This window comes from Centroberyx gerrardi, chromosome 24 (genome assembly GCF_048128805.1).
Source record: "Centroberyx gerrardi isolate f3 chromosome 24, fCenGer3.hap1.cur.20231027, whole genome shotgun sequence".
Classification (NCBI taxonomy): Eukaryota; Metazoa; Chordata; class Actinopteri; order Beryciformes; family Berycidae; genus Centroberyx; species Centroberyx gerrardi.
In genome coordinates, this window is record NC_136020.1 from 19966691 (window position 1) to 20073489 (window position 106799).

Genomic DNA, 106799 nt, shown 5'->3' on the forward strand with positions numbered 1-106799 from the left:
AATGTCGCTTCTGAAACGGGCCAATCAGAAAGCAGTCAGGTTGTACGATAGGAAGCTGACCAATCATCTTATGTTTGGGGCAGGTGGGAGGGGGTGGAGCCTCTACCCCTGCCAGCCAATCAGAGCAGTGTATGTTTGTGGCCGCTGGAAACGCCCCCAAAACAGCCTGTAGCTCTTTAGGTGAGAGAGTGGCACTAGAGAATAAGTTCCTGGAAAATATTTGTGGATTATTTTCACTTGGAAAAACAACACAGTTGTGTCTCATAGACTCAAGGTAATGACACATTTCTGTCCCTCGGACTCAGACGGTCTGGAGAACTGTGGGCTGCGTCCGAACATACCCAAATGTGGTGGAAAAGAAGTCAGTCGACTGTGAAGACATTCATTTCATTCCCTGGGCGGATTAAAGTGAAATGATCCCAGAGAATCAGCTGGGAGCCAGAGACAGGCGAGCGGCCGAGGCGGAGCTGCATGGAAGCCTGGAGACCCCCTCCACCCCTCCACCCCCACCCCCCCTCCACCCCTCCACCACCACCCCACTGGAGAACCGTCTGCTGTTTCATGCAGTGGTTCATCCAGTCCTCAGATGCCCCCTGTCCTGCAACTTTTAGCTCCAGCTCTACTCTTGCACACCTGATTCAGTTAAGGGCCACACACTCTCCTGACACCTTAACTGACTCCGGTGTGCAGGAGTAGAGTTGGAGCTAAAAGTTGCAGGACAGGGGTCCTTGAGGACGGGGTTGAGAACCACTGGTCCAGTGTGCAAGAGGGTAATCATCCTGTAGTGAACTGAAGAAGGTCACAGCCACCTTGATGTTGATGTTACTCCAGTCTGAACTGGGGGAACGTTAATTATTAATTAATAATTATGTCAAATGTCAAGTTGAAACCTGCTCTGGTGGTTTAATGCTGCCTTGCTTGAGCATGACTTCAGACCTTTTGTAAATCATTAGGTTAATTCGCAGATTAGAGTTTTAGTTCTACAAACATTTCTCAGAGGCAGAGCTGCTCTGGAGGCAGAAATAATCTGATTGGTTGAGTTAAACCTCAGTGGGCGGAGCCAAAGAACCACAGTTTTAGAGCAGCTCTGCCTCCAAGAAATGTTTGTAAAACTAAAACAACTAATACTTCTGTAGTAATTTCATACATCTAATACATTATGCAACACATTTCAATACAGTCGAGAGACAATGGAGTCAAGACAGTCATCTTCCTATCAGGACTGTTTTGCTTTTTATGTTGTCCTTGTATGTACCTCGGTTGTTTTTCTGTTTTTTATTTTGGATATCTTGGATGTTTTGTTTTGTCTGTTTTTATTATGCTGCCCTCTTGGCCAGGTCTCCCTTGTAAAAGAGGTTTTTAAATCTCAATGAGACTTTTTTTTACCTGGATAAATAAAGGTTAAATAAAAAAGTACACCCTGGAGGGCAGCAGCAAGCACTGCACATCGTAAGGTGACATCATGTTGAAATAAGTGCTGCTTGGTGGACCAGATGCACGCTGAAGCAGCCTCCAGAATTTGGAAACAGTCTTAAATCATGTTCTGTATGTTTGACGATAAGCAACGCAACATTAAATGAGAATGGAGAACAGCATGTTTCCCCTGAATTACTGCAATCAGACAGTGTAATTAAATCCAAAGCTGTGTGCAGTACAAAAAAAAACTGCACTGTTTTCTGGAGCAGCATCACTTTCCTCTTAAATCAAGCTGAAGTTATGAGGTAGGCTCATTCACATCATTTACCAAAGGAAAGTTTTCTGTGACTCGAGGCTAATTTGGGCGTTGGAGGGCGTTGACCCCGTCTGAACGTTCTCTGAAGTGACGGACCGCGGCGGCCTGCCGGGGTCACGCTCGACGAATGTCAGCGGCCGATAACAGGACAGGTGATATTCCTTTTGTTCAGCAGGACCCCGGAGGTCCCCGGCGCTTAATTACATGTGGATTAATAAACCGATAAGCCTAATGAATCCTGACTATCGGAGCAGGTGAAAAGGGGGTAATGGAAGTAATTACCTCGCCTGATCTGTCCCTTGGAGGGCAAGCCGCTCCTAATTCAGGCGATAAAACAAGGGGATAAAGCCCACTCCGAGGGACGGAAATGGAATTCGTCGTTTGTAAAACATTATCCGCACAGAAACATTAGCTGCATGGCTAAGTGAGCGGTTCATGAGGCTGTGAATGGGGACGAGCAATTTGACTTTGAAAACACTGAGATCAGCTGTTTATACGACTCGAGGCAAAAGGTGACGATTACCAACGACGGACATGCATTATACATTCGGATAAAGCGCTGATCGATTGCTTCGCCGATATTTATTTGACCTATATAAGTGTCACGGGTGTTGGTCTCAGATCAATAGCCTCCATAGGATCTGTTTAATTGGATGGCGAGGCCGATTAACTCGGCGCGTCACTCCAAACAGCCGCCGAGCGCCGCCGGTCGTCGTACAAATCGGCACTGAGCTCATGTTAGTTAACTCCTTTCAGGCGCCGCGTCCTTCAGCGCCGCTCCATCAAACTGTAATTTAAACACATGGATCAATGCTTTCTGGGCGCTAACACGAAGAGTCCAGGGATTATGTATTTACCTCCAGGAGTCGACCCAGATTTGAGAGAAGTCGTCGGGTGGCGGCTTAACACCCTTGACACGAGAAGTGGCGAGAGGGCAGCGCTGCATCACATCCAATAAAAATCCAGTTCGCATGCTCTGATCTCCGGGACACAACCCCTTAAATTTAATATGGGACTTTGCTGCCTGAAATAACAATCCTTCAATAATTCCTCCGCACCCATTAGTGCCACCGCAGATATTCATGAATGTTACTTTATACTTGTGTGGTGTCATTTAGTTATTTATTTTAAAAAAAAAGAACATTTTGGTGTTAAATATTCAAAAAGAAAGTACATAACCAGCTCTTTTCCTAAAAATGCTGTAGGTACAGAAGGTCAAAAATGTGTACCACAAAATTACATCTTCGGCAGCCATGCTGGAAGATGTTTGTTTGATACAAACTGGAACCAAAACTTCATCTATCGTCCGGGTTGCTCATGTTAGCAGATAGGAGAGAGTAGAATTAATGCTGACATGGCGTGTTTTATACCTGATTGCAACCACTATATGTTTTATATCAGACGTAAAGGAGAAGAAGGGGAAGACATGGATTTGTTAAGTGTATGATGGGAAATGAGGTTCTAGTTGATCTCTGTGAAGACATCAAAACTTATAAAAACTCTTTGTGGTTGAATTGCCCTCAAATTCTGTAAGTGGGAACATATCCCAAAATCCTGAGACATATTGGGAAGTCAGAACAATACATTGCATAGTTTGCTTATATTTTGTAATTTATGCTGTACAGAGTAAGAACGTCACATTGACTTTATCTCCCTATATCTCTCAGATATACGGTATAAGAAGAATATTTATCCCCTTTTCTGTTGTTGTTAGTTCCTTCCGCAAAAATAGGTGGTACTCCTCCTGACATTGTTGTATTTGAAAATAATCATGGCAGTATCTGTGTTCTCTCTTGCACTGTATCAGCTGTGCGATTTGGTGGCTCATCAAAAACTGTGAATGAACACATCTCACTACTCACTATCTCCTCTAACTTTCTGATTTTGCAGCTTAACTTTCTAACGGCTCAGATCATCATCAGCGGACAGAACGGGCTGCAGAAGGCTGCTGACGAACGCCATTAGCCACGCAAACCACTCACGTCTAAAACAAAACCTGACGGAGCGTCCCTCTAACGGCGGCCGAGCGTTATGGATGGCGGGCCAAATGTTGCCGCTGGGGGAAATGAACGGCGAGTGCGGAGCTTGATGAACGGACGGATTGATTACTCTTCGGCGGCGACGCGCCCCTAAAAGCTCTTCGTACGCGGCTCCGCTAACAGCCGCGCCGACACGCCCGAGCGGACGGAGGGGAATTAAACTCAGACAGATACGCTTTACTACAAAGCAGAGAAGTACTGAGATGGAGATTATGGCTGTTTAACTGGCAGCCACCGAGCAGGAAATCACAGGGTGTGTAGGACATGATAGGGGTCATTAGAAAAACTACAACTCATGTAAGTACAACGCATTTAAAGTAGAACCCAGAACAACCTGGTACTGAGAGAGATAGGTGCTGTATGGATGAAGGCAGTTTCTACACTGAGGACAAACTGGTGTTGGCATGCTGAAGACCATGGCTTGTGTTTCACTACAAAATGCTATTTATCCATTTTAGGGGGAAAAAAAAAATTCTACCTGGCATTAATCAGTCAGTATTTGAAACCAGAGGTGATCTGCAAAAAGTAGTAGTTTATAGGAAAAGGTCTCAGGATGACTCAACTTAATATGGGTCATTTTTTTTGTCATTTTCTTCCAAATTGGTTGATATCTAATTTTGAAATTAAACCGTTCATATATTCATTTTCATCCTCCAGTTTTGAGAAACTACAATGTCATTCAGCAAATATGGCTTTACCATAAGTGGAGATGAAATTGCCATATTAACATTTACACTGTACGCATCAGATCCTATCTCATTACAGCAAAGTCAGAGAGAGGCAGAGTTACTGTAGCAGCACCTGAAGTAAGCAGCTTCTTACAGTTTCCTGGTGAGTGACGTTAACTTTAAAGGGTGACGTTCCTCCAGTTTCAGTTCCTCTCCACCTACCCCACCAGTTCTATCTAATCAATCTGATTACGTAGCGTCGAACTAAAGTAAGACTACCAAACATCCAATGTTCACCTGCTTTGGATTTCTAACCCCGGAAAAAGAGAATAGTTGATGTAGCACCTAAAACATCAGCAGAGGTAAAGCCTGATATTATTGTCTTCTATCTCAAACAACACCTAGATATCAGTTAACATCTCAGAAAACTTTAAACACTCAGTTTGGACTGGGCTCCTCATCCTCTTCCTCAACAGCAAGCAGCACAGTCACTAACTTTCTCTTGTCCATTTCTATTTTGCAACAACCCATTTTCTTTCTTCAGGTTAGCTGGCTTAGCGCTAATTAGATAGCTTGCAAGTTGTTAAACTTTGTGTTGCATAGCAACCAGAATGATGTAACGCTCCTTGCGCCCTTTGAGCTCTCTGTTGCTCTGTGTTACTAGCAACGCTCGCAGCTGTGCTTTGCGTCTGAGCAGGAGGAAAAAAAGCCTCCTGTCTGATCACGGTCTAATTGGTAAATGAGGAACCGCCTCTGAGTTAAGGCTGTAAATGAAGACAGTAAGAGGAACTGTAACAGTGCGAGAGGGACTTTAAAAGGAGTGAAGCCGGTCCTGTCTGTGTCACATCAGATAACCGGCCGGGCCGCGCTCCGCTCTGTTCTCCGGCAGCACCAATAGACGGCTAACAGACCGCTAAATTGCCCGGTGATTGTTTTTCGGCCCTCTGTCCTTTTCCTCAAATGGGGTGTAAGTGTTGAGCGACACGCGGCTCTACCTCACAGCTGCGGTCGCTCTTCAGGACCGGACTGGACTCGCTTTTTCCTCCTCTCTCCTCCCTCCTCCCTGGCCTCCTGTTTGCTCAGACAGACGCTGAGCAGCTGACAGCTTGGGTAAACGCCAGTCGGTCTGCTGTGTGTAAAGGTCTCTCTGCGTCGCGGCATCAGATCCTAGCGTCATATCCTGAGGAAAACCCTGTGGCGGAGATTAGTGTTGATACAGCAGCGGCTTGAAAATGAAGGATTTCACCGGGATTTCTTCACTCAGGAGTAGAATCTGAGGCCTCTGTGTCTAATTTTGGTCAATCTCATGTCTAACCCCTAAACATGACAATTTTGAGTCCTTGAATTTCCCCAAACAAGACCTTGGAAGTCACTGAAAAGTCCTTAAATTTGATGCCCAAGTGATATTTCTTGTCCTATCTTTTCAGTTTTCTCTCTCTTACTCTCTTCCTCTCTTTTTACCTCCTCTCTATCCTCATGTACTACCCCCCCCACTCCACCCCACCCACCCACCCACACACACACACACACACACACACACACACACACAAACCCTGACTCAGTGCCAGTTGGAAAAGGCCCAGATCATCTAAAGGCTTTCTGTGAGGGAGCAGCACAGTTGCCGCTCTCAAAGCGATTATGTTTCATTACAGTGGAAATGGGAGTACAGGGTTTCCTGGCGCCTAAAGATCAATACCCCCCCCCAACTCCCCCCCCCCCCCCCCTCTCCCTTTCATACTACAGACTACAGTTGGTTTACTTTAATGCCTGGCTGCTTGAGAGTTTGTTTATCAAAATGCAGCGTCTCTTCCAAAGGCACGATGATTATTGTTTACTCGATGCAGGAATTCATCTTTTGTGTATTCATCTTAAGTGTTTTCATTTGCATTACTCGTGTATTCATTTAATTTGTGACTGTATGTATCCGTTGTGTTGCTATTAGCAGCTCTATGCATGAATCTGCTCTATATGTGAATGTGACCAGAGTTGCCTTTGGAGACTCAGGCTGTGCTCACACTGCAGGACTTCATGCTCAATTCCAAATTGCTGCTCATATCTGATTATTTTGGATGACTGTTCATCATTTATCTATTCGAAGATGTAACTCATATCTGATACCAATATGAACTGATGGCGATGTTGAAAACACACATGCACAGACAACAACAAAAGACGTAACATCCATTTTTGTATATGTTTGTTTCCAACACATTTCAGTTACAGTCTGTGCAAAGTTGCCTAGTGCAGCTTGAGATATTTGCATGAAATTAAATACTTCAACATGAAATAGTGTTGGATTTCACATTATCTTGAGCAGTGGTGAGCCGTTCTTAAACAAGCCGACAGTCACGGTGTGGGTCAGCAGCAGCCACGACCCGACCCGAGTGGAAGAGCTACGATTGTGTTGGCTTGAAGACAGAAGAAGACACGGAGCCATCCAATAAATTCACAGTAAAGGACGCTGCTGTGAGTGGATCCATATGGTATCAGTGTCTTCTCTGTATCACATTCACAGAGGGATTATGACCACCAGCTTCATGCACCTACAAATGATATTTGGTTACCTGATATCTCTCAGATACTACTTCCTACTTCCTACGTCTAACTGGTGACCCAGCAACCTCTCATCCTGGTAAAATAACCTCCAGGTTGGTTTAGTTTATTTGTATGTACAAATGATAATAAATGACAAAACTGAAAAAAGGAATACATTAAACATTTTTTTTAATTTATTTTTAACAGAAAAAAACACCCCATTCCTAATGAAGAAAGAGAAAATTGGGGCAACACAATCCAAATGAAATCAAAACTCAAAACAGACTATTATACAATAGTAGACTTGTGTTTTATGTTGAAGATAATTATTTTGACATGAAAATTCCATTGAATGTCCCCACCTTTATAGTTTAATCCATTTGGAGCCAGATTACATCTCTAAGTATTTTAGCATGAAATCATGGTGTACATCATTTGTAATTTGCACTTTTTTAGCACAATTTCCCAGTTTTGTAATCTATATAAATCTAGTCTAAGAACGTCATTTGAGATCTTTCATTCATCGCCTCTGTACAGATCCATAAGGTAAAGAAAATAAAATGCTTAAGTGAGACAATTAGGGTAGAAAAACAAGATTTGTTATGCAGCTGGGCACAAGTAACAGGCTTCCAGATAATGCTTACCTTTATGGCTGTTTGGCTGCATTTAAATTACAGCCATCTGAATTATTCACTGCTCAGGGAGGGGGCTGGGGTGTGGGAGGCTACACAACTGTAATTAGTGCTGTTCTTTAACCCAGCATAAGGCTCCAACCAGTATCGAGAACATTAGAATTTATCTGCGAGACCGCTTCTGGCAATAATCCAGCCGATAATTAACAGCTGTAAAAATGGATTCTGTGAATTATATCTCACCACACCTTTAATTCTCTATTAAATATCCATTTTCTGACCCTGTTGGCTCTTTATCTCCCAGACACGGGAAGATGAATGGATGCTGCCTCGGCCCGATGCTGAAGAACCAATTCCTCAAAAACCATATTGCAGTACAATACTCCTAAAACATCTTGTTTTGTGATTAAAGAGATTTCACTGATATGGTTTTCCCATACATTCATTTCACAAGCTGCCCAGTAAAACCACAGCCCTCTACTGCAGTGATTCTCAACCTTTTTCATATCAAGGACCCCTACTTTAGTCCACATTAGAGCCACGGACCCCCATTTGACGAGATTTTGTCTCTCAGACCCAAATCTGAGAATATTTTTATTGTCAGATATGATTTTGTCCAGAACTCCATGACTATCTGTATTGTAGGTAGAGAGATAACAGAGAAACTATGATCAAAACAGTCATTCTTCTACATTCTCTAATTGTGTTAACTTCTTGTAAATGAAATAATGCTGAAGTTTAACAATTCGTCAATTTGCTGGGGACCCCCAAGGACCCCCTCAAGGACCCCCGGTGGTCCCCGGACCCCATGCCAGACAACCACTGCTCTACTGTTTAAATGCCCTGCTGTTGGCACCATGACAGTAAAGAAAGTGTTTCTTATTCACTTTCCCTGTCTAGATTTTCCCAAAGGAATCGAACCAACAACCTTCCAGTCACAAACCCACTTCTCCAACCTCTAGTCCACCGCTGCCCCGACTCTGGTGTTCGTTCATCTTAACTGTTGTGTGAGTGTTTTGTCAGCCAACAAAAAGCCCAGTAGATGTGCGATCACACTGAGAAAATACCCTGCTTTTGAATTATTGCAAAAACGACAATGGACTTAAATGACACATAAGATTAAATCATTGAAATCAAGCCTCTTAAGTCGATGAATATGAGCCACATAGCACCGGTTTCACCTAATTTCATCATTCACCTCAATTACAATTCCTCGGGAGAGACGCCGATGCCGAGCTGAACCCAGACTCATGTGCGGTCCATTACAGCCGCTCCGGTGACAGATGACAGCTTAATTGCCTGTTACTTCATGGAGTCTATAAATGCCCCACGTCATAAATGACACGTCTGAAATTGCGAGGGTGGAAGACGGAGGAACATGAAAAGAGTGGGCTTCTTTTTAATTTTTTTTTCAATAACTCGCTCCATACTCTGTGTTCGTGCATGCAGCAAATTGCCCCAATTCTATTTATTTCTTTATTTATTCTTACGTAGGCAACTAACCGTAGCCGTGTCTCCACCACTCTGCTCACTCTCCTGCATACAAAGGAACAGCCGTTTCAGTTATTTATCCTGAAGCAAAGGACGTTCTGGTTATTTACCTCCTCATTCATTTTTAGTGTAGTGGGTTTTAGGGTATGCATTAATGTTGCAGCGGAAATCGGTTAATTATACAGCGGCTGAGAGAGTCAATGCAGTCCTGAGAGAGCAGACATCTATCAGACAGTCTCAGTGTTCTCGCAGTAATTTGGCGCCTGAATGCACCACTCAGCACAAATAAACAACAAAGCCCATAGACTCACGTGGCGTTTAATGTTTTAGTTCAAAGCCATTACAGACGATGTCTGGCCAAGGGGCAAAGCTTAAGCTGCACCACAACACTGTTCAAATACATGCTGGCTGTTAAATTTTCACAATCATATGAAAAGCTTTTGTCGCTTTGGAACCCTTTTCCATAGAGTTTAGTTTCAGTATTAATTTGTGTAAATGAAGGAATGCATAGTTAAGTAATAGGCTAATCACCTTATTAAAAAGTCTCGAAATTACAAAATCTAATAAATTCCAACAACAGTCAGAGATTAAATGAAAGAAAGAAGGACAGAAACAAATACTGAATATTAAAAGTAATACAATAAACTTTTACAACAAGAGAACATAATGAGAAAACTACAACAAAAAGTTTTTTGGGGGATAAGATATTCTGTATCTAGTTACATCATAAATCTCCTAGCAACCGCATCTGCTGGAATCATGGATCCATTGGAGAATTAGCGGTGCACAATTATATCTAAATGCATAATAACTGGGCCAGAAAGAGAGAGAGCCAGTTTAAAAAGCTTGTTGTGGTGTGGCTGTAGATCCATTCAGTAACGTTCTCAGTCAAAGTGAATAGTGTGATAAGGTGGATTTGTTTCCAAATGTAGGTTACTGTGACACAGTAAACTGTCTTGTCTTTAGCCCTAGTCAGTCCCTCCAGGAACTTGCGATTTTGCAATCGCAATAATTAACGCAAATTCAAGAAATCTCCGCAATATTTGCAAGAGCTTGCGGTTTTGCAAAATTGCCGCAACTTTTCCGCATGAAATGGCCAAATCAACAGACCGCTTGTGATTTGGACCAATTGTCGCATTCGGTGTCGTGGTAACTTACGTCATCGCAGCGCGCATTCAGGTGGAAGATGAACAAAACTCACCTGCCAACAAAAATTACTGCCATAGACCGTGCAAAACAAAACAAAAGCAGCAAGAATCGAGGTGAGTGCAAAATTCAAGCTCTTGGAAGAGTTAATAGCTTAAACGGAGAGTGGGAGAGAATAGGGGCAGGCTGTGTGTGTGTGTGTGTGTGTGTGTGTGTGTGTGAGTGAGTGAGTGAGAGAGAGAGAGAGAGTAATTTATTTTTTTCCTTTGCTTGCAATTTTTCCCAATTCCTGCAATTTTACCGCAAAAAGAGCACATAAAACCTCGCAAATTGTATTGCAATTTTTGAGAAAAGCCGCAGCAAAATCAAGCATTTTTGGCCGCAATAATCACAAAAAAACTCAGCGAAATCCTGGTGGGACTGCCTAGTCTCTACTAAAACACTCTTGTAGTAGAGTTGTAGCTTGAGAAGAGTCAGCTCAGTTAACCTGAACAAACTGTTAGCTAGCTAACAGCAAAGACACTGATGTTAATGTTAACAGGCTAACGCTAGCTGTTTCTAGATATGTTAGCTAGTGTGCTAATCAGATATCTGTTAACAAGACAGTGATGGTTGATACTATGGTGAGCTAGCTAACAAGTTGACATTATCCAGACACAAAATTGGTCAGATGGATCAGTGGTGAAATGATCAGTTCTCAGTCAAAAGCAGCACAGGCCAAGTTGTACGCTTTGCTGTTGGAGGATGTCCTCCAATATGGCCGCCAGAGGGAGTGTAATGTAACCTGAAAGCCCTCTACAGGTAAATGAAATGCTCAAACCAATACAGTCAAAATGTTAACTGTTCATCAGTGACCTTTTTGGCTTTCATTTGCTATATTCCAAATGAGGAAAAAACCTTCTGAGCATCATTAAAATATCAGAGGTTAGTTTGTATGCTGCTGCAACAATGCTAACAGGAGCTGATAAGACGACAGGGAAAAGCTTATCCTCTTAGAGATCACAAATCCACAAAGCTAAATTTAGTTTGTTGATACGACTGTTGGTAATGTGTGATGCAACGCTGTGCGCAGCCTTACCTAACACTGACTGGCTCATTAAGACGCTGCTGGGTGCTGCGATCTGTCTCTGTGATCACATGGGTGAGAGCGTTCAGCTGATCAATGGGAACGTTTGACGTAAAATATTTAATACTTCCCCTTTCTTCCTCCTCATCATCGGGACTTTATGAGAACATGCACAAGGTGTTTTACTTGTCTGTTTGAACTGGGTCACATGATGACACAACATTTTGCACATTTGCAACCACAACTGAAAGTTTTTCAATTAAAAAAATACAAATAAAAATATAGAAAAATAGAAATTGCATAAAATCTTGGTTGTGGCTGTTCAAAATTGTGTAGTCTTTCCTTTATATAAGCTAAGTAAAAAAAAATTAATAACAAAAAATAAAACGCATTTTACCGACTTGCTTTTACATATTGACCTTTATTTATTTACTTATTTATTTATTCATTAAATTCCTCATAAACAATTAAAAAACAATTAGCAGGCCTGCATTAGTCTATGTAGCATAAAATTAAAACGTGGCAAAGTGGCAAATAGTAGTCAGTGAACAAAATCTCTCATTTTTAATTCCAAGAGGCTCCATTTAGTACATTTTGTATTCCAAACTTCTATTAATTCATTAATTAATTAAAAAAAAAAAAAAAACCTGAGTTTTATTATCCATTACCTCTGAAATGAAGAGTATAAAAGTTTTATCATTTTGTCAGCCAAGGACTTTGCCCGCTATCTGTTAATTGTTACCTCCGTTTGTTACTGTTTGTTTGTCTGTTAGCAGGATTACGGAAAAACTACTGGCCCGATTTTCATGAAACTTGGTGGAAGGGTGTAGCATGGGCCAAGGAAGAACCCATTAAATTTTGGAGCGGATCCGGATCCGACTCACGAACAAGCAATAATAGCACGAACCTTGGCGGAGGTCTGCGCTCTCCGAGTGCCCTTCTAGTTGTAATTTGGATTCATTTTGTGTTATCAATCACCGGGTGTCACGCTTAAGTGTTATTTGGGCACGTTGCCATGGCGACGTGAGGTGGGGCAGATAGGAAAGGTGCTGCATTTGAAAGTGATTAAATCTTGGCAGCGCAGCTCAATAACTCTGAAACTGACAGCAGGTCAGAAGGTTCATGTTCACATTATGAAGTTGGGTGAAGATCTGACCGAGCACAAACCCATCTTGATCTTTCCTCATCTATCTTCATCCTCACAGGGACACCTTGGTCATCACCATCATCATCTTCACTCACAATCCTCCTGGTATATGTTTACAGCATATAAAACAAGTCTTATGTTTATAGAATTTGATCCAATACTCTTGGAAAACAGTGACTTGAACCTGCTGCCATCGATTTAGATATGATGTGGCACTTTGTGAATTTCATTGCCACTAAACCTTTTTTTCACCTTTTTCTAACCAAATAAGATGGAAAAATATTGAACCGACTATGTTGTGCTAAAATGAAAGGGCATCAGGGTGACCTCTGACCTCCCTGTGGATGGGGAATAAAAAGGGTACTGTCAGAGTTGGTGTCAATTCATAAATTAATTCATCAATTCCAATTCAACTGAGGAATTGGAATTCGAAAAAACCTCCAGGAAACAGAACTGGAATTGAATTGGAATTTCAGGAAGTTTAATTTAATTCGATGAAATTCTGTGAAATTCCATGTTTTTCTCACCACATATCTGAGATTACACATAGTGTTATAAATTATCAATAGTGAATATCATAAAATGTTAAAGGAACCTTTCAGTTGGCATTTGATGCAGAACATGTAATCGTAATCCATACATTACGATTGAATATATTTGATTTGTTGGACTGTCTTTTATCTGATTCATAATGTTTTGATTTATAATGTTTAGCGAGTCGAGACAGTGGGAGACTTTCACATTCACACTGCAACTAAAGGAGCTGAACTTCACCATGAATTCTCAGTTCAGTTAATGAATGGCTCCAACCCTGGTACATACTCATCTTTCATGTAGTTCAAGATATTTATTAATGTATGTATTTATGTTTGTGTTTTCAGTGTTGTATTTGTATTCTGGTCCTCTACTCTTATTCCTCCAGTGAAATAAAGCTTGAAAGCACAAAAACACGGCGGACTACAGTCAGTATCCCACGTACTTCCTGAAGTGGGGGACCGGATCTCTGAAGAGCCGGTTTCTCGTGTATGTGAGCTGTGGACTCACATCCTGCTGCAGCTGGAGTGTGGTTACCGTAATCGCTGTCTCATCTCTCTGTGTTTCCCCCCCCACACAGTTAATGCTGTTATTACACGGCTCTTGTGTGTCGCGGCACTCAGCGCGCCCCACTACACGCTGCCCTCGTGCTTGTCAATAGGGGGCTCCATGTCAGCGCATGAGTAATTTGGAGCGTTGCCGTGGCTTTTCGAGTGCGCACCTGAAACAAAGCCTGTAAACGGAGCCCCCACTCTGTTGCCTGACTCACTCTGCCCTCGTCAACTACGCCAATCTCATTAGACGCCACTCATCGGGATTTAAATGCCACGCCGCCGTTTGAAAGCTGCGGGGCCCGTGATCTGAGCGTTCATTCATACAATACATGTAAACACACAAGGGATGATGTCGACCGATGCCGTCTGGCGCACGCTTTCACCAAAACACCTCGCAGCGTGAGTGGAGACAGATTTATCACTGGAGGCTCCAGGGAGAATTGAACCCCAAACTGTGGCAACTTGAGTGCCTTGCATATAGTTTTTATTTTTATATAGTTTTTCATTTTTATTTCAATTTCAGTTTAATTTTAGTTAGTATTTTGGTGTGGGTTTGGAAATTTTTATTTCATTTTATTTTATTATTATTTTTATTTTTTTTTACAAATGTTTAGTTTTAGTTTCATTTTTATCTAGTTTCAGTTCTTGTTTTAGTAGTTTTGGTAGGGCTATGTTTTGAATAATATAATATAATATAGTATAATGATAGACAATAAAGATATTTTGTATATGTTTGCAACAGGTATGGTGTTACACAAACAATAAATCATAAATTCTTTTAAAATTTTATTTACATGAATCTTTCAATTTGCATTCAGTAAATAAAGCCAAAAATGATCTGCCCAAAATTCACTCTTTTTTACCCTGCACATAAACAAAAAGGTAAAAACTAAAATCATTTCTCCTATATTTTTATCTTAGTTAGTTGTGCAAGTAGACATGATAGTTTCAGTTCATTTTTATGTTTTTCACAAAAGTTCCTTAGTATTTTCATTTCAGTTGAAGACATCTAGTTTTGTCTCAGTTTTGGTTCATGACACTGCCCTCGGTGCCTTGCTCTGCCCTCGGAGCTGCAGGGAAGTGAACCGTCACCTGCAGCGTCAGCGTCTTCTCCACCTGATCACAGAGCCGCTGTCTCCCTGCAGGAGCTCTGGTTTCACCTCCTGCCTCCACACAGACTGACTGACACGCTGTCCTGTGGTGAACACAGCGGTGACACGGGGTGGAGGGGGGGGGGGGGGAGTCACCATGACACACTGCACTCACTACAGCACGCTACAGTACGACTCTCTGCCTGTTTGGTTTATTATTACAGAAGTGAATGAACGTCAGCTTTAAATTGAACTCTACTCACACACACATGATCACATGATCTCAAACTAAGACGAAAATTACAGCAGGTATTAAAAAAACATTGTTGTAAACTAAAATAATGAGAAAAATGAGACTGAAAAAACAGAACTAAAACTATCTTGCCTACTTGTAAAACTAACTAAAATGAATTAGAAATATACAGGGGATATTTTTAGTTTTTGTCTTTTTATTTATGTGCAAGATACAAATACTAAAAAAAACCTAAAAACTAATGAAAAATCCCAAACTAATTACCATGACAAATAAACACCTGAATAAGACCTTAACCAGTATGACCAGCAGCCAGGTTACTCTGGTGTGGAAATGAAGCCACTGATGGAATAGAATAGAATAGAATAGAATAGAATAGAACACCACCAGAGAGAAAGAATCTATCTATCTATCTCTCTGTGTCTCATACCCACATACACACACGTTTTGCATCCACACACACACACACACACAAACACACACAGTCCAGGAGAAATGTGTGTTTCTTTGTGCTTCACTGAGCAGAGAAGGCAAGAAGTTTAAAACAGCCTCTGATGCAATATTCATAGTCACGAATTTGGTATTTTGAAATTTCAGCCGCTGGCACCATACGGTTCCCCCCCCCCCCCGGCTTCCACATGATGTGTTGTCGAGGAGGGGTGGGGGGCGGGGGGTCCTCTCTCCTCCTGCAAAAAACACACTCCCAGCCCCAGCTGTTTACATCTCCTTGGCACGTCTGTGGCTGTTTCCATGGCGACGGGAGTAAAGATAGTTGGGATGTCTCAGAGATACAGTGAGTGCGGCGAGCGGCGCTGATTGCCGGACGTGAGCTGAAGAATGAACAGGCAGCACAGGAGGTGGAGAGGAGAGGAGAGGAGGTGGAGAGGAGAGGAGGTGGAGAGGAGAGGAGGTGGAGAGCAGAGAGCCGACTTACCATTATCTACCTGAACCTGGAAACCAACACCACACACCAGACTACTGCTGGTTGTCTCCAAGCACCGGCCGGTTGGTTTGCCTGTTACTCTAATGTGGCAATCACATTTATAGCTGCACTGAGCAGGAATTTTATGTAAAAATAAACCTGTTATATCAGCCTGAATCACAAAATGGGGCTTTAATAGAAAAGAACTTCCATCCTCAATAACTGAGATGCCATAATTTTGCTCTATTTGCCCAAATGAAATTCTGGTGTCAGGTATGAGCGCTTCTCCACCCACAGGAGTGAAATCCAAACGGTCTCCTAAACCAGTGGTTCTCAATCTGAGGGTCGGGACCCCCCAGGGGGTCACAAGGTAATTTTGGAGGGTCACAAGATGATTTATGGGATAGGAAAAAAACATATTTCTACTGTAAAAATGTATTATCAAGTGTATTTTTTCTGATTTTTTTTCTTGTGAAACATTGAATCGTTTTCAGCCTCTCAGCCTCCTCTGATAATGAATCAAATGAAACAACCTTAAAAGGGAAAATCATTGTTTGGTTGAACTCTTCACACTTGAGAACCTCTGTCTCCTAAAAAGTCTCTTTGGTTTCTTTGGTATAAAGCATCACAGACCGGCCGCTTGGTAAACATGAGCTGCTGTGTGACGTTTACTGACCTCACTGCGCAGGATTTCTGAGTACTGAAGTTCAAACAGTTACCTCTCACTGCCATTTGGAGCTGCCAACATGCCAAATTCCCTCTAGTGCAGCTTTAACCTGTGAGATAAAACTGGAGCGCTATCTCTGTCATTTGTATCTGAAAACAGTCTGAATAGTCTGAATGAAATGTTGACAGTCAAACAGGTAGATACAATTTTAAATGAATTGTTACTTTGAGGGGAAATCCACATTTAGGCTGTGAGTTGTCTGATTGGTGCAAAGTTTTTTTTGTCAATAAACCCTCAATCAGAGAAAAAAACATCACACTTGTCATGCAGTGATATGAAGCAAAGAAACAAACGATCAGTTAAAAGATAAATAGTTTATGTGAATCTCTCACATAGCATTTACCTTTACTCTATACACATTGTTTTGAACGTGATATACAGTATGTCATCTCTTCATTGTTTTTTTTGTTGTTTTTTTTACAATTTGACATAATGATTTTTTTTCAGCATGCACTTTAGAATGCCAACAAAAGGCTCCACAAATACAGACTTCAAACTAGAATTTTTCCTCACAGTAAAACATACAAAACATGAACTTGGATCAAAAGCCTGACAGTTTGAGGACACGATGGAGAAGCACAGCATCGGACTACCATGACTTTTACAACAGTAGACACAAAAATACATGTTCTGGATTCAAAAAAATAAACACCTTTTCAAGTTACAACGTCGTCCTAAAAATACACAATGAACGGTACCCCTTTGTTAATTCAAAGAGTAAAGCAGCGTGTGTACTACACAAGGAGGATTGTGGGTACGGGGCGACGCTCGACAGCTAGCCAACCACTGTGCATGAAACACGGACCGGTTCCTGGAGTCGCGGATCAATCCTCTCCGTCGGGCTTTGTAGCTGCTGCTGTTTAGACTTTTTTTCTTCTCTGTCCTTGTTTTAACGGGTTGCTGAAATCACAGTGTGGATCGGCGCTTTTTTTCGTTTTTGGGTGCTTATTGCAAATCGGATCGGATTTGTCGGGTACATGGAGTTGCTACCGTACAGATGCGGCCGATGTAGAAGTCCCGCTCTTTACTGCACGCTTGCTAAACCACTGCTACACTTTTGCTCCGCCCCCCGAGAGGGAAATGTTTGGAAGAAGTTATGCTGTTTTTGTTTTTTTTGTTTGTTTTTTTAGTTTTTTTTTAAGCCATCGGAAGTTACAAGGAATGATCTTGGTACAACTGCTTCTACTGTACAAACCTTCAAGAAAACAAGCGTCTGCAGCACTAATGCAGGGTAGATGCGGGTTAATTGCGTGGCGCGGGACTTCTACAATGGCGAGTACATCACAGGGGGGACTCGGGTTCATTCGTCTATGTGCTAAAAAACGGACTGGAAGAGTGACAGCATCAAGTACACTCCCTGGTCTGCGCTGACCTGGCCTCACAAACTGCAGATCTGACCCTGGAGCTTTAGGATACACACATTTAAACACACAGCAGAGCAATTAATCCACTGAAAATTACCAAGGGAAACAAAAGCAATGATGACCATAATGTCACATTTATTCAACTTAGCACGTTTGTCTCTCTATACTGTATATACTGTATGTAGAATTTCATATATGAATACACTCCATTTTTAGAACACAAAGTGCCTCAACTGATACATCTTAATACACTTATTGCGAGGAGGGAAACCACAGCAAGTAAAGTGATTGACGTGTGTCACGGCGCAACTTAGCAACCAACGACCTTGTTACCTGACTCGCCATCAAAAGACAGATGAGTGGGCGGAGCCTCTTGGCCCAGATGTGCTGTGTTGTCGTCTTATTTACAAGAACAATATCTATACAGTAGCTAGCCTCTTTTTAAGGACTTGTCCAGTTTTCTTTGCTTTCCTTTTTTTTTTTTTTTTTTCTCCAGTGTGCCAGTTCGGCTCAAGTCCAAAATAGGAAAAGAAAAACAAAACAAAAAAAACCCAAAAAAATCCGGAAAGGTAAATGCTTCTTCAAAGTCCTCCGATTCCCAGAATTCCCTTTGATCGTTAAGTTCCTCTCCCGCTCACTGAGCCGCGGGCCGGGTGGCTGTCAGTCAATGGGTTTTTGCGTCCGTCCTGGTCGATAATGTCCTGTGGGAGGGGCCTTATAGCTCCAAACGGGATCCACTCACTGCAATAGGTCCTCACACTGATGACAGTCTTATCCCACCGTCATTCAAATAGGAAATGAATTGTCTGAATAAAATATAAACAGGTCACATCTCTAAATATCAGAAATGCATCTGTCTCTGTTGAGCATCATTTTAGAAGAACTGACATGCAGACACTGGCTATTTTCAATATATGCACAAAAGCTGTAGGCCTATAATAAGATAATATAAACAAGAACATAATACAAATCTATGGCGTTCTTTGAGCATATATTTATAATTATAAAAGCTCTATTGTATATTGCAATGGTTTGGTGGGGGTGATTCAATAATTTGGTATGCAGACAAAGAGAAATGTTAGCGAGAGCTCCTCTTTTAATTGGCTGACTTTTTGCCAAGCTATGTGTAAGATGCATCTAACTGTGAGCCAGTTGCTAAGCAACCTTCTGCTACTGGTATAGACATACAGTCGGTCGGGCGAGGCACATCGCTGAATGGGAATGTCTGCTGTCCCACACCTGTTGGTGCACAGCAGCATGTGTGTGTGTGTGTTTCACAAAAACTCTCATCAATAATAAATCACTTCGCCTTTCAATAAAACAAAAAGGCTGCTTCAGTTGGAGAGGAGATTTACTGACACATGAAACCATTTTGAGGGAATTCATGTCAGCCTGCCTGGGAAAGCACAGTTAAGTCTTTCAGTTTCCAGTGAGAGTATAGTTGGAGGTTTGGATATCCACCGTGTACAAAGTAGAATCTGATGTGTGAAGGTGCTATGTGTAGCAGTTTGTTTTTCTCAAAATTAAGACCAAATTTCTCATGGAATTTCTCATGCAAAGAGGATGTTGTTAAGCTACTTATCCCGCTCCACGTGCTTATTTTGAAGAGCTGACAACAGCCCTTGATAACGGCTCACATGCATTCTGACGAGGTAAGCTAATATGAAGTTGAAACTATGCAGTTAGAGTAGTGGAACTGGAATAAAGTTGTGTATTAATTGCAATGCAAAATGGTTTTGTACTGTAAAGCAAAATGACTTCGTGCCACAAAGCAATCCAGCAGATTTCCCACAAAATCTGATGCAGGCGATTTGTTTGTTTATCAAAATGAATGCAGTAATGATTTATTGATGTTAAAATGCTACAGGCAGCACCTGTAATGCTGCTATCAAGGTTTTAGCAATTTTGTGTGTGTGTGTGTGTGTGTGTGTGGTGAATGAGTGTGTGTTTGTACTCTGTCTGAATCTGTTTGTCTGTGCAGCAATACACTTAATCTCCTCCTAAGATTATTGAATTACCCCCTTTTTCAGTGCACACACAAAAAACCAAAACACAGCTGATGAGGAAGAGGGCGGAGGCGTCTGCACTGCACTCTGACCCACATGCCCCGTTCACAAGGACAAGGTTACCTGTCCGCCACGGCGGCGCCTTCCCCCAAGCCATTAAGATAGAACGCTGCTCTCTGCTTGTGTGAAACCAGTAAAGACAACCTCTTTGCAGTTATCTGTGAGTAAACAACCAGAGACACTTCAGCTTGGCAACATGGCGGCGGTCCGTCAAAGAAAAACACAGAGGGAAGAGGTGGGGGGGGTGGGGGGGGGGAAGAAAAGTTAATCGGAAATAGCAGCAGACGAGCACAACCCACATGCAGAGAGGAACGAATACCCAGTTGGCATTCTGTGTTTTTTTTTAGTGTTCGGTCTCCTTGGTGGATTGTAGGCAAAGCCGATGGCACAATGAGACACAATACAAGTTGAGTGCATCCCTCCCACCCTCCACCTCCCCACCCAAAAAAAAAACCCCAAACATTTTCCAACATAAACCGTCTCCTCACTGTCTCCTCGGCCCTCCTCCCCTCGCCACAGCGCTGCAGACGATGGTACAGGATGATCCATGCAAACATGAGCAGGCCCAGCAGCAGGTGAAGAGCGACAGACTGTGCATGTGCTTGTGTGAATCGAAACACAGTCCAAAAGACAAATTCTCCACCCAAACCTGCCCCCCCCCCCTCCCTCCCTAACCCAAAAATAAAGTAGCAAACCAAAGACAAAGTCACAGTCATATGAGGTTAACATGAAGTGACATCTCTCTCTTTTTGGAAGCACATCTTTTTCAAGGTATCTAAATATAGCAACATCTAATATCCCTGATTATTAATATGTCCTTTATTAAATGTTATGGCTGCTACTTCTGAAGCCACCAGTCAGAGTCCATTTATTGCAAGTCTTAAAGTACGACGATATTGAACTAAAGGGAACTCCAAGTGACAGGAGAACTAACAAGTTACTTTAGGAAGTTGGCTAAGCACATCTACCTTCAGGGAAAGGGGAGAGTGAAGATTTGCTCAGGTAGCCCAAGCCGCTAACATTAGTCTTAGCTACAAAGTACTTAACCACTATTCACAATATCTATTACAGAGTTCAGCTATAATACCAAAGGGAGGTGGCTTATTTTGGGGGAGTGGTTGGGCCAGACTTCTCACAGGATGGAGGGGATGGGGGAGCGAGAGCGCCGCAGCGGGCAGGGCGATCCGTAGGGCGAGCTCACAGGAGACAACCTCAGGGCGTTACCAGCCATGCCAGTCATGCCCGCTATGTTGTTTAAGCTCCGGGATTTCTCATAGCCTTCAGATGGGGGGCGACAGAGAGGTGGTGGTGGTGGTAGTGGTGGTGGTGGTGGTGGTTGTGCAGGAACAGGACATGAACACACACAGGCAGGCAGGCAGGCAGGCAGGCAGGCAGGCAACGGTCCAAGTCCAAGCCAGCCGAGTGAACCGGGACAAGACAGGAGACAGGAGTGAGACATACTGCATGGTGAGAGCATGCACAAAACATTTTCTGACAATGAGAGTCAGGCAGGTTAGAGTTTTAGTTAAGTGCTGGAAACGTTTCTCAGATGCAGAGCTGCTCTGGAGGCAGAAATGATCTCATTGGTTGAGTTAAACCTCAGTGGGCGGAGCCAAAGAACCACAGTTTTTCTGGCTAAGTAACTGAAGTCCAGTGAAAAAGACAAGAGGTAAGAGAGGAGGAAGCTAATATTATGAAGCCTAACGCTCTGCTTCTAACTGAAAAAATACAGTCTATCCATACTAAGTTATCTGACCTTCAAGTTCAAACTAGCCATACTAGCCTATAGCTGTCTAGGTAAGCTAGTTAGCTAGCTGCTGACCTTCAACATCATGAATGCCATGGTCATGAATGAATGGAAAAAATGAGTAATTACCTTTTACATTTTGTATTTACGACTTAACCAGAGTTCCTTCTTTGCCACTCAGTCAGTTAGCTAATTTGCACTTTGAAAAAATGTGGCTCTTTGGCTCCGCCCACTGAGGTTTAATTCAACCAATCAGATTATTTCTGCCTCCAGAGCAGCTCTGCTTCTGAGAAATGTTTGTAGAACTAAAACTACAATTTGCAAGAGTCAAATCCATGAGTCATATTAGGGCTAATGTTATTCTTAAAATAGCAGTGTTGAAGAATAATCCATAAATAATTGGTTCATCTCATGACATCATCATTAGTATTTTCTCTCACAAAAAATGTATAAAGCATTAACTTGCCATAAAATCTTCTAAAAATGTTCTATAACTCAAATGATGATTGGTTTACTAATGCTTGTATAAACTGTTGATTCACATTTTGGCACATTGAGTTACATACACAACAATCATAAATAGAAACCCAAGTGTATTTATATACAGTAAGTGATTTAAGACTAAAAACATGCAAATTACTTGCAAAATATAACATAGACTTGCATCCAAACAGTATACATAATGATGATGATGAGGATGAATGAAAAAGGCCTTAAATACTGATGCTTAAATTATCTTTACAAATGTTCTCTGTACAACAGCTGAAACCTCTAAAGATGCAGCACGTGACGCACTCTGACAAATTTGCATTCGGCCGTTTTGTGCAAAATAAACAAGCAAGCCAAAGCAGCCAGATCATTAATGGAGCATGCCAATCAGCTGGCGTAAACACTGATGAGGAACAGCTAATGGAAACGTGGCCTCATTACCATACTGCATACGGCACCATTTGTTTCACAGAGAGGAAGGGTGTAAATTAAACCGCAGCCGCTTCAGAACCAGCCGAGCGGGCGGAACAAAGGGCAGCCTGGGTGTACGCCAACAGGTAGCGGGGAGTAGAAAGGACCCCATGTTTTATGCAAGAACGTCGGGCGCGGCGGCGGCGGCGACTGCGACCGCCGACTGAAGCGGCAGAGACGAAGGCGCAGCTGGACGCCCGCCCACGACGAAAAAAAGCGCGGCTGGCGAGGAGCCCCGCTGTTGCCCCCCCCCCGGAGGGTCTGGGGCCGCACTTCGCTTTACCTGCCAGACTCTCTGAAGACGCTGCAACCATCAACACATTATCTGAATTTCATCATGAGCAGGATGGTTTTCTTGATGAAACCCTGGCGGAATAATACATATCCTGCAGTGCGTTCGTGAATACGTCTCTGCACGTGAACCTAAATATTGTATTATCCTTTTATATGAACGACATCGACTGTAAAACCCGGTAATGTTCAATACGCCCTAAATTCAATAAAAAAAAAATCTTCAATTTGCTTAGCAGGATGTGGAGCAATAACACGGAGAGCAGCGTTCAGATCGCCTTCTGGAGAGGCAGTTAACTTCTGATAGGAGGCAATTAGCGGAGGCTTAGCAGAGTTCCACATTACTGTGTAGATTAACAACGTTAATGCCTCGAGATGTCTGAGATAAAATGGAGGAATTAATCCGACGAACACGCTTTAGGCTCTACATGCTCCCTAAATGTTATTTTTGTCCGTTCAAAACGAGACTGAGACGTTAATGTATTTCAGAGGTGGGAAGTAACGTGAAGTAAAAATACTTAACTGTTACTGTACTTAAGTAAGATTTTCAAGTATCTGTTTTTCTTTCACTGAAGACTTTTTACTTTTACTCACTACATTTCAAAAGAAAAATCTATACTTTTTACTCACTGCATTTCAAAACGGACTCGTTAATCTCGGGAAATCATCTACTGATTTTTTTTTTCTGCATCAAACAACGGATGTGATTGGCTGCTTGTTCGGCAAAGCGACACCATAAAGGAGGGAAAGGGACAGAGAGAGAGAAGCAACATGAAGAAGAGAGAAGCAGCAAGAGAGCAGAGAATTAACGTTGGTGATTTGAGCTGAGAGACCATCTGGTATTCAGAGGAACGCTCAACAGAAAACCAGTTTAGTTCATTAGAAATGACTTTTTTAGACGACTAGTTTTACTTTTATACTTTAAGTAAATTTAAGCCATGCACTTTTATACTTTGACTTGAGTAAAGGATTTCAAATGGTACTTCAACTTTTACCAATTTATTTTTAGATGAGTATTTGCACTTTTACTTGAGTAAGGAATTTGTGTACTTCTACCACCTCTGATGTATTTTACAAAAATAATGTGTTTTATGAGATAAATTTTGGTGGCGTCGAACTCCTACTGTACCACGCTGACTGCAGCATCACCTCAGCTCTACTGTCTGTTGCTCTGTTTATACACTTTGGGTCATGACCTTTATAGTATTCCTTTGAAACTGCATGGAGCAGCAACAAGGCATTCTGGGAATTTAACAGATGTGAACTTCGTGACGACCTTTAGCTCGGGTCAAAGTGTTCGTCAGTCTGACCTTTCCGCCGACGCACCGCGACAGGACTGAGGGCGATGACTGACAGGCAAATATTTCAGACGAACTTGACAGCAAAATTTGAAGGCAAATTTTGTTGGCAGTATTTCTCATTGGAAACAATGTATTCTTCAAGCTTTATCTGTAGCAAACTTTGCCAGCAAAGTTGCAACATTGTCCAATCAGAAGCAAGAAATGGGTCGTCCAGGTGGTGCGATAAGAGTCAACTCATAACTTTTGACTCGGGTAAATTGACTTCTTCATTCCTATAAATGTTGATGCCTAGTAATGACAACATATCCTGAGCTTGGAATTATAAGGTTCTATCTGACATTTTTTGTTTGTTTTTTTAAAATCACAATTGCGTTATCCACATATTCATGATCTTTGAATGTTACTTAATGCCTGTGTGGTGTTATTTTTTTTTAAATAACCTTTTGGGGTTAAATATTTAAAAAGGAAGAAAGTACATAACAGTTTTCCAGCTGGGATGTCAAATGTTTGTTGCTCAGTATCAGAACGGCACTCCACTCAGGCAGAACCTTATAATTACAAGTTCATGATGTTTACTTGATTTGAATGTGAATGATGTGTTTACTGGTGATCAGCTGAGACACTGCTTGCTTTTAGCAGCAGCAAATGTTACACTACTGCGGTATCAAATTTGATGTGACTTCAGTAATGATATGAATGAAGAAGTCAAACTACCTGACATTTATGAGTTCATTGGAGGAAAACATGTTTCTTTATCCATTTTCATTCCTCCAAGTCTAAAAATTTGTCAGGCATCCCTGAACATTTTTTGCCTTCTTTGCCCATTGCCACCATTTCCCTATCGCTCATGCTCATTGCCCATTTCATTGCAAATTTGCCCCAAATCTGCCTGAAACATTTGCTGGTGTATCATCACCTTAAAGCTGATGTTACACTAGGCAATTTATTTGGGCAATGTAGATGCGCAACGGTCCTGGCAACAGCCAACAAAGTGAGACACAGGGTCAAACATTTATTCAAGTGTTTCCTGGCAACAAGAAAACTTGAATAAATTGTAAATGAAGCAACAGTTCTGAGTCAGCTCCACGGACGCTGTTGCCCCTCAGAATTGCCGAAAAAGTTGTGCTGTGTATCGCTGCGGAGCCGCAGCAGCAGCAGCAGCAGCAGCAGCAGCAGCTCCCCGTGGGTCCGGAGGTTACGTTACCTGAGCTGACTAGGGCTGAACATACAGACTCCCCCCCTCCAGGGATGTTGGTGTCCCAGGCACTAAGGATACGGATCAGCGGATGAGGATCTTGACTGATGCATTCACTGCTTTTAAGATCTATTCTAAACTTCACTCAAAACATGTTGTGCTCTGATATCTTGTGTTTTTCTGGTAAACATGTCTGGTTCACGCTCTGCTTTTTTGAGTTTTTTAAAAGAATATTCTAGTCATACCGATACAAACAAGTACAGTCACAGGAAATCCCCTTGAGATGAAACCTAATCCAGGCGCATGAACAACGAACAGTGAATAAAACATGAATCACTATTAATGAACAACAACATGCATGAATTTCAGAATGATTCAGATAGACAATAACAATCTTGCATGCCTTTTACAGCTCTACCAGAAATAAAGACAATACTCCGCTTTCATGAAATGGCTTGCATGATCAATTTATAGATACTTAAACATAAAAGTTCCACTAAGCCATGTAAAAGAGCCTCATAATTTCCATATTGCATGCTGGGTAATGGCAGCTGTCCTGAGGGGAGAAGCGGTTACCTGTTTTGCGGATCCCTCCGTCTGCGGGGCAGGTGTAGTCACTAGCGGCGAGCAGGAAGCACGTCCCCCCGCTCCGGCGGTCCTGGTCCCGGGTGCTGGATCTCCGCATCGGGACCCTCTCCTCCGGCGACATGGTCAGGTCGCTCCCGCCGCTGCAGTCCGCCGACAGAACTGCGGGAAACCAATCGGGACGGGTTACGGAGCTGAAACGTTCCTTTTTCAGCGGGCTGGGTTCTAGAACTAAATTTCCCATTCATTTTCCCAGAAAATCTCGATATGAAGAGCTTTAAGCTTTGAGCCGAACCAACCAGCTATGAGAGGAATCACAAGCTTATAACAATAGATTCAGAAAAAAATATATGACAAAAAAAGGCAAGGGAACAAGACTGGAGGGAATGAACGACTCATCCCATACAGTACAGAGTGATGTCATCGATTCTCTTTCCCTTATCTTCAACAGTGATGCTGAATAATATGTAATAATATGGTAGTGTTTAATGATTTGTAATGATTTTGCACACCCTTCTCCTCATCACTTCACCTCAACCACGATGGAGCGTCGTCAATCACTGATACAGGTTGCTAGGCGACGTTACTTCGCTCTGGTCTGGATCTCAACCGCGTGCAACTTTGGAGTGGGTAACGTTTCTAACATTCATGTCATATGGGATTTACTGTAAATACGACCTGCCGACTGGGAAAAAACGTTCACATCAATGTTCTAGTGGTTAATACAGTTTGGATAAATGGGTAAACATAGCAGGGAATCCACCGATGTCGGCAGGCTTCCCATATGACATGAAGGCGCCATACGAGTAACAGCGGCCTCTCTGATTGGTGGGGAACTTGCTAAAGCCTGTGGGGTAATTATTACACAAGGAACTCAGGAATAAAACAATTTCTTAACAACAAAGCTGAGATCAGATTGACAGATGGCGTCTACAGGAACATATACAGTATATCCGTTTCACAATGTGATAACTCGTGGTAAATCTGCCTTGCACCTTTAAAATGTTACAGCTAATAATCAAATTCCCTATGGAAAAAATGAATGGGAAACTTACTTCCGGGAACGTTTCAGCTCTATCCAAGCATAGAGAGAAAGGGTGATGGGGTGGAGAGCCGAGGGGAGGTGGGGGAGTGTGTGTGTGTGTGTGTGTGTGTGTGGGGGGGGGTTATGAGGGTGTGTCGGGGGGAGGGGGAGGAGGGTGCGAAGGGATGGTCAAGAGATGACAGTCATGACAAACATCAAACAGCCTCCCACATTAAAAGCATGGCACCAAATGTCACAAGCGCCACTGTGCAGCACAATAGAGGTCAAAGGTCATACGGTGTGCATGGGAGTCGATGGGAGAGACTCACACCGTGCTCTCACCAGCCAATCAGAGGGCTTACAAGGATGGAAAACATGTTTTTACTCAAGAGATGTCTGTATTTGTCAGGCATTTGGGAGTCTAAATATATATACAGTATAACAATAACATAATAATATTGATATTCTATAAAAATTATCAGTATAATACAACAATATTCATATAGTAACATCCATCCTATAGAGAATTTCTGCAGCACTAATTAAATTCAATTCAATTCAATTTTTTTTCCCACATTTTAGCTTTTAGGAAAATCAGGATCAGGCAGCAAGTTGATTAAAATGACAGTTTGAAAATTAGCCGTAGGTAGGTTAGCCAAAATATTATATTTCAATATAATGTAATATATACCCAAAACAATATGTCATATATACCCAAAATGATAGGTAATATATACCCAAAACAATATGTAATATATACCCAAAACAATACGTCATATATACCCAAAATGATATTGAATCAATCCTGTCAAACAAAGCTTGTTTGTTTCAATCAACTTCAATCAACATTGTATATACATATCTATTGAAATATACCCATTTTGGAAAACCAAAAATGCTAAATGTTAAACACACACACGCACACACACACACACACACACACACACACACACACACACACAATATATATATATTCCCTCCTTGCATTTGTCCAAAATTGTTATATATGGAATAAAACCTTTCAAATGCAAACATAAGGCATAAGGCGGTCTTGGGGACGCAAAACAGGAAACAAACCTTCCAGACTTTGTATTTCAAATTACTTCTAAGGAAATCTCACAGGCGACTAAAGCAGATTGATTCTGTTTTTGCATTCATTTGAAACATGAATTATTCTATGCTTATTAAATATAAGCATTTCAGACCTAATAAACAAGTAGACTGTGAGGAACCCGGAGTGTGCACCTACCCTCAGGAGTGTCTGTACTAGAATTCAAAGTAAGTCAGTATACTGAGGTCAACACTAATTTCCATCAATATCAGATGTGTCAGAGTAAATTACTGACACGAGCCTAGAGGGAAAAACAGCCACCTACGGTCCAAACAACAAATGAACAATCCCTACTGAAAAAAAAAAAGACTTCAACACTGGGACTGCTTCCCTCTCCAACTGAATTCTTATCAACATGAAATATTTCAACACAATCACTCTCATCTCCCACTCTCAATACCTTTCGCATCGCCTCCCTTATCACTGTGGCAACCGGAGACAAGGCAAAGCTGCGAGGCGAAAGCGCTCAATCTTTTATGGGGAAGCCGCCATGGTGCTTGTGACTCTCGAGGGGGAAAAGTATTTCTAGTCTCGGGGGGGAATCTGTCAAACGGCCATAGCTCTGTACCTGAGATGAAGTCCCTTATGGATTCCCCTTGTAGTTACATAAATAACCCCCTCCCTGCTGCTGCTGAGAGACCGTAGCCTGAGCTGCAGTGTAGAGGTGTGGTCGCGTGGCGGTCTTACCTGAGCGGTTGCGTTCTAGCACCCTGCTCCCCTTGACGTGGCACAGGTCGCCCTGGGTGCTGTTGCAGGTGGTGTTGAGATCGGCTTTGCAGTAGGTGGGGGAGCCTCCCTGCACCGCCTGTGGGATGTGCTTCTTCCTCTTCTTGGGCAGCTTCTGCTTGGCCATGGCCAGCGAGTAGTACATCCCAAAGTTATTGACGATGACGGGCACGGGCATGGCTATCGTCAGCACCCCTGCCAAGGCGCACAACGCGCCCACCAGCATGCCTGACCACGTCTGTGGATACATGTCGCCATAGCCCAGTGTCGTCATGGTGACCACGGCCCACCAGAAGCCAATAGGGATGTTCTTGAACATGGTGTGGTGGCTAGCGGTGGGGTCGTTGGGGCTGGCGCCGATGCGCTCGGCATAGTAGATCATCGTGGCAAAAATTAACACCCCCAACGCCAGGAAGATGATGAGCAGCAGGAACTCGTTGGTGCTGGCCCTTAACGTGTGGCCCAGAACCCTCAGCCCCACGAAATGACGCGTTAGCTTGAAGATACGCAGGATACGGACGAAGCGCACCACCCTGAGGAACCCCAACACATCCTTGGCTGCCTTCGATGAAAGGCCGCTCAGCCCTACCTCCAAGTAGAAGGGCAGGATGGCCACGAAGTCGATGATGTTGAGCACGCTTTTTACAAACTCCAGCTTGTCCGGGCTGAAGATCACACGCACCAGGAACTCGATGGTAAACCAGAAGACACAAACGCCCTCCACGTAGGTGAGCGCCGGGTCAGTTTCAATCTCGTACTGCGGGCCCAGGTCCGACAGACTGTCATTCCGCGCTTTGTCGGTTTTGTTAATGATGGTGTTGAAAGCCTCATGGGTCTCCAGGCAGAAGGTGGTGATGGAGACCAAGATGAAGAACAAAGATGCAAAGGCAACAAACTACAAGAGAGGAGAGTAGAGGAGAGAGGGGAGGGTGAAGAGAAGAGAGAAGAGGAGATTAGAAAGAGGAGAAAAGAGAAAAACAGAATGACATCAATACAAATTCAATAATTCATTTCTGCCATTTCAGATGCTTGAACCATTATGTTCTATACACTGGCTTGGTGTACGAGCAATACCAAGATACTGAAAATTCAATTTCATTCATTTACTCTTGAGAAAGACAGAGAACTAAGGCAACTTTAATTAACTTGCATCAATTTGAATGGACTCCAGAGAGAGGAGCAATCTATTAGCAAGAGCAACAAATAAACACACTCTACCCCATGCTCCTTGTGGGAATGTAGCATGGGAATGCAGATGCAGTCAGATTTAATTTACTGCTATTGATATGTGGGGCAGTTAGCAATAAAGCACAGAGGAAAGTGGTAAAACCAACCAAACAAACAAATGTAATTCAGCAGTGCAGTGGGGAATGGGGCATGGTATTTTGGGGTGTGCATATGTCCCAATGTTTGATTATGTTTTAGCATGTTAAGTATGCTTCATACATTTGTTTTTGTTTTGCCACGTCTACATGTGCATCGTTGTATGTTTTACCCTGTCTTTGAATGTTTTCAGTAAAGCTCAATAAAAACAGTACAGGAAAAAGTGGGATAACATATAACATGAGTCAATTTAAAACATAAAGACTGTAGGTACATGACTTAAGCCTATAAACCCCCACCCACCTATGCCTTTCCTCTATTTAAGCTAGGTTTCATTCATTAATCCCTTCCTATCCAATAGAGGCCTTTCAGGTAATGTAACACGCCCTCTGGCGGCCATTTTGGAGGTCTTCAGCTCTTGGGCGACAATAGCTGTGAACAGCTGTTTGTGTTTCTAAATGTATGACTTTTCCGTCTCAACAGAATTGAATAGATGTGGTTAATTTCTGTGCTGTTTTTGACTGGGAATTGATAATTTGATCGATTTTTTGTTTAGATGTCAGTGTGCTAGCTAGCTAACCACAGTATCTGGTTATTCATCACTGTTCTGTTGTCAACATATTTTAACGAGTGTTAGGTTAGTAGCGGCTAGTCGTCGCATGTTAACATTATCAGTTGGTTTGCTAAATTAGCCTGCTGGCTAGCTAGCTAACGAAGCCAATAAACCAGCTGTTTGTGTAGGTTCACTGAGCTGAGAGAGAACTCGCAGTGCATTGGAGGAGCAACTAGGACCAAAGAGGGAAGGGCTAAAGACAAAACAGCTTACTGTGTCACAGTAAGCTAAATTTGGAAACAAATCCACCTTATCACACTATTCACTTTTACTTAAAACATTGAACTGACCTACAACCGCACCACAACAATCTTTTTTTAGGTATCTTTTTTGCCCTGCATTATTTGTTGGCTATACAAATGGAAGCCATCTTTTCTCAATTGTTCCCCTTTGTGTCTGGGCAGCAGTGTCCAACGGCAAAGTCAGGCAGGGACAGAGACGCCTAAATAGTCCTCCTGGGTGCTATTTGTTAACCCCCTGATTCACATTTACTGCCAACATGCAGGGACGCATAGAAATAAGGTGTTTTATTGGGACGCTGGTCGCCAACTACACAGGCTTGAGGATAGGGTGACGGACATGCTGACGTCATGGATCGAGGATTCGATTTGTTGGCATTGCAGGAATATTAAATTGTAAATGGCGAGGAGGACGGGAAATGGACAGGGAGATGAGAGTGGTGGGGGGCTCAATGGCACCAAGTAAATGAGATATACATTTTTATAACCATGACAATAACACTCAAAATGGGTTGCCCAGAATGCACCAACATGAAAATCATGAAACTCAAGATAGTTTAATTCCAATTTGAGATATCAGAGAAAAAAGGAAAGATGAAAGATGAATTATTATAAACCTGAAAAATAGGAAAATAATTCTGCACACTGCAAATAAAAGGCTAGGACAGCATGTAGCTAAAAACGTTTGCTCCCTAGTTCTTTTGTACATATATTTCTTTTTTCACTTGCACCTTTCAGTTGGGCACTTATGCAATAAATTCGTTTTTTTTAACTAGACTTTTTTTGTCCTAGCCTTTTATTTGCAGTGTGCAGAATTATTTCCCTATTTTTTAAATTGAGATATCAACCATTTGAAACCTACTTTTGAGACCTACTTTTACAAAATGATAACACACAATTTAAAATAATCAGGATTTGTTCAAAAAGATTTTAGGTGACTTTAATCATTGGTCGACCAAATGATAACATGTTTACAGACTGGATCCTTTTTTTTTTTTCAGGATGCATGGATCTTGTTTTGGTAATGAATACTTCTAATAACCTTTTGCGAAGTGTTTCAAAGCGGCCACCTGTCACTGCCGCCCTGGAAGCAGCTCGGCCTGAATTTGCAAACATCCACGACTCTCCCAGAGAGCTAGACGGAGCAGATTTCCACACATGGAGCCTACTATGCTCCTTCTCCACCTTCCTCCCACGACCCATCCACTTCTCCGCTCTGCCTACTGAGCTCTGAAGAAGTCGTTTCACACCCTGCCTTGTTTTGGATTGCATGACTCACACGCTCTCAAAATATCATTGCCACTATTTGGGTCACCCTGCTCCTGAGCTGAATGCGTGTGTTCACTCTGCCACCGGTAGCATGCACTCTCTCCATATATTATATATGTGTCCTTGTCATCCTGCAGTGCGTGCCTTTATCCTGCTCATTCATTACCTATTTTCTTTTTTAAAGCCACGGCATGTTCCAAAACGACTCCTTCAATTTTATGGGGTTACTCATGGAGCTTAGACATGAATACTTTTGACTTTACTCCACAAGAAGAGGTGAAAAATGAATGAAGTAGGCATTCATTCTACAAAACCCAGACTGTAGAACCCAGAAATTAATTTATAGATACTCAAGATACTCGCCAAAGTACATGCAATGTGAAAATGACGCAGCATCGACATTCTACATTTTGGAGCCAGACAAGAGCATCTGACCTCACATGTTTTATTTAAAGAAAATGCATGATAATATTGAAAATGTCATCCATTTACTCACAAGCCCACAGCAGCCTTCTCATTCAGATGTTCACAAAATCAAGGTCAAAACAGCACAACAACCGCTACTTTATATAAATGTTTTTGCCTTATTCAGTGTGCCTGACAAGCAGCAACACTGAACTACATTCAGCCTTAAAGGAAGATTCCACTACTCCTGAACTTATTTTGTGATGGATTGTTGTAATTATTTTTTTGGTGAATCCACTTTCCTTCAACCTGCCTTGTCTACTTCTACTTCAGTTAGTGATTCCTACATTTCCCAGAATTCCTTTTGTTAACCTGAACTTGTTGCATTCAGCTGTTGGTTATACATGTAGATGGAGAGAGCAACACCGACAGCATTATGAGAGCAAGACAGCAAGTTTTTCCAGTTGAGAAAAAGAAAGAGTTGCACCTCTTTACTCAAAACTCATGTCTTGTTGCTGCATTGCATTCTGGTCTATTGAGGCAACTGTGTGTGCGGAGAAATTGGTCTCTCTCCTCTTCTACGATGGATTTCTCCCTGTATGACTGTTGAACGTCTCTTGGTGCAAAATGGCGGCTCTAGAAAGAAGCTTTGATTCTGAGGGACTGACACCAAAACCTGACGTTTACCGCTGATGTTTTACATCCTGACACATTTTCTGATGTCAAACTCCATTGTTGCTGTGCCCAAAATATCTTAATGTGACAGCACATTGTGTATGTTTGGCCAGTTATCCATGGGAAGAAGAAAAATACAAAGGTAAATGACGAAATGGGCCCAGAAATGCAAAGTACATCACCTATAGCTGTATTTTTAAGTGGATTTTTCTTTTAAACATACAATAACAATATTCCCAGTGCACAATGTAGTTTCAACATGTGATGGTGTTCTCTGTTTCTGCATTTAAATAAATTAAATAACCTTTTATATTTAGTATACAGAGCAAAGCATGGCTCAGAATCAATGGCCTATTTCCTTTCCTTTCTATCTCCCCCCCTCTCTCTCTGTCTTTATCTATCTATCTCTCTCTCTCTCTCTCTCTCTCTCTCTTATCAGGACAGCAGGACTACCTGAGCTGTTTCCCTCGCCTGCCTGGACGCTGTGCCAAATAATGACAACTGCTGTCTCGTGCTGGGGTGTAATTGTCTCGCGCTCGCTTCTGCCGAGAGAGGATCTATCACCCCCCCCCCTCCCCCCACACCCCCGGCCCCCCCTCCCCCCCGGCACACCGGCCTGTAACAGCTGACTCATGTCACATTACACAAGCGAGACGCCAAACGCACATGCATACACAGTATACACTAACACACACACACACAGACACCCTTACATTCACATCCACCCATCCACACACAAGGTTATTTATGATAGATATTAAAAATGCAAAGCCGCTCCTCGACCATGTGATTGCAACAGGCACATGCTTCTCTCCATGCTGATTTCCAGCGCAGACACGCCCTGCATGCTGAATGAACCCACACTTCTTCTATAAATCCCTCTGTGAAGGTCCATCTCCGAACAGTGCAAATCTAATTTAGCCTCAGGACTCTCCCCCGATTTTCATTCCTGTTCTTCATTACATTTAAGGCATTTGGCATTAAGCGGTTCGGCGTCTTGCTCAAGGACAATTTGATAGGACGGGTAGCTGTTGATGCCTAGGGATCAAACCTTTGACCTTTCAGTCACGGGACGGTCTCTGTAACGACTACGCCACCCTGTAAACCCTTTTTTATAAAGGTTGGGGATTTGATCTGACAGAGAATACGAAGACAGCACGCTGATTGACACCGCAAAGTACAGCACTGTGCAAAAGTCTTATACGCACATATAAAAAAAAATCCATAAAGTGAAGATGCTTTCAAAAATAATGAAATGAAAAGTTTCTAAATATCCAAAAATTGACTATAAAGAGGAGTCTACTGACACACTAATGCAGAAAACAAATAAATCAAAATCTAAGACAAAATTTTTGCACAGTACTGTATGTATTTTACGACGAAAAACAAGTAAATGTTAAACATCTAAAGACACACAGTATGGCATGCATTGGAAAATGACTAGAGAAATGTAAACTAGCAGTAAATAGGCAATAACTCTAAATGACACGTAATCTTTTATGTAAACGCTTGAACTGGAAGCTGTGTATATGGTGAGTAAGAGATATACTGCACCAACAGAGTGATTTATTAGGACTTAACACATCCAGTCAGCGGCTCTATCAGCCAACCGAAACACTGACGGGAAGCGACTGCTGTCACAGTACAGCAGAAGCGAGGCCTTCCTCATAATCACGTCGTTTTTCACAGACGTCGCCGCTCCCTGGAAGTCTGCCTGTCCGCGGCCGAGGCTGGAGACATGAGGCAAACGGCAGACCCAACAGCTTCGATCGCACACAGTCCCCCGGCAGATTACATCTGCCACTTGGCCCGCAGCCGGAGAAGAGCGGGCGGCCCGGGACGCTGACACTGGAGCTATGCGGCCCTCAGGTTGTAAACAGAAACCGATCCGCCGCGATGGTCGTCACATTAGCACGCGGGTGGAAAATAAAAGCTTGGAGAGCAGTGCTGTATCTGTCTGTGGGTTGTGTGGTGGAGGCAAAAAAAGGTGGGTAAACTGTGGAAAACATCTACAAATACACTGACAGTCAGAAGTTTTGGACACACCAGTCATCACAAATTCCAGATTCTTGAAAATGAACAAATTCTAGCCACCATGCAACAAGGGAAACAGGATTTTTGGGGGGTGAACCATGGATGTATTAAACTAGGGGTGCATCACTCTACCATGTTGCCACTTTCAAAGTTGTAAAATTGCAGGTTTCAGAGGGGGATTGTTCAAAAATCTGAAGTAAAGAATCATGATAAAAATGCAAGAAAATAAAAATGCTGTAGGTTTTTGGGCATTTATTGTTAAATAGCTATACATTATGATATAGAGAATCAGCTAACAAGGTACAAAGTCAATTTTTCATTTCACTGTGACTTTAAGGCTTAACAGCATTAAGCTCATTGAGCCCTCTCTGGTATCTGAAGCATTACATGGTGAATCCTGGTAGCTCCTGCGCTCACATTTGGAAATCTAAGAAAAGAACTATCCCTCATGGGTCGCTCATGTGTTGTTGTTTTCTTTTTTTTCTTTTCGCACATCCCTTCATCTGTTGGCACAGCAACACGTTGGATGGGCAAACCTTGGCATCCTCCCACTGAAAAATACCCCCCCCCCCTCCCCTCCCATCCTTCTCATCCAGGCAGCCCAGCGCTTTTCTGAGGCTCCGTTTCAGAAACCGCCCTGCCGGTTCAGCCAATCAGAACGCTCGCTCCACACACACACACACACACACACACACACACACACACAGACACACACACACAGACACACACACACACACACCTCCTCAGGACCGCCACCATCTGTTTGACACTATGGGTGGAAGCTGTGCAGTCCCAGTGTGAAGAGAGAGACGATCCACCGCCATACTGGTTTGGTTCTTCTCCTCCCAGTAAGCAGCACCAGTAAGCTGCTGTGACATCATCAAGCCGAGGGGACCCAAGGCAGATCTCCAACACACACACACACACACACACACACACACATACATACATATACACGTTTACACACTGACATAATTAAACCTGTGGGGTTTGGTTCGCCTTCTGTTTCTGCTTGATTGCTCTCCTATAATTTCAATCAGGATGTAAAGCTTGTCCGCTGCACACACGCAATGTCCGTGTAAAACCGCACGTCCACACAGTCCCACACACGCCACACACCGTTACTGTACACAATACAAACACAGCATGCATATAAACAGGGATGTAGTGGAGGGTAAACCCACCTAAACCCAGTTTACCCACTTGTTTTAATTGCAAAATAGAGTTTATCCACCTGTTTAGGCCGATATAAATCTTTAGGACATAAATTCATAATATACATCCTAGTAAATAGTATCAAATTGATGTAAAATTGCTCTTTTAAGAGGAAAAAAAAGGAAAAATTAATAGTTTTCTGAAACTATAATAGATTTTTGTTGATATTGGTGGTTGTTTTCCTTATGATGATCACCGACTGGAGGTCACAGCTTACACACCTTTTGATTTACGACATCACTGGATATATAAACGTATGCGCAGAGATAAAAATGCACCCAACCATACCCCCTCCTCTCTTTCTCTCACACACACACACTGTCACACACTCTCTCACACACACACACACACACACACACAGCAAAGCTCCAGCCGGAAGCGGAGCCCCCCAGGCAGAGAGATCCCTCCGTCTGTGTCTGTCACTCAGTGGTGTTGTGTCTCTTCAAAGCCCCCCCACCCCCCCCACCTACCAACCCAACCCATGTTACTGACAACACACCAGGGAGCAACACTGATCATCTACTTAATGACAGAAACATCTCTCTCCCTCCCTCCCTCGCTCTCTCTGTCACTTTCTTTTTCTCTTTCTCTCTCTCTCTTTGTTCACTCTCCCCAGTTACAAGCGAACCAGGGCTTGTAAACAAAAGTCACATGACTCACAAGTAGCTTGTTTATTGGGCAGAGTTTTGGTAACCTGTCATCCTGCCAGGTTGGAGATTTTGGCAGTGGGGGGTGGTGTACCTAGCTAATTTTAGCTAAGCATGATGAACTTTGTCTGTCTCTTCTTCTCTGGTGTTTGAACACATGAAGAAATACCTGAATATGAGCATCAGTCCAGACTGTGGTTTGTTCTGCTGGACTTTCCAAGCATGAGGAACTGCTGCACTCACTACTGCTATTCTTATCTTATTTCAGAATCAATCACCATTTTGTGTCCAATGCTCACTAAGACACCATGTCTTATTTCACCGAAGTGGCTGAGGACAACACGACGTCTCTGCTGGCAGCCTTCAAATACTGCAAGGAGGACCCCAAAAGGTTCCTGGAGGAGGAGGAGGTCGACGTGCGGAACAACCCGCTCCTGGTTCCGGATGCGAGTGACTTCTTCACGTTTACTTACGACCTGGATGGAGTGGTGCTGGAACTCAAGCGCCTAAGTGGGTTGAAGGCAAACCTGCACCATCTGCTTCTGCCATCGGTCCACATGGCGAACATCACTGGCCACTGGAACATCCTTAAAAAACACCTTAAAGTGCAAGGTCGGGGGAAGCCCTCTCAGCCTCGCAAAAGATGCAAGGAATCCTGATGGTGATTGTGGATGGTGGCTATTGCCTGATCCTCACCCTGCTCCCCACGTTTGGCGCCAACTTTGACAGGACCTTGAGGGAGCAAATTGTGTATCGTCGCAAAACCGCTGACTTCTGTCAAGGTCTTGTTGACGAGTACAAGAAGCTGTTGAAGGCCCTACCCCCAGCCGAGCTAGCAAGACCCTCACTGCAGAAAACAAACCTCAACAACTTGGCAAAGATGGCTGTCGTCAAGGAGGATCAAAAGTTTCTGCTCGCTACATTGTTGTTGTCTCTTTACAAATTTGGCCAAAAGTCGCCGGAGCAACTGGATCTGGCCCAGGTGGTCTATATGCCCATGGCTGTCAGGGTATCAGTACATGCAGCCTGTGTACTGCTGTCCAAGGGCCCTGACATCCATGTCATGTGATGACGCTTTGGCCTTCATGGGATGATTTTTAACACCTTGTCTTTCCATGAAGCCTGCAACCTCACTACCACGCTGGATGGAAAGCCCATGGACATTGACAGGAGACTGCGCAAGATCTCGACGGCAAAATTCGTCAATTTCTTGCAGCTGTACGTCACCACTCCCCACATCCATGTGAGCAATCCCTTCAAACACCCCGTGAGCAGTGCTATCAGAACCATGGCATTGGGTCATCCAGAATTCAACAAGGCTGTTGTAAGCCGTGCACTGCAGTACCTTGACCTCATGGATGACATCATCTTGAAGTTAGTGAACCGAGGCATGACCCGCTGCGAGCAGGTCGCAGTCCTGGAGGTGGCCGACGGCATCCCGTCAGTGTTCAATACTGCCGACGTGTTCAGTGAGGAAGCTCTTGTGGACCTCATGGCTCACCATCTGCTGCTGATCACCCTTCATGATGAGACCAGTAATGGACAGGGGCTGCTGACCATCATGAAGAGTGTGCTAGCATTCATCGCAGAGCTGAGGAGTCTGTTCAAGAGCCATGTGGGCATGGGTGGCTACGAGGCTACCTGCCGTGCCTATCAGCATGAGTTGGCACTGGAGGAGGTGTTCTACGGCCACCCCCTCTCCAGTTCTGGCTACCAGCTCAGTGTGGCATTGGGCACAAGCTCACTCGGCGACAACAGTGCCACCAAACGGAGAGGGGTGCTTGGTCTAGCGTCCCCTACTCTGGTGCCAGTGCAGGGATTGTGCCGCCAAACTTGGCTGGACAAGGGATCCCCTCCAGGCCCTGCGGATCCATCGCGTATTTCCTCTGTCTGATGCACTACAAGCACCATCAGGAGTGATCCGAGGACACCTTCTGAAGATCCTGCTGATGGATTTGTAGAAGAGGAATGACCGCATCGGTATCACGCATCTGCAAGGTTCAGAGTGTCCGGGGAAGGGCAGCGTCTCCCTGGAAACCTTTGTGCAAGATATAGCCAAGCAGCAGTCCTTCCCTGTCCCCTGTACGTTTGGCCGTGCTCGTGTGATGGTACAGCGGGTCGGGAAGGATGTGGAGGAGTGTTTGCGGCTTTGAGTCTACTGGGGGTTGAAGGACTTCTACGAGGTTCTCCAGGGCAAATCCATCGCCCCAGTGTTTTAATGCCTTGGATTCCACAGGTGCTGGCAAGAGTACTGAGTAGCCTGCCGGGGGACAACTTGGTTGGGGTATACACATTCCTGAGCTGCGTGAGGATGCTGATGATCCAATATTTCGTCAAGTTCGAGAAGCTGAAAGACCTTCTGTGTGACATTCCCTACAGCCAGACAGACTTGCAATCAATGCACCTCCAGTCCAGATTCAACCTGCCGAAGATCTATGGTGTATTCTCTCGCTCCCTCAAACTACTTGTGACGTATTCCTTTTCAGGCATCTTGGGGCCGTTACTTGGTGCCACCTGAGATGATGACATTGTTCTCACCTGGACAAATGAACCAAACTAGTAAACGGAGTAAACGCTCCAGAGTTCAAATAAACCGCTCCAAACATGCTTGGTGTGAACGCAGCCTTTCTCTCTCTCTCTCTTTTCTTTCTCACCCCCTCCCTCCTCTCTCACACACAAAGAAACAGCCTGACATCTGTGGAAAAATGTATACATGCAGCTCCTTCTGCTGCACTTGTCACCTGCATGCTTCACCTGTCACACAGGGGGTTTCAGCCTGAGGAGGCGAGGTGATGTGTGCGACACACACACACACACACACACACACACATATAAGGTGTCATTTTATAGGTTAAAATCACAATCTCTCACATTCTTTTTATATAGACTGCCATGACATTTATGTCACTGTATGAGTTGTTAAGTTTTCGATTAATTGATTAGTCATTTAGTCTATAAAGTGTTAAAATAATGACATGATGCCCACCACAAGTTACCAGAGCCCAAAATGATTCTTGTCTTAGTTTGACCAGCAGGCAAAAAAACTCCCAAAGTATTCATTTTATAATGATATGAAACTGAGAAAAGCAGCAAATCTTAGCATTCGTGAAGCTGTAACCAGCAAATGTTTGGTATTTTTACTTGATAAATGACATACGATTAATCAATTATCAAAAATATAATCGATTCATTTTCTGTCGGTCGACTAATTGATTAATCGACTAATTATTTCGGCAGTAGAGGTAGTCCAATGTACTATAGTTTTCCTGCTGTATTGATTAGTGCCACGTTATTTCGATTTTCTGGAAACAGGATATTGTTTACATGCTAGAATATACCAGTTACCATCAGTATATTCCAGCTAGTATATTCAGGTTTTCCATATTTAGGATATGGCCGTTTACATGCGCCAACCGATTAACAGAATATCTGAATATCCAACATCCAAGACAAATGTGTGTATGTTTATTGTACTTAGTGAAGAAAGTGATCCTGGTATTCGTTCTCATTCTGAAGGTTCTACAACAAACCATCACAGAACCAAAAATCTCCCATATCCTCCTCCTCCACTTGCTCCAACATGCTCTCGTCTGAAAAAAAATAAATAAATAAAAATCCTTCCTACCACTCTGCTTAGCTCTGATTTCTCATATTTCCTTCCCCATGACTGTGCGCTCTGACTCAGACCCTGCACTCCTCACTACTGTTTGCCTGTAATGTTGGTCATCGAGGGATTTCAGCTGATTCTACTGTTGCACTCATCGTACGTCGCTCTGGGTAAGAGTGTCGGATAAAAGCCTGGTAAATGTAAATATTGCTGTTCAGCAACATCTCCGCTTCAACCGAAATACCTTCAGTAAAAGTGTGATAGCAAGGGCATGAGTGCGTCCACTTGGTTTTTAATGAAAAATCCACCCGAAAACACTTTAACACTGGTTAGAAAAACAGCTATTGGGAATTGTACTTTGCATTTCTGAGCCCATTTTGTTGTCCGGTGGTGTATTTTGCTTATTCCTGTAGATAACTGGCCAAACGTAGACGATGTGACGTCGTGTTGAGATATTTCCAGCAGCTACAATGGAGTTTAACAGCGATCTAAAACATCAACAGGTAAACGTCAGGTTTTGGTGTCAGTCCCTCAGAATCAAAGAGCGAGGGCTTCTTTCTAGAGCCGCCATTTTGCACCAAGAGACATTCAACAATCATACAGGGAGAAATCCATCGTAGAAGAGGAGAGAGACCAGAATGCACTGCAGCCACAAGACAGGTTGAGTTTTCGTACCCCACCCCTTTTTTTTCATTTTTATACTGTTATTATATATATATTATATATATATGTGCTTCTTTGTTGTATCTTATCTAATTCTTTCCATTTACCTTTTTCAATATTGTCTTTTCTTTTGATGTACACATCCGTGACTTCAGTGCTCAGTGTACATTGTTTGCATAAAATCTTGAAAAAATAAAGTAAAAAAAAAAAAAGACAGGTTGAGTTTTGAGTAAGGGATAACTCTCACTTTTTCTCAACTGGAAAAACTCTCACTCTCTTGCTCTTAGTATGCTATCACTATTTCTCTCTCCCACAGCGGAGAATGCAACAAGTTCACGCCCGTTCTCTGGAGGTTGTCTAAAGGCATTCTGGGAAATGTAGGAACTCACTAACTGAAGTAGAAGTAGACAAGGCAGGTTGAGGGAAAGGTAAATCAACACTTCATCACAAAGTAACTCCTGTAAGAGTATCTGAGGCTGTTTTACACCAGCCAGATTTGCATCTTATTTATTTCTTGACCCTCTGAGCGTCTGCGGTGTGCACATGAAGGGAGCAGCGGCTGGCGAGGCTGAATCCTTATGTTTATTTACGCTTTTTCTGCTGCTGCACTCATTGTAAGTCACTTTAGATAAGAGTGTCAGCTAAAGGCCTAAAATGCAAATGTAAGAGCGATGAGGAAACAGTGAGGTGCCACTTACAGACGCTGCAACCGATGCTTCTTCAAATAGCAGTGAAGAGCTTATTAAAGGAAGGAGCGGTTCTTTAAATAGTGCTCGTCTACAGTATGATGCGCCTTAAGGAACACTTGAACGATCCTCTTTTTGAGAATACAAGCCATTAGAGATATATTCAGTATATCTGCTTAGACATGCTGTGCCAAGTCTGTAGGAAAAGAAAAGGTGCATGCTGGGAAGCAGACGTGATGTGTGTATTTGCACGTTTTGTCACATCAAGTTCCCCCCGTTCTAAAATTAAACAGTGGTTAAATCAACATTATGTAGTGTAGTTAGCCGAGTGGCTCATTTAAAGACCGCCGTAGCGCATGCATAATTAAACCGCCAAGTAATTGATTTTCATCTCAGCCATATTCTATAGAGACGACGCTGGATGATATTTCTTTTATTAAATAAAGCGGGATAAAAATAAAGCGAGTGCCTGGGAGGACGGCGCCGCTGACGAGTCCCAGGGAAAATCAGAGAGGAGGCTGCTAATGAATCGTCCTACACTGCAACCAAGTCCCCAAACAAAAGGATGTTTTTGTCGTACAGAGGGCTGCACTTCTCCCTTGATCAGCCGCCGCCATGGTAACGGCACCTTTTTTTCTTTTTTTGACAGCTCAAGATGGTGAATCGCAAGTGTGAAGAGAGAGAGACAGAGAGAGAGAGAGAGGCAGAGAGATGGTGGAGAGGGGAGAGAGATGGGAGGCGGAGGAGAGGAAAATGAACGGTTGTGTCCTTTGGCAGGGAGAAGGAAAGGGTTTCCCCCTCGCTCCCTCTCCCTCTCTCTCTCTTCCCCGAACACCCATAAAAGAGGGATTTTTTTTTGTTTTTGTTGCGTAGACAGATGACAAAACAAAAGCAGGGGGGGTTTGCTGTCACTCACTCAACAGAAAGGATGGGTTTCAATAAATTGTTTGTTTTCGTTCGCTAATTGAGAATCAACAACTGATGCTGGACGGACGGGGAGCGAGCTGCGCTGAAAACAGAGCGCCGACTCGTAACGAAAGAAAGAAAGAAGAAGCGTTTCCACATGACAGGAGGATTTGCTGTTGCTCTCTCCACCCCCCCCCCCACCACCACCACCACCACCACCTCCCTCCCTCCCTCCCTCTCTCCATCACTGTCTCCCCGCTCACACACTTCCTCCCCTCCTCATTATACAGCTTGCTGTGACATGACAGCCCGCTCGCTCGGGGAACCCTTCTAAACCCATAGCTTTTGGCAACCAACCAGATGCCGCGCTAAAAATAGCCTATCAAAAATTTCCAGGCGCTCTAATTTGAATAATTCATTGTCACTTTAAGCCGGTGAAGTCGGCGTTGGAGGTACAGACGGATGAATCCCCGCCAGCCGCTGTAGTCGTATTTAACACAGATCCTCAAAGGGTCAAGAAGGAAGGAAGATTTAAAACACTCACACTCCATCTTCAACACTGAGGCAGGTTGATGCTGCTGATACCCAAACAACACATATTAACATTCTACATTTAAGGCTTTTCGCTGACGACTTACAAGGACAGCCACAGTATAGGGCTGGGCGATATGGCCTGGGATATGGATTCATATCACTATACACTCACATTTACCTCAATAACAATTAGGGCTGAACGATTTTGAAAAAAATATCTAATTGCGATTATTTTGACTGATATTGCAATTGTGATATGATTTGCGATATTAGAGGGAATGATCATTTTTACATCATTATTCTCATTTTCATTGAAAAACTTATTAAAATGATTATGGTGTGATTTTTGCGGGGATCTGTACCAAACAAAGATGTTTTCTTAAGTCTGTAGAATATGATGTGTAGGCCAGGACATCTCTGCAGCACGACAATATTTAATTTAAAATGATATTTTGACACACATTTTGCCGAAAATTGCAGTAGGCCATATTGCGATTTTGATAAAATTTCGATTAATTGTTCAGCCCTAATAACAATAAATGAAACGATAATTCATTTTTCCCACCCGGTGCAGAAACACTATTCACCGTTAGCGTCATAAATATAAAAAGTATGCTTTTATTTTGAAAGTAAACCCACCTTACTTCAGGTCATATTCTGTCGTCTCTGACTGGCTTGACACAGCCGATTATACGTTAGCTATGCTACCTTGAGGAGTGACTCAGATTAACTGAAGAAACACAAATGAAACTGTTAATGCAAAGTTGGCTACTTGACACTGAACAGACTGATATGTAGAAAATTTGGTCGGCGAAAGAGTGCCAGCATCGGTTTTGGTAAATTTTTGGTATATCGCCCAGCCCTTGAACTGTAGAATAAGCTTCAACTCCTAGATCACCAACATTACAAACAACCAATAGTAAGGAAGCTGCTGGAGACTTTTGGGCCAAGACAGCATGAAGATACAACTGATGTACTGTAGGTTTCAGGGCTGAAATGTTGTATGGACGATCAAAAAGTGCTTTCATTTTATGTTTCTCCCACTGGTGGGTCCATCATTACAAATGCATGTTGTGCTGCCAAGCTTTGTTCAAACCCACAGAACTTTATTTCAAATTCTAGTCAAGATCCCAAGGTTTCCAAAGATGCCAAATATCTCATGCTGAATCACAGGGAAACGTGTATAAAATGATGCACAAGACATCTAGATTTATTTCCATTTATTGTAATGGTGCAGCCATAAAAACAAGGCATCTTCGGTTTGAATATTTCACTCGGTATAAGCAGCTAGAGCTTCAAGTGTTGGAACAAGCAGATACAGAATATGTATCTGATATTGTCGTACAGTTTGGAAAAACATGTTTTTTCTAACTTTGAAGCTACTTAAGGGGACATTTGCTTCCTTTTACTTGCAGGCAATATTTTGGGAAACACAGCTGGGCAACGTTCCCACCAACAGTCAACAAAGTGGGTCGAAAAATGTCTTGTTTCCTGGCAACAAGATGGTCCCATGTCATTAAAGTAAAAATACTCCTCAGCTACTGTTGCCTGTCAGAATTGCCCAAAAAAAGTTGCCGAGGGTATCGCCCATCTTCAGCAAGAACGTAGGAAACGGATTAAAGCGAGCATGCGAGCGCTCTTATCGTAACATCACTCCAAATAAAACACAGGCTGCGTTCAAACAAAAAAAAAAAAAAAGCTGAAGATCCCAGAGAGACTGTGATACTAAATATAACCAGACCTCTCTCTCTCTCTCTCTCTCTCATTCGCTCATCTGCCCATCAATATTTCAGCGGCTGCCTATAGCTCAGACGTGCCATTGACTCATGAAAGCTTTGCTGCTGTTTTTATGAGAGCGCGTCTACTGTCAGCGTAAATATTAGCAATGACTCCTCTGATGTGTTCAACGGAGACTCGGCCCATAAACAGTCTATCACCAGCATGACAGGACTGGAGCGCACAGTGGAGGCTGATTTGAGGCCGTTTTCTTTGTAGGAATAGACGATACATATCTCATTTTGGAATAAAACCCTTCACTTCCAGCTTATAGGAGCTGACTAAACGGGAAGAAATGAAGCATATTGCTGGATAATGTTACTTCACTTCAAAAGCTCGGTGGACATATTAGCTTTCGGAGTGTATAAAGAAAAATGACAGATTTTGATGTGAGCAGACAGCACAGCTTTTTTTCCCCCACTCTTTCCTAAATGTCACAGTGTATTTGTGTAGCGGCCGTCCCTTGTCCCCATGCCACCCCTGCCACTAAAGAAGTTGTCACTATGCAAATCATCGTTAATAGTCCAAAAGACACCATTAGAGCCATTTCCCCACTGAGGATGCTGACTGCCCATATTCCAAATAAAGGACGCAATCCTCGGAGGATTTCAGAGTGGGATTTCAACGCGGATTCGGAGCCCTAAATTTGACATTAATCACATTTCAAGGCTGCGGCACATCTGAAAGTCCGACGTGATAATCTGAAACGGAGGAGGATCAGAGAGACAAGGCCGGACGTGGGACGACGAGCGCCCGCGTTTGACTCAACAGCCTTGATGTTTCAGCGGCCCGCAAACACGGTTGATTCAGTGTGGCACGAACTCCTCGGGGCCGGAAGTCTCCTGAGCTGAGGAGCCGCAGTCTGACAACAGAGTCGGACGAAGGGGACGAAGACGTTCCTGCATCGAGGTGATGTGTGTTGAAGGTGTGAGAAGCAGGACCCTTTATTTATTCTTTATTATTTTTTGTCCAAATCTGATTGTCTCTGTTTCGTTTACACTGCAACATAATTAGGGATGGGACGATCTGCTTATCTCACGGTACGATCCGATACACAATATGGGGTTTACGATTCTATACCACCACGATAACCCTAATAAATAAAAGTTCAATGTCATCAAAGTCTGACTGTGCAGAATTATGTTTATTTCTGAGAAACAAATCTTTCTAGCATGTAAACAACAATTTAAAAACATCATTACAAAGTGAAAATTATATAATTTGGATGAAGAGCTTGTGCAAACCGTCTCCTTTGTGATTTCTACAGCAGAATAAAATGTAGCTAATATTGCGATTCATTTTTCTGCCCCATGATACGTATTGTCACATTTTTGTATTGCGATATATTGAATTTCAATACATCGTCTTATCCCTAAAAATAATATATTGGGCTCCCTGGTGACTCAGTTGGCGAAGGTCCTGGTTTCGACCTTTGTCACATGTCAACGCCCTCTCTTTCATCCCCGATCTTTCCCATCTCTCTCTACTGTGACTATCCAATAAAGGGAAAAATGCCCAGAAATAATAATGATTTCAACTACTATGCAGCCTGGTGTCATGAAATTTCTTGAAATGAGCACGATGACTTAAAATGCAAATAACGAAAAGAGACAGAAATCTGTTTCCCTGCCAGGAAAGGATCAGGTGGAGGAGACATGACTAGAAACAGGAAGTAGTTTGATATTGAAACAGCACGGTGGAAAGTCAGGATGTGGAGGTCGGGGGGGCAGATGGGCGACAACCTGGGTTCAATTCCCAACTCATGACAACAAGTTTTCTACTGGGAGGGAAGTTTTAATTTTCAGCAAATGACCAAAACCTTTCTCTAACTTTAATCAAAGTGTTTTACTTGCCTAAACCAAACCATTAGCTAACCCTAACCTAACCCTTTACATACCTTGTACCTAGAGTTCATGCTCATTTCACCAAATTTTGCGAGACTGTTGCACTGTCAAATGTTTTGCATAAGAACACATTGTGTAAGATATTCAACTTGTGCTGTTTCTTCCTGTCATCAAATTACAGATAAGTTTACTACACAGAGAGTGTGTGTGTGTGTGTGTGTGTGTGTCCGTACATTCATGTATTTGCCGGCGTCCCAGAGTGTAAAAATTGATGTCAGTATCCAGGCTTTTTTCTGTTGTGATTAAAAGCCTAGTTGGCAGGCATTTGCTCAGCCCTCCCAAGATTTTCTGAATACATGAATACATTATTGTCATTTAAAAGAAACAAACATGCAATTATATGGAGAGTCGGAATAAAAGAGAGCAACGAGCCTAGTCAAGCTGTTATACCCCTTTGTGTGCAAGCATGTCCGCACACGAGGACGCGGGGAACACACACACACACACACACACACACCTACACACACACACCCTTCCATCACCGACTGCTAAAAACAACATGTTCCTTCTTCAATAAATGAGGCTGTTATTTGTCACTTTGCTGTTATTTGTGTTCTGATGAGCCGTCTGCTCCAGATTTCACCGGCTTAATTTAGCCGAGCTGCGTTGAAGTGGGTCACGCACAAATAGCTGGGTTGGGAGGGTCCGAAGCAGAGCAGTCTGGGTAAGTTCTCCTCCCACCCGCTGGTGCAGGTACAGCGCCGGAGGAACGCCGGTGAAATTCACAAACCCAATCTGAGCTGCTTGCCGACGTCAATTATCCCGGTTTGCCATCGAGGAAAGACGCATCTACCGAGTCAGCGGGGGAGAAGATGCTGTTGAAGATGCTTTTTCCGCCTCCAGGCTCCGATAAATAAACCGGTCTGGAGGGGTGAGATGTTATCCGGAATTTAGTGAAACGAACAGGATGTCTTAAAATGCAAATAACGTTCTCTTTGCAGGAAAAATGAGAGAAATACGTTTCCCCAGTAGTTTGTCATCGAAAATATCTCAATTCCCGACTCGTGTTAAGACGTTTTCTGGTGAGTGAAGCTTTCATTTTTATCATTTTTCTTATTTAACAATGATCAAATCCCTAATGATCTAACCTAACCTTAACCAAATTGTTTTTGTTGCCTAATCATAACTCTAACCTGGCCTTAACTTTTTTTTACTTGCTTAAACTTGGAATGAAATCTTCACCTAACCCCAGTCCACAACATATCATCATATTCCCAAAATGTTAACTTTCAAGGAAGTAAGAAAAATAGCCTTGTGACGACAATGCAGTTTTGAGTTTAATCTAATTGGTCGTGAAAAGGTCTAACCCAAAGGTTGCCTCATTTTCTCGACCCTTAGAGGAGCATGAAAGCTTTCAGTTGAAATTAAACCTGACAAAAAATCACCTAAATTGGAGTTAGAAGGTTTTCACCTGACAGCTGCTGCAACAACCTCATTTCCCCAAAGGATTAATAAAATTTCATCTCATCTTCTGAACAGTTTTATTCCAAACTGCAACCTTATTTTGGATAAGCTGTTATGTTGGTGAAAACCTTATCCATTTTGGTTGAAATTCATAACCTGAACTCCTAAAAATCTGTACATGTATTATCATTTTGACAACCAAGGACTTGTGTCCCCTAAAAACATCTGAAAGGTGTTATGAACTGAAATGGGTATCTGGTTTTAGAAGGAAACTCCTCAGGTCTCTGCATCGCCTCCACTTCATTCACTGATTTCCACAGCAGATCAGCATTACTCAACATCTTCGGGGGCCACGGCTCTCCGTGAGCGAGGAGATAGGGAAAGCCACTGTTGCTATGGTGACGAGGAACGTGCGAGCGGCGGCTGAGGAGCGTTGTGACAGAAGACAAGGCCAGACCCGACAACGCCTGGACCGATCGTCTGCAGCGGCGTCGAGCTGCATGTCGATGCATTCTGACAACACGGTGTTGTTGAATCGACGCTCAATACGGCGGTAATACCCAGGATCCTTCACTGTCACTATGGCCGACAGCACAGCAGCACCCACAATCTACCAGACCTGAACCCGAACCCCGCAAACAGTTTGATGCTACGCAGAAGTTGATACGACGTCCGCAGCTGAGCGTTTTATTAAATCAGGACCTAAATATCTTTCTGATATCAGTTCAGTCAGTTTCCGAAGCTGTTTTAACATGAATTTTAACTGTGCCAGAATATCATATTGTGAAAATTTTGCACTTGTTTGTGTCGAAGTTGAACTTGACGGACTTCCAAACCTGCTTGTATGGCCTAAATTTCTGGGATCAAGTGACTGACGACTGACAAGATATTATTATTTAGTCAATGTGATACATCTTTAGATCTGGGTCACCAAACTATCAGCTTTAAGGGAACATTGGTCCTGATTGGTCCTTTTAGATATGGCTTCCAAATATTCCTGGTAATTTTTGCTGTATTTTTGCACTCCAAAACATTGATAAAAAACAGCAAGATTAAATTGAGATGCCCTAACGTTTTCTCCAAAGTAGTTTACAGAGATAAAAAGAAGAAACAAATCTGATTCAAGTCCCTGTCCCTAAGCATGACGGACTTGTCTCTCTCTTCTTCTCTGGTGTTCATACCAGTGAAGAACACATGAAGAAATCGCTGAATATGAGCATCAGTCCAGACTGGTTTGCCTTCAGTTCATTTTGTCCTTGTAATCTTTCCAAGCATGAGGAACTGCTGGCTATCAGATGTCAACATCTGTCTCCTTTTACCCATAAACCCTTGTGTTTTGGGGTCGGTTCCTGTAGTTGGTTCAGATCACATTCTCACTCCTAACAAACCGCACCACTGTTCTCTTGTTAGAGGACTGAGATGCATTTAAAGGCGTCTCGCTGCCGTTATTTGGTGCCACTAGAGTTCGAACGCCTTTTGTTCTTCTCTGACCTAACGAACCAGACTAAAGGCAGTAAACGCTCCAGTTGTAATAACCCGCTCCACACATGCCTGGTGTGAACGCTCCACCTGTCAGCAGGACTGGAACGCATCTCTGACCACTAAGCTTGGATGAAATTACCACACAGCAGGAACAACCTCATCGCAGCGGCTTGCTTCTCCAAATAGCCGTACTACCGGGCTGGACGGTGGTCACGGTGAAGGCAGACTGCGGGTGGAGCTGCCCCCTCTGACACCCCCCACCCCCCCCCCCCTCCCCCCTCCAGGCAAACTGAAATTGCAGGTCCCACTTTGCTATTACGCTCAGCAAGATGGACGCCGGCGGGCAAGCAGCGCGCCAAATAGAGTCGTCTGATCGGTGATATAATCCCCCGTGGGATTTACTGTTGACCCCACTAAAGGTCAGAAAGAACGCAATACAGAGAGGCTATACTGTATCACCGTGGGCTCCGGTTTCATATTGATGCTTGGGTGTCCTGAAAATAGTGTTCTGAACAGTTTCCAACATTTGTGAGTGTGTTGTTTCATATGCCCAACGCCCCCAAAGCCACGCAGTAATTATGGTGAAATTAGAACAGGATTTATGTGAAAAAGTAAATTTATCTCTCTCTTTTTGACACACACACCCTGTTTTGGGTGAAAAACAAATTCTCACACAGGATTGGCTGTTCGTTTCAAGATGAGATAAACCCGTCCGCGGTCGATTTGCATGATGCAGACTTTGATTGATCGCCTTCAAGATCCAAATTTGGTCTAAATTTGATCTCTCGAGTATCTCGGCCAAACGGAGAAGACCTGGGCGGATCCGACAAGTCTCCCGGGGTCGACAACCTTAACAGGAATAAATTCAACGTTTGATGTCACGCTCCACCTGCCTCTCCCACCTCAGCCCACCCCAGGGACACACACACACACACATACACACACACGCACAAACGCCGGCGGGAAGCCTAGAAACCTGAATGTTAATGCAAACAGGGGTCAAGGCAGTGTTTCTGGGGTCCGTGGCGGTCTGGGATCTGGGCCTGGTGACTGATGAGTCGCCCCCGGCTAAATGTGAAACACCTCCGCTTCACTCGGACACGCCGCGTTCCCCCGCGTGTCTCAGGGAAATGTAACGTTCAGCCTGCCTCCACCCGCGGGAGCTGTGCGCAAAGTAATTGGCCGGGATATGAATTATTTATCTATTGTGGTGTGGTAAAGGCTTGCACTGACAAGGACGTACAGTACTGGATAAATATCATGTATGTATGTATGATTGATAGAAAAAGGGTTAAATAAAAGTTCTGGTTATTTTTAGCAAGTAGCTTAAGTCTTTGGTGGACAAAATGACAACACTTTTACTGATTGGATCCTCTGCATTTTAGAAATATGGAATGAGGAACTCCTTTCTTAAATGAATACAGTTAATGTGGAAATTAATAAAATATCTAGTCATCATACAGTGGAGTACAAGGATTTCATGTCTTTCTATCCCGACTAGTAAAGATCTCTACCCTGAATCCACTCAGTCCTAAACAAAAATTTGTGAAATGAGCACAAATTCTGAAAAGCAGATTACGCAGAATTTGGGAAGATTACGCTCCTTGTTGTGTGACGATAGCAGGAATTGAGCATTTTCACATGCTTGTCACATGAAAAACTTAGCTAACATTCAGTTTAGGCAAGAAAAGCTATTTCAGTTGATGTTAGGGTTAGACTTAGGATATTAAAACTTTAGTCAAGGGTAAGGAACTAAAAGAATTTGGTTAATGTAAGGATTTGGTTAAATTATAGTAGAAAAAACTTTTGCTAAAAATGAAAACTCATGGTATAAAAATCCTCGAGTTGGGAATTGAACCTGGGTCGTCGCCCATCCGCCGCCCCGACCTCCACACCTTTACTTTCCATGTCAAACTACTTCATGCTTCTAGTCGTGTCTTCTTTTGTTTGTCTTTTTTTTTTTTGGACAAAATTTCTGACAAAATACAAGAACATACGATAAAGTCACAATACATCTTCAAAGTACAAAGAACAAGGACACCACATCACACAAGAAAACATCAAAACAAATTAAAAAAATAAAATATAACAAAAAAAACACAGCGTCTCCTTCATGTAATCCTTTCATGGCGGAGAAACGCATTTCTGTCTCACTTTTCACGCATCTTCACTTCACATGTTTTTTTAAGACATTATGCTAATTTCATTCATGATCCCAAGCTGCTGAAACTGGATCCTACGGTTATTGACGACGCATTAATTTCTCTGTTGTCATGTTGTGTTGCATGTCATACATTTCCCATCCCTCCCTGGCTCTGTGCTTGTGCATGATGGTAAGCGATACATCACACCAGGACGCCAAGTGTAAAAATGGAAATGAATGAACACGGATGGCGCTCAGTTAGCAAGAATTTGAATTACATGTGTGTGATTTGTCAACAAAATGTTTACAACGCTTATCGATTAGCGAAACAAACCAAATGACTTCATCCTGCTGAAGCGACCGGACTAATCGAAAATCCGTTAAGATGTTTGATGCAACAACCGGGAGATTTTTGCAGCCGTTTGTTCTTCAAACGGGATCAAAGCGATACGACAGCGTTGCCACTACAGTAAATCTATTTATGGCGTGCTTGCTGAATTATTCATGCGAGCTGTGTATTCTGGTACCAACTGATCATTCAGGTAACAGCGTGATGTTGAAGTCCTCATTGAAGTTTCAGTTTCATAGCAGAATATCAGAGTTTATTTCCAAAACACTGGACTGTTTTTCTGTTTAAAGTCATTACCATCACTCTATATCTTTAAAATGTAGAGGATTCAGTCTGTAAAACTGTCGTCATTTTGACAATTAAGTTACTTTCTATCTATTAAAAGTTGATGTAATTTGTTTTACTTTTGTGTCATTTTGTAAAAGTCTCATTTTTCTTCAAATGACTCCACTAAAATGAATTGAAGTGAATTACTCCCATTTATTTCTCATTTATTATTTATTTATTAGTGTTTCGGAGGTTGGGCTTCATGTTGTGCATCCTGACACTTTTTAAACATTATTTTTTAAAGGTAGTAAAAATTTTGTTTTTTTTATTTGGTGTCATAGAGCCAAAAATCCTCTCCCCATCTCCCCGCTCCTCACTAGACACAGTACTAAATTATCGTTTTAACATTTTCATCCTATCAACCAAAGACTGAAGCAAACGATTACAGAATTAACCTTTTTAAAGGATAGGAGCTAGTCCTATCCTTTAAAAAGGTTAATTTTGTAATCATTTGTAAGAGTAGGTGTCACTTTTTTCAAATGGTGGTTATCTCGATTTGGAACGAAACTCTTCAGTTACAGCTTATTTTGGCCTAGGTGTCGCGCCAATGTACCAAAAGCTCTCTGGAATAATATATACCACTGGAATAAATGTAATAATTATATTTCTGCCAGAAATCTGATTAGATAAAGACCCAGAGGGAGAGAGAGAGACAGAGGGAAGCAGAGAAAAAGAGACAGAGAGAAAGAGAGCGTGAGAGAAATAAGGAAAAAAGTACAGATACTAAAAGGGAGTAAAGAGAAAGGAAAAATGAGAAAAACAGATGAACAGAGAGTTTATGGGAGAGAGAAAGAGAGAGAGAGAGAGACCATGACAGAGAGAACGAGAGAGAGACCATGACAGAGAGAGAGAAAGAAAGAGAGAGAGTGATGAAGATGGATGTGGATCCCGACACTCCATCGCCCGACCTTTCCTCGTTAAATAATAAAGATAAGATGGAAACGCTCTTATCGTCCACATCCATTTAGCCAAATCACACTCTCTTGCAGAAAAAAGAAAATGTCCTTAATGATTCATGAAGCAGCTCCCAGTATTGTCACACAGAGAGAGAGGAGACAGAGGAGGAGCTCTGAAACTCAAACAGAGAAGAAGAAAAAATAAGACTGAACTTCTGGTGGTTCGGTGGGAGAAAGTGCAAACCATGAATGTGGGTCTGAATCTAATTTTTGACCTTTCACGCAGGTTGTACCTTCTCTCCCGTCTCCTCCGTCTCTCTCTCTCTCTCTCTGCTGTTCTGCCCTACAAAAGACAAACGACTTTTTGTGTGTTTTCACAGTCAGACGTCAGCGCTGCGGTTCAGATGTAATATCACGCAAATATTTGGCCAGCAAGGCGGCCACGGTGAGTCTCTTTTTAAAGGAGAAAAGACAGTTTACACGTGTCAATAAAGTAGAATGATTGATTGTTAGACTTACACCCTTAAATGCTATTAAACTTTAGAGGGCCTTTCAGGTGATGTAACACAGTGGTTCTCAACGTGGGGTCCGGGGACCACCAGGGGTCCTTGAGGCGGTTCCAGGGGGTCCCCAGCAAATTGATGAATTGTTAAACTTTATTTCATTTACAAGAAGTTAACACAATTAGAGAATGTAGAAGAATGACTGTTTTGATCGTAGTTTCTCTGTTATCTCTCTACCTACAATACAGATAGTGATGGAATTCTGGATAAAATCATATCTAACAATAAAAATATTCTCAGATTTGGGTTCGAGAGACAAAATCTCATCAAATGGGGGTCCGTGGCCCTAATGTGGACTAAATTAGGGGTCCTTGATGTGAAAAAGGTTGAGAATCACTGATGTAACACACCCTCTGGCGGCCATATTGGAGGACAGCTATGGGCAACAGTGGCAGTGAACGGCTGATTGTGTTTCTATATTTACAACTTGGCCGTCTAAAGAGAATTCAGTAGGCATAGTTCATTTCTGTGCTGTTTTGACATGAAACCGATACTTTTACAACTGATGCATCTGACTGATTTTGTGTCTAGATAATGTCAGCTTGTTAGCTAGCTAGTATCTGGTCAGCTAACCATCACTGTCTTGTTGTTAACACATCTGATTAGCACACTAGCTAACGTATCTCGTAGCAGCTTGCGTTGACTCTTCTCAAGCTACAACTCAGAGTGTTTTGGAGTAGAGACTAGGGCTAAAGACAAGACAGTTTACTGTGTCACAGTAACATAAAACAAAACCATCTTATCACACTATTCATTTTCATGAAAGGACCCACCACCACACCACAACAATCTTTTTCAGGTGTTCTAGCCTGGTTGTTATCAAGCGGCCAAAACCAAATAAGAAGAATATTGAAGCCAATAAAGAAGTGTCTGAAAGCTGCAGTTCCTCTAACGTCCGCGAGGGCCGGCTCCAAAAAGACTCTAAATCCCGTCCAACTCCATGCAAGTCAATGGGACCACAGCCCAACTTCTCACTCAAAATATAAAGTCAATACATTTTTTCGACAAGAGGTTATTGTCTCAGTAGCTAATTTCACTTCTTCTAATATGTGTCCATATGGCGATTTTCAAAATAATTGCGTCATTAACAGGATATAACGGTTATAAAACGGGGGTTGTTTTCCGAGTGATTGACAGGTCGGCTGTCAGGTGATCGACAGGTCGTTGATTACGGGCCAATAGCAGGCGGAGCTGCGGCGCGACGTACAACCCTCTCAGGCTCGCTCTGGCTGCTTCGGCTCCAAAAAATGTCAACATGGCGGCGACCGTAAACCCGATCTTCTGGCTTCAAAACGGCCCTTCAGAAACCCGTGGGTGACGTCACTCACTATGTCCATCTGTTTTTACAGTCTATGATCTACAGCCACACCGCCATCTTTTTTTTAGGTGTCTCTTCTTCTAGCCTGGTTGTTATGTATTTACTTATATACTTTATATATTAGTTGAACCATGGTTGCTAGGAGATTTGTGGTGCAACTGCAAAGCCTCTCTATACAGTACACTTGTATACCAACAACACTGATGTCAAGACAAGTAATTCTTTCTCAGTTTCCCTGCTATTATCAGGCAGTGTATTGTCTAATAAAAAGCAGAAATCCCCTAAAAATCTGTTATAAAAAGCTGTCGAAGGGAATTCTCTGAGTTTCTAACCAGCTGACTTTAACCTTTACATGGCAGTGTTGTGCCAAGCAACCCACTGTGAAAGCTTTCAGACTACAGCAATTACCATAATAAGATTTGTTATTTAAAATATTAAGGTTAGATAATAAGGTTTTGAATTATGATAAGCTGGATAAAGAGTCAGCAAATCTGCATCAATTTCAGAGCGGTGTGGATTCTCGGCAAATTAGCGTGTTCGCTCAACCCCGACACGCTGCCAGGCAACCTGCAGCACAAACTGACATTTGGGAGAGGCAGAGCTTGGTGTGCTAGCACTCCACCATGCAGACAGACTGGCACACACTGCTAGACAGACACACACACACACACACACACACGGCATGACACACGCCTGTAAGCACACACACACACACACACAGGCTGGCACACACTTTCAGACAGACACACACCCCACAACCACCGCCCACCCACTCACCACCCAAACACTCTGTCTCTCTCTCTCTCTCACACACACACACACACAGAGTGAGCCGCTTTTGCTGAAACATAGAGGACCAGCCCCCAGCGGATAGTTATCAACGCTAAGCATTATGGGTGAAGCTATCTGGCGTTTCAGATCGAGTTAGGGCCAATTAGCCTGTAGGGAGCGAGGGGAGGCATCGCATAAGGAGCTGCTGTGGAGAACAGCAGAAGAAGAAGCCCTGAAGCGGTGATTATAACAGAGACTATACCACTACCCCCCCCCCCTCCAATTCCTAATCTTCTACTCTAAAAAACTGGAACTGCAAATGTGATGATCTGCGACATTTTCAGATAAATAAATGTTTGTTTTCCTTCTCTCTATCGCTGATTTAAAAACACAATAGTGATTCATTTGCTGTTCTAAACATCTGGTGCTGGAAGTGATTTTTCAATCGGCATTTCACTTGTTCCACTATCTGCCATTGCCAGAAACCATGACCAAAACCTTGACCCTAACCTTAACCAAAACTTAACCGCCGGCTTAGCTTTTCACGTGACAAACAAGTGAAAATAGCGAGTCCAATTCCTGCTATTGTCACATAATCCAATTCATAATGGAGGAACGTAATCTTCACATAATTTGTGGCCACAATGCATAATCTGTGTATCAGAATTCGTGCTCATTTCACAAAATTTGGAGACCGATCGTACTGTGAAATTTGACCCTATGGCCAAGCGATGGTCTGGTTTGTTTATGATAATTATACTAATGTCTCAAGTCAATCTGCATTTATTATTTGCATTTATTTGCACTGACTCTATTGTTGTATATTATGTACATTACCTTCATTTTATTTTAGTACTATTTTCTTTTATTACCTTGTACTTGACACATATTGACTTCCTTGACATTGTCCGTCATTTGCTGCTGTGGCATCTGAATTTCCCTAAGGGGATCAATAAAGTGCTATCTTATATTATCTTATCTCAAGCAATTAAAACTGTGACTTGAGTCTGATTCGATTCAAGACTCCAAGTCATGTGACTCGAGTCCCCACCCTCATGACAGCAAAAAGTTGTAAATCGGTCAGATTTGACTGCAACACCACAGAAGGGTTAAATAATACCAGTGATGATGCTTTATGACTTACTTACTACTTAACTACGGCTAGAAAAGCTGTTAGGGATTCAGCGTCTTGCTCAAAGACACTCCAGCAGGCCGGATGCTTGAACCGACCCGCCACCCCGAAGGTTCGCTATCAAACGCTCCACAGACACAGCGAGGGGAGGGAGAGGGGAGGGAGAGGCGATGTGAGCGGCGAGGTAGACGGTGGATGGATATAAATGTCGTTTGTTTTCCCTGAAGATGAGTGAGATAAGCAGCGCGGCGGCGATGGATGTGTGGAGTAAGAGGGCGGCCCCGCAGATTGATGTTGTGTTAACATGAAATGAACTGCCAGAGGGAAAAACACAGTATAGCGTTCTGGGATATGATAAGAGATCAAGTAGCACCGGGTGTGTGTGTGTGTGTGTGTGTGTGTGTGTGCGTGTACATGTATTGTTTGTGAATGAGCAGCTTGGAGAATGAGTGGCATACGGTTGTTAATGGTAGTATCTCCCTGTTCGCATATCCTGCATGTATGTGAAAGACGAGGAGAGAGAGAGAGAGAGAGAGAGAGAGAGAGAAAGAGAGAAAGAAAGCTCCAGGTTTCATTGGGGGAAAATGCAAACACTGTAAAACTAGCAGCTCAGTTTGTTAGTAAATGTCATCAGCTGCATGAGAAATTATAAATGTATAAAATGAATTTACCCTTCTTTCCTTTTCCCTTTCTATCTATTTTCTCTTTCAAAACAGTTCTTCTCTGTCCAATATTGCTATCAACGTTTGTGAATGGCTTTTGATTATAGTGTTGTTGATATGATTGTTAGATTACAGTCATTATTAATTATTAGGCAACGTTGCAATCTTACCTCATTTGACATACTGCACTGCTTTGGCTGTCATGCCAATAAAGCACGGATTTGAATTTGAATTTGAGAGAGAGAGATAGAGGAAGAAGGAAACAGAGAGGAAAGAAGAAAGGAAAGACAAAGGAAGAAAGTGAGAGAGAACGACAAAAGAAGCAGAGTATTCTCACATTACCCAGCCTCCATCCGGGATGCTGTAGCCCTTTTTTGCCTTTGCCTCTCTCTCCCTCTAATCTTTCTTCTTCTCTCTCCCTCTCTCTCTCCCTCCAGTGGGTCTGGGTATCACCTTCTGTAATGAAAGCACACACTTCCCCTGCTCATACCGCTCCCCAACTTCTAAATGAGGTCTGGGATCTGCCAAGGAAACTATTGACATCCATCTCTCCCTTGACTCTCCAACGGGTTTGTAATTTCCAAATTATCCACTGCCTCAAGGTCACAGCCATCCATGGCCAGGAGAGAGAGAGACGGAGTGGTGTGTGTGTGTGTGTGTGTGTGTGTGTGTGTGTGTGTGTGTGTGGTGTGTGTGTGGGGGGGTAATGATTGAGAAAGTGCAAGACAAAGGAAGAGAGACAGTGCTTATAGCTTCTACTCATCCATTCCCTTCTTGATCTTCTCAAGCCAGAGCATCCATTTTATTTCTTCTTATTTTATAATCTATAATATAACAAACAGATTTCTAAACAGCTACATCACAAAGTATCTAGACTACTGTTTTTCCCTGACTTTAACTTTTCTGAATCTTTCACAATTCTCTAACTAAAAGACATTTGCAGTAATAGAAGTGATTCTGCTCTAAAGAACAATCAGCCCTTCATAAAGGGCAACAGAATATAAAATGACTTTCAATTTCATTTTTTTTCCTAATTGCACTGCAGATAGATGGTCTGTCTGGTCCTGTGGTGTACCACAGATAGTGGTATTAGTACTATAGCAGTAGTGGCAGCAGCAGCAGTAGTAGTAGTAGTGGGAGTAGGAGTAATAGTATTGGTAGTAGTAGTAGTCATAGCAGAAGTAGTGGTAGTACTAGTTGTAGTGATAGTAGCAGTAGTAACAGTAGTAGTAGTAGTAATAGTAGTAGTAGTAGTAGTAATAGTAGTAGTGGTGAGCATAAAAGTCGAACTCTGTTATGAATAGTATTCATGTGGGAATTTAAGGGGGGAAATATTGATCCAGTCAAAGTTAGATTATTCTTATTGCCAGTAGCAATAGTAATAGTAGTAGTAGTAGTAATAGTACTAGTAATTGTAGTGGTGGTAATGGTAATAATAGTAGGGGTGGTGGTAGTAGTAGTAGTAGTGGTACTATTAGTCGTGGCAGTAGTAGTAATACTAGTAGTGCTTGTAGTAGTGGTAGCAGTGGTAGTAGTAATAGTAGTAGTTGCAGTAATGGTAGTAGTGGTAATAGTATTAGTAGCAGTAATAGTGGCAGGAGTAGTAGCAGCAGCAGTAGTAATAGTAGTAGTAGTAGTAGTAGTACTTGTAGTGGTCATAATGGTAATAGTAGTAGGAGTGGTACTATTAGTCGTGGCAGTAGTAGCAAAAGTAGTAGTACTTGTAGTAGTAGTAGTAGTAGTAGTAATAGTAGTAGTTGCAGTAATGGTACTGGTGGTAGTAGTAATACTAGTAGGAGTGGTGATAGAAGACTATTATTGATTGAAATTGAAATTGATTTTGCAGCAGATTCTTCAGATGCATCACGGGACACAACATGATGAATGACGGCCAATGAGATTGTGTTTTTGTTGTGGAGCGGCTGCTACGCCTCACTGCTCCGGGCCATCCTGAGTCAAAAACATCCCCCCTCCAACCCCTTATCATCTCCCCCTGGTTTTCTTCCAACCACAGTGATTTTATTCGGACCCCTTGGGGAGGCTACAGGGAACGTTCCTATTTGTTGTCACAGCGGCAGGTAAACAACAGGGAGAAGGCTTTTCAATCGACATGATGACTCTGATACCGTTTTAAATGAGTGGCATTATTGTGCTGCCCTTTCACACTCCGCCCAGAGGAGAACTCACTCTCCCAAGGCACAAAATCACTCCCTGACTATTCATTCAGCCCTGGCAATTGCTAGCAGCATGTCTAAGAAACAACTTCATGAACTATCTGATATCTTTAAATCCTTAATGAGGAGAGCTATATAGTAGTTCAAGGTGGTGTACAACAAGACCATCTCTACACAGTAATGCTCAGTTCAAGTTTGTTTGGTTCTTTAATTTCAAAACTGTCATTATCATCTATGTGGATCCATGCCTGAAACTGTTTGGCAGCTTGACATTAAAGGAGAAATCCACCCTAAAACACAGGTGATGTACCTTGTATTTCCGGGCTCGTTTTGTAGTTTGGCGGTGTATTTTTCTCATCCTCACGGGTAACTGGCCAAACGTAGACGACATCACATCACACTGAGATATTTTTAGCACAGCTACAATGGAGTTTGCTCTAAAACATCAGCGGTAAACGTCAGGTTTTGGTGTCAGTCCCTCAGAATCAAAGAGCGAGGGCTTCTTTCTAGAGCCGCCATTTTGCACCAAGAGACGTTCAACAATCACACAGGGAGAAATCCATCGCAGAAGAGGAGAGAGACCAGTTTCTCCACCCACAGGAGCAGGAGAGAGACCAGAATGCAATGCAGCCGCAAGACAAGTTGGGTTTTGATTCTTTGGTTCTGGGAAACAGGAAATCACGTTAAAGTAGATGACGCAGGTCGAATGAAAGTGGGTACAACAAAACAATTGGTGTAAATTACAACACTTCATCACAAAAGAACTCCTGGAATAGGAAATTGACGACTTATATAGCGGCGTCTGGGTATCCGAGGTGGATATTTCCTGTAAAAACAGACCGGGGAGCTCGGTGGAAACGGACAATACGCTTATTGCCGTGAGTCAGGGACAACTAATTAAAATCTATGAGAGGTGTGTAGAGAGGCAGGCCGCTGTCCCGGGCCGCCCTCTGAGGCCAGTTTGAGCTGAAGCCTGCTGGGCGCTGCTTCAAAACCGTTTACGCAATTACATTTCTTAATTTGTACATTGTAATGATGTAGCATCATGCGCCTGTGAGTCTATCTTGCTATTGGCTCCCTCTCTGGTCTCAACGGATATTTCTATGCATGTTGTGGTGATTTGTGTTTTTATTTTAAACCCTGTCTGCAAACAAGCCAATTCCCTTTATAGGACTATAACGATTTGAGCTGAATGGAAATTGTAACATGAAGGAAAATGCGGCGGGTGCAATACCTGCAAACTGTGGGACAAGATGGAGAACAGGTTTGCCCGAGGCACCTTACACACTATGGGGGATTGAAGCCACTTCATGTGTTGTATAATACTCACAGGCACTATTAGACAGTAGGGAAAGCCGTGTTAGGGTGGTGGAGGATATTTATGGCTTTGTGTTTGGCGGACAATGCCTTAGGGCTATGTGTGACAGGGAAAGATGAAGGAGACCCTGGAAGAGATGGAGAGCCCGGTTCCCAATCTGGCCTGCAAAATAGCGGGCCCTCTGGTTCCAGTAGATTGGCTTGAGATGACTTGGCAGTCCAAACAAAGCTATTTCTGTCTTTCAAGCTCGCTTACTGCGGCCCAGTGACAAATGACCAGTGTCTGACCTCCCATGGCAGCCATTTTACACCTCAACTCAATTCATTAACGTTCTAAAAATACCAGCACTCCAAAACAACAGCGCATCTCCAGGTGGTGTGAAGACGGGGGGGAAAAAAACAGAAAAGCCAATGTGAACACGCCGCTTTTCGCTGCAACACCCAAAACACCTGAAAAAAGGATTTTCTGGCTACATCCAGAAGCCAAGCTGCGAGCGGCACAAAAACACGGCCAAACAGGCGCTTTCACAGGGATCTTTTTGGTACTTTGCGTGTCTGTGCGGCTGGGGAGTGAAGCAGAGCCACGCCGTCTCGTTAAAAACTGTGCAGAAAGTCTTTTGTTCAAAGGAGACTTCAGCGCAGGCTCTGCCAACAGGATCAATGCCAGGCAGACTTGGAGCGGTGCGGCCACACATCTCGTCTTACCGCGCTCGGTGAGGGGATATGTACCGTTTCAGTGGGGATTATATGGGAGATGAAGCACAGAGGGGGGAGAAAAATGAGGAAAGAAAGAAGGACAGAGGAGAGAAGACAAACAAAGGGATGGTGTGTACTCTTCTGCCAAAAAGAATAGTTGGATGGAAGTTTAAGGGGTGAGAACGGTGTTGAATTATGTGTTTTTTAGGGAACAGAAGAAGGAATATTCTAAACTGCCTTGTAGCAATTGAGTATAAACTGTCTACAGGGGCAATAAGTAAGATTTTAGCTGCACCATCACACAAAATGACCATCAGGACTGATTCCTTTGCGAGATGTCGCCGATTTCTGGCGTTGAAAACTCACTTTCCGTCCCAAATTCTCTGCTTTGGAACAAACACTCCCCAAGTCACTCCCAGTCCCATGCCATGTTTCCTTTTTTAGATAGTCCAGTTAAAAGAGAGAGAGAGAGAGGGGAGAGAATGGACCGCATCCGACAGAGTTCAGCGGGAGTGGGATCTGAACCCCTGACACGAGCCGCATGAGAGAAGATGAGATGAGGCTACGGCGATCCCCGTGGGAAAGTCCACTCCAAAAATCAAGCGGCTTTGTTTTAAGGATAGTCTGCGTCTAAGAATATCCCGCTTCTGAAAAAGGTTGCGAATGTAGGCCAAAGTCACTGAGACAGAGAGCGTGTGCGGAGAGGCGGCCGGTCCCTGGTGTGTCTGTGTTTTCCACCCTGGTGTTCTTCCTGTTCCTGACTGATCACCCCCGGTTCCCCCACAGGTGAGACCGGCCGCTCCGCTGCTCTCACCGGTACCTGGGCCGGGAATACAGGCTGACTGGAGAGACGAGCGAGTGTTGCATCCTGCGTGAAGTCAGGAGTGTCACTAGTGGAGCTTCCAGTCAGATTAGTGCAGAAACAATCTGTCGATTAATAGGTTAGTCGATCGAAAAGTAATCGATTATGTTGGTAATCGATTAATCGTGTAGGATTTTTGGGATACATACAAACCAGACAAAATGCAAGAAGAAGAAGGAGAGTAACACCCACTATCGATTTTGCATAAATAAATATTAAAACAATTAGGCATCATCTTTATCATGATCAGGCTAGATACTTATGCAAGGAGGAGCCAAGACAATAATGTAATAGCTTCTCTCTTTAATAAGAACAGAAAAAATTTAAGTAAAAATACCAATACCAAACATTTGCTGGTTACAGCTTCACAAATGCTGAGATTTGCTGCTTTTCTCATATCATTATAAAATTGGGTTACTATACTTTTTTTTTGGTCAAACTAAGAAAGATATTTTCTGACATCGCTTTGGGCTCTGGTAACTTGTAATGGGCATTTGTCATAGACTGAATGATTAATTGATCAAAAATATAACCAATAGCTTAATTGATAATGAAAATAATCATTAGTTGCAGCCCTACTTCAGATACATAGCTTCAGCCATTTTCAACCTGGACCCTGTTTTCCAGACACTGACCAAAATCAATACTGACCAAAATCTCAATCACTTCACCATGGAGCTACTTGTACCTTGTTTGCTTTGCCATAATTTACTAACATCATGCTTTAACTTTGCCATATTTTACCTTCTCCAGTATTCATAACAGTTAAGAACGCATGAAGAAATAGCGGCAGATGAGCATCAGTGGATACTGCATAGATATTACCCATAAAATACCCATAAACCCTTGTGTTTTGGGGTCATTTCCTCCTACCAAACCGCACCACAGTTTGCTTGGAAGAAGGACAAGACTCACAAGTGTTACAGTCTGGCAATTTGGTGCCACTTAAGTTAGAATGGCTTTGTCCTCATCTGCTCAAACAAACCAAACTAAAGGAAGAAACGCCCCAAAGTTTGAATAAACCACTCCAAACATGTTTTGGTGTGAATACGCACTTACTATCAATGTAAAAAAAAAAAGTTTGACTGAGCCTATAGATGCATCAAGGTTGGAGGGACCCACTGTCATGTCTTTTCTGGGGGCATCAGAATTCCCCAGCGCCAGGAATAGAGTGATAAACCAAACACACACACACACACACACACACACACACACACACACACAGAGGACATCCCAGAATGCTTGGAATGCATCCAGCTTCCTCCATCCCAGACATATTCATCTGTCCTGTCACGGCGGCGTACATTATTCTGTCATTACGTGGCGACGGGTGCCTGTCCCGAATAAAAATTGATCCCATTGACGAATAATCATCTCAGGCCCACGGCTTTCTGTTTGTGCCCGCCCGACCCTTCCCCTGATTTACTGAGGTGGTGAAATAATACACACTGCGTCCCTCTGTGACTTGGCCCGACTCCAGCGCTGCGGTCGACTAAACAGAAAAGTGCCATTACTCCAATTGGAATCATTTGGGTTTTTGGTGCATTTCAGAGCACTTTAAAATTAGGCTTTCCGCTTTAATGGCTATTGATCCCAGCTCCTTCCATTCAATACAGATGTGGACACTGGAGAAGTCCCACTTTTTAATTGCATAAGTAAAAAGTGTTTTGCCATCGGAAGTTAGCAGATATGATCCGGTCTGGAAATGAGATAGTTTGGAAACACTGGAGTTTTGTTTTACAACACATTAAAGAGGCATTAAGTGAGATTTTTACTGCCCCACTGCACCAAATGACCATAATATATCTGCAGGGGGTTGATAGGGTTGATGATCAATACCAATTACTGAGCGATCATTACTTTGCTTAGATTTCTGGCTTTTAAAACGCACTTTCTGGCCGATGCTCACTGTTTTGAAACAACCAACTAACTCCCATGCTGCCCCTTTAATTTGGTTTTCACTGTTTGACATTCAGGAAATAATTGTCTGCAGGAATAACTAGCGCAGGATAGATGCTGCCATTGTAGGATTACAACACAAAATGACCCTGAATTAGATGGAAAGGCCAGAGGGGGAGTTTAGAAGCTGCTGACAGACAAGGGTTCCAGGAATCGGATCGCGGCGCAGAAAGAAGTGTTATTTTGTAGTAGCACTCTGTACTTGGCAGAAGCGCCCGGAGGCTCAGATGTGGTGCAGATCCAAAGCCTGCAGATATCTCTTTCTGTCCCTGTGACAGGAACTCCTCACTCCTCTTCCCTTCCCGGGCCTCGACTCCAAATTTCTCCTTTCTTCTTCCCCTCCTTAAAATAGAAAAATCGAACCGGATTGACCTTTGAGCTATCTCTCGCTCTTCTGAGGGAAGAGTTTGGTTTCAAAGTGAGTTGACAGAAGCGATGCCTAAGCAAAGAGCACAAAATTAAAAGAAATTAGGCTACATGTAAAAGGGTAATAAGTAAGGGTAAGAGGTAGTAAATGATGAATTTCAGGTAACGATGGTCATTTTTTTCTTTTGTAAAATGGATTTATCACATTTTTAATACAACTCCTCAACAGCAGAGTTCAGCTATCAGGTATTATGAAGTACAGTTAAGTACAGATCTTTTTTTTTTTTTAGATATTTGTGTTATACAAGATATTTGAATGCTGAGTGCTTTGGCCCTTCCATACAATATGAATTGGAATAAATGAAAATGTATATCTATCACTGAGTACAAATGCCCCTCAGTTCACAAATACGAGCCCCAAACTTGTAGAAAGTAAAAAGAAAACACTGGTTTAAGTTTCCTGCAGCGATCCGGTGGCATTGGTCCTTAAATATAATCTGTGCTTACCGTCCAACATGCCAGACAGGCTAATTCAGGCCTCGGGCACTGAATAAAATATCAGTTCCTGCTTCCACCCATATCTGATAACAAAACAAAACAGGCTGTCCAATAACGCTGGCATGAGAATAGGAGCATTGCTCATCAGCCGTGTTAACAGCAGTTTTTGATACGGATATACGGGCGACGTTAGGTGTGCCAAAGCCTGGATGGGTGGGGGTGGGTGGGGGGTTTGGACGCTGCATGGTCGTACATTTAGGATCCATGATGGACTGTCAACTGTCATGGCAATACACAGCTGCGCGGCTATTATTACAGAGGCGTCGGGGTGAGAGGGAACACAGGGCGCTGCGGCAGGACAGCAGGTCGCTGGATTTGTGCTCTCCTCCATAATCACCTCTATTTGGAGGGGTTAGGAGAAGGGGCCGTAAAACATGACCTTTGCCGAGGCTCTAATGGCCCCTCGGGGGGGCCGGGGGCCTTCCATTCCCAACGTGACAGCTTTACACGTCCCTCCTGACACCTTCGCCCGCGTTCAGGGACACTAAACACACGTAACCGCAGACGAGCGAAGCGAGGGAGAAAGGGTGGAAGAAAAGGAGCGAGAAGGACGAAGGGTGAGGGGAAAATAAAGGAGGGAGTGTATTATTAGCACATGGTCAATGTCAGGAGCAGGAAGAAAGAGGGGGAGAGAGACGGAGAGAGAATGGGCGTCAATACTGAGTCCAAATTTGGTCTTGTAGTTTTCATCATTAAACAAGCCGGCGAACATTTTGACGTATAATAGATATCGATGCGACAGTCTTTCCTGGTGTCCAGCCCCCACGAGTCTCGGTCTTTAGCACTTTTTGAACCTGCATGGTGATTCATAGCGATCTGGATCAAGCCCGTCCACCACTGATTCACTGACGTCATTCATCGCCTCCCAGCCGATTGGTTGGTGTTAGTTGTTATGAAAATCTTTGACCTATCACAGTAGCAAAGCAGATTGAAGACTGAACTTTTCAAATGACATTCCTTAAAATGTCTCATACCTCATTTTGTCAGAGTTTTTAAATAAATTTTGCTTGTCATCATCAGTTCAGACAGCAGAATTGTGCGTCACGATATCCCAAAATCACCACATCACTACCTGCTTCCACTGAAAGACGTTAAACGGTAATATTGAATTATCGCCCGGCCCTAATTACAGACATGTTCACATTCGTCCCTGCAGCTTTTCTCCCTGTCCTCTCACACTACTTCACCATAACCTTTTAGACCCCAATCCAAGAATAGGGTCTTTATAAATAGTTCCAATAGTGACAAAATCAAATATCGCAATATTTAAGACCGAATACCTCGATATCGATGTGTAATATTTTGGGGGAATGAGTATTCATGCTTTTGTAAGATATTTACACACAAGAAAATTTTGAAAACTAGTAATGATCATTAGTAATCAGTAATGTGTAATCAGTAATAAGTAATGTGTCTATGATGAGCAGGTAAAGCCAGTCATTGTTCATTCAGAAAACTGCATCACTTTACTATATCTATCTATCAATATCTAGTCTCATATCACAATATCGATATTATATGATATATTGCTCAGCCCTAATTCCCCCCGCCCACACACACACACACACACACACACACACACACACCTCTGACCAAATACACGTTACTCTATCATCCACTAAGCCCCTGTCTTCTTCTTTGCTCTCTAAAGCAGAAGGCAGCTGGCCTCCTGCTCACCTGTCAATCAGAATGACTGACAGCTGGAACAAGGAAGTCGAACGGTCGGCTGTGACACCAAAAAGCACATTTCCTCTGAGGAAACGGGTAATATCTATGCAAATTCAGCGGTATTTTTTTTCGATTCACATGAATGAACATATTAACATGAGTTCTACTGAAGCCTCACCTCAGCCCTGGCTCTCTGTTAGCCCCATGGCAGGAATATAACCTTCATTAAGGGAGTACGCATGAGTGAGGAAGAAATTGGCGTTATGGTTTGGGGAAAAAAAACTCACTTTTAAAACCCAACTAGGGGCTGAAATATATTGACAAAAAATCGAATTGTGATTATTTTACAGAATATTGCAACTGCGATTTAAACTGCGATTCATATCATCACATATTTTTCTTGTCATTTTTTTGGAATTTTGAAATTAAAGAAAAGTGATTTTGTTAAAAAAAAAAAAAAATAGATGTCAGTGTGCAGAATTTACTGAGTTTGAGTCTGATGAAAGGTTTTCACCAATATTATACTTGATTCATGTACCTGCAGCTCTAAAACACCTTGTTCACAAATCCAGTTTGGACCAAACTCTGTATTAAAGGAGGGGTATCATTTGCTTTTTCAGCAATTTTATATAATTACCTGGTGTCTATAAAATACATCTGTGAAGTTTTTTCAGTAAAAATCGTTTAGTTATAGCTTTAGCTATTCACTTCCTAGTGTTTGTTTCCCACCTACAAGAAAACAGGTAGTTTTACATAAGCAGCTTCTTATGCTAATGAGCTACTGCTCTGATTGGCTGGCCATTCTGGAAGGCCCGCCCTCCTCTTAGCGCTGATTGGTCGATTTCAGACAGTCCAGTGTCTACATAGAAACTGGAGCAAAATCTGACTGGCTTGTACAAGGGGGCGTGTTTTATAGTTGGTGACTGTGGGGAAATGGCATAGTAACGTGATTCAGTTTTTTTACTGTGATTACTTCACACCTCCAAGAACCAAAATCACCAGAAATACTAATATTGCCACATCCTAGGATACCCCCCTTTTAAGTGATTAATTGCAACCTCTGCGATTTGGAAATTGCAGAAGTTCATATTGCGATTTCGTTTTTCAATTAATTGCTCAGCTCTACTCAAAACTTCAGCTAACTTAAACTGGATGAAAAGTGACACCACAGATGGCCATTAGAAAGTTTATGTAGAAATCCCAAGATAAATCTCTGTTCAGTCCCCAGAATGGAGCATCGGTTGATGATCTAATCCAGATTGGAGTCTTTCAGATGGAAATCAGTAATAAGCGGAGCCTCGTTGCTCTTATTCTTCAGCATCTGGTGTTTTCAGAGTCTAGCGATTGATTTCAAATATATAAATGCAGCAAATGTCACGATGAGCTGCAGCACTTCTATGTGAAGTGACTGCTAACTCTGCCAGCACACACACACTGCTGTCCACAGGAGTTAAAGTCACAATGAAACCGCATTAATGTGATGTATTTCCTGTTGAAGCAGGATGATGGGGCGGGGCTTAATGCAGGGAGGGATCATTCAAAAGTGTAAACCAATGGGAGATCAGTTAGCGAGAGAAAGGCGGTTTTATCTGATGGGAGGGGTGGAGGGGCGGGGTGGTTCAAAAATCTGTGATGTTTTATCGGTTGGCATTTTTATGTCGCCTCCTGGTACACGATGATGTCACCACTAAAGATTAAAGAAGTAAAACCAATGAGATTTTGATATAAAAATACAAGAAAATACAACTTTTGTCATTTTTTGGGGCATAAACTGTCAAATAGGTGTATGGTATGAGTTAGAATGAGCTAAAAATGCGAAAAGGTCATTTTTCATTTCAGTGTGGCTTCACCCGGACCGAACCGCTCAGAGGTCTGAGGGCCTGTCAGTGTTTCTGGGAAGGAGACTCTTCCTCCTGGTCCTGTCCTGCCGCCCCGGGGCGCTTCCCGCTCCTGAGTGACTTCACATGTCAAGACGAAAAAAACAACTCTACAAACTACTAACTTCAAAAAGCTTTGGCTGTTTCTGTCATAGTTTGCTCCTAGAAACCTTTGGGGATCTTTGTTAAGTGTGTTATATAAGCAAATGAGCTATAGTGGTTTGATAAAAAAAATAAAATAAATAACAACATTGGTTCTTCAGAGCAATGCTATTGGTTTGCTTCAAGAACAGATTTCTTGGTGGGTCCAGAAAGAACCTTTTTCACCGAGGTTCTCGACAGATTTTGGTTCAATATAGGTTCAATAACACCCAGCATGTTTGGAGCGTTTACTCCTTTAGTTCAGTTCATTTGTCCAGGTCAGCACGATGACATTTGAACTCAGGTGGTACCAAGTGAACTAACAAGAGAACTGCGGTGCGGTTTGTTAGGAGTGAGAATATTATTTTATTTTTATTTAACCAGGTCGGTCCCGTTGAGATACAAAGACCTCTTTTTCAAGGGAAGCCTGGCCAAGATAGCAGCATAAAAAGAGATAAAAGAGTAAATATAATCCAACCAGCTACAGAAAACCACCACAAAACCACAAGGGTTTATGGGTAAAAGGAGATGGACGTTGACATCTGATGACCAGCAGTTCCTCATGCAGTTACTAGTGAAATGAACTGAGGGCAAACCACCAGTCTGGACTGATGCCCATATTCAGCTATTTCTTCATCTGTTCTTAACTGGTATGAACACCAGAGAAGAAGAGAGAGACAGTTACAGGAACTGGAATCACATTTGTTTTGACTCTCCTCCATCACCAAAATCTCCAACCTGCCAGGATGACAGTCACCGATAACCAAGCTGCTTGTGAGTCATGTGACTTTTGTTTACAAGTCCTGGTTCACTTGTAACTGGGAAGTTTGAACCGAAACAAATACAAAAATGCAACAAAGCCAACTTGGATGAACTATGGATTGGACCAAAGAAATCAAACTGTAGGTGTGATCGCAGCCACAGACACCAAAGTGCCGGTCTCAGCCAACATTACAGCTTTGACTGATTACTGCCATTACCATAATTGGAAACTGCTCTCTCCCACAGTCCAACCCCATAATATCCACGGCGTTCTCTGTCATCGGTGACGCAGTCGGCTCCGGTCCGGGTCTCAGATGCCAGGAGAGCTTGACGGGCCGGAGCAAAGGCAGATCAAAGGAGCCGGTGTGACAGGTTGAGCCAAAGGGAGCCTCAGATCTGACGCAAACAATTAGGCCGAGACCGGCAGGACGGCTGCCGCCCGCCTCCCAGCAGCTCACTGGTTTATCTCTCTTTGCTCTTGAGCGTCTGAAAGAAACACTGAGAGTTCATGGTTGTGGTGTATATATATGTGTGTGTGTGTGTGTGTGTGTGTGTGTACATTAGGCTTCAACCGATATAAGAGTTAAAGGCCAGTACCGATACCGTTATTTTTAGACTGAAGTTCCCGATATTTTTGTGCCAATATTCAATATCTCTAAATTTAACCGTTTTCATGCCAAAACGTTAAAAGTATTCAGTGTTTCCCAGAGAATGTTATTCTTGACAGGGTGGAAAAGCCTCTGAAGCAGCATTTAGACCATCCTGTGTAGGATTTTGACCAATCAGAGTATAGAAGTTTGAGGATTGTTGCACAATTGCATTTTTGCAGGTGAAATCCCTTAAATTGCTTGTAGTGCTGGGCAGAAAAACATCAATAAAATTAAGCATTTTTCTATATTTTTAGATAACCATTTTCATGCCAATACATTACAGAAGGATTTTGTTCTTGTCCGGGTGGAAAAGCCTCTGCAGCAGGATTTATACTATTATAGGACACTAAAACTCTCAATTGAATGATGAAACTAATGAAATTCTTAGTGAAAAGTAGGTTAGAAGCTCTTAAAGGCAGAGTGACCCACCACATCTATTCAATTGGAGGGTAAACTTAGATAGATTAGAGAGAATAACTAAAATGCGTTAAGAAAATAAAATTTAATGTGAGGTTTCCCAGACTGTTTTTCTGTAGCTGTGGTCAGGAGGAATCTCCATCATGTCGACATTAGACAACATGACTGATATCTGATAGTTAATAAAAAGCCGATATCGTGCATGTGTGTGAATGTCTGCTTGCATCTACTGTATGTATGTGTGTGTGTGTGTACTGTACATGCTTGTGTGTGTCTGCGGGGAGTGCGGGGAGTGCGGTGACGTCGGCGTCGTCATGTGAGGGCCGGCGGGCGTGCGTGAGCCAGGCCCAGAGCGGCACAGATGGCGAGGAGGCGGGGCGTCTCCAGAGCCACAGACACAGAGCCGGAGATCAAAAGGCAGAGCGGAGACGACTGGGTTCGCGTTCTGAGGCCGAGCTGCATCACGCCACGGCTTTGTTGTAGTGACAAGCAGGGCCGGGGTCATGAATTCATGAATGAACTCATCAGCTCCAGTTCAGCTGAGGAATCGGAATTGGAAAAAAAAACCTACAAGAAACTGAATTTAAATTGAATTGGAATGTCCGGAAGTTTAATTTAATTCAATGAAATTCTGCGAAATTCCACGTTTTTTTGTTTTTTCTTACCACATATCTGAGATTATATATTATCAATACTGAGTATCATAAAATGTTAGAGGAACCTTTCAGCTGGTATTTGATGCAGAACATGTAATGGTAATCCATACATTATGACTGAATGTATTTGATTTGTTGAACTGTCTTTTATCTGATTCATAATGTTTTGATTTGTAATGTTTAGCGAGTCGAGACAAACGCTCTTAGAAGTGGAATTTAATGGGATTCGTTTCTGTTTCCGGTCATTTCCAATTCAATTCACATTCTGTTTCCTTACAGCTGGGAGACTTTCACATTCACACTGCAACTCTGCAGGAGCTGAGCTGGAGTTTCCCATGCAGTCTCAGTTCAGTTCATGAATGGCTCCAAACCCTGGCGACAGTTAGGATTTCATCTTCTGATTTGAAACAGGTCTTTTTATTGAAAACCTAATAACCTGATGGCCGCTGTGTTAATATATGCAGCTGTTTTACGATCAAGAGCTGAAGTCAACTTAGTCGAAGTCCAAGTCAAAAGGGAGTCAAGTCCTGTTCAAGACCAAGACCACATAAATAAACACTACATATTTCCTTCCAAATTAAAAAATTGAGATTAAGGGGTAGATCTATCTGCGGCAGTTCTGCACTAAACTCTTCAACATCCAACTAATCAATGCATAGGATTTTGATCAATCAATTTATAGAAGTTTGAGGGTCGTTTTATAATAGGTTTTTGCAGGTGAAATCCCTTAAATCGCTTGTATTGCTGGGAAGAAATGAAACAAAACATCAATAAAATCACTAATTTTTCTGTATTTTTGGACAGGTGGGGAAAAAGTCGAGTCGACATCCACTAGCAGCTGAGACCAAGACAAGTCCAAGACATCAGAAAAGTGTCCGGACTCAAGACTGAGACCGGAATCAAGTACTACAGCCGGTCCAATCTCAAAGAAACAATGTTCTCAATGTTGAACAGTGAAAACAATCGTCTAATTTTCGTTTTTTTTATGAGCTTTTAAAATCTCATTAACTTCTTGCTGCGTTTATATCACTATATTTATTAGTAACTGTGTTTTTATCGCTTTTCTTGCTGCGATAAAAACAAGAAGTGGAGACCGGGAGGAGGCGGTCCGGTCTGAACCCCCGACCGCAAAACTAATCAGGTGCTGAAAACTGAAGTGGGCTGGAGGTGAATGACAGACTGGAGATGAAGACGCTCGCTCACACTAAGACGTCTTACTGGTTTGGAAAGCCACTTACACACAGGACCGTAAGTGTGTGTGTGTGTGTGTGTGTGAAAGAGAGAGACCCTCTCCACAGCTCCACTAGCCTCCTCCAGCACGATGCTTAAGTGACTTCTAATGGGTAGAGAGTCATGGTTCGAGGCAGAGCTTGGCAGAGAGTGAATAGCATAATTGCCTGTGTCTGAGGAGGGCGGGAATACGAGGGTGCTACAGAAAAGAGGGTTATATTTACATGCTGGGCTGCGAGTGCGAGTAGACACACCACGGCATTTAAATGTGACACTGCAGCCGGCGGTAAACCTGCGGATCTCACGCGGCGCCCGATTGTTTTTACTCCCGTGAACGCTGCTTCGCCGCATAAATAGTGGGGATGATATCGCTTTGAGCCGCGCATGTAGTGCCAGGAGATTAGAACGAAGGAGGAATGAAAGCATGGGATATCATTTACATTTATGGCAGTAAGATGACGCTCTTATCCGGGAGGTTTTACAATGAGAGAGCAGGAGCAGGAGGGGGTTCAGTGTGTTGCTCCAGGATGCTGTGACGGGACACATGGCCGCTGTTGGGGATCGAACCTGCGATCTTTCTGTTATTTCCTGGTCAGTCCGACTACTACACTGCAAAAAAATGACAGTGTAGTGATTTTATCTTGTTTCCAGACCTATCAAGCTTATTTCGTGATATTTTCAGTCAAATTCTCTCACTGCACTGACAGATAATCCTGCTGGTTTCAATAAATCTCACTTGATTCATGCCAATATGGCTTCTTTCAAGAAATCATCATAAAACAAATGAAGAAAATCTTCAAACAAGAAACTTTCTCTAAGACAATTTCACTTTTACACCAAGTAAACGTCCTGAAACAAGTTACATTCTCCTGGAAAAGTCAAATTTGTTGAAACCGGTAAAATTATTTGTCAGTGCAGTGAGATGATTTCACTAAAATGAGCTTGATAAGTCTGGATACAAGATACAATATCTTAACAAGTCCGTCTGATTTTTTTATTGTTCAGTGGGAATGATTGCATTAGGTCTTAAGCGGTCTGGCTTATCTAAACCACCTCATCTAAACTCCCTGACTCATCTGAACCCTCCTGATCCAGATCAGTTTGATAAATCCAGTACGCTCAGTCTTATTTCTGACTAAATATCCCGTCGTCCTTGAGCTCTAGAGTCTCAGCGCCCGACACTCGAGTCTGGCTCAGTCTAGCAAGACTTCTGGCCGGCTTTCTGCTACCGCAAGCTCAAAAGTGTAATCCTCCCAAAGTCAAGCTGTTTACCTCAAATCAGACCCAGTTCAGCATCTGGGTGAACGTGATATCTGAGGTCATTTAGATAAGACGCAAGACACACAGTGACTTTGCCTTTTTTTTTTTAAAATCAACCCCCTCCTCCTCCTCCTGCTATCTCTCTTCTTCATGCTGCCTCTTCCTCCATCTCTTCTACTCCTATTCCTCCGTCTCTCTCTCTCTCTCTCTCTCATTCTGTCTGTGCTTTTCGGGGCTCATAAAACAACAAAGAGGCTGCAGGTATTTCAGGGAGGTGCTTTAGGAACTGAGCCTGTCGAGAGTTCACTTGGTTCCTGAAAAATGCTCCAAATAAAGGCGGCACCTCTGGCACTCCGATGGATCGCCATGGCAACCAGAGAGAGAGACCATCAGCTGAGGATGAAACGCTGATTTTTGTACCAAAGTCTAAACTGAGCGTTGCAGACTGTGTGAAGAGTCTGATAAACATCAACAAACTGTTAAAGTGATAATTCACAACATTTTCAATGCAATAAATGTCTGTTTTCTACTCTATTGCTGATTGATAAACACAACAGTGATTCAGCCTATATCCAGTTCATGAAGCTTTTCTATTGTCTGTTCTAAACAGCCGGTGTCTGGTAGCTCTTTCCCGGGAAAAATCCTCTGCCTCACAGGAAGTGATGCGTTTTACGTTTCCGGTTTGTTTGGAATAAACAGAAGAAGAAGAACTGGGTAGTTAGCATGAGCAGCGATAGCCACCATGGGCTGAACAGACAGAGAAAAGAGAAACTCAAACTGCATCAACAGAAAGTCCAAGCTCCGCCCACACTGTTTGATTGACAGGTGATCTGTGGTAAGTGCAGTGCAGAAACACCACAGCGATGAGCGCTTAGCAACAAAGATGGAGACTAACCCAGAAAACGCAGATCTCACAGATTATGGCTTTAAGAACATCAAGATCAGGTGAGAAAACAGTGATACAGCTTCGATAACAAAGTCCAACAAAATGAATCTAAGGTCAGCAGGACTGGTTTGTGGGAACACAGACCATCCTGCGACTGGAGGGCCACAGGTTCCAGGTTCAAGCCCCATGAAAGCCATATGTCCTGTCAAAGTGTCCTTCAGCAAGATACTGAACCCCTACCTGCTTCTTCACTGTATGTCGCTCTGATAAAAGTGTGCAGCTAAATGCCTAAAATGCTTGATCTAATGCGGACGCAAGGCACGCAAACCATCAAACACAGCTGTGACTGTACAGTTCAAATCTAAATTATATGGTACTGATATAGAGGTGTAATAAATGGTATCATCTAATTAATACCATTCTGCGTATTTGCTTATAGGGGATCACCGTAACATCCAAGCAACTTATTATCGTGACTTTCCACTTCTCGCTCGGTCTCTGCTGACCTGGGAAGGCTTTAAATTACTTTGCATCTGTCAGTTAAAGGTGCCATGTGTAGCATTCTTAAACATCAGTATATCATTCTCAAATTAACTGTGATACTTTGGTATAATTACCACGAACAAGTGAGGTCATGGTAGAGACGATTGGCAGCCTCTATCTCACACCAGTAGTATTGTTAGTGCTAGTGTTTCCCATAAGCCCTGTTCCTGCCTGTTGTAAAGACAATCTTTCCTTCTTTGGTTAAAGGTTTTCTCTGTGTCTTTACTGAAGAGGATCAGCATGCTGGAAGTGATTTCTCCATCTTCCTTTCCCTCCTTCCACCATCTGCTGCCAGAAACTCTTTCAGCTTTAGCTCCGTTTGCTCTGGAAGAACAGAACCTCTTCCTGTTTTGTGCCGTAAAGCGATCCAGCAACAATGAGAGGAGGATGAGAGTAGAGGCTGATAGAGGCCGACAGGCTTCTTGCCGATGGTCTCATTTGTTTACAGTGATTATACTCATGTCTCAAAATGAATGTGATAATGATTTATTGATGTTAAGATGCTACATGCAGCACCTTTAATATTGCAGAACTTTAATTCCAATTCTGATCAGTACAATGTGTGATACTTGACCGTTTCATCGGTTTCACGGTTTCATTTTGCATTATCTCCTTTTATACTGGTTTGAAATGTGCTTTGAGTTTTCCATTTCCCTGCACCTGTGTAAGGTGGAATGGCTGAATTGAATTAAACTGAGACGCTAGGTGGCGGATTAAACGCCCATTTAGCGGCGGCACGTGCCGATTTAAAACACTCTGTTTCCTGACGGTAAGCAGCAGTGGTAATTTAAGAGACATCGCACGCCAAGAGGCATTAGTGGCTGGCACACAGCGGCGTGCATCTGCTCAGATGAAGACTCTCACACACAGCAGAATATCTTCCCTCCGCACGCCGCAGCCTGAGAGACACTCGGCTGTCCTTGGATAACAGCGGGCGCACCGCCGAGAGGCTGCTTCTCTCGCGCTCGAGCGCCGCTCAAGTCAAGCTCTTAAAATGGCTCCTGAGCCGCGGGAGCAGATGCCCGGTTTCCCTCCGCGCCGTTGGCCCGGTCCATTCCCACATAATTCAGGTTAACTGTCAGCGAGCAGCATCCAGTGACCAGGTGGGACAGTTTCAGGTGGAATCGTGCTTCATGCTGATGATAGATATATTTTAGGCATTTAGCTGAATCCTCCTATCTAGAGCAACTTACAAGTGCAACAGTAGAAAGATTTGATTCCTGGATCACCGATATTACAGTATGAGCAACCTGTTGTATGGAACTGAAGAGACTGTGTTCCTGTGCTGGGAAACAAACAAAAGAAAATAAATATAGGGGAAAGGTAGGAATAGGGATTGACTGATATGGAGTTTTTTGAAGGCCAATACTGATATGTTTGCATTGAAGCCAATATTTTGTGCCAAATCTATAAATTTGACTAGTTTTATGCCCAAAAAAACACCAAAAAATACAAGTAATCAGTGTGGAAGAGCCTCTGAAACAGCATTTAGAGCATCATGGGACACTAAAACTCTCCACTGAAACCCAGACTAATGAAATTATTTTAGGATGTTTAACAGCTTCTTAAGGCAGAGTGAGGCAGGTTTTACTGCAGGTTTTTACAGACTGACAATCCTGAAGCTGCTGAGTAAAATCATGTCCTCACCTCCATCATATCAGTGGTGAACAACTGATTTCCAACTTTTATTATTAGGCAAATACCGGCCTGATATGTCGGTCTAACCCCAGGTAGAATGTTTCCTTTCTTTTGTTTTCTTTTATTTTCTACATGAATGTATTTGTTTTGAGGCTAGAAGAGTATTTAAACTAAACTGATTCGATTCATTTGGAGTCATAATTTTAAAGAAAAGGTCTCGAGTTTTGTTCCCATCTGAACTGGATTCCTACAACAACAACAGGTCTGCCTGTGTGGGAGGGAATCAGCATTTTATTTTGACCAAGAGAAAAATAAATCTCTCTTTTCCTCTTCTTCTTCTCTCTCTCTCTGTCTTTGTCTCTCATCCTTCTCTCCTTTTTTTTTACCTGAAAAGCTGCAAGGACATCAGCCTCTTTTCACAGGACAAACTGCCTGGTCAGTTGTCTTGGCAAAAAAATAAAAAATAAAATCATTCTTAGTGCTTAAACCTAAATCACACACAAGAAAGTCGTTTTTGCAGATCATCGGATGAAACTGTTGAGGTCATTTCAGCAGCAGTTTATGTATTCTTCCTCCCACTCAAGTTTTGAAATTAACTATTTGTCTTACAGCCACTGAGGACTTTCAGCAGCACAGAGCCTCATTAAGTTCTGATATTAAGGATAATATTCATTTCACTGACTTAACCTACAGCATGTGAGTCACATCCGCACATGAACGCAAGACATGTTCATATAACAGAAAGGAAGGTAAGACTTTATTTGGATTTGTCCGATTTTGATACTCAGCTACCAGGCAGAAAGTAGACGTTCGACAAAGTGTCTCTTGCCTATTTGCTGCAGACTGTGTAACTCTAACCCGCATATTGAATATCTATAGATTACTGTTCACACTGTTGTGGGAATCACCTGAAACTTTAATGACACACTATAGCCGCTTGATAGTAAATTGAGCATCAGCATTGGACCATCTGAATAAAGTGAGACTGAAATTAAAGATAAATACCTTACACTCGCCTTCAATCTGATCTGATCTCTTAAAGGGATCTGTTACTTATTTTTTTATTGTCTCTGATGTTGCTCAGTGGGTTGCTACAATAAAACCGGCATTTTTATGGTGCTGACCTGGGACGAGCCGGACGATTTCGGTCAAAAGCACAATGTGTGTCTGGTGCCGGATCACAAAATCTGTCCCATGATCAGTGAGGCTTCATTCAGGGTTTGTTCTGTATCTCATAATACAATATGGATGGAGTATTATGGGCTTTCTTGCTGTTAGCGCCCTGAAACTGGAGCTTCACCTGAGCAAAAACATGACTAATTCAAAAACCCATCTGGTCTTGCACTAACATGGCTGTCTAATTCTTCCATTAAAACATAACATTTATATGAAATCTTAAAGCCGCGGTAGCCCGGGTTTCTAAATTGGCGTTTTGTTTGATTTTGATCTGAGCAAAAGTAATCCCTATATTGGGAGGACATTTTTAATTATGCTAATATGTCAAAATCTCAGTATAAACGGCGCCAATGCCCTGCTATTTGCTTTCTAAAACAAATTTCAAGCCTCAAGCATCAGACAAATGAGACAAACTGAAGCCGGGGGGCGTGGCCACAGGCTGTCAATCATCTGCGTGAACGCCGCTATCTCCTCAGCTCAACGTTAGCTGCTTTTGAAACGTCAACCAAGCTCATATTTTCCTATTTTGATATATATTATTAGTTGTCACTCGAGCAGCTCTGCCTCAGAGAAATGTTTGTGGAACTAAAACTCCAATCTGCCTTGTAAACCTTCTGCTGTTTGCTGCCATTTTGTTTCGTCAGCAAATTTCTCCGAGATTGAAGAGAGTGAATGTTGCTGTTCTGCAAAGACCAAGCAAGCGACAGTTTCTGACTTTTTTGGTGTGTTTTCATATTTTTGCTGCAGCTTCACAGAGGGACGAATAAAACCTGCTCATGTGTTGATTTCTCCTCTATTGTCCATGTTCCCTCTGTTCTTAAAAGTAACTGTTGATCCATCAGAAAACAAGATTCAACCCTCGACATCGATACGAGCTTCCATCACTACGATCGACCCGAACCAACCCTGCACAATTTAATATAAGAGCTCAAATGCACTAGCTTTTAACTGTGAAACTTTATTTGCAATTCTTTGTGATTCTTTTTGCAACAAAGTGAGGGCTAACACTTGATCAGGCTGCCATAATCCTCCAGAAATCTTTAATTTATGATTCGTTCATTGATGAAGTCAGACTGTTACAAGGCCAGCATCACAAATTTAACCAAACACTGAGAAGGAGTTAGAGAAAAAGCAAGATGTGGTTTTAAGAGAGGCAAGAACACTTGAAGTCCAGGTTATTTATTTATTCATTACTCAGCTTTGATCCTCAGTTTGCTTTAGGTACAAGCAAAATTTCATCAAGAGTTTTAAATTGCCATATTGAACTTAATTTCATCCAAACACTACAAACTCTTAAATTGGATTCAAGATTCTGCATCGCTGGTCGGGAAATTAATGGATAACTAAATAATAACTGAGAATAACTAATTTGAGAATAAGGATTGCAGTGCAGGACCTATTCTCTATTTCAATGGATCTCAACGTGGGGTCCGGGGACCACCAGGGGTCCTTGAGGGGGTCCCCAGCAAATCGATGAATTATTAAACTTCAGCATTATTTCATTTACAAGAAGTTAACACAATTAGAGAATGTAGAAGAATGACTGTTTTGATCAGTTTCTCTGTTATCTCTCTACCTACAATACAGACAGTCATGGCATTCTGGACAAAATCATATCTGACAATAAAAATATTCTCAGATTTGGGTTCGAGAGACAAAATCTCATCAAATGGGGGTCCGTGGCTCTAATGTGGACTAAATTAGGGTCCTTGATATGAAAAAGGTTGAGAATCACTGCTCTATTTAACAACTCACATCCACCTCACACCCCGGCTACAGAGGTCAGCTGATGTTATACAGTAGATTTTCTAGTGCTAGTTAGTGTTGATTTTTCGGTGACTGTTGTTTGGAGTTGACAGGTGTTGACTGGAGAGTTGTTTGTCCTCTCAGGAGCTGCTGTGGCTCTGGGGCGGCTGTTAAAAACTATCAGAGGTGTTAAATTAACTCTGATAGGTGTGGACTTATATAAACACTGACACACTGTTGCTTTTTAACACTCTGGATTAAATTAACACTGATGGTTTAGGGTTTGGGTGCTGATATAAATTTGCACCATGTTATAAAAAACTATTGGCATCACAGGAATACTTAGATGAGACAAAAATCTGAGGACACAGGACAAGAAACACCAATCAAAACCTCATTGGAATAAAATGAATCTCTAATCTACAGCATGCCTGCACTCCTGTTGTTGAAAGCGCTTCTTTTGAATTCAAAACAATACAAATTGGATGAATTAGTAGAGTACAATTTCCAATAATAAAGGAACGAAAACTTGTCCTCAGAAGGCAGAATTCAAATGCGGCCTATGGGAGTGATGCTGAGATGGGAGCCAAATGGCGCATTAATTTATGCATAAACCTATGGGGTAAAACTGATCAATGTGGGGAAATGGGAATTCCCGGGAATAAAAACGTGAGTGACATCCTATCACGGGCAGGTGAATTATAAATAATTTCCCGGCAGCGCAGACTCGTCACTGTGGGAATATCACAGCTTCTCCCGCGGTAAAAGACGCCCGGGGGCCGAATGATCACGGGATAATTTGCATGATATGTCCAATTTGAAACCCACAGAGGACGTGTGTTCAAAAATGATTTGCTGATCTGCATTAATTGATGTTGATTTCTGCAGCGGCGCGTGAGATTGATTAGTGTGCTAAGCTGGGAAAGAGGAAAGTTATTATTTGATTGTTACGTACATACAGAACCTACGGGTCGGTTCATTTTCTATTGACTCTCAGCTTACGCTCAATGCATCATAAAATCATTAAATACTGAATGACAACAATGTATTCCTGTCCATCCATACCTGACATTTTTTCCACCACCTCTATCTGACTTAAAGACCCCATGAAACAGCGACTTTACTTCCTGGATTTGACGTATTTTCTGTGGGATCTGAGGGATCATTCACAACTCTAAACCGATGGAATACAGGGAGAGAAAGGCAGTTTTATTTGATGGGAGAGGTGCAGAGGGGCGGGACTGTTCCAAAATGGGATGCTTTTATTGGTTAGAAAAGTATATTTATGCCTCCTGGTGCAGCGTGATGGAGTTTATTTCATGGGGTGTAGGGCCGACCTTTCTCTCTCAGGTTGCTGTCCTGTCTCACGGGTAGTTACAGGAGCTACAGAGGCTCATAACCGAAAGGTCGCGTCCCATCCACGGCCCTGAGTCCTGTCGCAGCGTCCTTGAGCAAGACCATGAACCGCTACTTGCTCACCCACAGATTCCCCCCCCCCCCCCCCCCCCCCCCCCCCCCCCCCTCACCTGTGACTCAGATCTGATTTTCTGTTTTGTAATCAGTGTGAAGAGCAAAAAGCTGCATGGAGTCGCAGGCATGCATAACGTGAACCTGCATGTAGCTTGTATTTCAGCGTTCAAATCAGAATTTGTCTGCGTTGCCATGACGATAAGTAAATCTCACGTCATTCACCAGACTAATGATACTTAATCATTTTGGCGCCATGGCAGCTTGGCTGAGCAGCAGGACAACAATGGACAAACTGGCATCGCTTTCAGTTCACTTTGGTATCAGATATGGATTACATCCTATAACAGATATAAACAGTCATCCAAAAAAATCAGATATGCACAGTAATTTCGTATGTGAGCATGAAGGCCTGCAGTGTGAACGCAGCCTGACGCCGAATCCTTACTGTAGTCGATGAATTTACTCTCTCAAATTACTCACTTCTGGGCGAGTGAGTGGGAGTCAATCAACTTTATCCGACCCAAATATTTTGATAGGTTAGATAGCTGTGTAAACTTTTAAAAACCGGGACATGCAGTTGAAGAAACAAGTTTCAATAAATCCAAATCGATTGAGGAAAAACTGTTGCTAAATTCCCAGCTAAATAATGAATCGTACCAGCCTGCGGACCCCGTGCAGAGCGTTCCTCCTGTCAGTGTCGGACAGGTAGAGAGACAGGGGGGTCAAACAATTCAGGAATTCCCGACACCGCTGTAATCAATTTGTCCTCAGAAGACAAGATGGGACAGCTGACGTTACTTCCTGGTAATGAGAAAGTGGGGGAAAGCTGCTTTGGCCAAATGGATTGGTTCTCACATGGAAAAAACAGACTCACTGGAAGTTCACTGGATTCAACTTTTGTCCCGCTTTCCCTGCACTGACTGCCTGGTTCACACCGCAAGCTATCCCAGCATGCACAGCACAGAAAATTGCTTGCTCGTAGAAACCTGGTCGGGTTTGGTGGGGCTTCACTTGTCAGTCAGTGCAGATTTATTTTATTTATTTTAATGTAAACTTGTTTTATCTGACATTTTATCTGATGAACTTGACCATAATTTTATGTTTTATCTTCACTTTGCTTTTATCACCTTTTGTTGATTTGTTTGTGTGAAGCACTTTGTAAGATTTGTTTCGAAAAGTGCTATATAAGTAAATATTATTATAAAAGTGTGAGCCATTTACCTCACATTTTAGCCGTTCCCCTAGTCCGTTTGAGGCACATTTTAGCCGTTCCCCTAGTCCGTCTGAGGCACATTTTAGCCGTTCCCCTAGTCCGTTTGAGGCACATTTTAGCCGTTCCCCTAGTCCGTTTGAGGCACATTTTAGCCGTTCCCTTAGTCCGTTTGAGGCACATTTTAGCCGTTCCCTTAGTCCGTTTGAGGCACATTTTAGCCGTTCCCCTAGTCTGTTTGAGGCACATTTTAGCCGTTCCCTTAGTCCGTTTGAGGCACATTTTAGCCGTTCCCTTAGTCCGTTTGAGGCACATTTTAGCCGTTCCCTTAGTCCGTTTGAGGCACATTTTAGCCGTTCCCCTAGTCCGTTTGAGGCACATTTTAGCCGTTCCCTTAGTCCGTTTGAGGCACATTTTAGCCGTTCCCCTAGTCCGTTTGAGGCACATTTTAGCCGTTCCCCTAGTCCGTTTGAGGCACATTTTAGCCGTTCCCCTAGTCCGTTTGAGGCACATTTTAGCCGTTCCCCTAGTCCGTTTGAGGCACATTTTAGCCGTTCCCCTAGTCCGTTTGAGGCACATTTTAGCCGTTCCCCTAGTCCGTTTGAGGCACATTTTAGCCGTTCCCCTAGTCCGTTTGAGGCACATTTTAGCCGTTCCCCTAGTCCGTTCGAGGCACATTTTAGCCGTTCACCTAGTCCGTTTGAGGCACTTTTTAGCCGTTCACCTAGTCCGTTCGAGGCACATTTTAGCCCTTCCCCTAGTCCGTTTGAGGCACATTTTAGCCGTTCCCCTAGTCCGTTCGAGGCACATTTTAGCCGTTCACCTAGTCCGTTTGAGGCACATTTTAGCCGTTCCCCTAGTCCGTCTGAGGCACATTTTAGCCGTTCCCCTAGTCCGTTTGAGGCACATTTTAGTCGTTCCCCTAGTCCGTTTGAGGCACATTTTAGTCGTTCCCCTCACCGCATTTTAGGAACAGAGTGAGCCGTCGCAGAAATAAATACAGTCAGAGCGGAGCAGCCTCCCCAGGCGCAGCTCCTTTAACCTGCTGCTTCAGAGACGGGACTCTATCTTTATCCCAGCAAACCCCTCATGGTTCACACTGAGGAGCCGAACGCACCCAGGCGTGAACATCCTCCTGTCTGCCCGCCCGCCTGCCTGCTGGAAAAGGAGAGGAGGAGGGGGGGAAGAGAGGGGGGGGGGAGGAGGGTCCCTTTGGGTGCCCAAGGAGCCTGAATCCAGTAGAGAATTACTAATAGGATCGGTTCTGCCAGGTCGGGATCAGCGAACCGCAGGAGGAAAACCCAGACAGACGAGGATTGTAGCCTTCAGGGTCGGGGTCAGTTCGCTTTCAGTTCACTCGGCCTGTGGAGTCGATTCAAAAAAACCCAAAATCTGAAAAGTGTTGCCCCAGAGTGAGATAGCCACCGTCTGAAAGATGTGACACCAAACCTTAGAAAATGATTTCTAGCATGAAAGCAAAACTCCCTATTAAATATTAATGAAATAAATGAAGAGTTCATTTTGCAAAAACAGATAAACACCATTCCTGAAATACAAATTAACTGACTGTTGTATGTAATGCTTCTCTCTGAATACGAAATCCGTTTTGTCGCAAAAGCCGATATCGCCTATTGACAATGCATTACTAGTTTGATTGTTTGATTGATATTATGTGGGGAAAAAACCCTGATTTATAGAAATGAATACAAATGGAGTTATGTATTTTTGCAAACAAACTCGTCAAATAGTTATCTTGAGCTTTTTACTTACAAAAATGCGTATGTTTTAGCTGCTACTGTCATCTAGGGCTTTTAAATACTGAGCAGGTAAGTTATATTTTCTTTTCAAAATAGTTATATAGATTTTTGAATAGGATCCTTGAACTATTTTGCCTAAAAAGTTGTATTTTTCCAGTCTGCACATAAACAAGGGCAAGTCTGTCCTGCAGCCTTGTATCTGAGCTTTGTTTTGACTAATACTGAACCATGTCACGCATTTATAAAAAATATATCTGAGGTATATTCTTTATTCAGGTGTTCAACACACAGTGTCGGCCCTGATCCTCATGTGAAGAAGGCTAAACAAACTCTTATCTATATGCCGTGTTCCTGCATATAGATTAGATATGTATTGTCACATTTTTATATTGCGATATATTGAATTTCGATGTACTGTCCCATCCCTAGTGCTTATAGTAACTTCTCAATAGGAAGAGTTTTATTCCACATTGGGATATCCACCATTCTGAAAAAAAGTGAAACCCCTTATATTATTGTCGACTCAAAAATAACATAGCAACTATCATGCGGGCGAGGCACCACAGGTGAATAAGAAAAATATTCCTTTTCATCCAGATATTTTTCTTAAGAAGCTGCATGTCAAACAGAGGCACAGAAAAGTGGTTTGCATGCAGGGAACATGTCATTTTGAGAAAATGGATACGTTTTCTTTATCTAATGTTGTGCTCGATAAGCTCGACACAGCTGGTATAAAAACGTATAAATGACCTATTTCTAGTTGCTTCTGATTATTGTTTTGTGTATTTTATGAAGCTACAGTAAGCGGTCATAGTAGCAAAATAATATCTAAAAACTGACAAATATAGCCCAAATTTTCACTTTAAAGGGTAACTTCAGTATTTTTCAACCTGGACCCTATTTTCCCATCTTTATGTGTCTAAGTGACTAAAGGGGACTGTGTGTAACTTCCTGCAACAACTCAACTCTCGCGAGACTTGAGCGAGACTTGATTACACACAGACCGGATCAAGCGAAAGGTAAAGAAAAACGTTTCATTTCTCTGTAGGGTCCTTTCCATAATGTTGTCAGACAGTTATAATAACAATCTGAGCCTGTCAGTGGCAAAAACAAGAACTTTTATTGGACGTACATTGACGGTGTGATTTGCCCCGTCGGATTACATTGCAGCCCGGCCTGAAGCGATCTCGCTCAATACTGGACCAATTTCAAAAACTGTTGTCCCCTTTAGTCACTTAGACACAAAAAGATGAGAAAATAGGGTCCAGGTTGAAAAGTTACCCTTTAAGTCCCTTGCTTACAAAGTGGTGACATTTAAGCGGATCTTTTAGGTAATAAGATTTTTCCTAAAATAGATATACAGCATGTTGGATTGAAACCCTTGACACAAACGAAGCTGCAGCAGAATCTGCCTCCCGACTCTCCTCCCAGCTGCACTTCGGAGCAGGAGGGAGTGTGGAGGGAGCGGAGGATCGGCCGGTCGGCGGAGCGCGAAGTCGACCCGACAACGTTCCCCGCCTCGAATCAAACAAGCTGCGAGTCCCACGAGGAAAAGAGCGGCGGAGCGGACTCGACCGTCGGAGGCTCGCAGTTTGTCAGAGGTTCAGCCGCAGAGGAAACTGAATCTGCTGTTTCTCTGAGAGCAGAAGAACTCTCCTCACCTACACACACACTGCCAGGCTAAAGTCTGGACCCACCTGATTGAATGTACTCTGTTTTTCATTCTCTTAAAGTCATTCTGGTCTAAAGGCTTCTGCTTAAATGCTTTGAAATTAGTTTCTTAGACAAATATAAACAGTGAAGTTGATCCTATGTGTGAATTTCTTTCCAAAGCCTTTGCCTTTCCATCAAGGCAAAGGGCGGCTACTTTAGAGAATCTAAAATATAAGATAGTTTTGATTTAACACTTTTTTTGGTCGCTGCATAATTTCATTTGTGTTATTTCACAGTTTTGATGCCTTTACTGTTATTCTCAAATGTGGGAAATAGTAAAAATAAAGCAAAATGTAGTGTGTCCAAACTTTTGACTGGTAGTGTTGCCTATATCCAAGTTTATCTCTACATTTGAAACGTTATTTCCACTTTGCAACGGTTAATGTGTATTTTAATCAAATCCCCTCTCCTCTTCACTCCTCTTTGATCTAAAAAAATCCTTTCTTCCTCTCTCTTTAACTTTTACTTTATTCATTTTCCTATCACTTCTCTCTCACGTCCATTTTGCGGTTACAGGAATTTTGTCCAGGCACTGCAGCTCCGATCGGTTACTTGTATTTTTTTTTGGCGATTTAGGAATTTAAGGTTATTTCTACAGTTGCACTCATTGTAAGCCACTCTGAATGATTAACAGATAAATCCTTAATATGTGAAACAGTATAATTAGAGATTTCCTCGTCTGTAGGATATTCTCTGCTCTTTCCAAACCCTTCAAAAGAAACAGTCGACTCTGATGTTTTGTTCCACGGCTCTTCTTCTTCATGTCGGACCGTCAGTGTGTGTTTTCTGTCTGTGATTGATAGTCAGTGTGTGGCGGAGGGCGGCGGCCGCTCACTGACCCCGCGTACAATTAACTTTTTCTTTCCAACCGTCGACCTCCTGGGAGGTTTCGTGTTACCGGCTGCAGTCGATACCAGGCTGGCAGAGGCTGCATTACCATAAGTCATCATCAGCGGAGAGAGAGACCTCTGACAGGTACCAAGCAGGCGCCGTAACTTTATGAACAATTAACGTCTGGCACGGAGGCAGGACCGGAGCACTAGAGTCTGTGTCGTGGACTTGGGTTTTGACTCGACTTTTTCCCGCCACTCGAAACATTTTCTGATCCGTTTTTCTCCACTGTTGTCTGTTTTCTTCCCAGCGCTACAAACACTTTAAGGGATTACAGCTGTATGTAATGGTCCACAAGCTGAAGGGTACAGTTGTACGGAAGCCCATTGAGGACATATAGTCATACATTTTCCCGTGATAACGACTTACTTTTCTTTTTCTCAAGATATTGAGTTATTTATGTCGTTATCACATTTTGTGAGATCATCCTGAGATAACCAGAAAAATTTTCTTGAAATGGAAAATTCAGGTTGTTGCTTTTCTTTTTGCTGTACTTTTGTTTTTATATAAAAGCAAAATGGAGCATCACAAGTCAAATATGGTCTTCTGTTTGAATCTGTATGTACCTTAGTAATGTTCTCGAATAAAGAGATTAAAAAAAAGAAAGGCAAATTCGTCATTATCATGGGAAAACATTTTCTGTTTGAAGAAAGAAAAGCCAGCACTCTTAATGTCCTTATATCATATTTGAATGGGCAGCTATAGAGCACAAACGACGGACGCGTTTCAGCAATAAGCCATCATCAGCGTTGTGTTGCTCCAAGCGGAAGTGACACTTAAATACATACATGCATACAGTTCAATTAATTATACAATCAATGTGAAAAATACCTGATCAAAAAGTCACTATCAAAGATAACTCAACGACGATAAATCAAAAACATTTTTTGTTATCCCGAGATCTTGAGTTAATTTTCTCATTATCTCGGGAAATCAAAATGTGTTTTCTCGAGATGATGACATCGATATCTCAAGAAAACAAAGAAAACCAACTTGTTATCACGGGAAAACTGTGTTAATAAAATGGATGAACATACTGTATGTCCTCAACGGGCTTCCGTACAGCAGAGCTCCTGCAGATAGATCTACATCTGGATCCTTAAGAAACTCTGTAATCATTAATTTTGCATTTGGAAAGCCATGTATGTTCTTGCCTGTTTTGGTCTTGAAAAGAACTCGATTTGCTCTGGTCTCGACTTTGACTTTGGTCTCGACCCCCTTTGGACCCGGTCTTGATTGAACTTGAATTAATTCAACTTTGATTCAACTTGGACTTGAATAAAGCGATCTTGACTAGAAGCATGAAACATCAAACTTCTCTTGAGCTGACTGATGCACTTGTGTAATTCCTCATGAAGGCTGGAGATCAATAAGAAGACATGAGATCTAGTTTCTGTAATGACATAGCATCATGTGAAAAATATTCTTTCTGTTTTATACAACTTGAACTGTCTCTCTCTCCCTCTCTCTGTCTCTCTCACACTCTGTCTCACTCTCTCTCTGTGTCGCTCTGTCTCACTCTCTCCCTCTGTCTCTCTCACACTCTCTCTGTCTCACTCTGTCTCACTCTCTCTGTCTCTCTCTGTCTCACTCTCTTTCTCTCTCACACTGTCTCACTCTCTCTGTCTCTCTGTCTCACTCTCTCTCTGTGTCTCTCTCTGTCTCTCTCTGTCTCACTCTCTCTCTCTGTCTCTCTCACACTCTGTCTCACTCTCTCTCTGTGTCTCACTCTCTCTCTCTGTCTCTCTCACACTCTGTCTCACTCTCTCTGTCTCTCTCTGTCTCACTCTCTCTCTCTGTCTCTCTCTCTCTCACTCTCTGTCTCTCTCTGTCTCTCTCTGTCTAACTCTCTCTCACTCTCTCTCTCTCTCTCTCTCTCACTCTCTGTCTCTCTCTCTCACTCTCTCACTCTGTCTCTCTCTGTCTCTCTCACACTCTCTCTGTCTCACTCTCTCTGTCTCTCTCACACTCTCTCTGTCTCTCTCACACTCTCTCTGTCTCCCTCTCTCTCTCTGTCTCTCTCCCTCTCTCTCTCTCTCTCCCTCCCTCTCTCTCCCTCTCTCTCTGTCTCACTCTCTGTCTCTCTCTCACTCTCTGTCTCTTTCTGTCTCTCTCTGTCTCACTCTCTCTCACTCTCTGTCTCTCTCTCTCACTCTCTGTCTCTCTCTCACTCTCTCTCACTCTCTGTCTCTCTCTGTCTCTCTCACACTCTCTCTGTCTCACTCTCTCTGTCTCTCTCACACTCTCTCTGTCTCTCTCACACTCTCTGTCTCCCTCTCTCTCTGTCTCCCTCTCTCTCTCTCTCTCTCCCTCTCTCTCTCCCTCTCCCTCTCTCTCTCCCTCTCTCTCTCTCCCTCTCTCTCTCTCCCTCTCTCTCCCTCCTTCTCCCTCTCTCTCTCCCTCTCTCTCTCTCTCTCTCTCCCTCTCTCTCTCCCGGTCTGTTTTCAGTGTGAATTGGCACCACATCTCCTCTAATTGAGCCCTGCTAGCTCAGACACGGCTGCATTAACCAGCGGGTCCCTCTTTAAACCCGCCGCTCTTTGAGCCGGTGTAAATGATCAGTGGGCAGAGTTGAAAGCCGGCGAGGGCGACCGGCCTCGCAATTAGCATCAGACAGAAGTTACCCGGAAAAAGAAAAACGGCAACGTCCAGTCGGTTTCAGACGCTTCGCTTCGTGGCGAGAGAGAAAAAACAAGACAAAACAGAATCGGCTTTTGTACATTTTACAGCTTCGGCGGCGAGCGGAGCTGTCAGACAGACGGGGTCGGACATGAGTCACCGCGATGTGAGGCGACAACTCTGTTTTCGCCGCACACGACGCCCCTGTCGCCTCGCCGCCGCCGCCGCCACCGCCACCGTGACATTTTCAGTTTTGCCGCCTGACCCCCTCGCCGCCGTCTGGAAAATAAAGTCTCCCCTCCGCGGTTTATTAGGGATCGGGAATGGGAACCGAGGCGCGGCGCGAGATGACCAGGAGGAAGGAGGTCGAGTCGCCCGCTGTCACCCGAGAGCCGAGCGCGCTGCGAATGTGACGGCGTGGCAGAGGAGTGAGACGGCGCTGAACATAAACACCTCTCTGGAAACGGCTTCTGACCTTTGCCGATGAAGTCGGGAAGGCTTACGGGTGAATTCCTAACAAATCTGAGCTAATAGAGGCGGCAGAGGAGAGTTTCTTCAATACTTACTTTCTTTTGTGTGTGATGGTTTAAAGAAAAGAAACTCTAGCAGGCTGCACAGCGCATCAGACTGCATCGTCTTCTGTTGCTAAGTGACAAGCATATAAACCTTGGGCAGAGGAGGCAGAGGGAAAGGAGTATTTTTAATTTAAGTACGAACGTCATTTCTTATATTTATCGATTTATCCTTTTTTCTTTGGTAATTTAACTTTATTTTGTGTGTTTCTCTGAGGTCAGCTGGGGTGGGAAGGGATAAAAAAATTGGTGATGACTTTTGTATTGTACACTCATCTCTTGTGTGTTTTTTTGTGCTAACAACAAAAAGAACATATTGTCACTGGGTGAAAACCTTGCACACTCTTAGATACACACTTGTGTTACTTTTCAACACAACATATGTTAATGACAATACATTGTAACACAACGTGCCGTTATTAACATATCTTGTGTTGAAAAGTAACACAAGTGTGTGCAGTCCCAAAGAAGACACACAGATGTGTTAAAATGACACATCCTTCTTAAGAGTGTATTTGTTTACTTGTTTATTAATAGGGATTAGCTGTACACAAGAGTGGCAGCTATTCCTCCTGGGGTCCCACTGAAACACAATATACATCCAAAACATACAGTATGCACAACGTTTAACAACCAGGATACGATAAAATCAAAAATTAGGACCGCTTTGACATCTCCAAAATGTCTGTTTTTCAGAAAATTAAAGAAAAACAGCCTTGGTTTTTAGCTTGATGACAAAGAATTTCCGATATTATCCACTGGGGTTTTGAAAGAAATCGCTCAACTGAAGTGAAAACATGAGAATCACCAAAAACTGTTATGAGGTTTTCACAGGACAGCAGCGATACGCATGAATGTACCTTAAGAATAAACGTAACCTTTCCATCTTATGTTATGCTCATTCTATGTCTATTTTCATGTGAAGATGCATTTTATGTATTCTATTCTCCTCTTTATCTTATTCTCACTATCATTATCAAATTTTATGTGAAGCACTTGGTGCATGTAATTTCTCTGTTGTAAAGCACTTTGAGCTGCATTTCTTGTATGAAAGGTGCTATACAAATAAAGTTTATTATCATTATTATTATTATTATTATTATTATTATTAACCTTCTCCCTGTGAATCAGAGCTCGCGGCGACTCAGTCTTCCGTCTCACAGCCCGGGCCGCAGACTTGAGGAACACAAATCGGCCTCGACGTCTGATTTATTAATTACCTTTTAATGCGCGAGCCTCGGGGTTGAGCAAACGCTGCCAGAGAAAAGGACTTTCAGTAAATCCATTGTCCTTGGGATGCGCTCAATCTTTTAGAGTGAATAGCTGAGCATCAATTATTCAGCGTTCAGCCCCAGACAAATGGCATCTCGGCTCGAGCCCGCGCTGGCCCGGGCCCCTCCCGCCGGGCCAGCCGGGCGGCGCGGGGAGACGAGAGGAGCGCACCTTTATCATCCGTAAACGCGTGACACATATCTCTTCATTATAAGCGCGGGCCCCGGCTCGGGAGCAGCGTCTACATCTGCTGTATAATCCGGTATTTTTTGGAGGGGTGAGACGGACTTCAAAAGGAACAGGAGCTGACACACCGGTCTCCTCCTCTCAGGTCCGATCCGGTTCCAGCAGCTCTGCTCAGCCTCCAGTCACGGTGACACCGATTTTCTGTTTGCAAATTGAGCAATAAAGCTCATCCAATTTAGCTAACATTGACTCATATGCATTTTGTGAACAGCCGCCCACCATGTCTTCTATTTTGAGGTGATTGCCACAAATTTCAAGAACTCTCTCTCTCATATTTTTACTCCATGCAGACATTTTACACTTACCACTCCACAGGATCTGATGTAACTAACCCTTGTGCTATTTTTTTTTTTGAAAGTGAATAATGATGTGGAAACCTAGCCGAGGATGCTGGAGGGAAGAGGCGGCTGGGAGCAGGTTGTACTGTCGGGTTAACACCTACCATCCCAGATGTTCTGCTGAATTCAACCCCTCGCACCTCTAGAAACCCCCCAAAAAACGAGGCAAAGAGGAAAGTCACACATGCACTTTTTTTTTTTTTTTTTATCTCATGCTTCAAAATGCTTCATTCACACTCAAATGCATATCATGCCGATTGGCGTCCAAAACCATCCAGGACTTACAGAAACCCGAGGAAGAGAAACCGCTTTCCTCACACAATGAGCAAAAGAAATATGTTCTCGCTAGTCAATCAAGGACGAGGAGATTTCCATAGCAATGGTTACCCACAATCCACCGCTCTGCCATTCTTCAAGATGTCATGACGTCATCCTTACACTGTATCCTTTCTGCCTCGCTCCTGGTCTTTGCTGTATTTATAATTGAACTGAAATAAACACAGTTTGGCCTCAGGCATTAGGTATTCATGAGAGAGACAGAGAAGAAGAGAGAGAGAGAGAGAGAGAGAGAGAGATGGAAGGGGGGGCGAGTCTATTTGGAGGACTTGGGCTAAATTTGGCTAAAGGGGGACAAAATAGACACTTTCTATTTTCTATGCTTGAAAAGCGGGAAACATCCTGAAAGCGGTGGAAGTTAAAGAGGAAACGGTAAGTGAACTGCAGATATTGTAAAAAATTCAAGAAGGTCCCATAACTATCAGGTAAATGTTATAAAACATCCCGAGGTGCATCATAGTCGTGTTAGGACAGATTCCTACCTGTCCTATGAATATTATACGACTGTTGCAAAGATTCAAAATGGCGACGCATCGGTCACACAGTGATTTAGACCCAGTTTGGGGTCTCAGGGTAATCCCATACTTTAATCGACTGCATAATAATTTTAAAAGTCGCCTTACAAGAAAGAGAGAGAGAGCGTTTTCTTATCTCAATGGACAGTGTGTGTGTGGGGGGGAGAGACCGACAGAAAGACAGACAGAGAGAGAGAGAGAGAGAGAGAGAGAGCACGGCCTGATGGGATACCTTATATAGCATGCAGCTGTGAAGCACGGGGTCCAGTCATGCATACAGAGCGACTCCGCCTCATTAACTATCCAACAAGTTTCTCTCTCCCTGACTCTTCCTCGTGCTCACAAAGACGCGCACGCACTTTATGGTCTTTGTCTGGAAAACGGCGTTAATGTTCCAACACGGGACAGTTAAAGTGATAATCCGCCACATTTTCATCTAAATAAATGTCTGTTTTGCTGCTGTCGATCGCTAGTTGCTCTAACACAACAGTGATTTCAACATAAAGCTTTTCCATTGTCTGTTCTAAACAGCCGGTGTCTGCTAGCTCTTTCCTGGGAAATTTTTTTTTTCCGGTTTGTTTGGAATAAAACAGAAGAAGAAGAACTGGGTAGTTAGCATGAGCAGCGATAGCCACCATGGGCTGAACAGACAAAGAAAAGAGAAACTCAAACTACATCAACAGAAAATCCAAGCTCCGCCCACACACTGTTTGATTGACAGGTGATCTCTGGGAAATGTAGTGCAAAAACACACAGCAACGACCAGTTAGCACTAAAGATGCCACCAGAATTTAAAAACACACAGATCTACCACTTTAACAGACACACAGCTGTTAACGTTGAAGCCTCACTGTTCCTCCCTCTTCCCTAAAACAATATGGCCGCAGCCTTCCACGCTGCTCTTGCACGCCGAGCTATTACAGTCCGCCGAAGAAGCGTAGGATCGTGATTGACGGGGCAGATTAATGTGACTGGCAGTGGCTACAAACATGCCCAGCGGCGTGCCGTCACCACCCACGCTCGGGCAGCCATTTGCCCTGCTCTCCTACCCACCATCAGGTCTGCTGCTGTTTACACGTCAGAGCCTATTTACTCAGCGAGGCCTCGCCGTCTGTTTCCAGTAGATCGGCGGCGTCTCCTGGCCTTCCCGCAACCTCGGACGCTATGCAACGTGACTCGACAGGGGCGAGCGGCGAGACGGGCGGGCGCTCGCACACCTGTAGCTCCGGGAGGGAAAGGGACTGTGACACAAAGCACACACAGATACCACAGCGTATCAGCTGCACCAGGTATCACCTTTGACGACGATAAAGAGGCAGTTAAAGAGACATGCACACAAGGATCGGGTGTGTTAGTAACGCTCCAACACCTTTTTTTTTTTTTTTTTGCATCCCTGTCGTTCGCCTCAAAAGTAACAAGCTAGCATGTGAGGGGTTACTGAGCAAAAGGTTCACGGTCGAGCAGGTCCCTGAAATCAATCGGTTTCACGGACCGGACGGCTCTCAATGAAAACAGGCTGTGGCGATGAGCGATGATGTTGCCATGACAACAGGCAGGCTGAGCGTGCAGCCTGGCTTTGGTATCTTCAGGCGTGCGGCAGGCGGCACCCAGACGGTGTGGGTTTTTAACCTCTTAAGTGGCAGAAAGCAAGCTGCAGTCTCAGATGGGATCATGGGAGAATGGAGAGCGGGTGGGGGTGGGTGGGTGGAGGGGGGAGGGGGGGGGGGTGAGGGGGGAGGAGGGGGGGGGTGTGACTACAAAGTCAGGCGTCAGTTAAACCTCCGCCTCAGAGCTCAGAGTTCCAGGCGCAGACATGGGAAATGAAAAAGGTGGTGGGTGTTTTTCTTTTCTTTTTTTTTTTTTTGTTACCATCCCAATCCAGCAACGGCCAACTACAGAGATATGAGAGGGACAAACAAACAGATTAACACATAGGAGAACACACACACACACACACACCTACACACACAAAAAATTGTCACTGTTTTCCTTTTCAGAGACACAAACATAAACATACAGAAAAATCAACCATGAATTCTCACTCTGTCTCTTTCAGACAGACGAACACACACTGACAGCCATTGTTAAAACAGACTGCATGCAGATTAAAGAGGTAGAGCGTCGGGAGTGGAGAGAGAACAGGATGGCTACAACAATAGAAACAGCGTGGGGAGCCAGAGAAACACGCCTGCTACCGCTGACTGCTGGCACATGAGTGTTCATGGACGAGTTCGTTAAAGGGACAGATACGATTTGTTTCAGTACACCTTTGTTCTTCGGCTTACCTGGAGAGAGAAACTCACGGAAGTCATTTTCACAGCCCAAGACATGTGTTTTTGAGAGAGATTCGTATTCTGACTTCAGATATAATGCTGTTGTAGTGTTTTTAATCATCAATACATCATCATCAAATTAATTGTGATACCTTGGTATAATTACTGTAAACAACTGAGACCATGGTCAAGATGATTGGTAGCTTCTATACACACCAGTTAACTCACACTCAGGCTTCTTGGTGATGGTCTCATTTGTTTACGGTAATTGTACTAACGTCTCAAAATGAATGTGGTGATGATTTAATGATGTTAAAATGCTACATGTAGCACCTTTAATGGATCCTTTTTGGGTCATGACACTCTCTCTCGCTCTCAAAAGACAGATAACTCCTATGCTACTATAGCATTACAACACCATACTCACTCATAAGTCTCTTTATTATTATGTTTCCATTCTGATTTTCCCGCCCCATTCCATTCAACATTAGGCTGCATGTCAGAATAAGTAGTATAAAACCAATCAAAGTTAAAGGATAAGGCCGGTGTTTTTTAATGCATTGCTTACTGTCAACAAATCCTATGAAAATAACAAAATCAACAATGCGTTTGCTCTACTCCCGTTACTTTCTGACTTCCCACGTACCGTTTTTAGCCGTCAACCCGGAAGTCATTGGCTCCAATTGTAAGCTAAAAACCTTGAAATGCAGCTCACAAAGACATAGTTTCAATTTTAAAAATCGCTGTTACCACGAAAAGTCAGGCTGTTGTAGTTATTACCAAATCAAATTCAAATGGGAACAAATTCTTCATTACGCCGGGGACTATTTTCTCTGCTCCAGAACTACTTTCCTGAGATCGCAAAGTGTTTACAGCCGGCTTATTAAGTTTGAGGAAAAAGTCGGCCGGCCCGGTGCATCGTGATGATGAAATATGTTGCCCAGAGCAACGGCATGGCTCTTTGACATGTTTTTAATCGTTTTTTTAATACAATGGAGTTCTATGGCTGCTGGGACATGAGGCTGCATTGGGCACCGGCCACATGGACGAGACTTGTTGGCAAAACAAAATAATTGCTGATTTTGTTATTTTCACAGGATTTGTTGACAGTAAGCAATGCATTAAAAAACACCGGCCTTATCCTTTAAGGAATCAACCTAAATGAATGCTTTTCTGTTTATATTGGTGATTGTTTGCCTGATGTCACCGCCCCAGACTTCACTGGGTTTAGCTAAACAGCGCTGTGCACTGCATACTGCGACCTATGCGGTGTCAGGGGTCAGAGGTCAAGTGTGCAAGAAGCCTGGGCTTTCCTTTCTGTGTCAGGAGCCAAGATGGCCGCTTGGCGTTGGCAGCCTTTGGCGCGGGTCGCGCCAATCATACCTGGGCTGTAATCATACCTTTCATTTCCATAGAGGATAAATCCCCATTACTCCCTCTTAACGCCTTGTCAAGGGGCAGATTAGAGCCCCGAGGGCCTTCTTTAGCACACACACACACACACACACACACACACACACACACACACACACACCTCTCTCTTTCTGTTTCTCTCTCCCACACAAATCCTCTCTCTCTCTCTCTCTCTCTCTCTCTCTCTCTGTCTATGGGAGATGCAGGAGATCTGAACCTCAGCGTTAAAGGTTAACCAAAGCCAAGTGACTCAGGGAAAACACAGAGGAAAGGTTTCCGCATCAGAGGGGGGAGGAGGGCTGTGTGTGTGTGTGTGTGTGTGTGTGTATGTGTGTGTGTGTATATGACACCAAACATGGGCTTAATGTGGCGGCTTTGGGAGCATCGTCACCAGGCTGTTCGGTTTGTCGCCTCTCGGAGAGGAAAATACAGAAATGGATGGCGCTGTGTGTAATTTTGGCGGCAGAGAGATGTGGGGGGATAATTTCATTTCTGTGTATGAGCGCTGGCTAGTTGTCGGTGGAGGAAAACAGATGTATGCATATAGTAAACACAAGCAGACACACACACACACACACACACACACACTCAGCTCTATCAACTCCCTTCTGCCGCTGATGCATCGCTGCAACTAACTCAATATTTACTTCTGCCAAGGAGGTTATGTTTTCGCCCCCGGTCTTCTGTCTGTCAGCAGGATTTCTCAAAAACTCATGAACGGCTTGCCATGAAATTTGGTGGACAGATCAGCCTTGGGCCAAGAAACAATTGATTCGATTTTGGTGGTGATCCGGATGTGGGATTTCCACCATTACACGATTATTGATTTGGAGCCGTAACGATGAAACTAGCGAGATTGATTCCAAATCCGAAGTGTATGTTTGCAGGGCGGAGAAATCAATTTAGCTTAAAATTTAGGTGATAGGAATGATGTGTTTGGGTGTAAGAGCAAGTTGGAGATTTGTTGAGTGCCTCCTAGTTTATCACCTAAACATCCTGTATTCCTTTCACACCTAAAGACAAATCCCTCGCCTAGTCCGCACTGAAAGTTTGCTGATGGATTGCGAGAGGAGGACAAGAGATACGGGGCAAGGTCAATGCCAACACCCCCCCCCCACACACACACACACACACACACACTCCTCCAGCCCAACCCCTTCCCCCTTCGTTAAAAATGTAGATGACAGACGGACTCTGGAATTGGGCGACTGAGGAAACAATGAAATATTGATTGAATCAACAGTCCGAACCGGAAGCCAATCAACCGCCTCGTCTGGACCCTTCAGAACACGCCAAGCATTCTGGGATTACAGTACATTCACTATATTATAGGAAATACTCTAGCCTCTTCCTCCCTTGCACTGCCACCAACTCTCTTACATAGAGATATATTGGATTGAACACATTTTTTCCACTCCAAATTTCATATTCTGATCTTTTGATACAAGGTATGTCTCAGCTAAACATGAGTTTCACATGGATTAAAAGGCTGGAAAAGGTTTGTTTATATGTCAAGTGAAACAGACTTATGTTTCTTGAGTTATGATGGGGGAAGAAAGTGGCAAAAAGCTTCATCTACAAGTCAAACACTTCCAGAGTGTATGTGAACATGCCCCAAATTTCCAATGGTCAACAAAATCCAGACTGGATCTTTAACAAAGGGGGGGTGGCAGTTAAGGTAAAAGCTAGTTTCCCTAAAATATGGCTTTTCAAATATGGCTTTTCATTCCCCAAACTGCCCCAGCTCATGTGAAAGCCCACAGAAATGAACTACAGCTGCTCTTTGGCTCCCTGCCTAAAAGGAGCTGTTCGTTCTCTCTTTTCAGACACTGCAGGGTTTAAGAAAAGCTCTGGGAACTATTTGGTTGAGAGACATTAGAGTGTTTGGTTAACAATAAGTAAATTTGATTCCCCTGTATAACTTTCAATAAAGAATTATCTGCAATGATAACGCAGGATAGATGCTGGAGAACTGCAGAGACAGGGACTTCTAGCTTCTAACATTCGACCAATATGGGTTTTTGAAGGCCGATAGTGATACAGATATTTTTGGATTGAAGATGCCAAAAGCTGATGTTTTGTGCCGATATTCAATATCATCAAATTTGACCATTTTCCTGCCACAAAAAAACATAAAACAAATACAAGAATTAAGTGTTTTGCCCTGAATTGTACTCTTGTCAGGGGTGGAAAAGCCTCTGAATCAGCATTTAGAGCATCATGGGACACTAAAACTCTCCACTGAAACCCAGACTGATGAAATTATTTTAGTGTGAGCAGCTCTTAAAGGCAGAGTGATGTTTTACAGACTGAAACCCCCTGAAACTGCTGAATGAAATCACCTCCATCATATCAACAGTGGGAAACATTGCCTAGCTGATTTTTACCAAAAGGCCAATATCAGTCCAATATATCAGTCTAACCCTGATGGCTACCACTGCATACAGCCTGATACACATCTGTTAACATGGTGCACAGCTGGAACAGGAGAAATGTAGAGAATATGTCATTCACTCATAATTATCTGTTGAAAAGGAGCAACCCTCAATGTGTTTTCTGAGAACTAAATAAAAGCTGAATGAATGAATTAATTAATTTGACAATGTAGTTAGAGGCCACAGTAGAATCAGACTGGTTACCCTTTCATAGAAAATGGCAGTTATACTGAAACTAGACAAAGGAGGCAGTTCCAAGAACTAGGGTTAGACCGATATACTGGGCCGATATTGGCCTTTTAGTATCAGATATCAGATCAGTAAATCAGATATGGGCCAGCTGCTGTTGTTCGCTGCTGATATGATGGAGGTGAGAACGATTTTACTCAACAGCTTCAGAGGTGTCAGTCTGTAAAACCTGCAGTGAAACCTGCCTCACCCTGCCTTAAAGAGCTGATAATACACCTGAGAATTTGAATAGTGTGGGTGTCAGTGGAGAGTTTTGGTGTCACATGATGGTCTAAATGCTGTTTCCGGGGCTTTTCCATCCTGAAAATAGTTGAATCCTGGGGGAAACATTGAACACTTATATTCTTCTGGCATGAAAATGGTCAAATTTAAAGATACTGAATATCACAAACCATCAGCTATCGGCAGCTCCAATCCCAAAATACAGGTATTGGTATCAGTGCCATATCAGGCGAACAATACCTAGAAATAAACATTTCAGTATCATCCAGTATCATTCCCATTCACACAACGTGACATCACAGCCGGCGGTCGTTCGTCCCTCTGGCTGTCAGCCGGCCAATCAGGAAGCGATTTACTCTCTGTTAACTAAAACTCAGCGGGAGCCTGAGGCGGGCTTAGCAAAGGGAAAGTGATCGGTCTTGTCTTGAGAGACAATCACTGCAGACTTGGCCTTCTTTAATACACTGATACACTGTTCAATATCTAAATTTAAAGCAGGAGTTGCTGAAAATAAAACCATCCGAAACTCATCTGGAAACTTCTAATGAACAACTGAACTGAATATTGCCTGATTGACCATTTAAAATGTTATAAAACAAATCTTTGATCCTCCTTGATACACTTTTCTTTTAATCAGAATTGAATAATCCACATATTCATAACCTTTGGCTGCTGTTTTACGCTTGTGCGGTGTTATTGTTTTAAAACGAGAACCTTTTGGGGTTGAATGATTAAAAAGATAGAAAGTACAGAACAGTCTGCCAGCTGGGATGTCAAATATTTGATGCTGCACTGCACCCAGATGAAACCTTGTAATTTCAAGCTCACGACTTGTCAAACTCGGCAGCGACGCGCCTCTGCACACAAAACCCCGCTGATGATCAAAAGGACTGACAAAAAGTTTGGTATAGAGATGCCACATGTGGCCTAATTTTATCACTGTCTTCTATTCCCAGCATGAGGCACCGCACTAATTTTGGAAAAGATAAAAGTCCCACAGATTTCTTTTGTGTTTATGAGAAGCTGAGCATTGTTAGGGTGTAGCTGTGAGCAGAGAGGAGCAGCGAGTTATGAGATATCTGCTGAAACATAAAGAGGTGAAACGCCAGGACTGTTGAGCTGACATTATTTTTGGAAGCCAATAGGCACAGCACTTATTTACAACAGGAAGACTGTGAGTGACGCACGTACGGGATCGGCCATGAGAAAGACAAAACGTGGCTAAAATAACAGGATCAGACTGCAGCAAATCTGATGTGAACAGATGTGGGCCGGCCTCGGTCTGGCACAGCAGGCCTACACACCTCAAACACAACCAGTATCCATCCTAACAGCCCAGTACTGAGTCTTTACATGTTGTTTTCCTTGAAACAGGTGGAAAAATCTGCCATCAGGACTGAGATAATCTTGCAGGATCACTTGTCTGAGGAATCATCTAAAAACAAGTGTCAATACATTCAAACAAGGCTGAATAAAATCATTGAAATATACTGATTTGCATTGGAAACAAGTGGAATTATCTCACACCACTGGCAGATTTCTCACTTGTTTTAAGAAGACAAAGTTTTTAAGGCTCAATACTAGACACAGTGACTTGTTTAGATGGATGTTTGTGCAGGTGGAGGAGAGAGCAGCCCGCTGGATTTCAGGAGGGAGGAGGAACAGGTGAAGATGTGAGCGCGCTGTGCGGTGAAAAATGACTTCCCTTTACCCTCTTGGACGGTTTTAAACACCCGACACTACACTGACATGACTTGATCAAACGGGTGTTTTGCAGCGCAGGCTACAGTGAGTGTGTTTTTCTGCGGAGGAGAAGGAGAGAGGAGAGGGATAGAGAGGGGGAGAGGAGGGGGGGGGGGGGGGGTTGGGGTTATGGTGCGTTTGGAGATCCCCAGACGCAGCGGTGCGCCCTTACCCTCGCCGCCCGGGAGGAGTAGGGATCCTCGAATAGATTCCAGATCACCGGCTGCCACTTCCTCCACAGGCCGATGTTACCGTCGGCGGCCACGTCCTCGATGCCCAGCCGCTTCCCTATCTCGTCGTCCTCGTCGCCGTTGTCCACGTTCAGCTCGAACACGTCCAGCGCCTCCTCCGCGTCCCGGTGCTGCCGGTATGTCATCCAGCAGCAGGGCTCCACGTCCGTCTCATCGATGCCCCAGAAGGAGAGCTCCTCCTCGAACAGCGGTCCGCACACATCCGCGGGGCAGTGGAGCTTCCCGGTGCGGTAGTAGTTGAGGACGTAGGCGAAGACACCCGGGTGGCGGTCGAAGAAGTACTCGTTGGTCCGCGCGTTGTACTCGATGAAGCCGGGGACTTGTTGCAGCTGATCCAGCACGGAGTCGATGTCCGAGTCGGAGGCGAGCAGCGCCAGTCGCGTCCCCGGCAGGGTCTTCAGGGTGGTCTTGTAGGTCTCGTGCCTGGTGCCCCCGACGTTGAGGATTATCCTCTCGTTGTCGTCAAACTTGCCCATCGCTCTGTATCAGACATGACTTGATGACAAAGGGGGGGGAAGTTGGCGAGTGCAGTCCGGAGGTAACGGCGAGCCCGACGCACACACCCACAGTCCGCTCTAAAAAAGCTCCAGGATCGAGTCCGCGCGCCGCATCTCCGATTTTCACTTATCCGACGATTTCATGGCTTCTCCTGGAGGGTGGGAAGATAGATGGCATCGTTTATTTTTTGGAGGATTTCGGCAGGTGGAGGCTGTCGATGTTGTATCCCACAATCCCTCCAGTCCGTGCTGACTGTTGAATGATCTCAACCAGTGGCTCCGAATAGACTGCGCTGCTGCCGCTGCGCGTCTCCGGCGTCCCTGCCCTCTCCAAGACGCACGACCAGTCGTCAGCGTCGAGCTCGTTCTACTCCAAAAAAAAAAAAGAAAGAAAATGTAATGCATCACTCGTGACTCATTTCAAAAGTAATCTCGGTACTTTACTCGTCTCTCCCGAAGGTAGTCATTCGTTACATTTCTTCTCCGTTACACCCCTAAAACTGATGGTTCCGTCCTCTCGTGCCTTATTAGGAGAACTCGGTTTCCTCTCGTGAAGGATTCAGGGGAAACAAACAGCGTTGATCTTCTTGTCGTCGTTTTGGCTCGATAAAAATCAAAGTAGTGGGAACACTTCGACTCGGGAAAAGTAAAGTTTTCTACCATTTGTCATGTAAACCTGCGTAGTTACGACAATTACTACGACTAATCATGAGGAAAGAAGGTTAGGTTTTTGATAATTCAGCTTCACCCTAATAGCCTATGTATTAAAGATAGCCTGCGACTTTTGTTTTTATTGATTATGAGTATTTTTGAAGGTAGTCATCCTTCAACAGGTCATTCCAAGCCAAGTGCGCCTGTAACATCCTCTTTGTCTGTTTTCATCCGTGTCGGGTCTTAGATCGGTCCAGCGGTTTATTATCACTTAGGCTACGGCAGCCTGGGTTAATTATTGATTAGTTCTTATGGCCGTGGTTTCACACATCTATGCGTGTGGAATACATGTGAGGGAGCTTTTCCTCTCAGCAGAATCACGGAACAGTGTTTTATACCGTCCTCTTTTCACATTATCAGTAACTGACCTTTTTCAACCTCCTTCAAGACACTGAATCCCCACCTGACCTCTGACCTCCTTGTGGAGGAGGGCAAGCAAACATTGGATTTGACCTTGGATGTCAATAAAGCATCAGAATATTATTATTGTTATTATTATTATTATTATTATTATTATTATTATTATTATTATTATTAAATAAGCATCAGCTAATGGGGGTAGGGGTTGGGGTGGGGCTATAAAAGCAGATATCTGTTATGAATAGTATTCATGTGTCCAAAAATAGTGAATTTAAGGGGGGGAAATATTGATCCAATCAAGATTAGATTATTATTATCAGTAGCAGTAGTAGTAGTAGTATTAGCAGGAGTAAGCCTAGTAGTAGTAGTAGAGGAGTAGTGGTAGTAGTAGTAGTAGTAGTAGTAGTACATGTAGCATAGCTGTAGTAAGCTGCAGTATTAGTAGTGGTAGGATAGTACAAGTAGTAGTAGCTAGTGGCCTAGTATTAGTAGTAGTTGAAGCAGTAGCAGTAGTACTACTAGTAGTACAATTAGTACTGGCAGTAGTAGTAGTAGTAATAGTGGTAGTAGCAGTAGTAGTAGTAACAGCAGTAGTAGGCTAGTATTAGTAACAGTAGTAGTAGTAGCAGTATAAGCACTAGTAGTAGTAGGATTATTATTAAATGCTGATATGTGAAACTTGTTGAAGCATTAAATAAACAGACTGAAGCTGCACTTCTTTAGCTTCCATGGAAAATGCTGCTGCACATAATTTATTAATTTAACATTGCATATCACTAACAGCCAAGCAGCTCCACTCCCACTGGAGCCACCCATGCTAAAAAAAAACCTCTGCATGAAGCTGAGCGGCAGTCTGGATAAAAGCATCGTGTCATATCAGTCTGCGCTGTGTTTGGAGGAAAGAGTGACATCTTCAGAGGATTTTAGCACAGCTCAATCAGGAGGAGACGACAGGCGGGCGGCTCCTATAATTACACACAGCGTTATTCCCTGATGGAGCGCTGCTTTGTAAAACTGAACAACCTCTGGGCAGCACAATCACTCATTACTGCTCTTGATCCTATCTGCAAAGAAAGGCATCGCTTCCTGGTTTATTACTCCAGTTTCAGTACTGGAGAATGAACAAACAACACATAAACAATGACGCCACACACAGTTTAGCCAAAGCAGATCTACATGTGTCAGAAATTAGCATATGAACAATGCAGCGATGAATTCTACACATTCTAATTTATGTCCTGACCAAATTTGCTCTGAAACACACATGGGCTAATGACGAAGAGTGAAGGGATCAAGTTGCATTGCATTACATTTTAACTTGTCAAACTTGTCATTACCTTAAGGGAAAACCAAGGCAGAGGTGAAAAACACTCAAGTCACCTCAACTCCCCTCCTTGCAGGTTTGTTTTTATTCTTTTATTCTGTATTCTGATCAATTTTCTTTTCATAAGAGTCATTCTGACACATTTTAGTGGCCCACCTCTGAGCATTTTGACTAGATTTAATTAAGCCTACACTGTCAAGGAAGGAACAGGTCTATTATCCCAACTGGAATAAAGCTAATTAATTTCTCTAACCAGTCATTGCTTCAAAATACACTGACAGACACAGTGCAGCTTTCTGTTTTGGCAGATAAAACAGGTCTTTGGGTCAAAATCAGGGATATAGAGGGGATGCAGACTGTACAACTAGCTATAGCTGTAGTCTCAAGTGTTGTCATTTTGGGGCTCAACTAATAAAGAAATGCATAATAAAGCAAAAATAGCCAATATTGTCATTGGATGTAGTTAAAGGCATTAACATCATCATCTTTAGACTGAAAGGGGGCGGGGCCAGAATCCCTTATTTGGCTGAAAAATGGTCTCATGCTTGAGAGGTCAATAGTACAGAAAAGAGACACTTTCAATGAGCAAACAGTTCCCCAACACTATCTATCTATCTATCTATCTATCTGTCTATCTGTCTATCTATCAATCTATCTATCGGTCTATCTGTCTATCTATCTATCTATCTATCTATCAATCTATCTGTCTGTCTATCTATCAATCTATCTATCGATCTATCTGTCATCTATCAATCTATCTGTCTATCTATCTGTCTATCTGTCTATCAATCTATCTATCGATCTGTCTATCTATCTATCTATCTATCTATCTATCTATCTATCTGTCTATCTATCTATCTATCTATCTATCTATCTATCCATCCATCATCTATCTATCATCTATCTATCTATCTATCTATCTATCTATCTATCCATCCATCATCTATCTATCTATCTATCTATCTATCTATCTATCTATCTATCTATCTATCTATCTGTCTATCTATCTATCTATCCATCCATCATCTATCTATCTATCTATCTATCTATCCATCCATCATCTATCTATCTATCTATCTATCTATCTATCTATCTATCTATCTATCTATCTATCTGCCTTATCGTTCAGTCATATTTCTGAATTTGGAATATTTACTCGTCCAAATGATCTAACTGTCTCTTGTCATATTGAGGTTGAGTGCCTATGTAGGTGTGTGTGTGTGTGTGTGTGTGTGTGTGCAGGATTTGGGTCATCAAGTGGGAACCTCCCATCACATATGCTCAGAAGTTTCATTGAATTGGGTCAGCAGCACCTCCAGAAGGCTCAACAGGCAGTGAGGGAGACTGCAG

At 43.0% G+C, this 106799-nt stretch overlaps 1 protein-coding gene across 8 annotated transcripts; it reads right to left on the reverse strand.

Moving 5' to 3' along the window:
* Positions 1–20063: 20063 nt before the first annotated feature.
* On the reverse strand, positions 20064–103033 carry kcnc2 (potassium voltage-gated channel, Shaw-related subfamily, member 2). 8 transcript variants are annotated; one of them, XM_071920021.2, is made up of 5 exons: positions 102479–103033; positions 28869–29802; positions 26032–26208; positions 25011–25016; positions 21100–21245 (listed from the first exon to the last, which is right to left on the reverse strand). In XM_071920021.2, the coding sequence occupies exons 1-5, from the start codon at positions 103031–103033 to the stop codon at positions 21100–21102; spliced, it is 1818 nt and encodes a 605-aa protein (XP_071776122.1). The 8 variants fall into 8 exon arrangements, with proteins under 8 accessions (XP_071776125.1, XP_071776129.1, XP_071776122.1 ...); XM_071920023.2 differs by lacking the exon at positions 25011–25016 and adding an exon at positions 28174–28175 and having other exon boundaries at positions 26038–26155; XM_071920024.2 differs by lacking the exons at positions 21100–21245; positions 25011–25016 and adding an exon at positions 20064–20125 and having other exon boundaries at positions 26038–26208.
* Between the last annotated feature and the right edge of the window lie 3766 nt (positions 103034–106799).

Excerpts from the sequence above, each read along its gene's own strand:
- kcnc2 (XM_071920019.2), bottom strand. The coding sequence starts at position 103,033 with ATGGGCAAGTTTGACGACAACGAGAGGATAATCCTCAACGTCGGGGGC. Across the intron at positions 29,803-102,478 it reads ACTCCTCCCGGGCGGCGAGG|TTTGTTGCCTTTGCATCTTT; the intron begins GTAAGGGCGCAC and ends CCTCTCTTGTAG. Across the intron at positions 26,214-28,846 it reads AAGACCGCCACGCGACCACA|CGCAGTTCTGTCGGCGGACT; the intron begins CCTCTACACTGC and ends CGATTGGTTTCC.